We start from the raw sequence: 144179 nt of genomic DNA on the forward strand, positions 1-144179 counted from the left end.
TTTCTTGTAGTTATCTTTTCCTTAATGTTAAGTTACTTGCTTTTGTTAACCTTCGATCCAATGCTTCCCCTATAGTCACTTAGTCATTGAGGGGAAAAACAATTCTTTTTGGATCAAGCAATGCTCATTTTGTTAAATTGTTTTTTAAAGAACAAATAACTTCACCTTTAGTTTAAGGATAGTATCCAAAATTATAGCTTGCCAGATCCCTTTATTGGTTAATGAGAGCAACTTGAACACTTCTCTCTCTCAAAAGGGTTACCAATTATATGTAGTCTTCTTCATTTTTATTTTGGCTGAAAAGGCTATAAAGGGGAAGCTTTTTAGAAGGGAACATAGGAGCATGTATGCCTATGCAATATGTGGTAGTATTTGAACAATAGAATATGCTCCAGGCATTGGTGCAAACTAATTTTTCAAGTTAGAACTTGTATGACGAAAGCAAAAGGAAATAAAATTTCTTGTATTGTGTATACAACTTCCTAGCATTTGAAATGCTAAATAGGGCACTTCTTATAATGGAATCAAAACATCAAACACAAGTAGTCCTTCATAATGATGGTGAGCTTTATAAATGGTCAAATTTTGTATGAATTTTAATGAGAACACATATCCTTCCTATGCTCTTTAAATATCATGTCATTATTCACACTAACTACACAAGGATATGATTGGAAATCCATCCTATTGTCTTTAAACGTCACATCCTTCACCACACTCACTAGATAAGGACATAATTTTGACTTTACCTTTGACATCATACATTATTTAATGAGAGTTTCTTGCATATAGGTGGGCATCAAATTCCAATTATTGCAGGGCATGGAAATTTGACAATATTTATGTTGGGAGGTGACCTATGAAAACCATTTTAATGTTGGGAGGTGACCCATCAAAACTATTTTCTAGAAAATATGGATGTCAAGACATGCCGTGGATTAATGTCACAAATTTTTCCAGAAACTAGTTTTTAGAAATACTCACATTAAACATCAAGATTCACTATGTAAAAACATAAGAGTTTGATTGAATTTGTTGCTCGATTGATGTGGATACCCATGGCCTTAGCATGTTATTAGTTTCCTTGAATTCCTGCAATGCACATCTTAGGTTGCTACTACGAACATTGGAGACTAAATGTTGCAACCAATGAATCCATTATAGCATAAGGATCCATATACTATTGAAATTGTATGCTACCCTAGAATTAGACCTACTTGTATATTGCTTAAAACATCATGTCATTGCATGATAATCCTCCCTATAAAGGGATAGAATACTCATTTAAACAATGATAACAAGATAGGTTCTCCGGGGGTCTCTCACAAATATTTAAGCATAGTAGCTAGGTTCAATAGAAGGGATTTTTTCAAATCTTTTTTTTGCTAGTCCTCCTTGTTGCATAGTAGCTAGACTATCGACTTTATTGCTAAAGCCATCATCTTCATCCCTAGGGTTTAATTCCAAGTCACATCCAATCTTGAAGCTGATGATGCCAACCAAAATAGAAAAAATATTATTTGAAAATATATGGTCTGCCTCAAATCCAACCTCACCACTCTCTTCATTGATCTCCTCACATCCCTCAAATCCAACCTCAGCACTCTCTTCATTGATCTCCTCACATCCCTCCCTAAATCACGCACCATACTTCTTACCTTCCTTGAATTCCAAGTTTCCTTACTATACCTCTTTGTTCACACCCCCTATCCTAAAATCCAATGTAATCACTATTCCTTACCATACCTCTTTACTCATGGCTCCCATCACTTCCAACTAATATGAGACTCTCAAACATATAATATGTTAATGCCTACCTTTCTTACACCTCTTGATAATCCTACCTCGCTTCCCTTCCTCCACTTCCCTAGTCATACCACCTCCCATATTCTTTAATTCCATACTTGATTAAAGGGTACCATTTAAAGGGGGTATTTACAAAATGAATAGGAAAAAGTTGCATTTTATTCATGAAAATTTCACAAATAAGGGACTTTTAAATTAGGTCTTGAACACGTGCGACATAGAGGATTTACATATAGTGAAGCCTCTGAGGATAGGCTCCACTTGGAGGCCTCGCCGTGCAAAAACCATGATGAACCAACCTACTCCCACCTACCCAATATTGCCTCAGGTCATGTAGGGTACACCTATCAAAGTGACTTGTCTAATTAAGAAGGTTTGCCTCATATTAAAGGCTTCCCTCTTCTTATGTGAATTTGCCACCAAACCTAGAGGGTGATGAAAAACTTGGTCTAACGAAGGTTCTACTTGGAGGCCTTACCGTGCAAAAACCATGATGAACCAAGCTACTCCCACCTACCCAATATTGCCTCAGCACCTATCAAAGTGACTTGTCTAATTAAGAAGGTTTGCCTCATCTTCCCTCTTCTTATGTGATTTTGCCACCAAACCTAGAGGGTGATGAAAAACTTAGTCTAATGGAGGAACCTTACCATAAGGTCTAACCATTAAATCACCAAGATTACACAAGTGCCTCTACCTCCGCCAAGCAATGAGTAGCCAAGCTCATCCATATTAGCTCCTGAGACTCAAATAAAAGAAGCTCCATACCCAAATGCAAAAGTGGAGAACACTCATTTTCAAGCACTTCAACAATGGGTACAAAAGGAACAAGCTCAATTTAAGGCTGAGAAGCAAGCTCAAGATCCAATCCATGACTTGGCCCCACCAACTGTACTTGAGCCTCTGTTCCAACAACAGAATCTGCAACATAATGTACCCACACACCAACTTGAAGGAGCCGTGTTTTCTAGCATTCTAAGTTGTCATCTGTCAATTCCTATTGGAATCCTACTACAGAATTGTCCCAATCTCTGGGAGAGTTTCAAAGGCTGGATTGAACTCGCAAATCCCCCTCTGCCTATGAAAGCATAAAAAATATCCCTGTGTGGATGGGTGAGAGAGATGACATCCGCAACATCACTGTGCCTTTGATCCACAAGGAATATAATGAAGTCCAAGCCATAGTGGATGGTGGAGTAGGTGTAAATGTCCTGTCAAAGGAGCTCTACGATGAATGGTGTCTCCCACCAATGCAAAGGGCTAATATCAACATATGCCTTGCCGATGATTCACGGGCAAAACCCTTGGGAATAGTGAATGGCGTGTCAACAAAAGTTGCAAGAGTCCGCTTTTCCCTACAATTTACAATCTTGGATCTCCCCAAGAAATCCTATCAAATCTTACTGGGATGTCCTTGGTTGCGGGAAGCATCAGTCCTCCATGATTGGGGAATTGATAGACTAACAATCCAAAATCATGACACCGCAGTTAGGGTGAATGTGGGGACGGGAGCAATAAAACCAATTGTGCCTAGAGTGTTGGATGAGATCTCTTCAATGACAATCTAAAGCAAATACCTTCAACAGCATGCCATAGTAGGCGATACACAAAGTAATGTTAATATTTGGATACAAACACTGGCAACCATTGACAACTGCCATTCATTAGATGCCATCTTCTTGCAGATAGATGCTAGGGTCATGCAAGTAGATCCTCCACTCACACATGAAGAACCAATCGATCTAAAGGTGCCATTCTTTATGGTTGACCTTGAGTTAGAGAATGAACCTGAAGAAGGTACCCATACCAATGATGACTCAGATTTTCCTTGGGACCTCGAAATTGAGGCTGAGAATGCTCAAGTTGAAGATCAAGTCCTTGACAATGACACAGCCATTTTACATGCCCTAATGGCAATCGAGCTTCCAAAATTTGAACCTCCAAAGTTGAATAACAGCAGAAGATCCCGCAAGAAAGCTGAAGGAGGAAATAATAGAAAAGCCAAGGCCAAACACTTCAATGAATTCGAACGAGTCCAAACAAGGATTGTTGAATTGTATCTTGCAAAGCCAGCTCCCTCAAAATCTAAACCACCCCCTCTTGAATAGTTCCCTGAGGGACTGGAAGGAGTATGTGCAGCAAATGAACCCTTACTTGGGAACACCTTACCAGTGGAAAAGTTACCCCACAACTCCCAATGTAAGAAGTTTTGAAAGTATAAGCCACATGTGCGGATGAAGATCGATCAAGAGACTTTAGAAAAAGAAAGTCACCAATAGCCTAACAAATTAGTTAATGATACTATGCCACCCAGTACCCATAGCACATGTCAGGCTAGTTCAACACCATCAGAGGTTGATCTTCAAGAAGTGCCAGAGTACTTCAAGAATTACACAAGTGGCAGTGTCCCCATAGTAATGCCAAGACCACTAAGAGAATATGAAGTTCAAGAAACCAATAGCATTAGAGAAACTCCAATCTATGAGGGACCGGGCAAAACTCAAACAATAAACCTCGCCCTTGAAGGGGAGGAAGAAAAATTGGTTTTCATTGGGAAACAGCTTCAACAGGAAGATGAAACCAAACTCGAGGTGATTGCTTAGCATGGTCATACAAGGAGATGAAAGGAATTTCACCAAACGTGGCATTGCACGCGATACCTATAAGGGAAGGTGCCCACCCTAAGGTATGTGGACCTTATCGAACAAATCCTAAGTATGGCACCATGGTTTATGATGAGCTGGAAAAACTCTTGGATGCTTATCGAACAAATCCTAAGTATGGCACCATGGTTTATGATGAGCTGGAAAAACTCTTGGATGCTAGATTCATCTATGAGATAGAGCACAATGATTGGGTTTTACCCATCGTCATCGTGCCTAAACGTAACAAGAAGCTCAGAATATCCATAAACTTAAAGAATGTGAATGCTGCCACAATTAGGGATCACTATCCCCTACCCCCCCAACCCTTAATAGAAACAGTGTTGGAAAAGGTGGCAAGCTCTGAGATATATAGCTTCTTGGATGGCTATAACCAAGTGCAAATCGCTCCTAAAAACCAATCAAAAATAGCATTTGCTACAAAATGGGGTATTTCTACCTATAGAGTCATGCCATTTGGCCTTTGTAATGCCCCAGCCACATTCCAGCGAGTCATGTTCACAGCTTTCAAGTCATTTCTAAATAAGTTTTTACAGGTGTTCTTGGATGATTTGTGCATCCACTCGAACAAAAAAGACCATTTCAAATGTCTTGAAGTAGTTCTAATCAAATGCAGGGAGTATGGCATCTCCCTAAATCCAACAAAATGCCAGTTTATGGTTACCTACGGAGTTGTTTTGGGACACATCATTTCTCAACATGGGATTGCAACAACTGGCATGGGCAAAATCAAAATCATCATGGAATTGCCTCCTCCTACAAATTCCAAAGGTGTATAGGTCTTTATGGGACATGCCGACTATTATAGAAGATTTATATTGCGATATGCCATGATAGCTAGACCACTTTACAAATTATTAGTGGAATTCTTATGGACAAAAGAGTGCGACCAAGCCTTTGAGCTTTTAAAGTGGTGCCTAATCACAACACCCATCCTTATATCTCCCAATTGGGATATTGATTTTCATGTTCATACTGATGGATCCAAGTATGCAATTGGGAGTGTGCTTTGTCAACCTAGTGAACATAAGAAAGACTACCCATTCTACTTTGCTAGTCGACAACTCAATGATGCAGAGATCAACTATACTACCACAGAAAGAGAAGCCCTAGTAATGGTGTATAGTGTTAAGAAATTTCGGCACTATCTACTACTGGCAAATGATTTTGTCTTCTACACTGACCATCAAGCATTGCTTTATCTTGTGAACTGTCCATGTACAATAGGAAGAATAACCAGATGGCTCCTCTTGCTTCAAGAATTCAACTTCAAAATAGTGGGGTTTGCAAAGGTGCCCAACACTACATTGCCGATCACATGTCTCGTGTCAGGTCAGGAGAAGAAGCCACTGGAGTAGAAGATATCTTTCCAAATGCCACATTATTTCAGATAGATGTTGTTCTAGATTTGTGTGGATATATCATTGGGTACTTAATGGCCAGACGACCACCCCCTTAAATGAAAGTAGTGGATGCCAGAAAACTAATTTTAAAAGTTGCACCCTATCAACTCATTGCAGGACAATTGTACAAGATGGGCAAGGACTGGGTTTTAAGAAGATGTGTAATGCCTCATGAGATCGTGTCAATTCTGAGTGAAGTCCATGAAGGCATTGCAAGAGGACACTTCCAAGGGGAAGCCACAGCAAGAAAAGTCCTCGTAGGCTACTGATGGCTAACACTTTGGGTAGATGCCTATGAATATGTCAAAGGTTGTGATGTATGCCAATGGACCACTAAACTCCAACACAAATACTTCAATCCCCTAACAACAGTTGTTGCAAAAAAACCATTTGAAAAATGGGGGATTGACTATGTGGGCCCCATCCATCCAGTAGTAAAGGGAACACATGCACGCTACATCATTATGGCCACTGATTATTTTACCAAAATGTGATGACCCGATTTGGATGCCCCATTGAAATTGTGTCGGATATAGACACACATTTTGTCAATGAGGTAATCCAAGAACTCTTGTTTGGCTTTATGGTAATCCATAGCCCAAAGGAATGGACAAGCTGAATCCACCAACAAAAAAGCGATACTACATCAACTCGCAAGCCAACCCCAACAATAATGAAGTTTTGGAAACCCCAAGTCTTCAATAGTTAGCACTAGACTGTTACACACGCACTCACTAGCATATGCACGTTTTTGCACATATAGTTTGCACTAGATTATTACATGCACACTCATTGGAATATGCACGTTTTTGCACCTTTAGGAAGACCTAATCAATTTCCACTTAGATTGAGTCTTGGTTTCCCTATGAAATCCCACAAATAAGTATATAGTTTGTCCTTACCTAATCGATAGATCACGTGCACTCACACGATTTTGCATAGGCACATATAGATTGCATCAATAATAGTATCACACACTTTCATTTCATACTCTCAAAGCATGCAATGAATTCACAAGCAGGCAAGAAGCCATGCCAAAGCTCAAGATAAATTGGCAAAAGAGTCTGCAACCTCAGCAAATGAAACCCCTGCCAAATATCATAGCCATCTCCTAAATATACAAATATCAGACTTGCATACAAACTGATCTACAAGCTCAATGATACTAGCGCAATCGCATCTAACATGTATGCAAGATAGCAAGAAATGCCAACCTCAACAACGAGACTCCCGTAATACCTCTTCCCAAGAAGATTTGATAGTAGAGTCCGCAGCCTCAGCAACAAGATCCCCTCCGAAATTCACAGTCATCTACCCCTCCTCAAGACAAGATAAGCTTCCTGACTACAGACCACAAATTGTATGGTGCAAAACCATTACAACAAGAGCAATTGGCATGCCACAAGATCAACAGCCACTGGGTTACACACATGGCATCCCAACTTCGAAATCAAAATAAGCCATAACGCGAGGATGGGTAATAAAATGGATCCGAGAGTATGTTCTCTGTGCCAACATGGATAGCATAGAATGTGTGTGTAGAGTAGCGGCAAAGCTTCGCTTGTACTTGTATAAGGCTAGGAATAATCACTCTTAGGAATCCAACTTGCATGTTCTACATGCAACTCCTACATGCAACATGCAACTCCTACATGTGAGTTCTACATGCAACTCCTACATGCAACATGCAACTTGCAACTCCTACCTGCAACTTCTATATGCAAGTTCTACATGTAGAGAGAGAATGTCTTACAATTCCTACATGCAGGGAGAGAAGGGAGAGAAGCTCTCCAACTTATATAAATACCCCATAATGGAATGAAGCCCACAATCTTTGGGGCATTGTGTCGAGTTCAACTTTGGTATTCCAAGTTGTCTCAAGTGTCCATGCTTCCTTACACTCCATGTCCAAAAGCATGTCCTAACCTTGTAACTCCTCCTCCCCTCTTCTCCAACCTTGCAACCCATCCTCTCCCTCTCCCCCTCCCCCCTCCTCCTCCTTCCTCCTCCTCTTTCCTCCTCCCCCCTCCTTCTCCTCCTCCTCCCTCCTCCTCCCTTCTTCTCTCTCTCCTTTCCCCCTATGCTCTTATATCTTCTTCCTCTCCCACTCTTATGCTCCCCCTGAATCCTTAGTTCCTCAACCCTTAACCTCCACGATCTACGAGGGAGATAAGTTCTCCACCATGTACTCTACCCTGAACCTTGGATCCTCCTTCTAACCTTGGAACCTCTTCTAAACTTTGGAACCTCTCTCTGAACCTTGGAACCTCCTTCTAAACCCTGAACCTCCCTCTAACCCTTGAACCCCCAATGAAGGCGAATGCCTTCATTACCCCAACCATGATAATGCATGTTCCTTTCACACCTGCCTGCACTATGTTTGCTTACCTTACTTAAGCCTACGTCTCTCACTGGAATACGACTCAAGGTCCTAAGCTACACTTATACAACAAACGATAACACCGATATATCTGTAGGTGACAAAAAGCCTCGAAACCTTACATAGTGAGAATACCCTGCTCTTCTTGCCAAAGCCATGAGAAAGAGCCAACATTTGGTGCCGTTGCCGAGGTTTAGGGTTTAGGGTCCCTGACAGCGGTGCCAAATGTTGGTTCTTTCCCATGGCTTTCCCATGAAGAGCAGGGTATTTTCAGTATGCAAGGTTTCGAGGCTTTTTGTCACCTACAGATATATCGGTGTTGTCGTTTGTAGTATAAGTGTAGGTTAGGACCTTGAGTCATATTCTGGTGAGAGACGAAGGCTTAAGTGGGGCAAGCCAACATAGTGCAAGCATGTGTGAAAGGAACGTGCATCATCATGTTTGGGGTAATGAAGGCTTTTGATTTCATTGGGGATTGAAGGGTTTAGGAGGATTTTAAGGGTTTGAGGGAGGTTCAGGGTTTAGAAGGAGGTTCCAAGGTTCAGAGAGAGGTTCCAGAGTTTAGAAGAGGTGCCAGGGTTAGATGGAGGATCCAAGGTTCAAGGTAGAGTACATGGTCTCCCTCGTAGATCATGGAGGTTCAGAGTTGAGGAACTAAAGGTTAAGGGGGAGCATAGGATTGGGAGAGGAAGAGAATGTAAGAGCATGGGGGGTAAGGAGAGAGATAAGAAGGCAGGAGGAAGGAGGAGGAGGAGGAGGGAGGAGGAGGGGGGAGGAGGAAGGAGGATGAGGAAGAAGAAGGAGGGGGGAGGGGGAGAGGGAGAGGATGGGTTGCAAGGTTGGAGGAGAGGGGAGGAGTACTTGCAAGGTTAGGACATGTTTTTGGACGTGGAGTGCAAGGAAGCATGGACACTTGAGAAATTGCTTGGAATACCAAAGTAGAACTCATCATCATGCCCCAAAGAGTGTGGGCTTCATTCCGTTATGGGGTATTTATACAAGTTGGAGAGCTTCTCTCTCTGCATGTAGGAATAATAAGACATTCTCTCTCTACATGTAGAACTTGTGTATAGAAGTTCAATGCTTCCATCTGAATGATAGCTCACTTTGTAAACCCATTTGTTCGCAATGACTTTCTTTCCTAGTGGAAGTTCACATAAATCCCAAGTGTTATTTTTGTACAGAGGTTCCATTTTTTCATTCATAGTAGTTTACCATTCTGGCTTATCAACTGTGTCCTCGAAGTACATTGGCATCTTCTATAGCCATGATGGTAGTCATAAGAGCATAATTGGCCATTTTAATCTAAATTTCTTTTCCTTTCAAAGCATATGTCAACCTTGTTGGTGGTCTACTTTCTTTGGATAGACCATCTGAGTTGTTGTTCTTCTAGAGGGTTCCCTAGCAATCCTTACTCTTCTTCGTTAGCCTTTTTTGTAGATGACTGAGTAATCAATGTGATCATCTCCGGTGTATTTGATGTTTTCCATTCTGATTCTTCATCAAAGATAACATCTTCGGAGATTATGACCTTTTTGTTGGTGGGAACATACAGCTTGTATGCTTTGCTTTCTTCACTATAGCCAACCATGATGCATTTATGTGACTTCTCATCCAACTTTTTGTGATGATCATGTGGGGGTTAAAGGCCACTGTGCCTTAACCCTGGTTCTCTCTCTCTCTCTCTCTCTCTCTCACCCTCTTTCGTCCTACTTTTGTTGAGAGCACTCTCAACTGGTATCAAAGCCCGGGTGGTCTATCTGATGCTTGTGGGTGGTCTAGCTGAGCTTGTGTGTGAGCCTAGAGCCCGAAGTCTACTGCTGAGCTTTGTGGGAGAAAGGAGAAGCTTTGTGGGTGGCTTTACCTGCATCCTGGTGTGCAAAACCTTGAAAAGAGTGGTATTGGAACCTTATAGAAGTCTTGAGGTGGTTTGGCAAAACCTCTGAGTGGTTTTCAAAAGCCTCGAGTGGATATTTGGAAGCAAAGGTCATTTTTTGAAGCAGGGAGTTATTTTTCTCTATGTGGTGACGTTTTTTGCTCAAGATCATCTTGTGGGTACTATGGGTGCTGCCATTCCTTGTTATTGGACTCTCTGGCTCATCTTGTGAGCTCAAAATCCAAATTTGTTTTCTTCTTGAGCCTTTGGCATCCCTTGCTACTATGAAATGTCTCATGAGTTTCCATTGGCTTCCAAAGCTCTTCCAGGTCTCCATCTAGCTTTCGAGAAGCATGAGAGAAGTACCAAGAGCATGAAAAACCCACTGGAAGCAATCATTTAGCATTCTTTGACCTTCTATAAGCTTCAGATGCTCGTGATTTAGATACACTCCCACAGACCACCATTTTCTATTCCGTCTGCTCCAGTGGATTGGGGATGGGCCTGAACTATTGCTTGTGAATTTTGAGGCAATTTGGTGAAGCATTTGGGGAGTTACAAACCTCTGTGTACTCGATTTTGTCTCTCTATTGCACAAATTTCTTCCTAAGGTTCTTAAACCTTAGATTTATGACACGTGGAAGTGGATAACTTTACCCCTTGATGTTATTTTACCTAAGGTTAAACTCCAAGGTAAAATTTCAAGGGTTGGCTCCTCGTTTTGCATCCGTCGGTTGGGATTTTAGAGTTCTAGTAGAAGAGAGATATTTGCAGATTGTCTTTATGAGTCTGAGGCAATGATGCCCCTATTTTGAGGCATCTCAGGTTTGATTTTCACTAGCGATCATTGTCGTGGGGCCATGATTTTTTGAACATATCTTATGCAAATCACTCTAGTTGCAATTTGAGCCATGTGCACTCATTTGTGGTGTGCATTGGGTTGCATGGATGCTTTACATGCCATTTGGATGCATTGTGATCCTTGTTGGATGTGCTTATAGGCTTAGATTGCCTTGTGAAATGCTTTATTGATGGATGTTTAGCACACAGATGCTAATTTATGTTGAGGGATAGCTTTGACACATTGTAGTTGATGCACTGATAGTGCTATGCTCTCTTGGATGAGACATTATTGATGCTTATGCCCATGGTGGGTGATGTTTATGCTTGAGGCATTTGGCTCTTATTGGCATTGGGTTTGCCATTGTTTTGTCATTGCAGGTTGACATTTTCTTTTGGGCCATATTTGCTCATATGGATGCATAGTATATGCACATGAGTTAGTTGCATTTTTTGATGCTTTAAACCTTTGAGGTTTGGTGATACTACCTTCCATTGTGGCATACATATTTGGGTGCACCTGGTATTTGGTGTGATTTCCCTCTTGCAGGCACTTGCATTTGGGATTTTGCTTTATTTGCATCATGACATCCTCTTCCATGTTTGAAAAAGAGTTTTTTAGCATTAAAAATTTTGATGGGACAGACTTTTCTCTATGGAAAGTACAGATAAGGGATGTCTTAAACCCTTGGAAGGGATTGCAGCTATGTTTGGGGATCATTGGACTGAGTTGGATGCATTAGCAAAGTCTATTGTTAGACTTCATCTTGTAGAGTCAGTTTATTTCATAGTAGTAAATGAGCAGACTATGGAAGATTTGTGGAAGAAGTTATGTGCCACTTATGAGAAGGAAACTGCCTCTAATAAAGTTTATCTCATGAAGAGGTTGCTTGAGGTGCAAATGAAGGAAGGGGTCTCCATTTCTTCTCACTTGAATGAATTCAATATTATTTTCAGCTAGCTTTAGGTTCATAATCTGAATTTTGATGCAGAGACTAAGGCAATATTCCTCTTGTATTCATTGCCATCCTCATGGGATACCTTCTGTATAGTTGTCAGTAACCCTACACCTGGTGGATTACTAAAGTTTGATGATTTTGTGGGTAGTTTGTTAGCCAAGGAGATTAGATGATAGTCTATGTATGGCAATGAGCAAGATGTAGCCTTAAATGAGCAAAGGGGCAAATCAAAGTTCGAGGGAAAGTCCCAAGAAAGAGGAAAGTCACGTAGAAAATCCAAGGCATGAAACATTGAGTATTACCATTGTGGCAAGAAGGGCCACATGAAAAAGGATTGCTACAAGCTAAAAAGAGAGAAATAGGATAAGAAAAAGAATGCAAATTGGGGTGCAAATAAGAGGAAAGAAAGTCCCATGGAGGACAAAGGAAAAGTGAAGATCGAGAAGATCAATGCAATCCCTAATGATAGTGACAATGACATTCTCTTCATGTCTAGTCTACCTCTGCAGGGTTACTTACCAATTCAGATGATGCATATTTCCAAGATTGGATTTTGGATTTTGGTGCTTCATTCCATGTCACTCCCCATAGGGAATGGTTCTCCACTTATGACAGTGGAAAGATAGGTTGTGTGCACCTTGGAAATAACTATGCATGTGAGATAGTGGGAGTAGGTGACATAAAGTTTTCTTTTGCAAATGGGTCTGCATTTGTTTTGAAACATGTGAGACATGTGCCTAAGCTAACCAAGAGTCTCATTTCAGTGGGTCAACTAGATGATGCTAGTTTTCAGATCACTTTTGGCTTTCAGAGTTGGAAAATTCAGAAGAGCTCTATGGTTTTGGTAAGGGGTGCCAAGTGTGGGACATTGTATACCTTACATGTATCAAGGGTGCATGATCATGTTGTTGCAACCGAGCAACCAAGTACTTATTTGTGGCATTGTTGGTTGGGGCACATGAGCTAGAATGGAATGAAACTCTTATGCCATTTGGGTTATGTACCGCATTTGAGTTTTTTTGATTTTGAAATTTGTGAGTATTGTCTCTATGGGAAGCATACTAAATCAGCCCATAAAAGAAGGGGAAAGAAAGAGCATGAAAGGCTTGATTTGGTGCATTCAGATGTATGTGGTCCCATGCCTACACGGTCATTACGCAGGGCTAAATACTATGTGACATTCATTGATGATGCAACTAGGAAAGTGTGGGCTTATGCTATAGCTCAGAAGAGCAATGTGTTCCAGATAGTTCAAAAATCTTGACTTTGGTTGAAAATCAATCAGGTAGAATGTTTAAATGCCTATGGACTGACAATGGTGGAGAGTATCTCTCTCATGACTTTTAGCATTTCTGTGATACACGTGGGATCAAGAGGGAGATCATGTCCCCTCATACTCCATAGAAAAATCCAATTGTAGAATAGATGAACCGTACCATTCAGGAAAGGTTGCAATGTATGCTTTCCAATGCAAGTCTTTCTAGTGGTTTTTGGGTTGAGGTAATGAAGACTACAGTGCATGTGATTAATAGATCACCTAGTCAAAGTTTGGATGGTGGTATTTCTGAAGAGACATGGAGTGGCAAGAAGCCCTCTTACTCGCATTTGCATATATTTGGGTGTGAAGCATATGCACATGTGCCAAAAGAGCTTCAGAAGAAGCTAGATCTTAAGTCTAGGAAATCCATCTTTCTGGGTTATAGTGAAAGTGGAGAGATGGGCTATAGTCTTTGGGATTCAAAAGCAAAGAAGATCATACGAAGCCATGATGTGATCTTCAATGAGAAGAAGATGCATAAGACACTCATGAGGGATGTGGAAATGAGGAGAATCACTTTCCAAGATGTGAATCCACCTGCATGTTTTGATAGACAGCAAGTTGTCCATGCATTGAATGTGTAGGAAATGGTGCCACTAGGTACTTTGACAGGTACACAATCAAGGGTAGATGATGGATCATCTATTGGTGGAAATGATGAGCCAAATGTGGCTGATATGTAGGTGGGAGAGCAAGTTGAAATGCCCTTGAGAAGATCAACTAGAATTTCTAGACCGCTTGATAGATTTGTTCCAGGGGCAGACTATGTGATGCTTACTAATTGCAGGGAGCCTTCTTGCTACAGAGAGGCTATGATGCACAAGGATCAACACAAGTGGGAGTATGCTATGCAATCAAAGATGAGTTCACTTATGAAGGATAAGAATTGGGACTTGGTTTCTTTGCCACATGGAAAGAAAGCATTGCCATGTAAATGGGTCTACAAGAAGATGAAGGTCACAAGTGATGAGGTGCCTAAGTACATTGCTAAAGGGTTCAAGCAAGAGAAGGGTGTGGACTTTGATGAGATATTCTCTTTGGTTGTAAATATGAACACACTCAAATGTGTACTTGGACTTGTGGTAGCAAAGGATATGGAGCTTATGCAGATGGATGTCAAGACAATTTTCTTGCATGGGGATCTGCATGAGGAAATTTACATGGTACAGTTGGAAGGCTTTGAAGAAAAGGGAAAAGAACATTTGGTTTGCAAGTTGAAAAAGAGTTTCTATGGCCTCAAGCAAGCACCTAGAGAATGGTATCAGAAGTTTGATCCTTTCATTTGGTCCCAGGGTTTCAGAAGAAGTGAGATTTATCACAGTCTCTACATGAAAAGAGCTAAGGATAATAGCCCGATACTACTGGCACTTTATGTGGATGATATGGTATTGGTTAGCAAGAACACTTATGAGCTGGATGCATTGAAGGACAAGTTGCATGAAGCCTTTGACATGAAGGATTTGGGACCTATAGGTCAGATTCTTGGTGTGCGCATCACGCGTGACCGGAGAAGGAATCTCGTTTGGCTTTCATAGGAATATGTTACAAAAGTATTGCAGTGTTTCAATATGGAGGGGGGGTAGGTAGTAAGTACTCCATTGCCTCCATATGTGAAAATAAGTTAGGTAGATAGTCCCAAATCAGACGAGGAGAGGGCCATGATGGCCGAGGTTCCTTATGCATCAACAGTTGGGAGTCGTCTTATGTATGCTATGATAGCTACATTTGCAGTGGGAGTTGTTAGCCGGTATATGGCTAATCCAGGAAAGAGACATTGGGAGGAAATTAAGTGCATCACGAGGTACATAAAGGATACCAAGGAGATGTGCATTTGCTTTGGCAGAGGGAGATGCATGTACTTGGGTACACAGATTCAGACTATGCAAGGCCTGTGGACAGTAGGAGATCCACTTCTAGTTATGTGTTCATCTTTGCAGGTGGTACATTGTTGTGGATGTCTTGTGCACAGAGTGCATTGATTTGTCTACGAGAGAGGCTGAGTATGTTGCAGCCATAGAGGGTTGCAAGGAGGTGGCTTGATCAGCTAGTGGGAGATTTGGGGATTCATACAGGTGTACTGACATTGCATAATGATTCCATGAGTGCTATTCAGCTAGCACAAAATCCAATCTTTCATGCATAGACCAAATGCATTGAGGTCAAGTACCATTTCATTAGGGAGGTATTTGAGGACAAGCACATAGAGTTTGTCAAGGTCATATAGATGATAACCCTATAGATATGTTGACAAAGAGTCTACCTAGTAAGTGGTTTGAGTATTGTTGTGTATTGATGGGAATTGGATAGTATGTTCATTGGCTGTTCTCCCTTGAAGACACATTGTCCTTTAAGTGGGAGGTTGTGGGGCTTAAAGGCCATTGTGCCTTAGCCCTAGTTATGTACAATACTCAAACACACACACACACACATATATATATATGGATGACATAGAAGATTAGGGGGTTCTACATCGACCAAAAACTTGTGTGGCTCTATTTTGGCTCTCTTTCTCTCTCTCTCACCCTCTTCCATTCCACTTTCATTGAGAGCACTCTCAAATCATCATGTATGTGGGCAAAGATGCAACCATATATGCAAAGATGCCCAGTGTGTGCCTTGTATCCAGTGAATGCCTCATGAGGTGTCATAGTTTGAATCACTTTGGTTAGAAGCCAATTAATCAAGTAGTTTGCAATGGCAATTGCTTATACCAAAATAGTGATTTGGAAGATGCTTTTCACTAAGCATTGCTCTAGCACTATCTGTTAAAGTCTTATTCTTCCTTTCAGCAATTGTATTCTGCTGAACTATCTTTGAATGCCATTACTTTTGCAAAAGTTCATGAATGCTGAAGAGATGTATTCACCTCCTCTGTTTGATCTCATGACTTTGATCTTTCTTCTTGTCTAGTTCTCTACCATGGCTTTGCATTCTTGAATTTTGAAAAATACTTTAGATTTCTCTTTCAAAAAATAGACCCAACAATTTCTAATGTAGTCATTGATGAAAGTCAAGTAGTGTAATGAGCAATTAATGTTGTAGGTCTGTGGTGGATAACCCTATACATCTGTATGTATCGAATCAAGCATACCTCTTGCTCAAGGGGTGCTTCTACCAAAATTGGCTCTTTTTTGTTTATCAAAGCAGCATGCTTTGCAAAATTTTCCTAAAAACTAAAGTTTCAGAATGCTAAGTACCATATTCTAACTTCTTAGCTACATTAAGCTCTTGAAAATGGCATGTCCATATATCTTGTGCCATACTATGGGAAGTGGCATCGCCTGCTACCGTTGCTGAAATGTCCATATATCTTGTGCCATACTATGGAAAGTGGCATCGCCTGCTGCTGCTGAGTTGACATGGCATGTAAGTCTAGTATTGAAGCTAGCATTTTGAACAAGTGTTCTTCCTTGACTACTTTTCCCACTAGTTAATGTCCTTTGGATTTATCTCTGATTGTGCATTCATCTCCATTAAAGATGACTCTATAGTTGTGTTTTGTCATTTACCCAAGTGCGAAGAGGTTCTTGCTAAGCTTTGGAACATAGAGTACATCTTTCACCAATCCTTTTGTACCAATAAAAATTGCTTATAGGGACAATGCCTTTCCCTTGAATTGGATTTGGTGTGTTATTTGTAGTGTACATAATATTCTTTGGTCCTTCTAATGGTTTCATCTCTATGAACCATTCCTGATGCTTTATTATATGCAATAATGCACTGTTGTCAATATACCATGGATCTTGACCTACTTGATTAACTTGGTAGCTGCATTCCACAATTAAAATCAATGTTAATGTACACTATGTTAGTCTTTTGCATATCCTCACCTACAAGATATATTGTTTGAGGTTGGCATAATGACTATGACTTGAATGTCCACCACAATGATTTCTTCTTCCTTGAAAATTCCCTCTATTACTGCTAGATTGACCTCCTTGGTCATACTATTTCTTGTAGCAATCTCTTTCAGATTGTCCAAACTTATGATAGTAGTTGCATTCTAGGCATGTTTTACGTGTATGTTTTTGGCAGCTGTGGGTCTATAGCTTGTTATATTTTGCACTGAAAAACAGAATGATATTAGATACTATAGCTCAATTGATACACTTCTTTAGGCTTCATAGTGATTGCTTGCACTAAACGGGGATTCCTTGTGACACTTGTGGTGATAGAGTGTGGGTTTTAATTTTTTTGAGCTAAGGAGCATGACACTTCCAATAGGAAACTTGTCTACTATGTGGAAATCTTGGCCCAAAAAAATTATTTTACTAAGTTGTATGGAGAATTTCCTAGGCAAAATATCACGTGGGAACATACTTTAAGGCCTGAAACATGAATTATATGTGTAGTTTTTTATTCCAATTTGATTTATGTCTCAGTTCTCTCTCTCTGTCTCTCTCTCTCTCTCTCTCTCTCTCTCTCTCTCTCTCTCTCTCTCTCTCTCAGAGGCGGGGCGGCAGACTCATGGACAAGAGCTAGACTATAAATTTTAACAAGGAAGTACATCAAAAAGAGAAGGGCCCATGGAGGCTTGAGGGAGCAAGGTCTACCAGATCATGACGGTGAAGTTGTGGAAGAATTGTTGAACAATGGAGAGGAGGGCTCTTGTTATAGATACTTTCTCACTGTTAAAGAGCCATCACCACTAAGCCTAGTGCACAAAGATCAGCAGAAGAACTAAGGAGGCTCAAAGCATACTAAATAAGACATGAGAGGGAGATAGCAAATCTATATCTCTTGCAATGTGTGTTTAACAATACATGATAGGCCTCTTATATAGAGAGTGCCCTTGGAATAGTCAAACCATGTGGGATCCTCTCATCCACATCTCTCCTTGTGGATATCCTCAATCCACATCTTCACATCATGTAGTCCACATCTTAGGGTGGCTACTTTAATACATTCCTTATCACATACCTTTGCTCTTTAATCTATGTGCTCATGGCACCATATCTCAACACTCACCTTCTTTACCTAGGTACAATTGTAGCCTACAGATACCTATCTCCATTGATCACATAAGCCAAGATGTCACCATCCATGACATGCGTCCTTATCAAAGTATTATGTGGATATCATTTCCTATGCAAAGGACAAGAGCCAACTTGAGTTAGAGACTACATGGATTTCTACTTTCCACATGGCAAAATACTCCAACTCCACACAAGGCTTCTAAAGGCTTCTCCTTTTAAGTCCACACTCTTCCACAATTCTCCACACTCCTTCATGTGCTTTCTACATGCTTGGCATGCGGTGTCCTTTGCATTATTAAGCACAGATGGACAAAAGGCCCACTTTTTTATGAGAGTGCTTTCAATGGAAGCAAGAACTGAAGAGGGAGAGAGAGAAACAAAGAGCCACACAAGTTTTGGTGGGTGCAGAACCACCTTAATCTTCTTTTTCATTCATTTATATATGTGTTTGAGTATTGTACATAACCGGGGTAAAGGCACAGTGACCTTTAACCCCCACAACCTCCCACTTAAAGGACAATGTGCCTTTAAGGGAGAACAACCAGTGAGCATACTATCCAATGCCCATCAATACACGACAATACTCAAATTGCTGACTAGGTAGACTCTTCATCAGCATATCTGCGGTAAACCCTGGTCTCAATCACTGGGTCCAACACACGGGTTGAAAAACGTTTTTGGAAATAGAGCTGTTTGTAAACTCCACCGGAGTGTGAATGATGAGCAACATAGAAGTTTTAGGACCTCATGAGTCCACTGGAACCGATAGATCTGCAAATGGTTGCTCCAAACTTGAGTTCCAACACCCGGGGAAAAAAATACAAAAACTGACACAGTGAGTCAGAAATCTAATGAATGATCCCAGATTCAAGAATGAAGGCATTTCCAAGATCCTCAAGTGAAGTGGACACCAAAAGCAAGCAATAGTTGCCTCTACAAGTCAATACGAAGTCTCTGTCATCGAACGGAACAAGGAAAAGCTCAAAAAATGACTTTTTCTTTGAAAACACTTAACAAGCTCTCAAAACCACTTTGCAAAACCAAAGTGACTTTTCCAAAGGTTCCTCCAAGGTCTCTACACACTCGGATGCAAGTAAAGTCATCCGCAAAGCTTCGCACAAAGCTTCTCCTTCCTCCCATAAAGCTACTAAGCTTCCAGGCATTCACGCACACTCAGCTAGATCACTCGGGCTTTGATACCAGTTGAGAGTGCTCTCAACGAAAGTAAGAACAGAAGAGGGAGAGAGAGAAATAGAGAGCCACACAAGTTTTGGTGGGTGCAAAACCACCCTAATGGACAAATAAGGTAGGTGATAATGGACACGCTTGTTTGACACCCTAATAGTCACCCCATTGTTGACTTCTCTAGCTATAGAGAAATCCTCCTAGCTGGGAACTTCAGTGCGAGGACAGTGCTCATCAGGTGCCACTCCTTGACTTCAGGTATGATTACACTCTACTACCAGACATTGACCTTGAGGAGGCAAGTATGCTACGGGTTTCGACTGACAGACAAGGACTATTCACATCTTATGGGCAAGCCATATTAGACCTCGACAGGATGCATGATCTCATTATTTATAATGGTATTGACAGATGGCCCGCCTTAGGTGGTTTCATGTGCTTTCCACATGGGGGAGGCTCCATTGTTATTGACTACATCATGGGATATCCTACCTTCACATCTCGCATCACTGACTTTACCGTAGCACCTCTCCCTCTAGGGGCTAATCATACCTATCTTTTCTTTAGAATTTCCACTCCCTGTCGTAGAACACTTTCCACCCCATTGAGTTCTTACTCCACCTACCATGATATACACTTTGATTGCACTCACTCACCTACGTACTCTGGCCATTTGTACATACTTCTCGCCTACATTGACTTCATACCCTAATTAGAGGATCGCGCTGCCCTAGTCACCCGCTCACTACACGAGGCTGCTCTTCATGTTTTCCCCCACACCACCCGCTCCACCCACTCACCACCCCCTGGGACCGTACCCTATAATAGATGGTACAATGATGAGTGTAAGGTTTTATGCCATCGACTCAGATTCGAAACCAAAAACAGTCTTCCGAGCAAACCAGAGACATTATGCGAGTACCGTTGACTGGTATGTAGAAAGAAACTAGACTTTGTTCGCCAGAATGAGGAGGAGCTACTGAACATTTTGTTCAATAAGAACTCTAAGGACTTTTGGTGGATATTTCTAGAGGAACGGTCCCCCTCACCACTCACTGACACTTAGGTGTGGTTTGATTATGCACGCACACTCTATGATATCCCAAATTAGCCAGTCCCTAACCTCTCACATATGCCACACCCCACCTCTTGCACCCTCTTCACTAGGGGTGGGGTAAAGGATGCCATAATGAAACTTTATAATTGCTAAGCGAAGGATCATGAGAGACTATGCACTGAGCTCATTGCATACGGGATTAACCTCCTAGCTCTGATCTTAGCAAAGCTATTTAATGAAGCTATTTGTTTGGGGTTTCCACACACCTAGACCATTAACACTACCTCACCCATCCACAAGGCAGGGAATCCCATGAGCCCGGAGAACAACAGGACCATAATTTATGATTGGACATATCATGTCCAAGATTTATGCATCAGTACGTGATCCCGAGGTTAGCAGATTTGTAGAGTGTTGAGGACTTAGAGTAGTAGGATAGGCTACATTCTGGCATGATCATGGGACCATGGACCAAATTCTTATGCTCAGATGTATCATCGAGGAGGTGAGGGCACAAAAGTAGAGAGTTTACTGTTGCTTTGTGGATTTCCACAATGCAATTGACACGGTCCCGAGAGCCCACCTCATACGGGGCCTACAAGATTTGGGTTATGACTAGGAGATCATTTGGGCTATCATTGCACTTTACGAGAGAGTTTTAGGCATAGTCCAGGCAGGATCTGGGTGGATAAACAAGATCATGAGCACTATTGGGGTCAAACAAGCGTGTCCATTATCACCTACCTTCTTTGAAATACTGTAGCGTATGGCAAGTCATCTTCTATTCCAATGGATTTTTCTTTCGACTTGACATAGACCTGTCATTGGCAATGTAGTGTTGGGCACCTTTGTGGACCACTAATTTGAAATTGAATTCTTAAAGCATTTGGTTATCCTTCCTGTTGTACATAGACAGTTCACAAGAGAAAGCAATGCTTGATGGTCGGTGTAGAAGACAAAATCATTTGCCAATAAATAGTGTCAAAATTTCCTTACACAATAACTATTGCTAGGGCTTCTCTTTTTGTGGTGGTATAGTTGATTTTTACATTGTTGAGTTGTCGACTGGCAAAGTAGGCTAGGTAGTCTTTCTTATGTTCACAAGGTTTGCAAAGCACACTCCCAATTGCATAGATGGAGCCAATAGTATGAACGTGAAAATCAATATCCCAATTGGGAGATATAAGAATGGTGTTGTAATTAGGCTCCACTTTAGAAGCTCAAATGCTTGGTCGCACTCTGAAGGACAAATTGATGTAATGCAATCATACCTAGGGTCCTAAGGTCTATGGTTATGGGTGTGTTATGGTGTGTGTAGGTGTGCTTGAGTTAGGTGTGACTGATGATGTGTCAGTTAGTAGGTGTGAATGAGTGAATCTAGGAGTGTGGTGTATGATTGAGAGATGATTGTGGATCTAGAGATGCTCTCTTGAGCTCACATATGATGTTACACTTGGTTATAACTTGTGCCTATATATTGGGCATACCTCTCATGAATAAACAATCTCTCCCTTTTCTCCATCTTGTCTCCTTGCTACTCCAACATGTGGTATCAGAGCCTTTCCACCATCCTTGAGCCTCCACCCATGTCCTAGTGCCACCTCCTCATCATCTTCTTCACCTCTTCAACCTTCTTCCACCTCTTCCATGTCTATCCTATTTTCCTCAATTCTGCCCGAATCTTGCAACATCGATTTCTCCACATCCGACTGTTAACTTTCAAAATCCTTCTGGCTCTAACTTTTTCACACTAGGTTGCACCTTTCCACTATTGGGATCGATGGAATTGTACTTTGAGCTGTGGGGCTTAAAGGTCACTATGCCTTTACCCCGGTTATGTATAATACTCAAACACATATATAAATGAATGAAAAAGAAGATTAGGGAGTTCTGCACCCACCAAAACTTATGTGGCTCTCTGTTTCTCTCTCTCCCTCTTCTGTTTTTGCTTCCGTTCAGAGAACTCTCAACTAGTATCAAAGCCCGAGTGATCTAGCTAAGTGTGCGTGAATGCCTGGAAGCTCAGCAGCTCTGTGGGAGGAAGGAGAAGCTCTGTGCGAAGCTTTGTGGGTGATTTTACTTGCATTTGAGTGCGCAAAGATCTTGAAGGTATGTTTGGAAAAGTCACTTTGGTTTTGCAAAGTGGTTTTGAGAGCCTATTAAGTGTTTTCAAAGAAAAAGTCGTTTTTTAAGCTTTTCCTTGTTCCATTCGACGACAGAGACTCCATATTGACTTGTAGAGGCAACTATTGTTTGCTTTTGGTGTCCACTTCACTTCAAGACACCTTCATTCTTGAATCTCGAATCATTTCATTGGATTTTTGAGTCATTGTGTCAGTTCCTACATTTTTCTGCCTGGGTGTTCGAACTCAAGTTTGGAGTAACCATTTGACGATCTATTAGTTCCGGTGGACTCAAGAGGTCCTAAAATTCTATGTTGCTCATCATTTACACTCTGGTGGATTTTACAAATGGTTCTGTCTCCAAAAACGTTTTTCAATCCGTGTGTTGGACCCAGTGATTGAGACCACGGTTTCCAAAACCGTCTATCCCATTGCATTTTGATGCCTAAAAACCCCTACCTGTCAGTTCTTGTGCGATTCGGTGGAGTATTTTTAGAGTTATAGATCTCTGTGTATTGGATTTCGTCTCTCTGTTATGCATTTTTTATTCTAAGGTTTTGAAACCTTAGATTTATGCCACATGGCAGTGGATAAGTGTTGACTCCCATTTCTCACTCATCGGTTGGGATTTTGGAGTTCCAACAAAAGAGAGATAATTGTAGATTTTCTGTTGAGTCTAAATATGCAATGGCGCCCATGTTTTGAGGCATCTCAAGTTCTATTTTCAGTAGCGATCATTGCCGTGGGACCACGATTTCTTGAGCATACCTTATGTAGATCACTCTGGTTATAGTTTGAGCTGTGTACGCTCATTCGTGGTGTGCATTGGGTTGTAGTGGATGATTTATAGGCCATTTACATGCATTGCGATCCTTATTGGATGCACTAATAGGCCGAGATTGCCTTATGGGATGCTATTTTTTATGGACGCTTTGCACATAGATGCTATTTTATGCTGAGGGACAGCTTTGACACCTTGCAGGTGATGCACTAATAGTGTTATGCTCTCTTGGATGAGATATTGGTAATGTATATGCCCATGGACGGTGTTTATGCTTGAGCCATTTGGCACTTATTGGCATTTTGGATTGCCATTACAGTTGGCATTTTCTTTTGGGCCAAATTTTCTCATATGGATGCATAGTATATGCACATGAGTTGGATGCATCTTTTGATGCTTTGAGCTTTGACTTTTGGTGATATTTCACTCTATTATGACATACACATTTGGGTGCACCTAGTATTTATTGTGATTCTCTCTTACAGGCACTAGCATTTGGGATTTTGCTTTATTTGCACCATGGCATCCTCTTCCATGTCTAAAAAGGAGTTTTTCAACATTAAAAAGTTTGATGGGACAAACTTTTCTTTGTGGAAAGAAGAGATAAGGGATGTGCTTATTCAAAAGAAGCAGATTAAACCCTTGGCAGGGATTGAAGCTAAGCCTGCAAATATGTTAGAGGATGATTGGAATGAGTTGGATGCATTAGCAAAGTCTACTATTAGACTTCATCTTGTGGAGTCAGTTTATTTCACAATAGTAAATGAGTAGACCACGGAAGATTTGTGGAAGAAATTGTGTGCTACTTATGAGAAGGAAACTGCCACTAATAAAGTTTACCTCATTAAGAGGTTTGAGCTACAGATGAAGGAAAGGGTCTCCATTGCTTCTCACTTGAATGAATTCAATATTATTTTCAGCTAGCTTCAGGCTCAGAAGATGAATTTTGATGCAAAGACTAAGGCAATATTTCTCTTATATTCATTGCCATCCTCATGGGTTACCTTCCGTACAACTATCAATAACTCTGCACCTAGTGGAGTACTAAAATTTGATGATGTTGTGGGTAGCTTGTTGGCCGAGGAGATTAGATGGAAGTCTATGGATGGCAACAAGTAGGATGCAGCCTTAAATGTGCAAAGGGACAGATCACAGTTCAGGGGGAAGTTCCAAGAAAGAGGGAAGTCTCGTAGCAAATCCAGGGCATAGAACATTGAGTGTTACCACTGTGGCAAGAAGGGCCATATGAAAAAGGATTGCTACAAGCTGAAAAGAGAGCAAAAGGATAAGAAAAAGAATGCAAATTGGGGTGCAAATCAAAAGCAAGATAGTCCAAGGGAGGAGAAAGGAAAAGTGAAGATCGAGGAGATCAATGCAGTCACACATGATAGTGACAATGACATTCTCTTCATGTCTAGTTTATCTGCAGAGTTGCTTACCACTTCAGATGATGCATATTCCCAGGATTGGATTTTGGATTCTCGTGCTTCATTCCATGTTACTCCCCATAGGGAATGGTTCTCCACTTATGATAGTGGAAAGACATGCATGTGACATAGTGGGAGTAGGTGACAAAGTTTTCTTTTGCAAATGGGTCTGCATTTATTTTGAAAAATGTGAGACGTGCCTAAGTTGACCAAGAGTCTCATTTCAACGGGTCAGCTAGATGATGCTGGTTTTCAGACCAACTTTGGTTTTGGAAGTTGGAAAATTCAGAAGGGCTCTATGCTTTTGGCCAGGGGTGCCAAGTGTGGGACTTTGTATCCTTTACATGTATCAGGGGTGTTTGATCATGTTATTGCAATAACCGAGTAGCCAAGTACTTTGTGGCATTGTAGGTTGGGGCACATGAGCTAGAATGGAATGAAACTCTTATGCCATTTGGCTTATGTACTGCATTTGAGTTTCTTTGATTTTGAATTTTGTGAGCACTGTCTCTATGGGAAGTAGACTAAATCAACCCATAAAAGAAGGGGAAAGAAAGAGTTTAAAAAGCTTGATTTGGTGCATTCAGATATATGTGGTCCCATGCCTACATAGTCATTAGGCGGGGCTAAATACTATGTGACATTCATTGATGATGCAACTAGGAAAGTGTGGGCTTATGCTATAGCTCGGAAGAGTGATGTGTTCCAGGTATTTCAGAAATGGCTGGCCTTGGTTGAGAATCAGTCAGGTAGAATGCTTAAATGCCTACGAACTGATAATGGTAAAGAGTATCTCTCTCATGACTTTCAGCATTTCTGTGATACACATGGGATTAAGAGGGAGCTCACATCCCCTCGTACTCCAAAGCAAAATCCAATTGCAGAAAAGATGAATCATACCATTCAAGAAAGGTTGCAATGCATGCTTTCCAATGCAAGTCTTTCTGGTGGTTTTTGGGTTGAGGCAATGAAGACCGTTGTGCATGTGATCAATAGATCACCTAGTAAGAGTTTGGATGGTGGTATTCCTGAAGAGGCATGGAGTGGCAAGGTGCCCTCTTACTCTCATTTGCATATATTTGGGTGTGAGGCATATGCACATGTGCTAAAAGAGCTTCGAAAGAAGCTAGATCCTAAGTCTAGGAAATGCATCTTTCTAGGTTATGGTGAAAGTGGAGAGATGGGCTATCGTCTCTAGGATCTAGAAGTAAAGAAGATCATATGCAGCCATGATGTAGTCTTCAATGAGGAGAAGATGCATAAAGCACCCATGAGGGATGTGGAAATGAGGAGAATCACTTTCTAGGACGTGAATCCACCTACATATGTTGATAGACAGCAAGCTATCTATGATGCCAAAAATTGATATTTTTAACTTGGCATTGATATTGTTTTTCTCTATGTTTGATAAGAGTTTGAGTATCAAGTGATAGCCTAGTAGCTCTCACTTATTTCTATTTTCTATGATATTGTATGGGATTGAGAGGATGAGTGAAATGGCTCATTGTAAATACCATAGGTATGAATTATAAATACCTTGGTATGGGGTGAGAGTTATTTGTGTATGGGATATTATGAGTTTTTTAGAAAATAGGAAGAGTGAGCCATATAAAGAGGTGGGCTCATGTCCATGTGTTCCAATAATATAAGAGAGGCCACATGCCAAGCGTGTGGAACGCATGTGGAGGAGTGTGAAGTCAAGAGGAATCCTTCTAGAATTCCTATGTGGAATAAGGAGGATGTGGACATGTGGAAAAGAGAGAGTCCCTATGGGCTCCATGTGGGGAGACTCTTGACTTCCTCAATATTTTAAGAGTCTTGAGCATCTTTTGATGGGACACATGGCAAGAGTAGCCAAAAAGGACATGGATGGTGACATACGTGCTTATGTGATTGATGGGGAAAGGAATCTACAGGCAGCAATTGTAAATGGGTGAAGGAGGGTAACAAAATCTCTATAAAAGGAGCCCTCCTCTCCGTTGTTCATCAATCTCTTCCACCATTAGGCCTCATGTTGCTGTAGCTCTAGTCTCCCCAAGCCTCTTCCATGAGCCTTCTCTCCCTCTTGTAGATATTCTCTTATGTAGACTCTTGAGTCCATCTATCTCTAGTTTATTCTCTCTCTATGAGTAGTCTTGGAGCTTCCGCTCCCTCTTGTATGTATGAAACCTCTTCTTCTCCCTTGTATTTGTAGTGTTGAAGTGGATTCTCACTTTATTTGTAATGAAGGTCACTTCAGGTTCTCTCTCTCTTGAGTGTCTCGTCCCTTTTCTCTTTTAAAGCCTTGAAAGTTCTTTCTATTCGGCCGCTCACTGTGCATACATGGTCCATTTGTTTCTCGAGCCACCATGCAAAATTCTTCCCCTATTCTAGACAAAATCTATGAGGGGTGGATCGTTGATGAAGGTGGAGTCTTGAGGGAGCATCCTGCTCAGGCGAAATTAGCCTGGGTGGAGGGTAGTTTTCATGACAGTTTGACCCCCTGTTAGTGTTTTGCTCATAACTTTCTGCTCGATAGTCCGATTGTAATAAAATTTATATCAGCACAAAGCTCTCTTCAAGGTGCATGTTTCTATGTGATCAAATCTTGAATCAAATACTGTTGCAAAAAGTTATGAGTCTCTATGTCTGACAGTCTGTTTTCATGATAATTTTTACCCCTGTCTAGTAAACTGTCCATAACTTTTTGGCCGCTTCTCTGTTTCTTACGAAACATATATCAGCATGAAGCTCTCTTCAAGCGCATCTCTTTTTGTGCTTGACTCTCTGATAGCATGTCTCTATTGAAAGTTATAGGCCTCTATGTCTAATGATAGTTTGTAGAGTGTTTTGAGCTAAATGTAAAGGTGTCTATGAAGAAGGTGCAATGTTTCCTCGGAATCTACCCATCTGACCTAATCAACCCGTTCAAACTCCTCGATATATATCAGTTCATGTCATGTTGATCCGCAAGATCTTCTTTCAACAACGTATCGCTCTTCTCTTTAGTGCAGACCGGCTCACTGAGATTATGGCCTCTGCTGATCCTTTCCTTCTCCCTATGCTTGATTATAACATCACTTGGGATGTTACCATCTTCATTCTCATCTGAGGGAGGAAAGTATGGTGTGGTATCTTGGCATAAAAGCTTTTTTTCTAATGTCCCATTCTCAATGATAAATATCTTTGGCAGTCAATTCAAAAGTAGCAGGAAGTGAAGAGGTGCGTGAAGTTTATTACCCCCAACTTCATGTCACATCTTTTGGTAGAGACGTCGGGTACGTTTGGTATTAGATTCATCCCACCTTACTAAAAGGTCTCGGGTGTACTTGATTGCAAGTTATGCCTAGAAGAGGCATGTGTTTTGATGAGATATTTAAGATGCCTGGAAGAACTCCGTTAGAAGAGATTGCAACCCATTTAAGAGAACTTGAAGACTGTGAAGGTGATGCTCAAGCTATTCGCATAGTCACCATGATCATATCCTTTATGTTTGAACTATTAAATATGTTGGTGAATCGACAACACCGGCAGTAGGCACAATGATAGATGGGGGATTGTTCCATGCACTAGCAGCTTGGTGTAAAGAAGAGTTGAGTCTTTGGGTAGTTTTCGACTATAACAATGGAGTGGTGATTCTTAAGGCTTTCAACTTCTTTTGTTATGCAAATGATGAAGAGTACAATATCTTGAAGCTTTTATGTGCACTTCCTATTGTGAGAAGGGTGATTCTAGAATGCATGTATACACAATGTTTTCATGGTGCTGGTTGGTCACTTATTTTTGAAGATTTTGTTGAGGATCACATTGTGGAGGGTTTTCAACAAGTGGTTATGCATAATAAGTTGGTCTTGGTATGCTAAGGCTCTGTGGAATCTTGTTTGGATCTTGTTTGGGATATTATTTGGATCTTGGTGTTTCCTTTTTGTGTTTCATCATGGTGAAGATTCCAATGTTTCGAGGACCCAAGGGGAAGACCCGGAGTCTTATCTTCGGGATTTTGTTCGAGGATGCCGGCTTTCTGGATGGGATGGAGATTTTGCCTGATTTTCTTGAAGGTGTAGCCTTGAGTTGGCATGAGACCTTGCCGGACTCTACCAAGGACGACTGGGACCAAGTGGTGGCAGCAATGAAGTAGAGATTTAGGACAGTGGAGTCGCCAAATGCTTTGATGTTGCAGTTGGACCGGTTCTATCAAGGAGAGGGTGAGTTGGTCTCTGCGTTGGCAATCCGATATGAAACTTTATGGACAAAGTATGAAAGGGCAGCTTTGCGAGCTGTGGCATCTGGATCATCGGCCCCTCAAAGTCTCTCTGGGATGGAGCACTTAAAGACGAGCAAATTTGTTATGGCTTTGGAGCCTCGTCTTCGCTCAAAAGTAATGAGTAAAGATCCAACAACATACGTGGAGGCACTTCGCATTGCGACCAAGAAAGAATCTTCTCTAAAGATCGAATCCTCTTTTGTGTCTTCAACAGCTTCAACTTCTAAGGTGGAGGTAATGGGCACTCCTCAAGTACCAAAGTCCTCTGAATTAAATCAAAATATCTCCCAATTGATGGCAGAGTTTGCTGATTTGAAATTGTATTTGGTTAATGCACGACAACCTAGAGCACCAAAGAGTGAAGATAGGCCTCGAGATAGGAGTGGGTTCACTTGTTATGAATGTAATGAAAAAGGTCACTATTGCCCCGAGTGTCCTAGAAACAAGTATCCTTGTTAGAAGCTTCTTCAGGGGATGAGGAAAGAGAGGTAATGATGGCTAAACGGGGGCGTGGTAAAGCAAAAGAAGAAGAAGAAAGCAAGGAAGAAGTAGATGAGGAACATCACGAAGAGGAACACCGTAGTAAGAAAAAGAAGGCATCTAGAAGGAGAATTAGCCAGTCAGACTTTCCTTTAGGGCAAGGAATTGGAAGCTTTGACTTGTTGTCTAACCTTAAAGAAAAGGAAGCTCATATCACCTTTGGTCAATTACTTGCTTTGTCTCCAAAACTACGAAAGGAATGGGGAAAACTAGCAAGCACAAGAGTGTCAAAGAAGAAAAAGAAGAAAAGTGCCATTCCTATTGTTCAAAAGGTAGATATAGATGTTGGTGATGATGTACCTGTGGTTGATGTGATCATTGATGGTCAAGTGATTTCTAATGTGTACATTGATGGAGGTGCATCGATTAATGTCATGAGTGAGAAGACCATGATAGATGCTGATTTAAAATACTCTAGTACTACCTCTCCTTATCGCATCAAATTGGCTGACAACACTAGGGTTAAGACCCTAGAAGTGGATGTATGTGGAGTTTCTGTGCTGACTACTTTTCAAGTGATCCCTACCAAGCCAGACGCACGTGCCTATCCATTGATTTTGGGAAGGCCTTGGCTACGCAAGGTGAAGGCTGTTCAAAAGTGGGATAGTGGGGAATTGATTTTGCAGGGAAATGATAAGAAGGTGCGCTACAACATCAGAAGCCGCAAAAAGGAAGTTGTCAAGGAGGAGTCTTCAACATCAGAGAGTTCAAGCTCTGACTTAACCGATGAAGAAGAAGAGACAGGGTGTAGCTCTGAGGAGTCCAACTCAGAGGGTGAGGTGGAAGGAGTGGCCTTTGGTCTTTGTCTTGGTGCTGATCGGGATGAGTCAGGAAGGAACAAGGTGGTGGTGTAAGAAGATCCTGTAGAGACACTTCATGTGGAGGATGTGGAGCACACTAAACGACGCCAACGTAATGAAGAGCTTCTTGGTGATTCTCTATCAGGTAGTGAGAAGCTCCAGTACTTGGATATGCTAGATGATTTTCCATGTCTCTTTGCAAGAAGCTATTCACAGGTTCGACCAGTCTCTCTTGTGGGGCACAAGATTGAGTTGAAGCTAGAAAGCAAGCCAGTTGTGCAACGCTTAAGGTGATTGGGGGTGATCCAAGCTGAGGCACTAAAGAAACAGGTAACACAACTACTTGAGGCGGGATTCATCTTTCCTGTTGATGATTCAGAATGGATATCTCCTATAGTTGTCACACCAAAGAAAGGAAATAAGTGGTGAGTTTGTGTGGACTTTTGTCCTTTGAATGCATGCACTAAGAGGGATCATTTTCCTTTGCCATTCCAAGATGAAATACTAGACCAAGTAGTAGGGCATGAGATGTATTCTCTATGTGATGGGTATTCTGGGTACTTTCAAATTCGTATTCGGGAGGAAGATCAAAAGAAAACATCATTTGTCACACCTTGGGGAGTTTTTGCTTACAAAGTGATGCCTTTTGGGTTAACCAATGCACCAGCTACATTTCAAAGGCTCATGAGTCAAGTCCTGGAGCCTTACTTAGGAAAGTTCATAAGGGTGTTTTTGGATGATTTTTGCATTTATTCTCAGCGCATAGATTACATGGAGAAGTTAAAGATGGCCTTAGCTAGGATTGATGAAGCAAAAGGGTGTCTAAATCCTAGCAAGTGTCATTTGGCTCAAACAAAAGTAGTCTTGTTGGGGCATATTGTGTCTAAAGAAGGCCTGCAAATGGATCCTGACAAGGTTCAAGCAATCATGGCATTGCCAAGTCCTAAGAGTGTCACTGGTGTTCACAGAATTCTAGGAAAGAGCAAGTATTATCAACGCTTTTGTGATGATTTCACAGAGATAGTGCATCCCATGAACTTGTTGACAAGAAAAGGAGTTTCTTTCCAATGGGGTGTGGAGCAACAAGAGTCTTTCTAGCAACTTAAGGAGGCCATGAGTAAGGGCCCAATATTGAAGCCCCCTGATTGGTCTCAAGACTTTTATGTAAATCCAAGTGTATCTTTGCATTTAGTTGGTGCTGTATTGCTACAAAAAGGAGAGGTAGGTAGAATGCAACCCATCTATTATGCCAGCCGCGACAGCTTACAGATGTGGCAACAAGGTATGAAGAAATGGAGTAGCAAGCTCTCTCTTTGGTGTTTTCCGTCAGAAAGTTTCGCTCCTATTTATTACCTCGACCATTTTTCTTCCTTACCTCTCAGTCTGTATTAGCATATCTAGTTCACAAGCCTAATCCTGGGGGGAGATTTGCAAAATGGTTGTCAGAGCTTCAAGAGTTCTCTTTCTCTTTTGTCACTGAAAATACCACTAGGTCCACTATGGCAGATTTGCTCATAGGACGGGAGGATCTAGGAGAAGAAAAGAAATGCAAGGAGAACATTAAAGATGAAAGGGATACACCACCAATAGCTTTTGTTTTGTATTTTGATGGGGCTTTTAGTCCTTCATGCCAACAAGGAGCCGGGGGGATAGTCTTGATGAATCCTGAAGGTCAAGAGGTATGGGCAAGAGGACAAGAGCTTCCAGGTATCACAACTAACAATGCAGCTAAGTATAATGCTTTGATTCTTGGTTTGGAGGGTTGTCTTCAAAGTCAAGTTAAAGAATTGGAAGTAAGAGGAGATTCTCAGCTTATTATAAAGCAAATGCAAGGGCATTACAAGACAAGAAGTCCTCATTTGAAGGAGCTTAATCAAAAGGCTATGGCACAATGTAGTCGGTTTGATTTCTACAAGTTTGTTCATATAAACAGAAAAGAAAATCAAAGGCCAAATGAGTTAGCTAAAGCCATTGTAGTACCAGACCGGGGGGTGGTTTCTTGGGTAGACACTGGATGGCCAAAACTAAAAAATGTTCAGCAATATGTGGAAGAAGGCATCTTTTCTCGAGGGTTAACTCCACAACAGAAGCAGAGATTGGTTACTTTTGGCCACGCCTCCATAAGGATGTATAATGTCACGAATGGAACCTATCGGCTTGAGGATGTTGATGGCATGGTGATACCTGGATGCACCAATGAGTATCGCCTTAAATTCTTCTATGCTCGACCACATTGAGGGCCAGCAGACCCTCTCTGTATTAGAGAGGATCTGCTGGGGGGGGAAAGATGTGACGCCAAAAATTGATATTTTTAACTTGGCATTGATATTGTTTTTCTCTATGTTTGATAAGAGTTTGAGTGTCAAGTGATAGCCTAGCAGCTCTCACTTATTTCTATTTTCTATGATATTGTATGGGATTGAGAGGATGAGTGGAATGGCTCATTGTAAATACCATAGGTATGAATTATAAATACCTTGGTATGGGGTGAGAGTTATTTGTGTATGGGATATTATGAGTTTTTTAGAAAATAGGAAGAGTGAGTCATATAAAGAGGTGGGCTCATGTCCATGTGTTCCAATAATATAAGAGAGGCCACATGCCAAGTGTGTGGAAGGCATGTGGAGGAGTGTGAAGTCAAGAGGAATCCTTCTAGAATTCCTATGTGGAATAAGGAGGATGTGGACATGTGGAAAAGAGAGAGTCCCTATGGGCTCCATGTGGGGAGACTCTTGACTTCCTCAATATATTAAGAGTCTTGAGCATCTTTTGATGGGACACATGGCAAGAGTAGCCAAAAAGGACATGGATGGTGACATACGTGCTTATGTGATTGATGGGAAAAGGAATCTACAGGCAACAATTGTAAATGGGTGAAGGAGGGTAACAAAATCTCTATAAAAGGAGCCCTCCTCTCCCTTGTTCATCAATCTCTTCCACCATTAGGCCTCATGTTGCTGTAGCTCTAGTCTCCCCAAGCCTCTTCCATGCGCCTCCTCTCCCTCTTGTAGATATTCTCTTATGTAGACTCTTGAGTCCATCTCTCTCTAGTTTATTCTCTCTCTATGAGTAGTCGTAGAGCTTCCCTTCCCTCTTGTATGTATGAAACCTCTTCTTCTCCCTTGTGTTTGTAGTATTGAAGTGGATTCTCACTCTATTTGTAATGAAGGTCACTTCAGGTTCTCTCTCTCTTGAGTGTCTCGTCCCTTTTCTCTTTTAAAGCCTTGAAAGTTCTTTCTATTCGGCCGCTCACTGTGCATACATGGTCCATTTGTTTCTCGAGCCACCATGCAAACTTCTTCCCCTATTCTAGGCAAAATCTATGAGGGGTGGATCGTTGATGAAGGTGGAGTCTTGAGGGAGGTGGAAAAAGGAAAGTAAAGGGATGGCTCCCATTGGTGGTATATCCTTTGTTGTAATGGATTTCCATAAGCTAGACTCATATAACATCATTTTGCATAGACCCTTCATTTGAATTACATGATTCGTCCATGGCTGGTGGTTTGATAACATTTATTTAGGGAAAAGAGACCAAATCATTAGAGGGGACTTCATCAGTAAAAGTGTTCAAAGAATAGAAATTTATTTGCTATTGAAATCTGACACCACTAATAGATCGACATCATCGGTAAACGTGTTCAAAGAATATAAGAAATAGCGAGAAGGGCCCTGAAGACTCGGTGTGTGTTGCATTACTCGAGCTAGTAGACTCCCTAAATTGGATGCATATACCAACCACAATAGATCCACCAAGTGCTAAAGGACCTTAGATTATGCACCTTGACATTGATCAATCTAACTCCATTACACCTTTTTACACCATAATAGTGGTAGTAACCAATAGAATTAAACATGAAATTGATAACTCCAATGGTAATTAGGAGACAAGTATTACTCCATCTCAACTTTGGATAGAGCTAAAATCAGTAAGCACAACATGCCATAATAGGCCGTGGTGGTAACCTTTCGAGCAAGCCACAACATGTCTTGGGAGACATTGAAACATCTCAGCTAGGTACTCCTTGCAGTATGTGATTTTGAAATTCAATGATTAGAAGGTACTCCTTCTAATTCTCTTTCCCACAACACTACTTGAGGCCCTAGGATATTACCTTAGAGACAATCATATTTAGGTACCCAAGGTATGATGTGTTACAAGTACAACTCCATCATCTTGAAGTAGCAAACAATGATGCATTCAACATAGCACAAAAAAAAGAATGGAGGCCAAAGATTCTACAATTGACATCATTAGTAAGTGAGAGGTAACCATCAATTCCATGCCTACCCATTATGCAATTTCAAGGCAAAGATCACTAGTAAGTGAGAGGCAACCATCAATTCCTTGCCTACCCATTATGCAAGATTGGAGAGCAAATCTACAAGAACCTATCTTCACAAAGGTAGAACCAAAAGAACCTGCTCATAAGGACAAGAGAGAAGAGTGCCAATATAGGAGGATCACACACAAAGGACATCATCTCCCTCCACAAGAATCTATGTTGAAAAAAGAGACATTAGCACAAGAATCTGTCTCAAAAAAAGAGACAGTAGCACAAGAATCTACGAAGAAAAAAATAGAATCTACTTTGGGAGCTACACAAGAACCGTCCTTAGTGAAAAAATTGACATTAATCTTCATGGAAACTACACAAGAACTTGCCATACCAATAATGCCCATCACAATGGAAGTCATGGAAGAACCTTCCAAGTGAATCATGAATTATCTTCACCGATAGATTTCTCAGTAGCAACTTGGGCTCAACAAAAATTGAAGATCTTTGAGACGTTGCATCTCCTCACGTTTGATACATAGAACATATCTCCTTGTGAGCACATGGGAAGTGGAACATGTGGGATGATGTGACAAAGGCACTAGTTCACATGTAGTATAACAAGTGGTTCTACACAAACAGCTCTAGAGAATGAATTTGATTACAGGTGAATTTGATGACACTAAAGTGTGTTTGAATGAGTTTCATGAGACCCTCAAAGCTTTTTTCCACATTCATTTAGTTTGTATTTGTTGGGGCACATGTGCAGTTAACTTTTGATATGTATTGATTTCGAGCATGCTCGTAGTCCCATTTCAAGTCACTCTTTCCCTTCTTCCAGAGTCAACCATGAAAAACCACTACCCCCTCACCTTTCCCAAACCCATTTCATGTTAGTCATGCCTTCCTTCTAGATTCTACCATGAGCAACCACTGCCCTTTGACCTTTCCTACACCCATTTCATGTTACTTCTACCCCACTTCAAAAGTTGAACCTAAGCAATCACTACCCTCATTAATAGGCACCCCTCCCCACCACTGCCTCCCTCCATCATTTTTCCTTCAACTTGCCTCCCATCCACCATCACTTCACTTGGTTCTAGTTGTTTGAAGTGAGAGGTCAAAACAAACTTCAAGGTAGAATATGGACACTTCAAAAATAGGTTTTGGCTGCTACATGTCAACTTGTGCTACATAGATAAATATCAACTTGTGCACTTAGAAAATTGTGCGAGAGAATGAAATTTTGGAGGTTAAATGGACTCCAACATCCAAAATTGCATTATTTTGCACATTTTCAATGATACAAAATTTTAGATGCTCTGAGAGAGAGAGAGAGAGAGAGAGAGAAGCTAGGGGAGTTAATTACTTCATTTCTTAATGCAAGGTGAAGTGCAAAAGGCCCAAACTCCTTCAAAGAGGAGAATTCCTTTCTTAAGTAGATCCCATTAGAGAGAGGAAAGTATAGGCAAGAGGGAGAGGATAGATGGAAAGGAGGAGATTGGTGTCAAAGACATGCCCATTGTAAAAATGCTAATCTAGTTGGAAAGACACTGAAAGAAGACCAAAAGCCATTTGATTTGATGCTTTTGAGTTTCTTTAGAAATGCAATGCTCAACATGATTTCTACCTTTTCTATGAGATATGGAACAAAGATCTAGAATGCCATATTGGATGTGCACATGGCTTTTTTAGTAGAGGAGCTCAAAGAATTCTAGAAGCTTATAGAAAAGGGTAGGCTAGTCATATTCAACAAGGCTTTTATTCGCATCAAGGATCTGATAAAAGATCAAAAGCTCAAGATTTCTATGAATAGAAGGTTTGATACCCTACCTCAATCACACAAGGCACATTGCAATACTCATCCTAGAACATGCAAGGTCTTGGAGGAAAGTCTTGCTTTTGCTATGTTTTAACATTTCACTCATGGTGCTCATGAAGAGATGCAAGAAGAGGATGAGGAAGATTTCAAAGAATAAGCCATAATTGAAGAAGGGGACAAAATATTAAAGCAGTATAGGAATTAGAAGAGGATATAAATATTGAATAGACGAGTAAAGAGGCTACATCTTTGGACCTTGTTGCACTAAAGTTAAAAACACCTAGGGGTCAGCCTCTACTAAAGGATTGATATTGAGACCTATGGTCCTGCTATCCCAATGCTTCCATCCTTCACTATTCAAGGTCGAGATTATTATCTACTATCCAACATACTCATCCTCTTTGACCTAAGGGAAGATGAGGGGAATATTATGCGATTGCATTGATTGCTCAAGCTTGTAGTCTAGACTGTGATGTTGGTATTGATGATGATGATTTGGTAGTACTAGAAGATAAATTTGAGGACCCCAAGGAAGCACTATCTATGTGCTTTCAAGAAGCTGAAAATTTTGAAGAGATGGATGATGAAACCTTCAGACACGTCCAAATAGACATGAATCTACAGCCAAAGGTATAGGTGCACCAAAAAGTAGAGAGTATCACATAAAGAATCACTAAAATAAAGGGAGTATCACATAAAGAAGCACTAACCTTTGGGAGGACAAGAACATGAAGGTTAACTATAACTCTTTTTTTTGCTAGATTATTTTTATTATGCTCTATGTTGTAGATTTCTCATTACATTTTGTTTCACATTGCAACTATATATTGAAGATTATAGCTTTCTTAAAAGATCAATTTGGGAGTAGATAAAGGGGCGAACAATTGTTTGCCTTTTCAAACTATATCAAGAAGATGTCTTCTACCAAGATCATTATTTATCATAGATAGTTAAGCAACAATAGAGAGGCTCAAGTCTATTTCTTCAAATGCTTATCACAAATCTCTTGGTGGTTATCAGGTTAATTGGTGCAAAGGCAAATTTATTTTAATTGAAACTTTTTTTATTTGGACATTTTTGGGTATTACCTTGGCCAACAATGCTCCAAGGTAGGGTAATTTCTCACTTTCACTGCATATGTGCTGGCACATGGTATTAAAAGTCCTCTCAACATGGATGGTTATCGAAAGCACCATCTTGTAAGTTTTAGAGAGGCAACTTTAACTCTTGGGGCCAAACAGGTAGAAGGAGGGCAGCTTAACAAAAAATAAGCAAGAGAGATAATAGAGGAAACAAAGTAAAAGCAAGGATATTAAATTGCTGATGTTACAAAGGAGACCAAGTCTCACAACTAGAAATAGTCAAGTACAATTTTTATTAAATTTATTAGTAATACATCATAAAGTCTCTGCTTTCCTCTCGTGAGTTGCACATTATACTATCTGTTTATAAGCTTTTAAACTCTATCAATCCACTTATGGTCCACAAAGATGCCTCAATTTAGCATGGTTCTATGAACTGTTGAGTTGTCCAAGATTTGTTGCCTTCTTCTTCTCTTTTGTGCCATGTTGAAGGCTAGTTTAACTTGTGATAAAGCAATGTTTTCTTGATTTGTAGCCTTTGTAGTATACCTTTCTTGATTTGTAGGCTTTGTAGTATATATGTATAGAACGATTGAAATACTTCTTTTAGACTATTTGCCTTTTGTGCTCCTCTGACATGTTGTGTCAAAAAAATGCATCTCATGTAGTGTAGTGAGATTTCTATATTCTCTCTGTGTGGACCAAATTGCAAGGTATCTAGATTTTAAGAACGAATACCAAAAGGTGGTTATAGATAATATGCTGCAATCACAAAAAAATTAAGTCATATTGTTGTGCTAGAACACGCCAAAAAGGTATGCCCAACAGGATGAATTAATTTTTCTGACCATGTAGTGTGTTATATTGCAACATGTCCAATCTTGTTTCATTGATTTTTCTTACCATGTAGTGTGTTATATTGCAACATGTCCAATCTTGTTTCATTGATTTTCCAAAATTCTTTAGCTTCTCTTCTAATTCATGGTGATCATTCTTGCTCTAGGTCTTTTTGTCACAAGCTTGTCTAATGATTTCCATACTTCTGCTTTAACATTTTTAACAACACCATCTACCTCAAGATCTTTGAAAGCATTATGTAGGAGCTTCCAATGGCCATAGTTTAATCTCAAAACATATCTTGATCATCTACCACGCTTTCTTTCTCTTTGTGATTTTGAGAAAAAACTTCTAGCTTTGACTCCACCAATAGATGGCTTGATAGGAATGCCCTTTCCATATGTTGACTTCTTAAGGTCTATTGTGATATGAACATGTCCTCCATCGAGACCCATGTTCGACAATACTTTTTCTAACGTCTTAAGTGCCTCCTTCCAATGCTTTTCTAGTCAAGATTCTAAGCGAATACTATATATATAAAAAACTAACTTTTCAATGATTCAACATAAAGCATGCAATGTGCATATATGTAATTTCACAAAGGAATGTCAGGAATGGCTTTGAACTCTGGATCAATCTTATCTATAGTAGGAGCTTTCCTCTACCATTTAGGATCCATGACATGTGTTGGCTCGTGAGTCCTTGCAATAAAAGCATGGAGATTTTGAATTGCCTCCTTTGCTTATGTTGAACATACACGATCTTGAGGTCCCCTACCATATGCTAGCCCACTTGGAAATCACCTGTGCCTTTGACATGATGCCCTCCTTGAACTTGATTTTTGATGATTGTTGGTATTTTTATGTGATGGAACACCCAATCAAGAGTTTGGTGTCCTCGGTCTTAACTTGCCAACCATTAAAAAGAATCAGACATCAAGACATTATAAATATGGTAAACCATTTAAAAGAAAAATGTGTGCTTACCTCAAATGAGCCTAGCCACCAAATGTGCTTCTTTGATTGCACATTGAAGTGCTTTGAGTTTGCTAATCTTTAAAGTTGATGATACAACTTCGAAAATAGAGGCGTAATCTTTCCTGCTAACTCCACTCTGATCAAAAGCCTGTTGGATTAAGTTTACATCAACTTTGTTGCTACCTATGAACTGTTGCACAATGTTGCGTTTGATCGTTTTTTTTTTTTCCTTCAAGTATACTTTTTGCAACAGTAGTTGACAATAAACCTTTCAATTGTTTCACGGAAAGATCTTGGGATCCATATTCTTCTTTTAAGCCTCCAAAATTTTCCTACAACAAGCATGTACACAAGGGTTTTTCTTGATTGCCATTAACATGACAACATTGAATATCTTCTTTGTGCTACATTCAAAATAGCACAAGCAAAGGAAAACTTACCTTTCTTCTTGAACTCTTTGCTTGCACCCTCCCTTGCCCATTGTTAATTCTGCAATGTTGCAAATTCTTCCATTTCTAGGCCTATCCCCCAACGGAGTTGCTTTCATTCGTGCTTTCCATAACTTCTCCTTATCTTTGTATGCTCTTTCATTTTGTAGTTATTCTTTCAATCAGGAGCTTTCAATTATCTGTTGAGAGTATGATAATTATTTTTGGCATCTTAACAAGTCTCTCACTTGGTGGAAGGTTTGTCTTTACTGCATTTGAAGCAGTAAGCTTCCTCTCAAGCATCGAGTTTTCTTGTGGTGCACTTTGGTAGTGGCATTATTGGTGAGACATTTACTAGCTGCCAAGCGTATAGCTTCTTTGGCATGCCCTACTTGTTCGCATCCCAAGGAAACTATGCTACATCTTTTTTGGACCTGTCCTACTGCTCATGCTTTTCTTCCTAAGTTGAGGACTAGTCTTCATGCTCATTTTTCTAGACTTTCTTTTGCTCAGTCAAAAGGCTTGATCTTGAGACTTTTCAAGATTCCAATTGGTTGCACTGTTGCACCATCAACCAACTTCACCACAAGGGAGATATTCTCCATGGGATGTTCTCCCCACTTTTCCTAGCATTACTTCATGATAATACTGACTCTAGCTCCTCCTTCCAAGATGACAATGACCTTATGATCGGGGTAGGAGATGGGTAGCACTGCATTGGTGCCATCACTCTCAAAGTAATGATTGGGCTTGTTTGTAGGTACTCTTGGAAGTTTTTCACCTTAATTATTCATGGCAACAATATGTTCAATTTGTGAGGCAACTTGGTGGTTTACATCATCCATGTCTATTGCATACAACCTACCATTCATCCAATCCAAAAGATCTCTTCATAAGGTTGGACTAGTATGTAGCAATGTATCAATGGGCAATTTGATTTCAATGGCCAAGAAGCACATGAGTCCTACAATATCCTTGGTTTCATGTACATACCACATGTGGATGTTTTTGGTTCTACAAGATCATAAGAAAATAAAATGCATTCTTATTTGGGTCTTCATCAAACATTCCACCTAGCAAATTCAATTCAAGATTTAATACCTAGTTGGACACCTCCTCTTCAACACTTTGTATACATTCAAGGGTTTCTTTGAGGCCAATATGTGGGTGAAATTTGGGTGGATGATATTGGGCCCTTTCCTTGCTTGGAGCTTTTTCTCAAATTTTTTTTAGCATTCTCGGAATTGACTAATTAGGACTTCGTGGCACTTCATGTGACCACTCCTACCACCTCAGCACAGGCTCCACAGGCACAATCCTTGCTAGGCACAGTCACTGCATGTGACCCTCTAACTACCACATCATCATTGAGCACATTTGCACTCCTTTTGCCCCTCCACCTAGATCAAGCCGTATCTCTTGATCCAAGAAGAATTTGAGGGTGCTCCAGAAAGCAAAAATGATCGATTTTTTGCGATCTACATGTTCGTGACATCATGCACAATTTTGGTGCAAGTATCACTCACTTTTGAGCTTGGCCAACAAATCCACTTCCTACATGCACATCTGCCTCTATATCGATGCATCTGACCCATCACTTAAAAAGAACAAAAGAAAAGAAATTATTTGTTGTTCTTTTATCGATTGATGGTCGGTATAGAGTAGACTAGATTGCCATAGAGGGGACGCTTTGAATCTCCCCAAGTTGCCAATCTAAGCCATGCCCGAAATTCCCAACTAATACCTACTCCGAGTCACAGTCCATACGCTCACATACGGTTTCACATCATCACATTACCTGAAACCTGACGTTCATCAGTTCAGTGAGCAGACTTCAGAGTGTTTAGAGGCATTGCCAATTGTTTAGTGGGCAGATAGCACATGATTTTATTTCACACACACATGCCATCATTGTAAAGCCTATTCGGCTATTACACTAAACTTTTGGGAGGTGAACCCCTCGAGGCTTGGAATTTGAGGCCACAACAAGTCTCTGCACAATGCATTGCAAAAGCTGAAGAACTACTCTCACTAATGGGACTTCATAGAGGCAATGTGAAGCTTAAGCAGGACAAGAAACAATCAAGAAAGACACAAAATTTTCTGACTAAAGTGTCCATGGGTGGAGGAAAGGCAAGGAGGTTCTTGTCCAACCACCTTAATTCTTTTGAAGATGAAGAGCTTATTGTGGCTATGTCTGCATTTGATCTGCTTTGGATGACTATCTTTTGTTTTCCCTTACCCACATGTATGGCCTTATTTTTTTCTTCTACTTTTGGACCTTAACTATGAGGGGAAATAACATAAAAAAGAAAAGGGAAATTTAAAATAAACAATCTAGCTAAGTGATTCTTGAGGTTGAGCAATCATGCTTGTGCCTTGTACAAGGGGTTTTTCTTTTGCATTATGGGCTACCCTTGCCTTATCTTACAACCTTGTGAAAGCATTGAGGGGAACCATGTGAATTTATCCTCTTTGTATACTAGTGTATAATTATTGCATTTGATTGTGTTGCTAAAGTGTTAGGCCTACCTCTTGATGGGCAATCGTGGTAATGTCCACAACCATTACACATTAGCACTATTGGTCCATTGGTTTGTGCATACAAGTGCATACTTGTTATGATTATCTGGGCATTCTATAACTGTATGGGGACCATGACAATGATAACATTGTAAGAGAGGTCTCCTCATAGTTGTATTTGTGTCTTGACGTGGGGGTTGCATTGATGCCTAGAATACCAGAATTGGATAATCATGCTGCATTATGTAGTGGCTAGGTCTCATTGAGGCATTGCCACTCCCACACTGCTCATAGTGGGTACAGTCCAAATCTTACACTTTTTCTATTGTCACCTAGTTCATTGGAGTGATTCTAGGTGGTTGTGGTTGTGGTGGCAAGTGTGGTGGGGGTAATGGCATATCTTGTACCCTGTACATGCCTCTTTGTGGTTAATTTATGACTTGATGTGATTGTTGGGCTTAACTTGAAGCATTTGGTGGTGCTATCGAGGTAAGAGATTTCCTTGATGAGTATGTGATAAGGTTGGGATTCTTTGGATAATGGAATTTATACATTGAGTATGTGATAGGTTCGATAATGACATTTAGTTTCATGATTTCTGCACCTTGCACATTGTACATAATATAGGTTTGGATGAGGTTGCGAGTGTGGGCATACCAACATGATGTTGTCTACATATGGCACACCATACCAAATCTCTTTGAGGGAATAGATGAGGGTTTGAGAGCACCTCTTTCCCCACCCTTGTCTTCTGCTATTGACTTAGTTGATTGAGTAAGCTGGTAGCCAACTCCTCCATATTCATTTCCTTTGACTTTGCACTCTCCTCCTTGGCTTTACCTTATAAGCATGGGAGAATTTCGATGGACTCATAGATGATTCCTCTTTGGATGATTTCTCGATCATGTTGTCACTTAGGCATATGGCCATCTTATTGCACAACTTGAATGATGTACAATTCATGGCAAATAAATGGTCATGAAGTTGGAGTCCCCTAGCGACCATGGTAACAATTGTGCACCACTCATCCTCTCATGGGGCTTGCATCTTGCATTCACGTGCTTGATTTTGGCTATGATTTTCATCATCTTTTTATTTCACCTCATATAGTTGGTTAATGGGGCTCCGCCTTGGACCACTCAAAGCAAAGCACAGTATGAAGGTGGCATGGAGGGTATACCAATTTATTTTCTCCTCAGGATTTAAAGCTCTAAACCATATGCTTGCCCTACCATCTAGGCTCCAAGCAAAGGCATTTACCTTATCAACATCACCAATATCTCCAAAGGTCTCATAGGTTTGCTCAAACCATTCTACATGGGGAATAGGATCTCCTTCTCCAAGCAATTTAATGATCAACTTAGAGATAGTGGCAGGTCTACTTCCACAGGAAGAGCATTCTTGGCCCAGTGTTGATGTAGGTGTTCCCCCCTCTTCCTAGTTCTTGCACTAGGACTCTCATAGCATCATTTATTATCATGTTCTTTGAAATGGGAGGTGGTGGAGGATAGACTAGTCTTGCAATGTACACATTCCTAGGAGTAGGTCGGGAGCCACCAGGCATCTATGTAGTTGCATTTGGTTTCTCAACATGAAACTGTGAATGGGTGGACATTGACATGCCTATTCTCGTGTTGTAGATGTGCCAATGATAATGGGGGTATAAGGTAATCTAGCAATACCCCTAGAAAATGTTACAAGTTGTGGGGCACTTTGGCTTTGTTGGGTTGGTAATCCATGAAGTGATTTAATTGGGGCCCTAGTTTGCCTGCTTGACTGATGTTAGGGTAGGCATGAGAAGCACCTATTTTTCCTTCATCTATATGTTTGCCTCTCCTCATTAGGTGGATTTGAAGGTGGAGGTTGTGGTCTCAAAGTACTTGTGAATGTGGTAGTTTAAGGTGCAGGTCATCGTGCACCAGGATCTACCTAATTACTCCTCCAAGAGAAGGTTCTTGGATGAACTAGCATATGCTCTTGTGGCCTCCATGGGCATGCCATACTAGGAGTATTGCCCTTCTTGAGTTGACATGAATTGTGAGTCCTACTATGGGTCATATTGTGAAGTAGGTCTCATTGTATTTAGGAAGCTTGGTGAATTCCTGCCTACACTCTGATCTTGTTGGGATCCAAAAGTCACTATGGCCTCAAATGTAGGATGGTGGACAATCACTACATATTTCATTTGTGCTCATTGTTGCCCTACAAAATGGGTTCACTAGTTTTGGGTTTTTTGTCAAGCCAAACCTAGCAAGTCTTTTCATCATGCTAGTAAAGTTTTCCACTAGTCATCTAGCACTCAAAGGTGTGGGAGATTTTGGTGCTAGCGTGCTAGAGTTTGGTGCCATTATGGCCATAGTGTTAGCTGGATTTCCCACGTTGCTATCCATGCTCATAGAATCCTTAGAACTAGAGTAGTTCCCTTGGTTTGGTCCATGCACTGAGTAGGAACTTACTTGTGAGCTTCCTGACCTTAAGGACATCAAGGTTGGTATGTAGGTCGACAAGATAGTATTTGAGGCACTATCCTTAGGCTCAAGGTCATCCCTTATGAATCTTCCTGATCTCAAGTGTATGTGTTAATCGGTCCAGCTGAGACCCGAAATCTAAGTTGATTCTAGCTCAATGTAGGGTCAAGGGGCAACAACCCCTTGTGGCTTCCCTGTATCACAATAGGGCAAGATCTGGGGACAATGTCCTGGTGCGGTATAGGGTAGCACCTCAGAGTTTTTAATAAAAAAAGGGGTTATTTCACTACAAAGTTTCATCCTTTTTAGAGCTGTCCCTACTCTACCAAAATTTGAAAATCATCAAAAAACTCAATTCTAAGTAGTTTTTATCATTTTTTGTCACTACCACAAGCTTAGCAATTGTGTTTCCTTCTTTCTCCTATGATTTTGGCGTGTTTTAATACCTAAAATACTCAAAAAATCCAAGAACAAGCCCACTGGCTCCCTACAACTCCAAAACTCGCCACCTTTTGTTACTCTACTTGGTAGTGGGCAATGGGTAGATTATGGGAGAAGCAATATGAGCGTAAAGCATACCTCTACTCCCCAACATCAGTGCCAAAAATATTAAGGGGAAAACCACCAACCCATCAACATGTCATGGGGACTTCAAGGTGGACCAAAGAAGAGCTCACCTCCTTCTAACCCTTACTTGAGACCTTACACTTCATAATGCCATCCATGGATGGTGCATCTAAAGCTCCCGAGTTGCATCTTATGAGTTGCTCTACAAGAAAAGAACACGGGGAAGAGAGAGAGGAGAGGTGAGAGTGTGAGTGGTGAATGGGAAAGGGAATGTAGGCATGGAAACAACAAGGAGGGAGTAGACACAAGACACCAAAGCTTGGAAGCAAGAGATCTTGTATTCTCCATAGTGTATAATGAGCTCCAAAGCCAAAAAGTTGGCTTTTATACATGACCATTGTCCAAACCCTAATTTTGACGTAATTCTCCACTAGACTCTATTCTCAATTCTTTAGGCCAATGTGACCCAATGGCTCCATTCTTTGCCAGTCCAAATGGAGGGAACAAGCTACATGGCTCATCTAATCAATGATATTACATGACTTTTTTTGCAAATCATGAGATAGTACAAGTATTTCTGCACCTATTTGCCAAAGACATACTGTTAATCACATTAATTAACACTTTATTAACTATGTACATTCTCCACCAACTCCAATCATCTACTAGTGGATCACAAGATGTAATTGGGTATCCATAATACTTGTCAAAAAGGCCTTCTCAATTAAGCATTCAACCACAATGGCATGCATCTCATCACAAAAGATGATGAATTCTAAATTTCCTTTGATGATATCCACCCAAGATAAGACAATGATAAATGTAAGCATCTTATTGATGGCCTCCCTAACTAATCTCTTTGACCAATTATCTCCATAATGCTATTTATAGCATGAAGTGATTCATGAAAACATACTCATCCATAAACCAAACAAGGGAAAAAAATGAGAGAGAGATTTTTCTTGCAACCATTTTTGCCAATCATGGGAATTCAAACCCATTTAGCTTTTCTTCAGTAGTATGGAAAGCACCCTTCAAACAATTTATGTATCTATGATCATGCTCTACATAATTTCCTTGGTCTTTATTAATATATATTGGTAAAAGATTTAGTGTGCCTACTCCAGACACGATTTCCTAAAAGGATGATAATTAAATGCACTAACTTTGATAAATCTAACAAAGGGTGACAAAATGACAAGTAACATCTATTAATACTTCTCCTTACTTTTACGGTTAAAAAAAAATTTACTCTCTCTTTTGATTATTCTCTTATTTTAGGTCATGTTTAATCTTTGATTTTCAACTCCTTGGAATTATGGTAGTGGGATTAAGTGCATACTATATCCAATGGCTTTTGATCTTAATCACTAATCTTGCAATTTAGCTTACCTATATGGGATCTATAGGCAAAAATACCGTCCTCTTTTATAGCTTGATGAGGTTTGTCAAATACAAAGTTTCGCAAATCCAAAACATGGTAATTCAATGGCCCAACCCATTCCAAAAATTCGGTTCCAATAAATATGAGAATGAAGCCTTTGCTAAGAAGAGAGGCAGCAAAGAAACCGGGCAAAAGTGGCTGCATGTGGAGCATGCCTAGCTTTTTGATGAGAAGAGAGAGAAGCAAAAGAGGGAGCAGGACACTGTGCGATGCAACAACCATCTCCTAAGAACACACCTTCCCACTCAAAGCCATAAGGAGCCTATGTAGCAATTGACTAGCTTGATGAATACCAAGGCATTTTGGTTAATGCTACAACACAAAGGCACATGCTTAGTGGACTTAAAATCACAAGGGAGGGGAGCGGGTTGGAGTGAACAATCTTTTAGATTACAGTGAGCTAAATCTAGACGATTGTAGGATCGAGACATGTGGCAATTTTTGTATTGTGGACGGTTTCAGGGACGAGGACATGTATGTTGTTTTTCCAACATGAGATTTTTGAGAACATTTGCAACTCCATGGAAACCTTGGCTAGGATAGACCACCTTATTTGGATAGGATAGACCACCTTATTTTGGAAAGTGGTGACTACATGCTTAGGATAGACCACCTTATTCTGGAAAGTGGTGACAAAGACGATATTGGGTGTTTTTGGAAGGAGTGTGTTGAGAGAAAACTTTGAAACTATGTACAATGGACGTGCAAGAGTTTCACGTTGGCCTTTAAAAAGTTTCATTATCACATTTAAAAATTTCTTTTGCATCATTTTTCACCTTTTTTAAAAATTTCTCTCAATTTTTGTAAAATCCTCAAGAAAAAAACGTTCAAAATTTTGAAACCCGACAGCACTCTCCTTTGTCTCCTCCATTCTTCTCCGCAGCACAGCTCCTGGTAAGGCTTTTCCGTCTTGAGCTTTGCTTTGATGATTGTTAGATGCTTAGTCTATCGTATTCTCGTTTGTTCCTTCGCATTTGTTGCTTCTGTACATCTCCTCCGTCTGCCTTTGAAGCCCCGCACATCTCTTCAAAGATAAGCTGTGCCTTTGCCATAGCAAAAAGAGGGAAATTTGAACTTCCTTGCCTTCTCGCCATTGTGAAATTTGGATAAGATTTAAGCTCCTACAATGCACAAGCTTACGTACACAGTTTCAGATTGTCCTTGTATTCAAGAATGAAAATCTCCCCCCCTGGTTGGTATAATAGGTAGCAATGATTGTTTCTACATAAGAGTATCCATTGGACGAACACTTTGTCACAATGAAGCGAGGTAAACTTTTATTAGCGTCAGAAATTCGGTTTTATTCGAGCATTGCTTGTCTACATGATTGCTCGGTTTATAGTCCATGCCCTGCTTTATCTACTGTGTCGACATAAATGTTGCGCTAGTCTGAATAATTTTTCGCGTAGGTAAGATTTGTTTGTAACAAGTCATCATGCTATCATCATCAGCTAGGATTCCTTATTTCTTCTGAAAGCACCCCCGGTTCTCTGCAGTTTCATGAAGCACTAAGGCGAAGCATGGCAGCCTGGGTCTGCCCCTGCCCAACTTCCAAGCTGATTTCACGTCTTACGTGGGATCCTTCTTGTGATTTTTCTCCTCCGGTAGGCTCTTCAAAGGTAAACTTTCATGCAAATAATATCTGAAAAAGTAAACCAGCGAGCCACTTTAATATTTCAGTTCTTGCAAGTCAAGGTGAGTTCAACTTTTTCGCACCACTGCAGACAATTGATACACGTTGTGAGTACTTGCAGGTTCATTAACATGTTACAAACCCTCTCATTAGTAAAACGTTTTTGTCGTTTGATATGTTTGCAGTGTTCATGTACTTATCTTCTTCAATTTTTAAGATGCTCCAGGTTTGCCGTATAGCCACTGCTAGGCCAGAAAGTCAGAAATTCAATGCTTTGACAACTTCAGCCGAAAGATTGCCGGCACTGAGAGATTGGGATGAGATAGATTCAGAAGTTGGATATCTAACCAGGACTGCACGGCTTGTGCAAGTATGAAGAGCCCACACCGTATTAAATTAGACATTCTTCTTAAATCCCCTCCTTATTTTGTAAATATAATTATTCATATTGATGTGACAGTGGTATCCAGGGCACATCGCTAAAGCTGAGAAGGAACTAAAAGAAATGATAAGGTTGATGGACGTTATTCTGGAAGTAAGGGATGCTCGAATACCAGCGGCAACATGTCATCCACAGGTATTTCATGCCTTCCATAAATGGTATTTTATGGAAATCACGTTTCGTGAGTATGGGGTTTGCCAAGGTGATATTTGTTTATTCATATACAAAAATACTACTTTGCATATTAGGCTGTGTATTGAATGAGTAGAATCTTGATTGGATGGATTATCCCCAGCCTAAGAGCTATAGATTTTGTCATTCTCCCATTCTGAGATTTTGTTTATGAAGCATGGATTATTCACCAAGAAAGAATTTCTCATGTGTGCAAACCAAAGCGTTATTGGAAAATGGAGAGAGATCATATGAGGAATACTAGCTAATCTGTGATCATTAACGGCAATGAAAGGGTTTTAGAAACGGAAATGAACAATAGAGCTATCAACATTCACTGGAAATAATTGTATCCTTTATTGACGAATGCCCTGTCTTTATAGAGAGTGAAGAGGTACAACTTTAAACGGTCATGTGCACTAAGAGGTGTGTGCATGAAGAGGTGTGTAGCCCTAGTGAAGGTGTGTGACCCTGGAGAAAGGGAGGCAGGGAATGTAAAATCTTCTGTGTTTGTTAGCTGAGCGTTGATACAGCTCTTGCGCTTTATGCATATGATCCTGTACTTGTAAAGGAATATCCTGGATTTCATCGACTACTTGATCAACAAGGAAGTTGGTAGGTACCAAAGGAGTATGACATAGGCTGCATGGAAAGCAGTTGTATTGATAGCACTATGGAAAGAGTTGTACAAACTCTATCAATGGGAGGTACTCTTCCAAGGAGGACAACTGTGGTTGAAAATAATGTTGCAGCACTTGGTTCACACGTTCAGTCTGTCCATTCGTCTTGGGAGGATGGTAAGTAGAACTACCTCGTAGGGACTGAAAGAGTGATGTCCGAAATTGGCTGGTGAACTTGATCCATAATGATATGCTTGGGTAAACCATGTATCCGGAAAATGTGTTGAATAAAGAGTTGAGCAACGTTGAAAGAATACAATGTGCCACATTGCCTTTCTTTTTTTTGGCAAAGAAAGGAAGCTTCTATTAATGCTTTGAAAAACCCCATACAAATCAGCTGCCAAAATAGGGCTGATGATGGTAAATACAAAGAAAAAGGCCTGGCTGTCCAAGACCTGCCTGCTGGCATTCCCAGCTCACTGCCTAGGGGCTGTCTGGAACAGGGGCTAACAGCCAGGATGGTGGCTTACACATCCATTGGATATCTCAAGCCGAAAAAGTGTAAAATATGCCTGCAGGCCAAGCCTAGCAGAAAATCTCCTGCCACCTGGGAGTACCTCGTGAGCTTGGGACCCTGCGACTCCCAGTAGGCACGCAGAGTGAAGATGATGTCCTGCCAGATGGCTACCAACATAGCCGCCAGTGGAACCTGCTGCTTTCCCGTCACTTGACTACAATGGGCGACCCATATTCTAAGCAGTGAAGCACCAGCTTCTCCCATGTGAGAATGCTAACTCTCCCACTGGTAATCGACAAAGAATAGAAAGCTGTCCTGTACAATGCTGAAATACCCTGAATCCATCCTGCTGGGAAACCTAGTCGCTCCAGAGTCCCCTCCAGAAAGGACCAGTCCACTCGATCGTAGGCCTTCTCAAAGTCGAGAAGTAGGATGGCTAGGTGTGATCCACTGTGCTGAGCCCACTCCGCCGCCTCTGAGAAGGTGAAGACATTATCCAGGATACTGCGATCCTGGACAAAGCCTGTCTGAGTGTCATGAATGAGGTCTGGGAGTAGAGGCCGAACTCTGGCGCTGATCATCTTGGCAAGGATTTTGTAGGCAGTGGTAAGGAGAGTGATCGGGCGCCACGGATGGATCTCCTGTCTATCTCCTCCCTTCGGGATGAGGCAAATCAGTCCCGAGGAGAGGCTCTCTGGCATATAACCGCTGCTGAAAATCCTCTGAAGAGCTGCTAGGAGGGGCTGATGGATCTGGTCCCAGAAGGAGGTGAAGAATGCCCGGGATAGCCCATCCTCACCCGGGCATTTCTGCCCGTCGATGGCCATCAAGGCCTCCAGCATCTCATCCGTGGTGAACGGTGCCAACAACGTCGCCTGCATGCTAGGCTGGACCAGGGATGGAGTGTGCCTCCACACCTCCTCACGGGAATGTCGAGTACGAGGGGCAAGCGGCTCCTGCTGGAAAAGGGTCCTGTAGAAGTCGGTGGCCAACCCCAAGACCTCTCCCGGATCCGTAACGATGTGCCCCTCCGCTGTCCTGAGACTCCGAAGCTGATCACCTGCTGCTCTCTGGCCATGCGTCCTGAAGAACTCCCTGCACATCCGGTCACCCTTCCGAGCCCAGAAGGAGAGAGAGGCGTGATAGGAAAACTCTGAGCGGCGCTGGAGGGTCTCCTCAAGAAGGGCTCTGGCTCGAAGGGCCTGGATCCGAAGCTCCTCCGAGCCCGGGGCTGCCTGCTGGAGTCGCTGAATGGAGGCGAGGTCCCTCCGAAGAGCTCTCTCTCTACCCCACCATTCCTGTCGAACCTGTAGGGCTGCGAGCTGGCAGATCTGGCTGGACTCCTGCAAAGCCTGCGCCACCGAATCAACCAGATCCACGCACTCGCCCCAATCTCTGTCCCATAGACTGCATATACTGCTGCGCACGTCCTCCGTCGAGAAAATGGAGTCGGGAATCCGGCATGAGCAGGGGGGAAGGGCCTGAACTGCCGAGTCTAATGATAAGAGCACAGGCGCATGGTCGGAAAGTGTCGTCCCTGGAACTATACCCGCCCGAGTGCCTCTGCTGATGGCCCAATCACTAACATAAAATCTATCCAGCCTCTCCAGGAGTCTGCCTCCTTCCCTGCGGAAGCCCCACGAGAAGTCCAAGCTCCCGTGCCAACGCCGGAAGGACGGGTCTCGCCAACTGTCCCTACCCAGATTGTTGAAGTCACCTCCAACAATCCAGGAATCCATGTCTGGGAGAATCCCTGTAAGTGTCCTCCAGAAGGTGGCTCTGCAACGGAGATCTGTGGGAGCATAAATGTTGAGGATTCCTACTCTGGAGCCCTCCAGTTCCAGGCCTACCCAAAGGGCACGGCCTGGTATCAACGTGCCATGACCGAAAACTCCCTGGGCTAGCTGCTCGCCCACGGAAGTACAGACACCACCACTCCTCCCCAGTGCGCCGATCGAGGGCTCCCAATAAGTGTGAGAGCGTCCAGGGAGAATCTTCCCGCATCTACGGGAGTGAGCCGCAGAAAGCTTGTGCTCCTGGAGCAGAAGTACATCCAAACGACCAATCACTGCTGGCTGAAGTTCCTGTCTCAAAATGAGCTTCCTAGGACCACGGGTGCTAGAAGAGTGAAACCCGTTCACATTCCAGGATACGAGGTGTAGGCTCATGGTGAGGACTGGGAGGCTGCGAACAACTGTCTGCTCGCGGTCGAAGTCGAAGAAAAAGCTGACATTTCGGAGTGGAGGCGCTGACGCTTATGGGAAGGTTTGGAGGGGTGGCGGGGTCGTCCTGCCCGTTCTTCAACACCTTCAGCAAAGGCGAGAGGCCTTTGGTACCATGAGCGAAAGCTTTCTCGAGCCAGCTCGAGATCTCTGAGGTGGACATCCCGTAGAAGGCACGGAGTTTCTGAGGAGTCTAGGCTCTGACATCTTGGGGGAGGAGCCAAGACAGGGGGGGCCTGAGGATCACAATCAGTCTGAAGCGTTTGGCGGCGCAACGCCACCGCAGGCGCACGTCACCCTCAGACCACTGAGTCTCGAGAAGCTGCCCACCGGACGGGCCTATCCAGGAGCAAACCTGAGCATGCGTCTGCTCCCTGAGAGCTTCCCAGACCGAGTCGTCTGTCCAGGTCTCGGTGCCGTCGCTAAGGAACGTGAAAGCAAAGCTAGGGCCATCCCTAGGGGCCAAGGCGGCTATCTTCCCATCCGCCCCTTTGCGGAGCAGGAAGATACTGATGTCGAGGCAAGCAGGGAAGGTCCCGAGGTCGGCCACATCCAAGTAGTCCCAGGGGCCAGATCTGTAAAAGTCGCGGGGAAGCTCTCTCTCCTGAAGCTGAGGCCCATCAGAGTCTACCACTGAGGGGCTAGCGGACAGAGAAGCCTGCTCCGGTGGTGGTGTAGACTCAGGGTGTCCTGCCAGCGGAGGGGGAGGGGGAGGAGGCTGGGGGATAGGCAACTCAGACTCCTCAAAGGCGACTAGCGGAGGAGGAGGAGGAGGGGGAGCGGGGGCTGCCCTCGGCTGAGGAGCCGTCGGTGCAGCTAGCTCAGCGGGAGAGCTGAAAGAGGCGGGGGGGGGGAGGGATGGGGATGCATCTGGAACTGGGGCTGAGAAGGAGGGGGAGGAGACTGAGGAGGAAGAGGCGGGGGCTGAAGCTGCGGGTCGGGAGATATGGGGTGCAGCTGGGGGATGGGCTAGGATTGAGTGGGAAGAGGCTGGGGAGCGGAAGAGAGGGGGACTTGAGGCTGTGAAGGGCGGGCTACCGTCGAGGGCGGCTGCCTGTCAGGTCTCTGAGGTGCTGCTGCAGGTTGGGTAACCTCTGCCTCCTTGCCTTTATCAGAAATCTTCTTGTTCTTTCCTCTTTTCCTTCTAACCTCAGTCCAGCCGCCAGCTAACTCTGGACCGGACTTCGGCTGCCTCTGCTCCTCTTGACGTGGCTGCCCGGAGGGGGGGGAGGGGGCGGAGAGGGAGGGGGCGGGGGAGGCCGAGAAGAGCTGGCGAAGCGTGGACAAACAGCCGCCAGGTGCCCAAAGCCGTGACACCTCAGACACTGTCCTGGCTGTCCGGTGACTACCATGCTCTGGGTGATGCTGCCGGCATCTGTCACGATCTCGATCATTGCAGGGAGAGTCGCAGGATCCGCCACAGCCACACGGACTCGAGGGGCTCCTGCCGTAGTCATCGCATCGGCGAAAGTATCGTGCATAACCCAATCAAAGTGGGAGCCCAGGTCCCTGACAATCGGCCGCAGCTCAGCAGCAAGACCTGGAAAAACTAGCGTCATTGGATGGCGAGGTATACGGAACCGAACATCAAAATCCGTTGCGCTGAATCCACGGTACCACGGGACTATCATGATAATCTTTCCATCCACTGACGTGGGGGAGCCAGCAATCAGGTTGCTCGCAGCTTTTGCATTGGAGAGTTTGAGCCAGAAGATGCCCCTTCCCATAAGGGCCACCTCCTCAATATGGCCGTCCTCTAGCATGAGAGTGGACTGGAGCCAGTCCCTGATGGCTGATCTGGAGGGGGAATGTCCAATGACTCTGCCATAAACAGAGGTAAGGGCAAAGTCATTGGCAACCTCCTGAACCCGAGATGATTGTTGCTCTGTCAGGATGACGCGGTAGGCATCTGGAGAGGGAGGGTCTGACTGGGCCTCCGGTTCCGGGCAGGGAGCCGCCATACCGCCAACAAACTGCGAGGCTTCCGATGAAGAAGAGGCTGCCACCCAGAAAAAGGGGGGGATAGATGCGGGAGGGTGGAGCCTGGGTGTGCGGAAGAGGGGTGCGGAGGCGAAAAGCGGGAAGGATGGAGGGTGGAGGGCGGAGGAAGCGGGATGGGAGGACAGGAAGCGGAGGTGGCGCGGGATGGCGGAGTGAGGGCGGAGAGCGGGTGAGGTGAGGAGGCGGGAACGGGAGCGGGGGAGAGGCGGAGCGGGGCGGGAGGACGGAAGGGGGGCGGGGTGAAAGGGTGGGGCGGAAGGGGCGGGGTGGAGCGAAGGGGCGGGGGGGGCGGGGGCGGAAGGGCGAGAAGGGAGGGCGGGGGTGGAGCGGAAGGGCGGAGGGGCGGGAGGGGGCGGGGGTGGTAAGGCGAGGGGCGGGGGGGCGAAACGGGAGGCGGGGGGGAGCGGAGTGGCGGCGGGGGGGGGGAGTGGTGGGGCGAGGGGGGGATGGGTCGGAGTGGCGAAGGGGGGTGGGCGTAGCGAGGGGGGACGGAGTGAGGCGGGGGTGAGGCGAGGTGCGAGGGGTGAGGGTGGAGAGATAGCGGTGAGGGGGTGAGGCGGAGGTGCGAGGGGGTGGGGCGGAGGTGCGAGGGGGTGAGGTCGGAGGGCAAGGAGTGAGGCAGGGGTGAGGCGGGGGTTGCGAGGGAGGGCGCGGCGGCAGCGGCGGGTGAGAGGAGGTGAGGGCGGAGAGGTAGGGGGTGGGAGTGGTCGAGGCGAGGAGGAGGAGCTAAGGGAGGTAGAGGTGCGGGAGGGGAGGGGGAGGCTCGCAGGAGCGGAACTATTGGAAGTCAGAGATACAAGTTAACTTTACTGATTTAGCATGGAATTGCAAGAGAGAGTGTTGTTCTATAACTGCATGAAATATCATTAGAAATGAAGATACAACAGAGAATCGATACGACTAATCACTTAACAAAAAAGAGGCCACTACAACTAGTTACAAAATTGAGGTCGCCATAAACCATCTCCTCAGGTTTACAGACCTTGTTGGAGCTCACAAAAAGAAGGGCGACAACTGAGAGACACACACACACTGGGACCTACGTAGGTCGGTTCAAGAGAGATGCATGAGTCGAATACTCGTGAATATGAAGTCACCAAAGAACCCTCGAGTCCACCAAGAGTCACGATCATGTTCTACATGCAATCTGAAATTTCCACGTGACTTTCCATGCATGGACAAGCCAATCAAAACGATTGCGAAGAAGGTCCAATCATTGAACACTTGTGAGATCAGCGACCAATAGTTATAGTCGATTATAGAGTCCTCTCAAACCTAAGATCAACCAAGCTCCCCATGAGGGAGTGCATAAACCTTTGGAATGCCAACAGTCCCCCCCACAACCGAAATGGTTGAGCACGACAGAATTCTGAAGCAAAAACCTTGACATACTATGCTGCACACCAACTTGAGCCAGTACCTAGAAAATGACTTACTTACTAAAAGCCAAAGTCATCAAAGATAGTTGGACACTTACGAAAAGCTAGACTGACTCTGGTAGTACTGCTCATTCAAAAAGCATACTCATCATCACTAATATTTGCTTCAAGAACAACCACAAATTCTGAGGTTGAGGGATCCTCCACTACACATGCTTTATCATTCGAACCACCTTTGAGTTGTTCATCTTTTTGCTTCTTGTAACAATGCTTTTCGATGTGACCTTCTTGACCACAATAGTGACAAACACGCTTCTTTTCTCTGGCGATGTATGCATGATCACCTGACGGTAGAAGATCTTCTTCTCGTTTTTCCTCACTAAGTAACAAAGCCACACAATCCAAATAATCAGCGTCATCATCCATGCGTAAAATTCTGCAAATATCGTTATACCTCGGAGGTAGGCTCTTAAGCAAGATGGCCTTTTTATCATCGTCTTTGATTCTGGTTCTGAGCTCATTAATTTGCTTTAAAAGTGCTTGCATCCGATGGAGAAAGATGCCAAGACTTCAGCTTCCTCCATCTTCAAGCTGTAGAGTTCGTGCTTTAGCATGGCTTTGGAGTGTTTCATTCGTATCCCAAACAACGTCTCCAGGATGATCCAGTTCTCAGCTGCAGTTTTGCTAGTGTCGATGTGATGGAAGTAACAGCTCCTAGTGCACGACCCATCAGACCAATAGCCTTCTCATTCTTGTTTTCCCAAGTAGGTCTTCGATCCGCTTCATGACCACTACCTTTGGGTTTCTTCTCGGTACTTGCAACCACGCTCCATAATCCTTTTTGCATGAAGAGCAATCGTGTAGCTAACTGCCAAGATGAAATTTTTTTGCCATTGAATTTAACAACGGTGCTCTCAAACACTTTCTCGTTCTTTCACTAACTTGCCAAGGAGGGCCCGGCTCTGCATCTCTGGGTCTATGGTACCCATTTTGCCCCGCCCTTGTGGAAGGATCATTGTCTCCCAGGCCACTCGAGCCTTGGTGTTTTGCATGCCATCTGAACCCGCCCAGAGAAAGTTTCGCACTAGTCTTCTGAGCTGTCCCATGCACCCCCTATGGAAACACCAACAAGACGCGATGTACCAGGATGTGGCGAGTAAGACCTGATTGACAACTAAAGCTCTGCCTGCCAGAGATACTTTGGCCGAGTTCCATTATAGAAGCTTGCATCAGACACTCTCTAGAACCGGAGCAATCTGTTGCTTTGTCATGATATCCAGTCCCACCTGGCACCCTAAGTATCTCGCAGTCTGTTTGCGTGGATCCATCTGAAGCCGAGGGCTGCCCCTCGTCCCGGGTCACCTAGACCTCCTCCATGCATGTGAAGAAGCCTATGGATTTGGTCCAGTTGATCCATTGCAAAATCCAAAAGAAGGATAGCGAGAGGCTGATCCTCCTCTCGGGCCCAATCTTGCCTTCATTTGTTGACAAGAAAGGCATGATGTAGCCATGCGAATAACATTGCTTTTCATTTGAGGCCAATAATAGGTTGCACTAAGAAGTTGGTAAGTCTCGTTGATATCGGGATGGGCTGCATAAGGTATAGCTGATGTTTAGAAGTCTGTGGAGATCGTTTTCATGTGCGACATAGATGTGATCTTGGTAATACAAAGGCTTTGTAATTGATATGCCAAAAATCTCGATTGTGAGTACCTTTGAAAGAATGCGAAATTTCCATGGTCATGGCAGTGTGTATATCTAGAATATACTTGATGGTAATGTGGAAGTTAGCCAAGGCTGTACCCATTGAGCCCGGTGAGCATTAATAACAGGCTGTGCAAAAACATATTTTAAGGAACGATGATCTGTTTTGACCAATGTGTTTGTGTGGAGGAGGTATTGTTTCCAATCATGGAAAGAATGAACAATGACAAATTTTTTTGTCATACACAAAATAGCGGGGTTGAATATATGAAAACTTATGATTGTCAAAAGCAATCACATTTCCATCTTTCTTTTTTGTCCCCCAAAGAAAAGAACCTTCTATTAATGCTTGAGAAAAAACCAACCATACACATTGGCTCTCTTGTTGAGCTTGTTTCTAGACTACTTGCTCATTGCCTGGGGAAGATCAGAATTAGGGGCCAATAACCAAGATGGGGGGCTATACAACCAACAGATGCATGGATTCATGAATGTGTAAAAAACACATGTACGCTAGGCCTTGCAAAAGCACACACGCCTTTCAGGGTCATTGGAGAACCCATCCCTTGCTTCCATATGGTGTGCCAAACACACACCCACACACTCACACGCGCATGCATGCACGTGTACGCACACACACGCATGCATGTACGCACATGTGTGCAAACATATGTGAAAATCAAGAAGAGGCTTGAGGTGCAACATTCATAGTCACATATAATCATTGAGCAAGAGCATGTGCTTTTTTTCCTTTCTCACGAGCCATTGCTTGCTATTGTTCAAATGATTGTTTGTATGAATGAGTTGTAGAATAATTAAGCAGAACAACAAAAATCTGAATTTGTACGATTGGATATATTCTAGTCTTACAAAGGTATATATATATAGTACTTATAAATTGCTATTATGCTTTGTAATGTTGATAATTTGTCGCTCATGCCTTTTGTTTGAAAACATGTACACAAATATAAGTAACATTACATTCTAAAATATTTTTCATATTTTTCCCCATCCTTTATTTCAAATTTTTTGAGTTGGAGCCTATTTAATACTATTGTTGTAATTAGTCTTCTATGTGTTCAAGGAGATGACCAAAACCCCGATTTGTGCATGATTAAAGAGGTGCCCTTCCCTTGTATCTGGTCATTATCATTGTGGTGTTGTTAAGGTCATTGTTAATCATCCTTTATGGATCATTTGTAATTATCAACTCCACATACTCATTCTCTTCCAAGACTCTAGAAGACATTCACCACTACTGCTCTACACCAATGTATGCATATCATTTGAAGAGAGTTTTATTTTGATGTTTTATCTATATGGTGCTCGTTGGAAATGGATATTTAGTGGTTGGAGGATTGGATGGTACAAAAAGACAAAGGTGATTCTGGTGGTCACAAAAGGAAATACTCAGATTTTAATGGCGGCCCTTGCAAAGAAATTAGATCTTGCTTTCAGTTGATTCGCACTTTGTCGAGGAATGATACTTTTAGGATGACAATCAAGAGGTGTAAATTTAAGAACATGTCAACGACCTTTCAAAGATTTCTGATGGTAATTTTGTCTATGAGCTTATAGATGTTAAAACGATGGAGGGAATGAAGGAATGTCACGACCGGCACAATTGAACAAAACCTCAAACCTAGCCAAAGAGAAGTAGTAGTTTTCAGACGGGGAGAGTGTCAAAAGATGCCATTTCATGCTCTCAAGGAAAAGTTGACTATTGGAGCCAATTCTCATTGTTCTTGACTTGCATACGTTCGGTGCGGGAAGCAATGGAATGCAAGAGAGCAAACAACAGCTGAATCTTTGTACGGCATAAGAGCTTTTGTGGTTTGAAGTGAGATGCTCATAACAAGAAGTTTTGGAAAGGTCAACTTCTCATGCTTGCACCATTGGGTTCACCAGCCACAACAAGTTTTGAATGCTTGGGGTGCTTCTTTTGGCTCCAATGTGAAAGGAGAGCAGCGTGTGATATTTGATAGTGCTGGCGAAAGTGAGATGTTAGAGCATAAGTGATCCAAACTGTCTATCTTTATTGTTTTATTTTGTATTCTTTTTGAGACAAGCTACAATGATATCTCCCACGAAGGCTCTCATGTGTAGTTTGCAGGGTTGGAGTGATTTGAATTTTAGCAGCATTTTATAAAGATTTATATCTCAATGCAGTATGTATGTTTTCACACAGGACAAAAGAATTTTATATCGTTTTATAATTCCATTTTTATTCTTTGCAAGTGAGAATTGACACGTCCTATGGGAGTGGCCCTTTTTATGTTTGTTCTCTTTTATCTCTCACTCTATTCATTTTCATTTGTTGTGTGCGCTTTGCAGCAACTTACATGGTTTGGATTTCTTTGTTAGATCAATGAATGGATTCGGGACAAAAAGAAGGTTGTAGTGTTAAACCGAGCAGACATGATTTCACAATCAGATAAAAATGCTTGGGCAAACTACTTTGCCTTTCAAGACGTCAATTTTATTTTCACAGATGGAAAGCGTGGCTCGGTAAGTTGAATGTTAGTTTGCTATATTTTGACATTTATAGGGCTTGAGGTGTAGAGTGGTGCTATTGGTTCAAATTGATTTACGTTGTAGGGGACGATGAAGCTTGGGAGGACTGTAAAGTCTGTAGCAAAAGATATCAATGAGAAGCGTAAGGCCAAAGGTCTTCTTCCTCGTGCGGTATGTGGTGGCTTTTAAATTTTTGTGCAAATAAGATTCCTCTCTCTCTCTCTCTCTCTCGTGTTGTTTCAATAGAGACATTGCTGTCATGGAGTGTCAAGGGGGCATTGATTTAAGGCAGAATGGCTGTCCTAATATTCTTAAAACGTAGAGTATAATTTATGTATGAATTAGTCAATCTTATAGATACATAGCCAAGTTCTGATTGAAATTCTATACATAGGCTTTTGTTAAACGGATGCTGATGTGTGTGATTGTGTGGATGTGTGTGCATGTCATAGTTACAGGGGAACAGGAATGGGAACATCCTAGGAATAATGAGGCATGAGAATGGGAACGCCACATCAATGCCACATCATTTGATGATGTAGCCTGGGGAATGGGAACAATAATACTCATAGAAAAAGGAAATGGGAACATGAATATGAAGAATACATGATATTGATGACATGTATTCATTACTCATACGTGTCACATACAGAGCGATAGTAAAACAACAGCATTAGCTAGATTGTATGAGTCATATCTAATACCCAAAACAAGGATATTGGGACTTGCAAACTTTCAAATCTTGAATATTAGTGACTGAACTAAGAACTTTGCAATTCTAACCTTCAACTTGTGATGAGTTAGAATACAAAAGAAAATTGAGTATCCTGCATTATGAAAATTGAAATTAATGCACAGTTGACACGTCCCCAGCACTCCTGAAACCTCTGATCTGCAAGCAAACACTGCAAGCAAACACTAGAACACACACAACATGAGGAAATTGAGCAGGCTGCTCACCACCCAACCATGACATCTACGGGATGTGATCCCAAATCAGGAGATGTCCCCTCCGAGCCACGAGCTGAGCTACTGGCACGAACTCCCAACCAGATCCTCACCAGCTTGGTGTCCCATACCACCAGGTGGTGCTGTGAAGCTTGGGATTTGCTTCTGGGCCTTGGGCTACGCTATGATGCAGGCGCGTGTCCGCGACTCAATCCAGGATCTGACCTAGCACCTGGGAACGAAACTTGCTCCCATCGGCTCCCTGAGAACTGAACCCCTGGGCCCCTTATATAGACTCGGGCCCTAAGCGCCAAAAATAGCGAAGACCCCTAACTGGTTCATACCCTTGCCACTCAACTCGAGAATCAAGCCTGCCTAGCTCTAAGCCTCCCCAGGTTACCTGAGCTAGTCTTGTGTACCCAGTACACGCCGGATACTAATCCGTGCACATGACATACTTCCCCTCCTCTAAGAACTCACTCCTGAGTTCGCTAAAAAACTCGGGAATATCCTCTGGAGGTTCTGTAATGTCTCCCATGTTGCATCCTCCTCAACGCGATCCTTCCACTTGATCTTGTATTTCGTGATAGTTCTATTATGAATCTGTCTTTCACGAAATTCAAGAATACACTTAGGTTCGTGGGGAATAAAAGTCAAATCTGTAACTTCTATTATTTCTTGAGGAGAAACAACTTGATCATCCGCACCCAATACTTCTTTCAGTCTATTGACATGAAATACTGGATGTACTTTAACATCAGGAGGCAATTCTAGTCGATATGCAACTGGTTCAATTCTTTTAATAACCTTGAATGGACCACAGTATTTGAGGGATAACTTCGGAACTAAACCAGTACTTAGGCTCTTGGATTCCTTGGGAATTCGCAAATATACCATCATTTCTTCAGAGAACTCTCTAGGTGAACGATGTCTATTAGCATAAAATCTGTCCCGATCTTGGGCACTTCTAATAGACTCCTTGGCAAACTGCAACATTTCTTGCATGTCTAGCAAAAAGGTCTTTGCAGCATCATTTTGGATTCCTTTTAACCCAACCATAACTGGTGACTTAGGTTGAAACCCGTACATAAGCATAAAAGGACTGTAACCAGTACTCGAATGCTTTGCACTGTTATAAGCAAATTCTATCATAGGTAGATAATCTTTCCATGAAGACTGTCTCTTAGAAACATATGCCCGAAGCATATCTTCAACCAATTGGTTGACCTTCTCTGTACTGCCATCGGATTGTGCATGATCCGAGGAACTCATTCTTAGAGTAGTTTCTAACTTCTCAAAAACAAGTGTCCAAAAGTTACTTGTAAACTTTGAGTCTCTATCATTGACTATGTCAGAGGGCAAACCATACAGCTTAAACAAGTGGTCCACAAACTCGTGAGCCAGCTGAACAGCTGAAATAGTTGTTCTAGTAGGTAAGAATCTAGCCATTTTTGTCAGACGGTTGACTATGACCCAAATGGAGTCATGACCCTTGCGCGTTCGTGGCAAACCAGTAATAAAATCCATGGAAATACTTTCCCATTTATTACCTGGAATCTGCAATGGCTGTAATAAACTTGCGCTTCTTAGGCGTTCTGCCTTAGTAACCTGACAAACCCGGCAACCTACCACATAGTTTTCACGCATCTTAGGCCAATAAAAGGTATGCTTCACAAGAGATAGAGTCCGATGTATACCCGGATGTCCAGCATTAGGAGCATCATGACACTCCTAGAGAATCTTGGATCGAAGTTCCAGAACATCTGGCACACAAATCTTTCCATTTCGGAACAGCAAGCCGTTCCTAATCATCCATTGACCTCCCGCCGCATGTACCGTAGCTGGCACAATCCTTGAGTCCTGGTCAACCATGGAGCTCCCATCTTGGACTTTTTGCCAAAGCCCTCTCAAGGATTGAAATAGGTCTGAGGATATTTCCGTAAATGACATAGCATTTACAAACTTGACTCGACTTAAGGCATCCGCCACACTATTCAATGAACCCTTGCGATAACGTATTTCAAAATCAAAATCTTGCATTAATTTTGCTCATCTAGCTTTCCGTCCCCTCAAATCAGACCCATCACACACATACTTGATTGACCGATGATCCGTCAATACAAGAAACTTCGAACCATACAAGTAGTGTCTCCAAACCTTTAGGGCATACACTACTGCATAGAGTTCTTTTTCTAGTGTGGGCCAACGATATTGGGTGTCGTCTAGCTTCTTACTCTCAAAAGCTACAGGTTTGCCCTTTTGGAATAAGGCTGCCCCGATCGCAAAATCACTCGCATCGGCATCTAAAACATAAGGCCGGGTAGGATCGGGTAATGCAAGAACGGGTGCTTCCTTGATAGTTAACTTCAAGGTTTCAAAAGCCTTGTTCAATGCATTATTCCAAGAGATTGGCTGGGTAGACCTGCGTCCACGACCTTTCAATATGTTTGTCAGGGGTGCCGTGATGTGTAAATAATCACGCACAGACTTCCGTAGAAATACCGTAAATCCTAGGAAAGAACGAAGTTGTTTCACAGTCTGAGGGATTGGCCATTCTAAAACCTTCTGGATACGATCCAGATCAATGCTAATACCTTCAGAAGAAATCTTGTGTCCTAAGTAAATGATCTCCTTCATAAAGAAGTCACATTTACTCATCTTGGCATAGAGCTTATGCTGTCTTAGAATAACTAAGACGATCCGGAGGTGTCCTATGTGATCCTCTAGCATTCGGCTATATACCAAGATGTCATCTAGGAACACTACAACGAATTTGCCCAGAAAATCTCGGAATAAATCGTTCATCATTTGCTGGAAGGTGGCAGGAGCATTGGTCAAACCAAAAGGTAATACAAGAAACTCATAGTGGCCATACCTAGTTCGGAATGCGGTTCTATCTATGTGTTTAGCAGAGATACGGCTTTGGTGATAACTCGTTCGCAAATCAATCTTAGTGAAATACTTCGCTCCGGCCAAACGGTCTATTAGATCATCGGAACGAGGTAGAGGGTATCGATTCTTAATTGTCACTTTATTCAATCGTTTATAATCTATACACATTCTCCATGTAGAATCTTTCTTCTTTCTTAAGAGGACAAGTGCTCCCCAAGGTGATTTACTCAGGCGAATATAGCCCATATTCAAGTAATCCTGTAGCTGTGAAGCTAACTCATCTTCCTCAAGGTGGCTCATCCTATAAGGTGAAACACTAATAGGTTGAGCCCCAGGTACTAAGTCTATGCGATGATCTACTGTCCATTTTGGAGGTAAAACTTCCGGTAGTTGAGCAGGGAATACATCCATGAAATCATCTAACAACGTTCTTAATTCACGGTGTTCAAACACACTTAAATCATTTTTGTTATTAACAGAGACAACAAATGAAGAAAGCGGAATCAAAACACGCTGATAGACATCATAATGAGAAGTGTTTAATATATTTCAAAGCTGCATCGCAGATACAATAGGTCCCTGAGAAGAGGGAATATTATCACAGTGAATACAAAATTGGGTGTCCTTATCCAAAAAAGAAAGAGTACGGTCCTTCCATCCAATCCGAATATCGTGGGTTTTAAACCACTCTATTCCGATTAACAAGTCCACATGCTCCAAGTGCATAACATAGCACGTAAGAGCCGTTGTGTATTCTTGAATCCGGATAGGAAGCGCTTCAATCTTGTGATCCCAAAACTGCTTCCCAGCTGGAAGCTGCACCTCATAGGTGTGATCGCTAGGTATCGTGGGCAGCTCCCTCTTCTGCACAAGTTTGTAATTAACAAAGTTGTGAGAGCCGCCCGGGTCAAAGAGAATGTGAACTCTTTGGTCCCTAACTTTTCCATAAACTCGGAAAAGATCATGGGAACCGAATAACGAAGTATTAAAAGTGCAATTACAAGAAAGTGGGCAGGTAATGACATTTACAGAAATACCTGTCATCGCAACTTAATCGCCTCTATGGGGAGAACATAAAAATGAATCTCTACCTCTTGACAAACAACCATTAGTTTCAAGTCCACATACCCCAATGTACTTAAGATTTGATGGCCGATTGCATGAATTGAGGCCATAGTAAGGGTTAGGGGTACTTGCAGTGCTTCCCATACTTCACGAGAGATGAAGTTATGGCTCGCTCTTGGATCCGCAAGCATGTGGATGTGTAATCTTGTGCCCTGCAATTGGACATTCAACCTAGTTGGATCTACCGTTAGTTCATTAGTCGGTCCTAGATGTTCGAGTGTTGCCTTAAATAAGGCCATTTACTTACATTGTCTGATTTTGGCATTACATGCCCTGGCTTCTTTAATGGCCTAGCATTTCATTTGGGCTACCTCAAACTTGAGCTCCTTTTCCCTATGGATAGCCTAAAGAGTCTGCAGGGTGAGAGGGCCATAGTATCTTTTCAATTTGCTACCGTTAAGGTAGTTGTCCATCTCCACTCCATCCAGGGTGGCTATTCAGCATATTGTGGAGTAATCTCCATTGCATGGTAGGGACCCATGTCCCTATAATTAAGTTTATGTTTGGTGTTGTTGATGCTATGGAGGAGTGCGAGATCTTCTTCCTCAAGGTACTTGTTTTTAAGGTTGCAGTCAAAGTATTTTTTATGCCATGCCTTTGATGCCCCTCTACTTCTCTTTGCAGAACCCAATGTGCTGGCATCATCCAATGGCTCAGTGTTAGCAGCTTCTTCTTCATCTTGCAGCCCTTGCCCTCCACTTTTTGTAGCCAAGGCTGCCATGCGCACACGCTTCCATTCTGTTAGGCCACCTTTCACTGGAGTAGGCACAAACTCACAAGGTCCTACATCCTTGCTGGGAACACCTGCTAGATGGTCTTTCACCCGTGTGATAGACCCCGTTTTGCTTATGCCGCAATAGTTGCATCTCCACTTCTTGGAGCCACTGCCTCCTTTATGACTATCCAGGAGGGAGACATGGACCCAATAAGCATCTCTCGGCATTGAGGAGGATGGAGAGGTGAGAAGGAGGATGGAGAGGTCACAAGTGAGAAAGGATGGAGAGGTAGGAGGAGGATGGAGAGCTCAGAGGTAAAAGAGGATGGAGAGGTGGAAGGAGCCTGGAGGATCAGAGGTAGAAGTGAAGGAGGATGGAGAGGTTACAGGTAAGAGAGGATGGAGAGAAGAAGGATGGAGGGATGGAGAGCAGGCTGCCAAGCTGCAGCTTGCAGGATGGAGAAGATGGAGAGAAGGATGAAGAGGATGGAGAGAGAAGGATGGAGGTTCGAGGAAAACGGGATGGAGAGGCCAAGAGCAAAGAATGGAGGGATGGAGAGAGCTTAGAGAAGGTGGAGAGAGCAGCAAGGATGCACAGAAGGAGTGCAATGGGCGGGAGGCGCCGAAAAAAGGAGCCAGGCGGCGAAATCGCGATTTTGGGGGTCTAGGTCAAAAACAGGTTTTACGAAACCGTTTCCTGCGAAGAAACGGCTGTTTCTGGCAACTATGTTGTTGAGCCTTGTTTTCGTTTCTTCATGGATGATGTTGTTGAGCCCTTTGATGCCACTCTTTATTAGCAGGTTGCTGGATGCCTGCTATATCTGTGTCACACACGATGAGATCTTTAGTATGCTATTTCCCAGTTGAGCATACTCACTTGTAGTCGTAGTACACAGCATTGGTAGGCTATGGCGTGTGTCTTCCGGTACTTGAAAGGCACCCAAGGTTTGGGCCACCTCTATGGCCTCGATTCTTCACTTACCCTACATGCTTCCACAAACCTTGACTGGCTGCATGCTATGACACTAGAGTGTCACACAGTGGCAAATGTTTTATGCTTGGAGCTTCATGCATTTCTTGGTTCAACAAAAAGCAGCCTATAGATCCTACCTCTAGTTGTGAAGCTGAGTAAAGGGCAGTTTTCACAGCCACGGTGGAATGTATCTAGCTACAGAAACTACTTGCAGATCTTGATGTTGGTTAGACATCTCCCACCATTATCTACTATGACAGTCGGAGTGTAACCTTAACCAAACCTTAACTCAGCTTCCACAATCAAAACACAGCTCGCTAGTGATTTTGCACCTTAGGAAACAAGGCCAATTGGCTAGAAACCAAATCACAGCAAGAAAAGTCAATTTGTAGCACCCTAGAGTGAATCACACTTGTAGAGGGAATTCATCTTGAATCTGGGAACCTTGAACAGCAAGCTGGAAACTCAATGATGGGCTTGGGAAACAATCACAGTAGAGAGAGAGTGGGAGTAGAGGTGAGAGAGAGGAAACACAGCACTAGGGGCCAGAAATAAGGGCTGGCCCCCTCTCTACCCCCCGCTCAGCCCCCCCGCTACCCCCGCTCAGCCCTCCGCTACCCTATGCTAAACCCCCCCGCTCAGCCCTCCGCTACCCCTCCGCCACTCTCGCTCAGCCCCCCCGCTAAGCCGCCGCTACCCTCTGCTACCCCCCCGCTCAGCCCTCCGCCACCCTCCGCTACCCCCCCCGCTACCCCTCGCTCAGCCCTCCCTGGGCGCTGCTGCAGCTACCCGCACCCCCCTTCTCGCTCCTCGCTCCCGCTCAGCCCCCCGCTCCCCTCAGCCACCCCTCGCTCCCCTCAGCCCGCTCAGCCCCCCGCCCCTCGCTCCCGCTCAGCCCCCCTTCTCGCTACCCGCACCCCCCCTTCTCGCTCCCCGCTACCCCCTCACTCAGCCACCAGCCACCTCCCTCCCTCCTTTTCCGCTCATCCACCGCGCCCCCCCCCCCCCCCCCCCCCTTCCCCCTTCTTCTTTGCTCCCCTCGCCACTTTTTTTTTTTCTTTCTTTTGGGGAAAAAAAAAAAGGAAACCACAACCACCTTTATAATTAAAAAATAAAATAAAATAAAAATCCTCGCCATCTTAGCCTCTCCTCCTTCTCCACCTCTTGGCTGCCTCTGCACTTCAGGCTTCCGCACTACCTCTCCACCACCTCGCACTGGACGTGCCTCCCATTATGGGGGGGGGAACCGGTGCTCCCGCTCCCAGCTGAACATTAACACTAAGATCTGCACCTGCACCCCAAGAGAATGGGGGACAAAGCCAAGAAAGACGAAAACAACAACAAAAAAAAGCAAACGACACAACTGAATTTGGAGGATGTGAACACACGTTACAACCGAAGTGGACTCGGGGTAAACATCAAGGCAAAGGTAGGACCCGCGTCAGCTTCTTTAGCATCTATCTCTACCTCAACCTCAACCTCAACTCCCGCTACAGTGTCAGTTTCGTTTTCAGCTCCAACCTCAGCTCCCTCTATCTCTATCTCTACTTCGACTTCAGTCTCTCCTTTAGGCCCAGCTCTAGTTCCAGTCTCAGCTCCATCTACATCTACGATCAGTGACCTACTCATGCCCATGGTGCCGGTTGTTGTTCCCTTTCCCTCTTCTCCTGTTACAGCTCTTGCACAGCTTATGACACCTACTTCGGAGGTGTCATACATTGTGCCGCATTACGCTTCACTCTCCCCTCTCCCTCTCAGTCAACCCACCCTCCCACACCCCGTTGGGGCTGCTTATCCATTCCACTGTCATCTCCGTTCCTCACTCAGCCACTGTCCAGTTTTCGGACTCAGTCCCACTCTTTCATGCCACAGTCACCACAGTTTCAGCATGGACATGGGTGGACTGACACGCCAGAGGCCCGTGAGACCCTACTCACGGAGATACATAATTTTCGTGAGCGTGAGATGGAGCTAGCTCGCTTCGCACGGGAGCAGATCCGCTTCAACCAGGAGCAGAGCCGCATCATACAGGAGCAAGCTAGGGCCATTCGGGAGCAGGCGGGTCTTATTCAGGGACTCAGACAGGATATCATGCAGCTCCGACAGGAGGTCACAGCCATACACACTGCCCCAGGAAGTACCCCGGTGGTCGAGGCACAGATTGCGAGCATGCAATCTGCTATTGAGGAGACTTCCAGATGGGTTGACGTGGCCAAACGGGAACCCGCAAGGGTCACCGTTTCGGCTACCCTCATGGAGCAGCAACAGAGAGCCAGTAAGGCTCTCAACATCAGAGTACGCGGGATCCCACGCATTGAGGCTACACCGATGGTAGATGCGATTGCGTTCGTGACCGCTACCCTGGGTGTGGTTGAGCACATGATAGAGAGGGCATGGCGGGTAGGGAGAGATCCCAACCGAGAGCAACCCCTGATCATACGATTTCATGACACTCAGGCACGACTTTCAGCTCTACGACGCAGGTCGGTCCTTCGAGATCAGCCAGCGATCTCTATGGATGAGGACCTCACACCTCTACAGGTTGAGGAGAGGCGCTCTTTGCTGCAGCAGCGGGATCAAGCCCGAAAGGAGGGGAAGTGGGCAGTGGTACGAGAGGGACGACTTCTTACAGGCCCCCGTAGGACACCTGTCCCCTCCCCTACGTAGGGAAGCGGGGCCTATGAGACTCAGATATCCGAGACCCTGTCGTGCACCATTTGGAGCTGTAATGGTACCTTATGGTCAGAACCAGGGAACTTCTCGGAATCCTATACAGGCCGCGACATAGTCTTCTATACAGAGACACATCAGAGTCCAGAGCGCCCTCTCCCAATAGTCAGCAGATATACATGGGAGTCTGCCTACAGAGATGAGACGAGGGGTACAAGAGGAGTTCGAGGTTCAGGTGGAGTTGCAGTCCTTTTCAGATCCACACTTCGGGGGATCATTTCAGTAGAGCAGAGAGATACACATTCCAGATTTCTTTGGATCCGGATACGACACATGGATAGCCAGGATCTGTTTGTCGCAGTTTGCTACTTCCCTCCGAAGACCTCCCACTTTGCCAGAGATATTCGAGGTGATGATGAGACATCCCCATTTGTTGCCCTTTATCAGTCCATCGTTGACTTTTCTAGCCGCGGAGAAGTCCTTCTAGTGGGGGACTTCAACGCGAGGACAAGGACCCGTCAGGTACCACTTCTTGATTTCAGAGATGATTCCACTCTACTGGCAGACGTTGACCTTGAGGAGGCAGGTATGCTACGGGTTTCGGCTGACAGGCGAGGTCCACTCTCATCCTATGGGCAGGCCCTATTAGACCTAGGCAGAATACATGATCTGATTATCTATAATGGTCTTGACAGATGGCCCGCTTCAGGTGGTTACATGCTTTCCACATGGGGGGGGCTCCAGTGTTGTTGATTACATCATGGGATCCCCTGTCTTCACATCTCGCATTACTAACTTCACTGGTACGGAGGAAGAAACTAGACTTCGTTCGTCAAAACGAGGAGGAGCTACTGAACATTTTGTTTAGTAACAACTCTAAGGACTTCTGGCGGAGATTTCTAGAAGGACGGTCCCCTTCGCCACTCACTGACACCCAGATCTGGTTTGATTATGCATGCACACTTTATGACATCCCAAATCAGCCAGTCCCTAGCCTCTTACACATGTCTCGTCCCACATCCTACACCCTCTTCACTAGAGGAGGGGTAAAGGATGCTGTAATGAAACTTCATAATGGCCGAGCGAAGGATCATGAGGGACTATGCACTGAGTTCATTGCATATGGGATTAACCTCCTAGCCCCGATCTTAGCAAAGCTTTTTAATGAAGCGTTTTGTTTGGGATTTCCACACACTTGGACCATTAACACTATCTCACCCATCCATAAGGCAGGGGATCCCATGAGCCAGGAGAACTACAGGACCATTATGATTGGACATGTCATGTCCAAGATTTATGCATCAGTACTTGACTCCGAGGTTAGCAGACTTGCAGAGTGTCGAGGACTCAGAGCAGCAGGACAGGCCGGATTTCGGCGCGATCATGGAACCATGGACCACATTCTGACGCTTAGATGTATCATTGAGGAGGCGAGGTCACGGAAGTAGAGGGTTTATTGTTGCTTTGTGGATTTTCGCAAGGCATTTGACATGGTCGCGAGAGCCCGCCTCATACGGCACCTACAGGACTTGGGTTATGACCAGGAGATCATTTGGGCTGTCATGGCACTTTACGAGAGAGTTTCTGGCAGAGTTTGGGTAGGATCCGGGTGGACAGACGAGAGCATGAGTACCATCGGGGTCAAATAAGGGTGTCCTTTATCGCCTACCTTGTTTGGCCTCTACATTGAGAGCTTGAGACAGTGATGCAGACACAGGGGGGTGTAGGTTGCTCTCTTGCAGGCACGCTGATCCAGATTTTGCTCTATGCAGATGACGTGGCTCTCTTGTCTTCCTCAGCAGAGGGGCTTCAGAGACACTAGATACACTATAGTCCTTTTGTGAGTCTCATGATTTGAAGGTCAACTTGCGTAAAACCAAGGTCATGATCTTCAATACATCTTGAGCCATCATGCGTCAGGAGCAGTTCACATTTGCGGAGTCATCTGTTGAGATAGTTTCATCATACACTTATCTTGGGGTTATCTTCTCCGGGGACCAAGCTTCACTATGAGACCCGCGATGCAGGCATGCTTGAGTAGAGGGTATGCCTCATTGGTCAGGCTAGAGAGACAGTGCTTCCGCTCACACTTTCATGATCCACGCACCAAGGGTTTGCTTTTTGACTCCTTGGCTTGCCCAGTGGGGATGTACGGCAGTCCTTGTTGGGGGCCAGACTTGTCGGATACAGAGTGGGCCCGTGTGGAGCGGCTACAGGTTCTCATGCTATCACGGATGATTCGTGGTAAGTCATCCGTTCCTCACCAGATCATTCAGGTTGAGTTTGGGTCACCCCCTTTACAGCTAGATGCTGCATTTCAGGTCATCACATATCTGTACCGAGTTAGGGAATATGGGGATTATACCTCGGGGCGTAGTAGGCTACCATGGATAGCTTTATCCTCTTTTATGGCACTTGCAGCAGGAGGAGATCAGAGGTGCTGGTATGCACGTATAGAGAGATGGTTTGAGCGACTGGGGCTCCACATGGATAGACTACCTCGCTTCCAGTATAGCATGGATGCTCCGTTCTCTCCCCTCTTATCACACGAGGTAAACCAGGTTATCCGTGAGGATCTACTACTGCTACACACTTTTCGGACCTGGTTGGAACCGAGTGAACTCCCAGTGAAGCTTAGCTTCTATAGAGATCACTTCTTACATATCACAGCGGAGGGTTTCATTGACCCACCAGGATACACACAGATTCACCTACCCCACTCGATGAGGATCTCTCTTGGGCAGTTCCAGGTCTCTTCACACAGACTTCGCATCGAGAGCGGCAGAGTAGAGCGACTACCCAGGGAGCGGCACATATGCACACTATGTGACATACAGGAGGTTGAGACAGAGGAGCATTTCATCTTTAGGTGTCCTGTGTACTACGAGATTCGAGGACGTTTCCACTGCCTCTTCAGAGATAGTTATGGGATTTTAGCCCATTTCCTCTCCTACCCAGACCAGCGGTGTTTGGTAGGTTTCATTCATGAGGCACTTAGACACCGCAAGAGGATACTCCGAACACGAAGATAGGAGCGGACTTCTTCCTCGGTTGATCCCTCTCAGAGCTCTTTCACGGAGTTCTTTCAGCTCTTCAGAGATAGTTATGGGATTTTAGCCCATTTCCTCTCTTACCCAGACCAGCGGTGTTTGGCAGGTTTCATTCATGAGGCACTTAGACACCGCGAGAGGATACTCCAAGCACGGAGACAAGAGCAGACTTCTTCCTCGGTTGATCCCTCTCAGAGCTCTATCACGGAGTTCTTTCGGCTAAATCACATGGACCCCAACGAGACGAGGCCTCGACATGACCGTGACGTGGAGCCCGTGACCCGACAACTCAAACAGAGGGTCGACACACAGATCACACTTGGAGACATCCCCTCCTTGTTTAGAGTTGGAGCCCGACCGACGGGGGCCACAGTAGCCCTGGTTAGACGCAGAGCTACGACCAGGAGACGTGCCAGGACCACACCTCTGAGTGGCCGACATCACTCTATTGCCGACTTCATGCCTCCATTGCCTCATCCATCCTGATATCTTGCTGTTGCTAGGGACGATGATGATATTGATGATGATGCTGAGATTGATATATAGTCGACCGTCGACATGACTATGTTGTACTTAGAAGCCATTCTACATTTTTGCATTTTTTGCATTTTGCATTTTGCATTGGTATGGATGCTCGTTTAGTAGCTCCACTACCACAGCTCGTTGTATCAGGATTTTCAGAGTCTCATAGACCCATCGGTCTTCCGAAGACTTTAATAAACTTTCTTTCTTTCTTTCTTTCTAGATCTTTATTGCAATAGAAATCTGATGTACAAGGTGGCTCACAAGGAAGCTATAGGCTGAGTACAAAATCTCAACATGAACTGAGAGCTGAGAGGCTTATAATCTATCAACTAGGCCAGGCAACTAGAAAGCATGTGCTTTCCAAAAGTTGGCCTGCTTTCTTGCCTAGAATAGGCAGCTTTCTCCAAAAGCAAGCACTCTCATGGGCTTTCTCCATAAAGTGGGGTGCCTTTAATGCTTTTGGCTCAAGTGTCCGAACTTGAGAAAATGCTGTCTGGAGGTCTCCAACATACGGGTCAGCCGCAAAAATCTCACATGGTATCAGAGCCTTGAGACCCAAGGAGCGGAGGGTGTGCTGAGGCAACACACAGAGAGGAGGAGTAGGGTGCTGTTTGGAGGTGTCTTTGAGGGGGAGCGTGTGTGAGGAGTGGACTGTTCGGGTGACCAGCGAAGGGTGACTTTGAAGGGGTATTTCAGATTAGAGAGGAGGTGTTCCCATGGAATGGATAGCGAGGTGTAAAGGTAACTTGGGCTGTCAGCCCCTACATCCTCTTCCCCAGCCCTCTCCTTTCTTCAACCCTCTATTCCCTTCTATTTCATCCATCTTCTGTTTCAGTTCAGCTTCCTCTTCACTCCGACATGTTGACTTTGTCCGAGATGGCAAAGAAAAGACTAGAATTCCAGTGTTGCCCACGTTCCCAGTTGACCGGCAGTTGGATGGGCTCAATTACGGTGTCTGGCGGGTGATGATGGAGTTTGTGTTACAGTCGTACGACCTGGCAGATTTAATCTTAATAGGTGTTGCCTGACCAGATCCCCTAGCGAAGGACCTTGGCATCGTAGAGCAGGAGGTTGAGACCTTGTCTGAGCTTTGGGAACGTGTTAATGCCAGGGTAAGATCATTTATATTTCTTAATTATACTCCTCAAGTGATTAATCACGTGAAGCACATGACAGTGGCCAAAAGTATATGGAAGCATTTGGCATCCATGTATAACCGAACCTCTCTCATGAAGAGGGTCTCATTGGAGGTCCAGATGAGGTTGTTGGATCCCAAGAAGTCTTCATCGATGTGGGACCACATCAACAAGTTACAGGAACTTCAGCAAGAGATCCTTCAAGCGGGGAAGCAGATTTTATCAGAGGACATGGCCATTACTCTACTATCCCAGTTATCCTCTCAGTACAGGGCCTTCTATTCATCCTTGATTACCAGTGGTAGGGTGAATGAGTTGACCTGGGAGGAGTTGGTCCTTCGTCGATCATACCTATGACAGTCAGCCTGAGGCTTTGACAGCTGATCAAAAAGGAAGAAAGCAATTGACAGTTGAGGAACGAGAAGCTCTCAAGGCATCCCGTACATGTAACCAATGTGGCCAGAAAGGTTATTATTGGCGTCACTATCCTCAAAAGAATGTAGAGGGGTCCAGTAACGAGGTGACCAATAGTGTGATTGTTGCAACCACATATATTCCAGTCTTCTAGTAGCACGGGGCAGGCGTTGCCAGCAAGCTTTTCGGATCCAGATGGAGGAATTCTTGCTTGTTTGTGGCAGCTGGACCTGTCGATCAGGTGCACCAAGCAGGCAGTCATTTATCGAGACAAGATTTCAGGCATGACCTCGAGCCACAAGGAGTTGATCCCGTTGACTCAGGTGGCAGTATGTTACGAGTTTATATTTTTATTTGGATGTTATGACTTTGCAGATCCAGAGGGGGTCTCCTAGTGTTCTGCTGTAGCTATTGTCGGATGTTGTTGGAGATCCGGATGGGTCAGTAGATTGCCTGTGCGGGAACCTAGACACAGTTGGTTGATCCTTGTGAGCTGTTATATGCATGTTGCCATTGGAGCACTGAAGTTCATCAATTTGGCGACAGTGTATCAGTTTGGACTTGGGAGGGGGCTATCTAGCTCTGCGATGCCGGTGCCCATGCAAGGAAGTAGACCTTGCACCGGAGGTAGTATCAGTTGGATTATTGTTCCAGGATCCTTTGTTGGAGTCATTTACCAATACCAGCAATTGGATTGTTGTACTAGATGACCCAATGTACCAGTACCAAGACCACAGCAGTGTACCTAGCACCGTGGCCTGGGAGCAACAGTTCCAAGTTTGCAGTGATTGTGTTGAAGTGGTTCGCGCCAAGAAGGCTTCTTTGACAGTACCTATGGCGGTCTTCAGCAGTGGAGTATCACGCGATGGATTCCTCTAGTTGTTCCAGCGGCACACCCAGCTCCTTGTTGTCTTTGTTCCATCCAGGAGCTGGGAGGGGGTGTTAGAGGACAACATCTTCTGATGTCACTTATAGAGAGAGGGCCTTGCTTGTGGGTGTGCCCTCCCAGTGAGTGAGGATAACGTAGAGTATGAGGGCATGTGTTGTGCGTGTTCCCGCCCCCTGTGAGAGTAGGTTATGGTGGCTGTCCAGTGCCTCATGCGTTGCCATGGAGGCTATGGTGGTTCCCAGGCAGGGTACGGAGGTGTGTGGCAGGTATGCCTTGTGGGGCTGCCCTTTAGGTGCCTATTAGAGCCCTCTTTATAGGGTCGTAGACAACCCTATAGGTGGTGGCGTTCCATAGGCTGCATGGGGTTGGCCTCTTTCATGAGCTGGTCCGTGCCCTAGGAGGCTGGCCGACTAGGGGAGGTTGGGCTATATATTCATTTTATTATTTCTTTGCAGGGCCTAGGAGAGGAGCAGAGCCAGCCCAGTTGTGCACTTGAGGAGCAGGGTAGTGGAGCAGTTCATCCACTCCCTTGTGCTCCCTTCCACTTGGTTGTTGAGTCGTTTGTTCTGAGCTCTCGAGCAGCCTGTTGGTTCCGAGGTTTTCCCCCAGTTGTAGTGGGGTTTTCTCCAAAGATCACTTGTAGTTCTCCTGTGCCTTTCTCAGTCTGGTGTGTGTGTGAGGCATGCTCTCTCTCTCTCTCTCTCTCTCTCTCTCTCTCTCTCTCTCCCCCCCCGTGTTCATTTCCACTGCACTTCTCACAATATCTTAGCTAGAGTGTAAGAAATCCTAGATTTACTATATTTAGAACTGTGCTAAGGAACAGAAAAGAGACTGAGATAACAGAGAGCAAAGGAATAACTGTATTGCTTGAATGTCTGTAGGGTGGATGTGATTGTGTCATCCATACAATTTGGCCTCTCTTATATAGAGAGTGAAGAGTCACACATGAAAAGGTGTGTACTCCAAAGGGTATGTGCATGAAGAGGTGTGTACCCCTTGTGAAGGGTGTGACCCTTGATGAGAGGGTACATTACAATAGGAATGTCTCTTCATTAGAATGTCTCTTGTGAAGGGTTATGCCTCATTAGGAAGTGTCCCGTCGAAAGGGCAAGTGTCCCGTCGAAAGGTCATACCCTTCCACAAGTGTCCATTCATTAAACCAGCCATAAGTCTAGAAAAAGAAAGGAATACGTCACAGATCGTGACATCCCCTCCCACTCAAAAGAAGACCCTGGTGGAGATAATGAACCGATGTAGAAAATATCATGGTAGATTCTGAAAATACTGCTGTAAAAGATCAGGGTACTGCTGTAAGTCTTCATCAGACTGCCAAGTAGCGTCGGAGTCGTCCAGATCTCGCCAAAGAACAAGGAATTCCGTGATAAGTCGATGTCGAGTCTCTCGTTGTCGATGGTCCAGAATACGCTCAGGAATAAGGAGAACATAATCGTCTTCGATTTCTGGGACATAATCACCTACAGGAGGAACTGCTTCATCGCCTGGAATGTACGTCTTTAGCCAAGAAATATGAAATGTTGGATGGATTTTACCCCATGATGGTGGTAATTCCAATTTATAACTTAAAGGTGAATTTTTCTTGACGATCCGGAAAGGTCCATAGTATCTTGGTCGCAACTTAGGAAACACAGACTTAACCGTCTTATAGCGATGTGGGGCTACAAATAATAGCACCATGTCACCAGTGTTAAATTCCAGGTGGCGTCTATGTTTGTTGGCAGACCGTTGATACCGCTCTTGCGCTTTTCGCATATGATCCCTGACTTGCAGTAGAATGTCTTGCATTTCTTGAACCAGTTGATCAGCGAGGGCCACTCGATGTTGAAGTACAAAATTTGTTGGTACAATCGGAGTGTGTCCATAAGCTGCTTGGAATGGAGTCATGCTGATGGCACTATGGAAAGAGTTATTATAAGCAAACTCGAGGAGTGGTAGATACTCTTCCCAGGTTGCGAGGCGTGACTGAACATAATGTCGAAGCATTTCTTCCAGAACTTGGTTGACTCTTTCAGTGTGGCCATCTGATTCTGGGTGGTAAGCTGAACTGAACAGTAGAGTAGTACCCAAAGATTCGAACAGTGAAATCCAAAAGTGACTGGTAAACTTAGGATCTCTGTCGGATATGATATTCTTGGGTAATCCATGGTGTCGGAAGATGTGTTGTATAAAGAGTTTGGCTATGTCCGGGGCCTGTGCACTGCTTTTGCAAGCAACAAAGTGTGCCATTTTGGACAAGCGATCAACAATTACCATAATCTGAGTGTTACCTCTGGAGGATCGTGGTAGTGTTGTAATGAAATCCATGGAAATACTTTCCCACCTTTCAGTTGGAACTGGAAGAGGCTGAAGAAGTCCTGTTGGAAGTCGTCGACTTGCTTTCATTTGTTGACAGGATAAGCAAGATGTAACCATGTTGATGACATCTCTTTTCATCTGAGGCCAGTAGTATGTTGCACTGAGTAACCGATAAGTCTTATTGATGCCTGGATGGGCAGCATAAGGAACTACATGATGCTCTTTTAACAAAAGACGTCGAACATCCTTGTCATGTGGTACACAGACGCGATCTTGATAATACAGAAGGTCGTCCGTATAAGAATAGGATGAGAAAATCTTTTGTTCGGAAGTCGAAGGTTGATCTTTGGAAAGAACCTGTACTGCGGTGCCGAAGTCTTTATCATTGAAATACTTTCCTTTGAATGAGTTCGGAACATCCACAGATAATGTAGAGATTACCATGGCTGATGCTAGAGGTAACCTGCTGAGAGCATCTGCAACTACATTGCGTAGTCCTGGTATGTACTCAATGGTCATGTGAAAGTTGGCCAAAAACTCAACCCAGCGTGCTTGTCGAGCATTCATGACTGGCTGAGTAAAGATGTACTTTAAAGAGTGATGGTCTGTTTTGACCACAGAGTCGGCACCCATGAGATAATGTTTCCAAGAGCGATAAGCATGGACAACAGCAAGAAACTCCTTATCATATACCGGATATCGGGTTTGGATATCAGAATGTTTATGGCTGTCAAAAGCAATAACTTTGCCTTCTTTCATCAAGACTGCTCCTGTAGCGATGTCGGAAGCGTCGGTCATGACCTCAAATGGAAGATTTGGGTCAGCAATAGCCATAACTGGTGTGGTAGTGAGTGCTTGCTTGAGTTGTTGGAAACTATACTCTGTTTCGGGAAGCCACTGAAAAATTGCTGTGCTTTTCAATAATTCGGACATAGGAGCTGCGATTTCGGAAAACTGATAGACCTTTGTATGGTAGAAGTTTGCCAATCCGAGAAAAGAGCGGACATCATGAACATTCTTAGGAGTAGGCCAGTTTCGGATTACCTCGACCTTCTTGGGATCCACAGAGATACCTTGAGCTGAAATAACATGTCCCAAATATTCAAGTTGGGTCTTGAAGAACTCACTCTTCTCAATGTTGATGTAGAGAGAATTTGCACGGAGAACTTCAAAAACTTGGTGTAGATGTTGTTTGTGCTCATGTAGTGATCTGCTGAAAACGAGGATGTCATCGAGGTAAACGATGACGAACTTATCGAGGAAAGGCCTGAAGATGTCGTTCATTAATGTCATGAATGTGGCCGGGGCATTGTTTAACCCAAAAGGCATGACCAAACATTCATAGTGTCCATACTTTGTTTGAAAAGCTGTCTTGTACTCATCGCCTTCTCGTATACGAATTTGATGATAACCTGAACGAAGATCAATCTTGGAGAAGTGTGTTGCATGTAGAAGTTGATCGAAAAGGTCATCAATGCGAGGCAATGGATACTTGTTTTTGATAGGGAGCTTGTTGAGGGCTCGATAGTCGATGCAGAGGCGCATAGACTTGTTCTTTTTTTCCACAAGTAGTACAGGAGATCCGAAAGGGCTGCGACTGGGCCGAATGTGACCTTTGTCGAGTAGCTCGGTGACCTGTCTTTGGATTTCTTCATTTTTAGTGTGGGAAACCCGATAAGGAGGCTTCGATGGTGGATTACTGCCGGGAATAAGTTCGATTGGGTGATCCACTGGTCGTCGAGGTGGTAACTGCTTTGGCAATTCCTGTGGAAAAAGATCCAGGTAGGGCTGGAAAAAAGGTTGGTTGAGGTATTCAGGAGGATCCTTAGCTGGTGTCTCCTCGACTGCCGTAACCAACAGAAGTGAAGTCTTTGCTTGGCGTTTACGAACCCACTTCTTTACTTGTAGGGCAGAGGCAACTGGGGTTGAAGGAGAGTCCCTAGAACCAGTTAGCTCAATAAGTTTTCCCTGGTGGACAAACTGGATAGTATGGCTGCGAAAGCTGATTGATGGATCATAGTCGTAGAGCCATTGTTGTCCGAGTATGACATCGTACCGAGAAAGAGGCATAATGTCGAAGTTTAACTTGTCCGTATAATGTTGAATGCGAAAAGACAAGTTTTTAATCCTGGTGTTGCGCAAGAAAGTTGTTCCATTTGCGAGTTCAATTTGATAGTCCACGAGACTAGGACTAGTGGTCAACCGAAGTTTATCGACCACAGAACTGGCTAGGAAATTATGAGAACAGCCACTGTCGATGAGGATGGTGACCGTTGTTCCACGAATCGATCCTTGAACACAAAGTACTTGAGTGGCCAGGGAAGGTTCAGGGTTGCTGGCAAGGCTCAGGTGGATGGTATTTGCCATTCGAACAGCTTTGCCTTTCTTGTCTTGTGCTGAGGTAGCATCTTCTTTTTGGGAAGTGCTAGGTTCCATATTAGAATGTTGCTTTGGTCGCTTGGGACAATCGAACCATCTATGGTCGCCTGTACAGATGGTACAAAGTCCTTTTGAGCTGGAGTTGTTCTTCTTGTCAGTGGCCGCACCTTTATGTTGGGGCTGTCGGTAATGACTTTGTGAAGAAGAAGAAACACGATCCTTGGGGGAGTGCTTCTGTTGGAATCCAGCAAATGATTTCTGAGGCTTCTGGGGATCTTGAGACTGTCGCTGATCTTGATTACCGAAGTTTTTGCGAAACCTGGTGTTATCTTGAGGGCGAGCACCTTTGGCCATAGGAGAGTTCTGTGTGCGATTAGCACTCTGCTTCCCTGTGTTGAGGAAATCTGTAATGCGCTCTGCGTAAGCAATAGCGCCATCTGTGGTGGTGATATTGGCTTTAAGAACATCAATGCGTAACGAGGGTTGTAGGCCTGAGATGAAAGCATGAAGGCGATCATCCTCAGTTAAACCATCAATCTCTAGCACCAATGTGGTGAACTGAGAGATATAAGAAGACAGGGAACCCGTTTGCTCCAACTGTCGAAGTTTTGATCGTGCTTGGAAGTCCGCATTGGCAGGTACAAACTGCTTACGGAGCACGTGTTCAAAACGTTCCCAAGTTAACACACTTTTTCCGTCCTTTAAGCGTCTTTGCCACCATAGAAATGCTGTATCCTTCAGGAGGGAGGCTGCCAAGGCGATCTTTTTGCCTTCCGTGAGGTCAACAGTGTCAAAATACATGCGCATTTTAGCAAGCCATTGGTCAACAGTTCGGCGATTACGTTGACCAGTGTAGGCTTCCGGAAGTTTGACGTCAAGTCGCTTTGTTTTGGAAGCTTGAAGTAATCGGTAGAGAGTACGCAGTTCAGTATTTTCTACCTCTAGTGGGAAAGAGTCCGCATCGTCGTCGGGTTGCGTCACGTCGTCCTCTGTATGTGCTGGACTTCGAGAATCTTGGAGTTGTTGAACTTTTAGAACCAGGTCGGAGATGCTGTCCTGAAGCTGAGATATTTGAAGTTGCAATAGAGATTCACTTTGGGTGTTGCCTTCAGGGGTCTTTTTGGGACTTGATTCTTTAATCTCGGGAGAGGCTTCACGCGAGCGGTGCGACATGTCGGAATTCCCTGTAAGAAAAGCGCGAACTTGCGCTCTAGTTTGGACCATTCCTGGAAGAGGATTCGGGCTGCTCCCTGAGGTTGCTCATATTGGAGGGGGCAGGCGAGGCAGGATGGAACCACCCGTGGAAATTTGGTAAGGGAGGTCCTGTCGGAGGTAACACGGGAGATTCTGAGAAAGGTGTTACTGCTCGTGATAAGACAGGGGTGGGTAGCAGAGTCCACGGATCTGAAAAAGGGTAAGGAGCTGCTGTCGGAAGACGAGGATATCCAGGGGAGGGAGTGCCTTCAGGATGTAAATACTGACTTGGAGAAGGTACACCCTGTAGAGGAGGATATCGGGGAGCTGAAGGAGGTGGAGAGTACCCTGGGGATGCCGAAGGTGAAGGGTAAAACTCTCTCCAAAAATGAACAGCAAACTCCTGAGGAATATCGTGTTCCGGATATCTTCGTGTCTCGTGGAACACAACCTGTACTGTGCTGAGGAAATAATGTAACTGAGGTGCCTCACGCAGAAGGTAGAGGATGTGATCCAAGTCACTCGGAGGGCACGTGACACAGAAGACCCAAGATGCAAAGGCTCCAAAATGGGCTGGCTGTGCAATTTGAACACGATATTGTGTAGTAGCAGGTGCCTGAGGTGTCCTTGAATGGCCGGGTGAATTACCAGGGGTTTCCATGCTTTAATGTGGATTCTTTCATTTGCTGTAATTTGTTAAAGAGAATCCGTAAAAAGCAGATTGGAAAGACTCCACCTGGCAATACTTTAATCTGCCAAGTTATTGCGTAGAAGAAGGCTGCAAATCGTTGTCCGGAGGTCCATGTTGCAGTGTTTTGCGAGGAGTGCTCGAGGCTGGTCTGGTCCGGGCTGTCAACGGACTGTCTTCATTGCGAGAAATGTGGCAACTGGTGCTGAATTGGCAGGGTGTAAATGGCGAAACAAGGAGAGGGCAGCAGACTGTCAGGAAAACTGGTATCCAGGGCTGTAAATGAGGAGTGGACTGTCAGCGAACATCGCGAGGCAAGGGCTGGCTGGCAGCGCAAATGACGAAAGAGGGCCGGGCAGCGTAGGCTGAAGGATCTGTACTGTCCGTACAGCGGTTACGGGCCAGGCTGTACGGCCTGTACGGCAGGCTGTACGGCCTGTACGGACTTCCTGCGCAGGGAAGTACGGCTGGCTGCGAAGAGGCGCAGGATGAGACGACCGAAATGGCGCAGGAGGGTACGGCCGTGATGACGCAGGTTTGGTCGCTGATGGCAGGTACGGACTTCCGTACGGCTGACGTAGGCTATTGCGCAGGCTGGCTGATCAGGAAATCGTACGTTGCAGTTTGTGGGCTGAATGCTGCGACGATTCGTTGGGCTGCCTATTGGGTTATTTGCCCCAAATTAATTTGGGGGTTAAGTTAACCCTAGGGTAGTTAGGGTAAACCTAGGGGTAGGGGATGGGTTTGATTTTTGTCCCTTTTTTACCCCTCTAGGTACCCTTTTGTAGGTACTTGGGCCTAGGAGGTGTGCCTATTCGAAGGGGTGTGACCCTTGGAATAGGTGCACCTGTTCATGAGGGAATGTGTCCCTATTGTTAAAAGGGGTGCGACCCTGCATGAATAGGTATGTCCCTTTGCCCACGATGGGGTATGTCCCATGAGTGAGGAGTCGAGACTCGTCACCAAAAGGTGTGTCCCATGGTGGAAAAGGCGCGTCCCTTGGTTTTGGGACAGCCCAAGCACCTTAAAGGACACGATTTTGGTCGTGTCCATTCACATCAACTTGTGATGTGAGGGAGATGGAGAGGCCAGGATGACTTTAGGCGTTTAAAAATTTTATGCTCATCCTCTCCATCTCTTCCATGCACTATGTGCACGGATATCCTTCTAGCGGCAAAAGTGTATCAGATCAGCGCTAGAAGGTGGGGGGCATTTCCTACAGGCAGGAGCGAGTTTTGCTCTGATACCACTGTAAGAAATCCTAGATTTACTATATTTAGAACTGTGCTAAGGAACAGAAAAGAGACTGAGATAGCAGAGAGCAAAGGAATAACTGTATTGCTTGAATGTCTGTAGGGTGGATGTGATTGTGTCATCCATACAATTTGGCCTCTCTTATATAGAGAGTGAAGAGTCACACATGAAAAGGTGTGTACTCCAAAGGGTATGTGCATGAAGAGGTGTGTACCCCTTGTGAAGGGTGTGACCCTTGATGAGAGGGTACATTACAATAGGAATGTCTCTTCATTAGAATGTCTCTTGTGAAGGGTTATGCCTCATTAGGAAGTGTCCCGTCGAAAGGGCAAGTGTCCCGTCGAAAGGTCATACCCTTCCACAAGTGTCCATTCATTAAACCATCCATAAGTCTAGAAAAAGAAAGGAATACGTCACAGATCGTGACATAGAGTGTGACCAATCATAAGAGTGCGGTAGTTCCCAGTGTCCATGGGATCACCTACCTTGTGTATCGGTAATATGGTGGTGGTGTTGGAGGTAAGCGGGAAGCCATGGCATACGGCATGGTTGAACAACTGTGCTAGGACTGGGGTCAAGACCTCCTGTCCACGCGTAAAGTGCTCAGTGCGTATTCCCTCATGATCTGGTGATCTCTGGTTATGAAGCCGAAGAAGGGCAGCCTGTATATTCTGTGCAGTAAACAAGTGACACGTAGTGGGTCTGGGCATAGAGGACATATCAAGTGGTGTCTGACCCGTGACATCATAGAGAGAGCATGCATATGTATGCCAAACTGTTGATCTGTGATGGGGATGGGCGAGTTCCCCTTCGACAAGAGCCCCCATCCCGTAGTAGGATCTCCTCCGCCAAAGGATCCGATCACCTCATCCATCCTGTGTATGAGGAAAGCCCTCTTCTTACACCATGTCACTCGACGTGAGATCCGTTGTGCCTCTGGTGAAGTCAAATGTCCGAACGCTCACTCACGTGTGAGGTGGGTTCTCATCTCTCTGCACTCATCGTCAAACCCGAGAGAGAGAGAGAGAGAGAGAGAGAGAGAGAGAGAGAGAGAGAGAGAGAGAGAGAGAGAATATAGACTCAACTCTCCCAAATGAACAACTGCCACTTGTCAGGATTCTAACTTCTTTCTAGTTACATGCATGGTATGGCAACTTTTGGAGCCTTCCAAGCCCATGGTAATATACTAAGGTGAGCTCCTCCTTGTAGGTAGCCTTAGCCCCTTAAAAAATAGGGCAATTTACCCTTTGCAACAATGAAATGTAGCACACAACCATGGCACCCATCAATTGCTAGCTCTTGCATGCAAAATAAGACCTTGGACTAGGCCTAGTCTCTATGGGCGTCCCCACCATGCAAAATAATGCACACATTAATTCTCTGGTTGACCATAACTATGGGCTTTGACCAATAGTCAAGGCTCCTTAATTATAATCAAATCTCTCCAACTGGGTCAGAATATCTTGGTTGACTAGAGTCAACCTTCCGTGGCGGAAGCCAAGCCTCCTTGACCGAAGTCAAGCCTCATTAATCGGAGTCAATGTCTTGTCCAAATAGAAAAACTCTTTGACCATAGTAAAATGAAGGAAGAACTCTTTGATCACTGGCCAAATAAAAGGTCAACTTTATATTGCTATGGAAGTTTCGTGACTACGATGATTGTAGGGAAGAGGCAGCTCTAGTAATGTTTGAGGAGCTGGTACCATTGCTTTTGCAGCAAGAAGCTCAAGAGAGGAAATACGATGCCCGATGATAAAGCTCTTATAGCTCAGGACAAGAGCAAAGGCAAGGGTAAGGGTAAGCCCGGCGAAGGCAAGTCCAAGAAAGACAAGTTTGATGATGGAGCATACTCTTTAGATGAAGAAAACAAGAAGAAGAGGAACAAAGAAAAGAAGTGCTTTGATTGTAATGAGCAAGGACATTTTGCAAAGGATTGCAGAAAGAAGGCTGATCAGAAGAAGAAGGGGGCCAGCTTAGAGTTAGAGGTGTCAAAAGCTAATGTGGTGGTCACAAAAGAGCTTTTCTTGGTGACATCTCTTGGTGTTGCTGAGTTAAAGTATACAGACCCCGCTGTTACGGTAAGGATGTCTGACCATTGAGAGATGGTTAGATGAGGAGTCAAAAACCTTTGGTGAAGGACAGCATTGAGAGCCTAGAGCCATCTAGATGCTTGGCTGGTATTGCTGACACAGAGGTGGATTCTTTGACCAGAGCCAGATGGATGCTGACTTAGAGGGGGCATCACATGACTACATGTGTATGCTGATGGCCCAGGTAATTTGGAGGTATGCTTGGGATTTGATTTGTAGAACTTGCCTGATGGAGGATGGGTTGAAACAGACCCTGAGAGCATGGTGCCTGGAAGACTCCGGTTTGTTCACCCATAATGAGGGGGACAGTTGGAGGATGTTGGTACCTGGATTGCACGAGTTCGAAGGCGGGTACGTGACTGAAGGAGGTGGTGCCATCTGGTGTTGCTAAAGATGGACCTGTGTACCAGGGTGGTGTGCTCCGGACCTAGTGGAGCAGGAGCCACTGGATGAAAAGCCAAGAAGCGACATCGACACCGAAACGTTCCAAAGGGCTATGACATGGGAGCTACTGCAGTATCTTCATCGACGGGTTGGCATCGGGCCAAGATATGTCGGTGAGACCCCGGGTGTTGGAAATGGTGTGGTCACCTCCCCCTCCCCATTTGTAAGGCCCCATATGAGGAGAGCGGGGGGGGGTGAACCAAAGTGTGATATGGCTGCCACATGGGCAGCACCTTGTATTACTGTTTTGCTTTACAGTGAACTGAATCATCAGCCTTACCCAACTAGGGCCTAGGTTGACAAAACGAAATGGTACTCTTTTTCAATACCCTTGCCCAACAAGGGCTTAGAGTTTTGTGAATAGGACAACTGTGCAATTTATTGGGTAGTCACATTCAGTCGAGGGCTAGTCTGAGGGAGTTTTGTTGCAGAAGTGATCTGTAGTAGAGTCTGCAGGGCAAGTTGTACCATAGTGAAGCATTTGTTGTAAACCTTTGTCAGGCCAGAGTTTTATGGTCACAGTAGATCCCTGTCACAAGAAACTGATGGCTTGAGCAAAAGGGGTCGTTGTAGCAATTGAGCAGGGCAGAAATGGACTCTAATTAGCTCGCAATCCTGAGGGCTGGCCTGTCATGAAAGAGGGGGATCACATATAGGGTTGATCTAGATGCAACCTGCAGCAGCAAATGGCAGTGGCAGCAGCAGCAGCAGCAGCAGCAGCAGCAGTAAACCCTCCAAACTGAATCACGATTTGGGTCTTGGTTGGCTGGTTGTTGAAGGGCTGTAGCAGTGCAGGTGGGTGGCAGGAACTTCCCCAAAACTGGCGAATCTGCAGCAGCAGCTCATGGGGAAGCCTCAGCAAGGCTTGGAGAGGAGGAAAACAAGGCAACAGGGTTGCAGCAGGGCAAGAGCTGGAATCCCCAACTCTAGAGCCGATGATGAGTGGGCTGGAGGGCGGCTTCTTTTATAGAGGAGGGAAGGGGTTGAGGTGGTCCAAGGCCCCATACACTTGTCCCACATGGCAAGTGACAGAGATTTTTTGTTTGTTGGAGGAGACTTGAACAACTTGTAGTTCAAAGAGGACAAGATCGGGGGGACCACCCACTGAGTTGCAAATCCCTCGCTACGCTTAATTGTTAGGGACCACATGTTCGAGCCTCTTTCTGTAAGAACGTGCCTTAGTTGAGAACATGTGTTTTGGGAGCATGAGGCTGTCCATTGACCACGCAACAAGGGCTCTTTGCAACTCCTGCCATAAAATCAAGTGTTGCGGTTATTGATGTTACCGATCGTGAAAACCGTACACGTTCCAACTCACTATGTCCAACTAATGGAGATGATGGGGGGGTTGGCAAACAAGGCCTTCTGATGGCTGGAAGCTTGTGTGGCCACTTTTGAGTTAGTGGACTTTGCTGGGGGGGTTTAGATGGGAAGTAGTCCAGATCCTTGCAGCGCCGCGCAAGGGGTATCACTCGCTCCAAGCCCACCTTGAAGTCCTAAGATAGTAGGAAAGAGGTTGAGATTCCCTATGTATTTGCACACTGGTTCAATGGCCAATGCGACACCCAGCTGAGCTCCTTGCTCTTCTCTAAATGGATCATGTAGTTACAACCACATTTCTCACCGAAGAAAGTAACCTAAAAGGTGGCGCTATGACCATGGCTACCACAATTCCGGACCTGTCCATCATCTCCACCATCCGGACCTTGACTTGAGGTCAAAGACAACTAGAGTCCACTACTCATCTCCTGTGACCATAAAGTTGAAACCCTAGAATATTCGGGCGGAGCTCCCCACTGCTCCAACGATCGCCCCCTTTACGGGCTGCAAGATCAGTACTAAGATCTCCAGGACAGCCATAGTGTAATCCTCCCGTATCTCTTTGTAGTTTCGAGGCCCTAGGTGCGAGAACTCACATGGGAGTGGCTATCGTGTAAGCTTAAGTAGTGGGACCGAGTCTGGGGAGGGCACTGGGCTTGGATTTGGTCGACACAAGCTCGAAGAAGCTTGGGCAGGAGAGGGAGGGGGATGTTGAAGGAACCTGAGCTTGCGAGGTGGGCTCAAGAGGTGGGGGGGCGGGGAGTGGTGAGGCCTAGAAGGACGATGGGGGACAAGGATGATCATAGACGGCGGGAGAGGAGTTGAGGCTGATGAAGAGGATTAAGGGTGGAGAGGTGGGCTAGTTTGCTGATGGCGAAGGGAGGGGGGATCCGGAATAGTTGACGAGATAGGAGCAAGGAAGGTGGAGACCAGGCCAGGGGGGATGGGGGGTGGTTTGGGGCGGTGGCAAGGGGGATGATTGAAAGGGTAGGACCTGCACTTGTGTTGGTGGGACGTGCCCTAGTGTCTCAAGGCACACCTTTGGTGGAAGATCGAAGCAGTCCATCTCTAGGAAAACTGGTCGCTTGGGGTGTGGCATCTCGAAGAAGAGCCCTCTAGTTGAGACTTGCCCGCTTCCGCATGTGGGCTAGTCTCCTCTAGTTTCAAGATGCACGGTTGCTGACTTTCTTGCCCTCCACTCTAGTCCAAACCCCCTCTAAAGGGGTGATCCGAGGGGTTTTCAATTGAGGCGGCCGTGGTTCTCATAGGATGGGGGGCGGGTCCTTCCCCCTTGCCCTCCTACAATTGGTTTGTGGGGCCCTTGGGTGAGAGGAGGGATGGCGCTCACCTAGCGTGGGCACGCGCTAGCCAAGTGGCCCCTCTGTTGTGCAATGTAGGCATGGCCTTGGTAGACTTGAAACCTAGACCCGTTGTCTGAAGACACTTCCCACTAGGGTCAGTAGGAGTACGTCTTGTGGTAGGGTATTTGGGTTTGTCTACAATCAACTGCACCTTCGAGACTCCATTGTTTGAGAGTACCTAACCTATTGGGGTTGGTGTCTCATATACTATGCCGAAATAGGTCCTGATAGAAGACAAAATGGATCTTTAATCCTTGGGGGGCCCCAGCAAGCATTGCGTCATCTCCATATCATCCATTGTGAAACCGTGGTACCAAGGGAAGAAAACTTAATGATGTCCAAGATAAGCTAGGCCTTGCTTTACCAGGGCCTAAACGTAGTGTGGAAAAACCCCCTACCTGTAGATGGTGACATCTTGGATGTGGTCACTCTTACGATCACATAAGGCTGAACTGAGCCCCTAGTTATATTGCACAGTTCGGTGTACCTAGGCCCCTGACCTTAGATACCTCTAGTTTGTGCCATTCACCCTCATCGATGACGTTGGCGTTGGGTCCCTTTGACCATATACATAAAGCACAATGCTGATATTTACAATAGTCGGTCCTCTAAAGGGAAAATGCACAGGTCGTCATGTTACCTCAGCTTAGCTTAACATTCCTTCCCTCTTCAGGCATTAGCATCCTCGTTGATGAAATCCGGGAATGCTTTGCGCATTTGGTATCTCAGCTTGAGGATAACAGTCACCTTCCAGGACTAAACTCACCCACCCTTACCCAATCGCGAACTCATCATCGTGTGGGAGTAAGGCCAGCACCACTACTTGATCCTAACGGGAGCGAATAGCTTTATGCACCTATTATTTGTCCTTTGGGAAGACTCCAGAGGGAGACTCGGATGGCTGAGGGTGTCGAGGATGCTGCTGTGTGAGCCCCTCTTGGACAGACCAAAAGGTCACCTTCTGAATCCCTACCTTGTTGTCAAACAAAACAAATGCCTGCTAGCAAGTGAAAGACCAGGGAAAGGAAAAGGAATTGGGGGGTCTGGGGAGAGAGAAAAAGAAAAGAGAGAGGGTAAAAAGTTGCCGACTTGCGGATGTTGAGCCTTGTGCATTGCGAAAGCTGTTTGCACATTGAGGGGAATCCCCTAGAATTGGCAAAAATAGGGTGCTGGAAGCAGCTCTAAAAAGGGCATCAAATGCCCTTATCTAGCTGCCAGAAAACCGTCAAGATGGGCAAGGGGTTTGCAAGGCCAAGGGTAGACAGAGTGGAAGGGGGCAAGAGCTCCTCGTGAGAAGGAAGCAGCAGAATACGGCCCAAAAACGTGCTGAAATCAAGCCAAAGTGGGCTGGTAGAGGAGAGGAAAGGGTGTGAGCAGGAACAGAGGGGCAGAAAAGTGAGGGTGGGGGTTAGTAGGGAGAAGGCAGAGGTATGCAGCAGTGCTGCTACTGTGTTGGGCTTATGCTTACCATTTCCCCAGCTGCCAGAGTTTCACTTACATTAGTTGTTTGGTGGATTTCAATGATGCCAACATATACAGAGGTTGTGTGGTGGAATGTCTCTTTTTCTTCATAGGCTCATGGTTCTTTACTATATTAATCCATGATGCATTCTCCTTGACTATGGCATCTATTGTTTGTTGGATTTTCCAACCTTCCTTGCAGCTTGCTTTTGGGCTTCCTGGTCCAAGCCGTCCTAGACCATTGATAGGGAAGCTTGATTTTGCTGCTCTTGGTAGGTTTTCTAGTACTACACAAGTCACCCAAGTTGTGCATCCTTTTGAAGCATAAGCTTGGGCCAAGAAGTCGTTTTAAGATTCTACTATGAGCTTTAAAGGAGTAATATTACTCCCTTTAGAGTTCTTTAGCTGTGTACTGATATTGAAACTAATGGCGTCTATGCTTCTTCATCACTTGTCATTTTCATTAGCCTTTTGTCTTTGTGTACACAAGCACTACACAAACTAGAATACAAGGAGCCAAAGTTTGAAAAATCTTCTTGCTGACATTGGCAAGCAATAAGAAAACAACTAGATGCATCATATGGATGTGTGATTTTCGTGCCAATGGATAGAAGCAAGGGTGTGGAATAATCATGCACCACTTATTTTTCATGTGGGACAGCTTTTGGTGAGGTTGCCTTGTTCACTGACTTGCACTACCAGACGGCGTTTCTCCCACGAGGATTTTCGGAAGGCTACTGATCTGAATCCTGTTTTATTTTGGGTTTTATAGACCGTGTTGTTGTTGATATGGATGATGGAAACAATCAATGAATTATGAACGTCTCTGAATCATTTGTCTACTCCTTTTCTGCTTGACTAGTTTTGCTCTCCTTTGTCATCACATGTTGGATGTTTCTGTCTAGAGCTTTTTGGTTCCTCTTATGCTTTTGCTATGTTGTACTGATCGGTACGCATAAAACAGATTATGTGTAGTGCCCGTGGAGAAACTCTTTTTGAGTGGTCTGGCTTTTCAAAAGATGAAGTCAAGTTGTTGAATGCATGCTAGTGAGCTCACATGCCCTTTCTTTTGGCAGGTCCGAGCTGTTGTAGTTGGATATCCCAATGTTGGGAAGTCGTCACTTATAAACAGGTTGCTCAAGCGCAGAAAGTGTGAAGCAGCCCCAAGACCAGGAGTAACTCGCGAGCTGAAGTACTTTCAATTTCTCCTTCTTCTCACTCAATTGAGTGTCGTTAACCTTGGTTTTCTTTGACATTGGTTTTCTCTAACATTAAGTGTTTGTAAATGGGCATAATATTCAGAATATTAGTTCATAACATATACACTAGATAAAAGAGAGAGAATTGATTTGAGCATGTGAAAAATATGGGGCCTTCAGACTCTTCCGAGCGCTAACCTCCCCAATTCCTTGCTTTCCAGCCTCCTTGCCTCTCTCATTTATGGACTGTTGGTTGGCTTGAGCTTTGATGTGGCAAAGATGCCTGTAGGTTTTCTAGGAAGTGGACCAGGTCTTGTGTCGAAAGTGTTCTTGGAAGCTATATAACACTTTCAATCCTCCTAGTATCCTCCTCTCCACATGCATTCCATTTGTAGTTGTCCGTGAAATCCAGCCCTAGATATTTGTGTGTGTTCCCTATCTCCAGGGGCTCTCCTTCGAAGGTGACATCCACCTGTTTATTATGTGTCCCAATCACCATTATTTTTGTTTTATCTATATTGACTTGTATCCCCTGCATAGATAAGCATTAGCAAAGCATATCTTGCAATTTGCACACCCTCCCTGCTGTGTATTCTCATCCACTCTTCCAAATAATCAATAAAGAGACCAAAAGTGTTGGTGAGAGGGGGACATCCTTGCTTCACCCCTATATCACTACTTTTGACAGCTTCCCCGTTAGAGCATGATCCATCTACCAGCGGTTGTGCTAGCTCTGCTAAAACTCTCTCATGGAGTTGATATGTTGCTTCTATGAGTTCTAGAGGGACTTGAAGTTTTCTAGCTTTTCCCATAATTTGCTACGTGGAACTGTATTGAAGACTTTTTTGAAATCAACAAAGCAACAATAGACAACCTCTTTCTTATGTTTGGCTCCTTTTGCTGCAGCTCTAATGGCCACTAAGCGATCAACCATCAAGTGTTTAGGGCAAAAACCTGCTTGGGATTGTGCTTTGACCCCTTGCTCCTCTGCCCATTTGCTGATTTTTTTGCTCAAGGATAGTGCCATATAGCTTTGCCCTTAAGTTCCTCACCATAATTGTTCGATAATTCTTTGCCATATTGCTATCAGCTCCCTTATGTATGGATTGGTACAATCCTACTGAGCTGCCATTTTGGGGGAACCCTTCTTTTAGAGCCATATTCATAAGCCCAGTAAGCATTCTCTGTCTTCTTACCTCCCCATGTCAACATTTCTGCTACTAGCCCTCACGTGTCTGGAGCATTCCCATTAGATAGCTTTTTCAGGCCTTTACTCACGTCGTCCTCAGTTATTAATTGCTTTTGATGCTTTGATAGTGTAACTGTGTTTGATTTTCTCTTCCCCATCTCTCTTTTAAGGCTTTTGACAAACCATATCATTTGTTCCCATTATGCTTTCCTCTCTTATGTTTGTTTCCATGCAATTTTTGAAAGAACTTCCTGGGATTTTGTTTCAGCTCCTCAAAGCTCTCAAGCTGCTTTCTCTTGAGAAATATTCTTTTCATATTCCTTACTATATGTTTGTATGTGCGTGCTTTGCCTTCTTTCTCTGCTATGTCTGTTGTTTTACAAGCTCTATTTGCATCTAAAAATCCTGGTATACCAATGATTACATGGCATTCTCGCACTCCTCCCCTTGCTTTTAGTGAAGCACTTTTGGGCTGTTGCCAGCAGCATATCTATTTTGTACTTGCTCATATCTTGACATGTAGATGGCCTCTGTCCAATGTGCCATTGCTGGCTCTATCTCCCTTCCGTGTATATGTGCCTTTCTGTAATCCATTCTGAACCTGGGATGTGTAATAATTTTTATTAGAGCATTATTTGTCCCCATTATGCCTATGGACATTGCCCTGTGGTCAGACTCAGGATACTCTTCCCCAAGTTTGATAAATTCAATCATGTGTTTTGCATGCGGGTTTGTGATCACATAGTCAATTACGCTTGATCTTGGATCTGTCTTGCATGTGTTGCCCTCCGTGTTCTGGAAGTTTGATGTGCCATTACTGATTTGCAAATTGCAGCCCAAACTATCCACATAGTGTGAGGAGTTGTCTTCCCATATGGGTGATTTCTTTGTCATCCTTTGATGTCCTTTTCCATCCTCTTCTTTCTTCATTGTTCTCTTCCACTTCCTTCATGCATATGGGGTCTTTCCCCTCCATTGTTACGATGCCTTGCATTGTTCGTGCATTAAAATTTCATGCAAGAATAATTGCACTATCTTTAGAGAATATGTCTATATCCTTCCCTGAATGCATGAAGGGGTCCTCTCGGGATATGTGGCTATTATTTTTGTAGATAGGAGATTGTGGGGGGCCAAAATAGCAAGCTGCCAATTTGATATTTTCTTTCCTTGCCATTATTTTGACCCACATATTTTGTTTATGTGGGTCTTCTTTTACAACTTTTGCTGCTTTTTCCCATGTCAATCAGATGTAGCATGCTAGTCCACCAAATCCTCGTCCTCCTATGTGTTCCATATTAATGTTTTTGAGAATCCTTGAATTTTGTGGGGATTTATTCCCCTCATACTCCCAAGTTTCCAAAATTATAAGTATGCCCGGAGAGAGAGAGAGAGAGAGAGTTTATTAAAGTCTTCGGAAGACCGATGGGTCTATGAGACTGTGAGAATCCTGATACAAACAAACTGCCTTGTGAATGAAGGCAGCTAAGCATCTCTAATCCAAATAGGAAAGGAAGTGGGAGAGTAGTCCGGAAGAGACGATAGTGCGGCCTCGGATCTTGTAATATAGAGGGCATTTGAAGATAAAATGCTCTTTTGACTCGATCTCCTATAGATCACATAAGGCACACTCTGGGTACTCCCTTAGCGCACTCCACTCTCATACAACAAGTGATGTATAGAGAAATTTCCAATAGCTAATGATAAGCAATTGCAAGAGATGTGGCAAACACCTATAGGGATAAGAAAGAAGCTCGTAGAAGACCTCTTGAAGGGTTAAAAAGACTTGGTGAGTAGAGAATCTTGTAAGGAAAAGTGAGCCTATGAAAAACTTAGGCGAAACTTCAAAGAAGATTAGTAGAGAATTGTAGAGAAAGCTTGCATTAGAGACCTAGAGCGAGCCCACATTGCATTGAGAAGAAGCTTGAACCAAGATTGCAAAGCCATCAAAGAAGACAAAGTTGAGCAAGAGAAGTGGCACCTAATGGACAACTACAATTAGTCGAAGGCAATGGATCACAAAGGAGAAGGAGAAAGAGTTGAAGGTAGTGGATCACAAAGGAAAAGGAGAAAGAAATGAAGGTGATGTGATGAACATGTGAAGTGATGACAAAACAAGAGAACCCCATTTTTAAATATAGGGCAATCAAGCAAACTCCACCCTCCTTTTTCAATGTGCCATTTTCTAGGTTCTAGGGCCATTATTGTCTTGTGTACTCCTCCTTATACACCATATGGGTGCCTCTAGACAGTCAATTTCTAAATTCACCCAAGTTGTTTTGAAATTAAGCAAGTCAAATTATAGATTTTAGGGAAAATCCAAAACTTAAGCCCTTAATTTTTAGACTTGCCCAGGCAAGTTTGAAATTGAGAGGGTAAAATTCTTGATTTGGCACCTTGAGGTACCCATTTACTTTTAGGAAAATCTTTTGCAGTTTTTTCAAAATTTGTATATTGGACAAATCAAGGGGTGGTATCATAAGAGGCAAATTGGCATTTTGGAAGCAAATTTTTGGGAGAGCATGACTTCTTGCTCATAACTCCAATTGTAGAACTCCTTTTTAAAGAGCTCATCTCCATCTACATGATGCATTGCTCAAATGCTAGATTTGAGCAAATGCTTTCAAGATCGTGAAATTTGTACATTGCAATTATCAATGCATTTGGCATATATGCTTGGATTTTGTAAATCCAAATGTGTCAGTCATCACCAAGATGACCTTTGTGGTATAAATTTGAGTGCTAAACCATTTAATGTGTGATGGCAAGAACTTCGATATCTATGAGTGCTAGATAAAGAATCTCTTTGTGGGACAAAAGCTATGGGCACTAGTTGAAACAAAGGTGCCTACTGTAGCACATGTGCCACAAAATCAAAGAAAGATACCTATGATGAGATGAATGCCAAACTTGTTAACACCTTTATTTCTTATCTCAAGAATATAGTGTTTGCCTAAGTGATACATTTGCAAAAGCATTTGCTGTATGGACTACATTAGCATCCATTTAGTAGGGCAAGACATCAATCACATGTCTCAATTTGAAGGCACAATTATGAAAGCTTAGATCATCATAAACAAGATTAAGGTACAAATTTAATGAGAATGGCTTTGGAATGGATGACTTGAAGTTTGTTGAATGGATACTCGAGAGCATGCCCCCATTCTTTGATAGCTTTAAAATAGAGTGACTGCCAATGGCATAGATATCAAGCTTGATGCATTGATTAGCCTATTGTTATAAGAGAAGGATTGGAGAAAACTATTAAGGGAAGACATGCTAAGGGCACGCTAGTAGCAAAGATGTGTCATATGTAGTTCAAAGGTTGGAAGCCTCAAAAGTTAATGGGACTCAAACCAATGAATGATGTTGTAATTGTGCCTACATAGTTGTTGTGTAATTGTTAGACTCCATGAAGAAAACGCACTCAAATTTTTTTTGGAACCAACTATTGGCTTGAATTCTAACTTTGTAGCTCTAGTATTTGGATAATTGAAAAATAATGGAAGTAGATCAAGCACTCCATCAAAAGAACTTAATGAGGATTCCCAATTTCTTGAATAGTCACCCTCTAAATGAAAATACTTTTGTATGTCTTTTAGAACTTTTCAATGCACTTACATATCAAAATTTGATGAATATTATTTTTGAGAACATTGTGACAACCTCAAAGGGAGCCACTACTCCATGGCATATCTTAAGTAGAACATCAAAGAATTCATCTTTGAATTTATGTGATGTTCAATTGCTATTTTGTGGGTTTCATGTAATGTTTTCTCTTGAGAAAATGATACAAGCGTATCTGGGTTCCCTTGTTTCTATTTGGTATGGTTGTTCTGCCCTATTCTAATAGATGTGTGTTGTACCTCCTATCAAGCAATGGGCAAACAATGCTTCCAAGCACTCTATTTTGTGGTTTTTAAGCACCCTTGCTAGTCTGCCAGCAATTGTTTGATCTCTTGACTCTTTTCAATATGTATAGTTGATTTTGGAGATATGATGAAATAGATATGTTGTGTATGGTTTTTTCTAAAGTATGCAGTTTCATTTAAACAATATGTTTTGATAGCATGTATGGAAACTCATCCGAACATATCATGTCTCTATAGACTGCATATGCAGAGGTAAATAGACATTCTTGTGGTGCAACAGTGTCATGGTATGTTAATACTATTTTGTTGAACTCATATTTACCGTTTGTTGTATACATTTGAAAGTAAAAGGATGATCTTTCATTTATACCTCTTCCATCAGCATTCTGATGTTAAAGAGTCAGTGGATAGCTTCATATTGGCATAAGTGGCACATTTTAACTTTAAAATTCAATTGATGACAATTTGTAACTTGCAGTGCTAGCATTGTTCTAATAATTGAATATTGTTGTTAATGAGTGGACATTTTCTACATGTACTTTAAATTTTGTCAGTGGTGGACAGTAACATACTGGCATGTTTTTCTAAACTGATTTTTGTTCTTGAAATTGCTGAAGAGTTACGCTACTAATACAAAGTTTAGTTGTATAATGGCCTTTGCAAATTAAATTTCAATTAGATAGTAAAAGTGAATGCGAATGCCCTTTCTTAGAATGTGTTTGATGATTAAATCCTAAAATAGTTGATTGCTTTGGATAGCAGATCAGAAACTGATTGAACCAAAAGAAGAAACCTTTTTCTCGAATGATTCCTCCCTTGTTTGAAGCATTTGTACAAGCCCTTCCCTAATTCATGGTGTTGCATCCTTGTTTGCTTCATCTTCTCCCCCTCATCTGAAAGGATCCCTGAGTTATAGGCAATCCACTAAGAGGTCATTGTATGAGAGTGGAAGTGTAAAAGATAGGAAAGCAAAGTCCTTGAATGTTTGAGGTGAAATTCAATTTCTACTCCACAAATAGAACCCTTGCCTTTAGCGCCCCCCAGATCACCTAAAAATTGGAAATGTGATGAGAAGCCCCCCATCCCACCTCTTTGTGTGCAAGACATAGATCTCTCAATCCAAAATGAAGTATTTGAGGGTAGGGTGCTAAACAAATATGGGACCTTCATGCTACAAAATGTGATGTACCCAAAAGCATTGAAGGTTGACCTAGTTGATAGAAAGGGCATTGGATGCATTACACCTCACATAGATGAGGTGTTCTACATAGAGTATATTAAGATCTTGAATGTTGGGGATAGAAGCCGTATAATCAACTTCTCCATATGTGTCAAGAATGTGAGGGACAATGGAGGCACAACTGACTACACTCCCACGTTTGATCCCTCCACTAGGAGTCAAAGGATCCCCCTTTTGTTGTAGAGCCATATTTCCTTTTGGATAATAGCATTACAAAGATATTAAGGAGACTTGTAAGGAATTTATCAACAAGGGTGAGGATAACCAACTTCCTCTTGCAACTTCGACGGTCACAATTATCAATCTAGGGACCTCCTTCAAGCAAAAGGATTGCCCCTTTCATTGTAGAGCCATATTTCCTTCCAAAAATTAGCATTGCAAAGCATAAGGAGACTTGTAAGGACTCAAATCAACAAGGGTAAGAATAACCAGCTTCCTCTTGCAACTTTCACGATCACAATTATCAAGTTGGGGACATCCTTCAAGAAAAGGGATGAGCTTATAATCACGGATGGTGCCTTGGTTGATGATCTTATAACAGTAAGTCGTCCTCATTTGTCTTTATGTACTCAATAATGGTTCAGCAATCTCTCTTGTGAGAACACTTATGTTTTTTCAATCCATGTATTTTTCCTTAGCTTACCTTCTCGAGTAATAGAAGGTCACATTTCCTTAAGGTAGCAAAAAAGTCCAGGACATTTCGGGAGTGCCAATTCATCTGAATCCGAGCATATCTTGGGGGTTCAATAAAGCCAACATCGGGAATGTCAAACGATGATCTCTATAAAAGCTGAGCTTCGCTGGTAGCCCACCCAGTGCCAACCAAGGAGGGGGAGAGAGAGAGAGAGAGAGAGAGAGAGAGAGAGAGAGGGAGGGAGGGAGGGAGAGAGGGAGAACCTAAGGGTGGGACCACTAAAAATGGGCTCCTCTACCCAAGGCTGATGCCTGTGACGATAAATAAAAGTAGTACTTCGTAGCTATTGCTGCGACAGAAACCCACAAAGGGGGAGCAAACACCAAGGGGAACCTTTTGGTCATTTATCAATTGACTTACTTGTGTATGTTGTCAGTGGGACCAACTCGACTGGACGACTAAGGAGAGACAAGAGGAGCTCGTCTGATATCGGCGAGGGTTGGTGGCGCGAGAGACCCAGCTCCTCTGATCCCCTTCCGCCTCCAATGCCATAGATGAAGTTAGGGCTAGTCATGGCAGTCTGCATCGTCCAGCTGTTGTGGTACCAAAGTCCCTAACCCTATGGAGATAAGTGACCACCTGTCAAGTTATAGAGGAGTGCCTCCAAACTCTGCAAGTATGATCTGATGTGGGACCGATGGCTTATTGCGAATCATGCAAGCGAGAAGTAGAACATGAAGTCTCTCTATGCGGGACCAATCTGTCTCTGATGAGTTTGCCTCCCAAAAGGGACTACCATACATCTGTGCTGGGCGGACCAATGAGTCAAAAAGAAGAGACTTGCTTCTAGGATCTTGAAAATGTGAGTGGAAAGCACTGACACTCGAGTATGGCGAGTGCCACATGTCCCCTGCTCAAACGGGCCTGCATAGTTGGTCTCATTGTGAAAATCGAACTTGGAAAGAGGACATCCAAGTATGTGTAGGATGGAACAATCTCTAATGGAGCTTCGTCGTAGGTAGCTACTCTTTGTGTGCGGCTGCTTGAGATGTGTTGAAAATCATAACCTTGGTTTTATCCAAGTTGACCTTCAAGTCATATGTATCGCATAAAGACTCAAGTGCATCTAAATGTCATTGGAGACCCTCAGCTGAGGAGGAGAGTAGGGCCATGTCATCTGTGTATAGTAGAAATGGGATCAAGGAGCTAGCTAACAAAGAAATTGCGCCTCCTAGAGTGATGATGAAGGAATTGAGCTCGTCGATGTATATGCAAAACAAGGTCGGTGATAACTGACAACCTTGTTTGACTCCAATCGTGCTCATGTTCTTCTCTGTCTACCCATCGAAGTCTTGAATCTACTTGATATCCGCTCGTGCCCAAATAATGTCCTGATTGTACCGAAGATCGAGTGGGCGTATAAAGTCGAGCTCCTAGTACAGTATCGAAGGCTTTGTGGAAATCCACAAAGCAACAATAAACCATCTGCTTCCATGCTTGGGCCTCCTCAATGACAGCCACAATGCAAAGATGTTGTCCAGTGTACTTTGATCTGCTCGAAAGCCTGCCTCTCGTAGGGATGCGTGCTTGTGCAGTGCAGCTAGATGAGCTTGATATGATGTATTAAAGTCTGCTTTGAGACCCTTTGGGATCTATGGGACTGGCGATCACTATTAACCAATAGTGATCGCTTACATCCAGTGAAAGAAAATATTACAAATTTGCTACGTGATAAGTAATTGTTGGGCTAGCCGCTAGTGTGCTAGCCCTAGTACCTTGTTGCGTTGTTCCAAAACCTCTTTTGAGTAGCTTCCTAGCTTTTTTGCTGGCTGCTCTAGTAGATTTTTATACTATTTCTGTTGTTCCCATAGCCTTCTTGTATGCTCAGCATCTCAAGCAGTACATGCTGCTCATTTTCCACCTCCCCGTAGGACAGATTTTGTAGGTGCTTTGGATCCTAGGTCTTGTCCACCTACCCCTCTCCACCTCTAGATTATGTGAACTGGTCCTGTTTTTGCAAATTAGATGCCTTTTGAACATTTCCCTGAGGTATTTCTGCATGCCACAGCTGTCCATTGGGTTAATGTCCAGCTTTAGAATTGCATTTTTGTCCCCAAGTTTTGCCATAATTTCTGTAGCATTTTCTGCACCACTATCTCCCTAATTTTATTTGCATCTTCTGGAACATCAGCTGCTGCTATACCCCATGGTTCCAGCCATTTCATCCCCTCTCTGTGCAATCCCTTGACTAGCGTAGCTTCCATTGCCGTGCATGGTATCCTACCATTGCTTTGTTGAGGTAAGCCATAAATTGACATAATGCTTCTCCTTCTAGAGGTTTCAGCCAGATTGGGGTAGGGTGTCTGTGCTTTAACCCCAAGCTCCCCTATTAGGAAACGTTTATGCAAAGTTTCTATTCTTTTCCAGTGGATCCTAGAGAGTCCAGGTGCTCAAGCTGGACATTCGTAAAGGATGACTTTCTGCACAAGCATAGTGTATAGAAATTTCTCATTTCCCAATTCCATAGATGTGCCTTTCTGCATTTGTTTTGGAAGCTATATAACACTATCAATCCTCCTAGTATTCTCCTCTCCACACACGTATTCGATTTGTAGTTGTCCTTGAAATCCAATCCTAGATATTTATATGTGTTGGCTGTTCCTAGGGGCTCTTCTTCGAATGTGACATTCGCCTGTTTAGACGTGTCCCAATCACGATTACTTTCGTCTTATCTATATTGACCTGCATTCGCGAGTGTTTGCAGGCAGTGCATCCAAATGTGCTTGCAAGGTCTTGCTCTTTGTGAAGAATACCACATCATCTGCGTAGATAAGCACTACGAAAGCATAGCCTGCAATCTGTGCACCCTCCTTGCTATGTATTCTCATCCACTCTTTTAAATCATCGATAACGAGGCCAAAAAGTGTTGGTGAGAGGGGGCAGCCTTGCTGCACCCCAATGTCACTGCTTGTGACAGCTTTTCCTTTGGAGCATGATCCTCTACTAGCGGCTGTGCTAACTCTGATAAAACTCTCTCATAGTGTCGGTATGTGGCCTCTCTGAGTTCTAGAGGGACTTGGAAGTTTTTCCAATCTTTCCCACAACTTCTTACATGGAATGTGTCGAAGGCTTTCTTGAAATCTACAAAGCAAGAGTAGACTACCTCTTTCTTATCTTTGGCTCCTTCTGTTGTAGCCCTTATTGCAACTAGATGATCAAACTGTCAAGTGTTTGGGAAGAAACCCTGCTTGGTGCTTCAAGTCCTTGTTCCTCCACCCATTTGCTGATTTTTTGTTCAAGGATAGGATCAGCCATCTTGCTATCTCCCCCTTTATGGATCAGTCCAATCCTACTAAGCTGCCATTCTGAAGGAAACCCTTCGTCTAGAGCCATATTTATAAGCCTGGTAAGCGTTTTCATCGTCTTCTCGCCTCCCCAGGTCCACATTTCCGCAACTAGCCCTCGTGTGTCTAGAGCCTTCCCATTAGCTAGCTTTTTCTAGCCTTTACCTATGTCCTCATATATAATTGCATTTGTTGCTCTAATACTATACTTGTGTTTGATTTTCTCTTTTCCATCTCTTTCGTAAAGGCTTTCGACAAACTGTATCATGTCTACCAATTGTGCTTTCCTCTCTTGAGGTTTGTTGCCATGCAATTTCTGAAAGAACCTTTTGGGATTTTGTTTCAGCTCCTCAAAGAGAGAGAGAGAGAGAGAGAGAGAGAGAGAGAGAGAGAGAGTCTGTCAGCATAGTACCCAATGGTCAATGAGTCGAAACAAATTAGAAGATTTGATGCAAGGAAGTGGAATCTAGGCATTGGGTTTTTCATATGGGCATAAGTTTGGTATACAAAGCTAAGAAGAATATTGACATCAAAAAGTACAGATGGGCACGGATTGGAGAAGATTTGGAACTGCTTGATGCCCCTGGAGTTTTGCCCATGAGCATTCAAGATCAGGCTGCTGCAACGCGTCTTGCAATTTGTAATGATATCGGAGAGTCCTCCTATGCAATTGCTGGTGTTGCTGCAATTTTTATAGAGATGTTGAAGCGAATGCCAGCTGCAGGTTTGAGTTCAGGTATATATGCTCAATTTCATTTCTCTCTTTTAAATTTGGAGGGACAAAAGAGAAGATTACAGAAATCACGGATTTCTTTTAATATGAGATCGCTTATTTCCTTTTAAAAGGTTTGGACGGACGGCAGGCAAAGTTGCAGAAACCATGTATTTAAGCAAAAATTTCTAAAAGAAAATGAGGAAAAATGTACTTAAAAGCTACTTGTGAATGAAAGGATTTTACATGTTTATATTCTGGATGTGGATAAGTGGCTTAATATATATGTACGTGTGTATAAAGCACATGCACGCCGCACGCCCAAAATACAAGTTTGAGTACATATTTACATGTTTACATGCGTTTTATGAACATATGCACTCATGGGAATACTTTGCATTGCCCCGCTGTGTGCATGTGCGCTTGTGTGTGTGTGTGTGTGTGAGAGAGAGAGAGAGAGAGAGAGAGAGAGAGAGTGTGTGTGGATTCGGTCTGTGTGGTGGGGAGAGAGAGAAAGAGAGAGATTCTATGCTAGCTGGTGCAAGTTGAAATGGTTCAGCCTTTGAATAACAATGCAAATGCCTCTTTTGTGGTAAAAAACAAAGGTTTCAAACAGTTTTTCTTTGTTCAAGACAAAGGCAAAGCCCCAGTTGTCTCACATGGTAATGCTTGTTTTCCCGTGCCTTTGTCCTCTCCACCTCAGTGAAAGGGGAAAAAATTTTTGACTGATGGATGGCAAACTCCTCGCAAATTGATCTCCCCCAGGCGACCTTTGCATCCTCTCATGGGAAAACACCTGCTGAAAACTCTGGTGTTGGCTTGACCTGGGCTGTTGTGACTGCAAATCGGACCTTGTTTCCGGAGGAAGAAGTTGTTGCACTTTTGTTCTCTCCTCAGGCTGATGCTTCATCCCAGGGCAGAGGCCCGAACATTGAGGTGGAAATACAGACGTAGACAGCCCGTTAGTTGCTATACATACTTGTCCCATAACTGTAAATATGCTTGATCATCTGAAGTGTGTTACTCTCAATATGCAGGGAATGTGTGATGGTCGCAAATGGAAATTGGTTTGGATGTATATCAGGCAATTGTAGCCTGATATAATTGCTTTACAAGAGCATAATCAGCATATGTATGCTGGTCAAATAGGCCATTTTGTTGGTTATGATATCTTCTATGCTGGAGAGCACTCCTTTTTTGGTGTGGCTTTTTTGGTAAAGCACGTGTGGCTTTTTTGGTAAAGCACGACCTTCAACTTGTTGTGGCTCTCAATGATCGCCATGGTAGATGGATTATTGTTCAATGCCTTGTTCAAGGGAAAATTTTTGAATTTGCATCGGTTTATGCTCCTAGTCTTGTCGTGATAGAGCTTTGATCTGGGCTGCCATGCATACTTATCCATGGCGACAACATGTCTTCATTTGTGGTGACTTTAATAATGCCCCTCAATCGGGTGACAACACCTCAGGCCACACTCATATGTTGGCTTCTGAAACACGGGCATGGTCTGATTTTTTGCTTCAGTTGCGCCTGGTTGATCTTCGGAAGGAATTACAGCCCATGCTTCCGGGTTATACCTTTCAGCATAATGCTCAATCTTCTTATCGGGCACGCTTGGACAGATAGTATCAAATTGATCCACAGCATTGTGATGCCTTTACTGGTCAAATCTGGGTTGATCATGCTTTCACACATTCGGATCATGCTCCTCTTTGGTTGAGGCTTTCCTTACATGAATTTCCCACTGATAGATTGCCTTGCCGAAGGCTTTTGCTGATTAATAACAGTTATCTGGAGCATGCTGACTTTAAAGCCTTGGTCTCTGATGCTATTCAGCCTCTCTCTCGTTAGATACGCATTGGTTTGGATTATGCCTGGCAGGCTTTTGTTGCTCAGATGCAAGCAGTTATTCGAGATTATGGCAAATCCTATATGCAAGCCACAAGGGAGATTGTAGCACATGCCAAATTTACATGTCAGAGTTTGATTGAGCTTGCTCATCTTCGCCCTTTGTCTTCAGAGGAAAGCATGCTCTTATGTTAGGCTCAATTCTCTCTTCAATCTAATGATTGCAGAAAGCTTGCTAAATGGGAAACTCGATCCAGACAATTGCTCTTCCAAGCAATTTGGTAAGAGTTTACACTACAAAAGACAAGCTGCCAATATCTGTCGGATCCGGATGCGTGATGGTTCTTGGTCAACATCTCGTTCAGAGCTTGCTGATTTATGTGTGCAACACTTCTCCACTCATTTTGGGCATCTGGATACTCTTTCTCCTCGGGTCGTGTCTGCATGTCAGCTTCTTTTGCAACATATTCATCCAATTTTGTATCTGATGCACTAAGATCTTGTGGCAGATGGAAATCTCCAGGATGGGATGGTCTCACTGTTGAATTTTTTCTTGCATTCAGGGATCTTCTTAAATTCACCTTGCTGCAAATGGTAAATACAGCATGGCAAAATCAGCAGATGCCTGTGTCATGGAAAAAGGGTCTTCTCAAGCTGATTCCAAAAAAGCAGCTATGTGATTCACTTGGTGATTGGAGGCCAATCACGCTCATGCCAGTCATTTACAAGATCATCGCCAAAATGGTGGTTGATCGGATTAAAGGTTATTTGCATGATGGGTTGCATCCCTCCCAATATGGCTTTGTTCCACGTCGCCATATCACAGATAACATTGCCAATGCTTATATTGGGATTGAATATGCCAAATACATGCAGTAGGATGTTCTACTCTTGCAGGTAGATATTGCAAAAGCCTTTGACACAGTTCAATGGGATTTCATCTCGCAAACTATGCGAGCTTTGGGGTTTGGACAAAAAATGCAGCAGGTTATTTACTGGCTTTACAGAGATAGCAATGCGGCTTGCATTATTTCTGGGGATATCTCTGATGAGTGGACTCTTCGTTGTTCAGTCTGCCAGGGATGCCCTTTACTGTATGCCATTGCTGCTCATCCTGATCATCTTGTGGCTACAGGATCACTTCATGGCTTGGAATTGGATGCTAATCGTAGCATGGTTGCTCAAGCTTATGCTTATGATTCTTTCTTTACCCCGAAGAATACGCCCCATGATCTTGGTGCCTTGATGCAGGCCCTCTCTGTTTATGGTTTGGCAGCTGGTTTTCATGTTAATATTCATAAGTCTAAGTTGCTCCCTTTGCATTCTAAATACTGGCATAGTCTATTATGGCCCGGGGATATCATTCCACCCACTCAGTTTTTTCATCATTTTGGTTACCCTTTGGGGTGGAAACTCACTCACCGACAACAAACTGATTGGGTTTTGGCTAAGCTTCGGAAAAAGCTTGAGTATTGGAAACTGGCAACCTGGCCTTTGCACGTTCGTCTTCGAATAGTGCAGTCCATCCTTGTGGCATATATTCAATTTTACTTACCATTGATTATGTTCACTAAGGCAGATCTTACATCTTTCATGTCTGTCTTTATGGAACTCTTCTGGCGATCCAAGCATGGCAGAAGGAGTCTCAGGCTGCTTTCGATGCATCACATTTGTTCTCCCAAGACGCATGGTGGGTTGAACATCACGGATATTCATGTGCATATTCTTGCCCACAGGGGAAAAATGTTGCTGCAATTTCTGCAAGGTGATCAGCCTTGGGCTCTTATGATTAGGACTTTGGTCACTCGTATCAGTATTTCTGCGTTTGGTCATTGGCAACTCGATCATTGGGATTTCTTTTTTGGGTGCACTGATGGCACTTTGCCTGGATGCCCTTTTGTCTCCCGCTCGCTTCTTGACTGGAAGCATGTTCTTTCTCATCTGGAATGGAATGGATGGCAATCTTTGCTTGGGAATTCTTTGAGAGCTGAAAGCATTCATTGGTCGAAAGTCTTTCAGCCTCCCTTGGCTTTACAGGAACCTCGATGTTCCTACTTTGTCTCGTTTAAAGGCATCACCTCGGTTGCTGATGTTATAGATGATGCTGGTACTGTGCTCCCCTTTTCTCTAGCAGCCACTACATATGGATTGGGCTCTCATTATCGTCCTTTGTGGCGACACATTACTTCTATGCTTTCGCCTTTTGTTCCGATTCCTCCTTTGGAACTCCAGGACCGACTGGAAGATTGGACTTTGACTTCTCCAGGGTCCTCTTCTCGTCCTTTGAGGCATTGTATAAAATCCTTTTGCCTCAACCTTGGGTTTCAAAGAGAGGTGATTCTGTTTGGCGAATGCATCACCCAGCCAAGTGGTGGAGGAAAAGATTACAGCAACTTTGGGCCTATAAAGTACCGCTTCGGCAACAGGTTTTCTTTTGGCGAGTTCTTTTGGGAGTGTTTCCATCTGGACAGCTTTTAGCTCATCGACACATTGCTCCTGCACTTTGCCATAGATGTTCTGTTTCTTCGCAGACTGTGCCTCACTTGTTTTGGCATTGTCCGTGCTCTTGTGAGTTTTTTGATCTGCTTCGACAGCACCTGCGAGCGAGCTTCCCATCTATTCCGTTTGGGAAGTTCTTTTGGCTATTTGGGTTTCATCCAACCAGACTGGAGTTTCATCTTTTCTTCGTTTGGGTTCGCTATTGGGCACTATGGACTTTATGGACATATAGGAATTGTAAAGTCTTTGGTGATCCTACTTTCTCTCTGTTTGGCTTTTTTAGGCGTTCTCTGCAGCAATCTTTCTTTGATTGCTTGCAGACCCGTTGCATAGATCATGAGGTCTTTTTGGCATATACTGAAATTTTCAGTTGATGTAATTGTAGCACCTTTTTTTGAGGTTGCTACTCATATAATATAATCAATCAAAGATTTCACCAAAAAAAGTGTGTGTGTGTGTGTGTGTGTGTGTGAGAGAGAGAGAGAGAGAGAGAGAGAGAGAGAGAGAGTTTATATTAAAGTCTTCAAAAGACCCAAGGATCTATGAGACCGAACAAACGAGATACAATGAGTTCAAGGGTGGAGCCTCTAAGTGGGCGCCATGGCTCCGCCTCATTGCACAACTCCGAGCTTTAGATATCCCACAGGATGTTATCTGCCCATGGGTTTATATCAGAGAGTTACAAACTTACAGGCAGAGTGTGCATTGTATTCACGATACACGCTTTGTATTCATAAACCTTTCTAGATTCCTTTTAGGATGTTTGGAAGCATTACCATTTGAACATCTTGGAACTTAAATTGCAGACATTTGTTTTAATATTTAACATGGATATTTTGGATGCAGGACTCCAAGTACTTCAAAATCGGTATAAAATAGATGCTGAAGAGATGTCCGGGGAAGTGTAAGTTTCTGCTTGTGCAACTTGTTAGCTGACAGTACTTGTTGACTTTATGCAGGTGATGATTGATTGTTTGTATCAGTTTCATAATGTAAATCTGACTAGTTCTTCACTGCATGTAGCTTTTTGGAGGAGCTGGCTCAAAAACTCTTTGCTGGGGATGCAAATCAAGCAGCTCATCGAGTTTTACAAGATTTTCGCACAGGAAAACTTGGCTGGATAGGCCTTGAGAGACCACCTCGTTTAACATCATGATGTACATATAAAACATGCACAAAAGCTCTGCATAAGTCGCGGATTTTCTTTGGTCTGTGATGAAGATGGAGCCTTGTAAGATTATATTGTTATTTATTTACAATATGCCTTGTAAGATTATATTGTTATTTATTTACAATATATAAGATATAAGCCATTAAATTGCCCTGATGTTCGATTTTGTAGACAATGCGAGAGTATCTAGGGTTTGCTTCAGCAATCATCAGTTGAATGCTTGTAAGAAAGCTCTGATTTGCGTTTTGCATAATTTGTTTTTATTGCAAAAATAATCATAATTTCTTCTGTACATGGATCACAGTCTTCCTTTCCCCCCTTGTATTGTAATGTGTAAGGAACTTCAAGTGGATAGGAAGTGGGGAATATCTAATTTTAACTTACGTATGTAATTGTAATTTAGAGAGGACTTACGCAACAAATTGAACCCTCATACCAGACATTTATTTGTATTAATATATGACTTCATTTAACTTGTTTCATGTTCTGCATGGTGTGATCCTTTACTTTCTTTTGACAGAACACTTCTTTGGGTTAATAACGCACCTATATGAAGGAAGTACTTTCCTACATTTTTTTGTTATTTCTAAAGAGGCAAAATGTCTGCAAAGGGTACTTGAATTTGCAAAGGGATTCAAATATTTGCTATGGTGCCCCTGCCAAGTTGTTGTTAAGGCATCTGATGCATTTGATGATGAGAAAATGCATCACTTTTTGGAGAACTTTTGGTTACATTAAAAGTATCACCATATATCAGTTTTTGATGGATGTGGCATAGCCAACTAATCCATGTTGGTAAAAATGATGTTTTCTGTTGTGTACAAAGGAGTCTTGCTACGTTGTGGTTGTAAAATGCATGTCAATGTTTGAGCATATATTTTAGATGATGTAGCTATAGCCTCTGAAGGTTAACAATTTGGGTGGAAGGAATTTTCGAACAGAGTAACCATTGAGCATAGTCACCTTGCTTTCGTAACAGTTGGAGTTGTTGAGGTAGTTCTCTTCCCCTCCTCCATCCCTTCTTGCCAATTTCTCTTTCCTTTTCCATCCTCTAGTTGCCTCTCATTTTGCAGGTACTTGTGAAGGTTCAAGTTACAAGCTTCATTAATTGGTTGTTTCTCTCCTTGAGCTTGTGCATGACATGGGCACCGAGTCACTAGCTTTCTATTATGTCATTTGTAAATCTTGGTTGCACGATGAAAAATTCAAGTGAGCAACCATGTTACCCCTCTTTGAAACGTATGCCAAGGTTAATGTAAGGGTATACCTTTTCTTGATGAAAAAATTCAAGTGAGCAACCATGTTAGCCCTCTTTGAAAGGTATGCCAAGGATAATGTAAGGGTATACCTTTTCTTGTTAACTGAGTTTGAAAGAAAAAGTTGGAGTTCTATTGATTAATGAAAGAAATATAGTAGGAAAGACCACTTATCAAAACAAGTACGCGACCTCAAAATGCTTGCATTATAAATATACATATTAATAAACTACAATGGTATTGGAGGAAGCTAAAGCATAATGATCTAGCATATTGACAAGTAGACCCAGCTTAGCATGGCCTTTTTGACTTGAGAGATTGAGTTGCTTAAGGATGCTCAAGTTGCTTTTTTGTCATGTTTGGAGGTTTACATCACCTCCATGCCTTACCTTATTCGATTCTTTTTTAGTCTATGGAAGCTTGTTTGTAGCATTTCTTTGTTTCCCACATGGAGGGGGACGAGCACTGTGGATTACCTGATGGGCTCCGCAGCCTTTGCGTCACCTACATGTACCTATCTGGCATTCAGTGTATCAACCACCACACCAGCCACATGATGAGACTTGTTGGCCTGTACCTGCGTTCAGATAAACTTTGACCATGCCTAGATGGGGTCTATATGAGCCACTTGTCTCGTGAGATGCCGACCTCCATTGGGGATGATGCAGACCTCGCCCATATCTCGGACATATTGGATTAGGATGTCGCCACCAGAACTTTCCCTACGACCCTATCCGCAGCTCGTCGTCCCCCAGTTGGGAAGATGCCTAGAATTCATAATTTGATGATGAGTGTCGCAAGATGAGATCCCACCTCACATGGGACCGGGCTCTGGGACACATTATGATGCTTGAGGCACATCGAATCTCTTGACCCTTGACATGCCATAAGAGACGGCCTTTCCTCATACATTAGATGGACGAGGTGATTAGTTATTTTCGAGGAGGGGACCCACCATTGGATCTTCAAGGGCAAGCCACCCATTCCCGTCACAGATCTAGACATTTGGCACACGTATACAACCTCACTCTACGATGTCTCGGTCTGCCACCCAATATGTTGTCTCTGTCCAGGCCTACCACATCCATTCTATTCAATGCACATAATGTGCTAGCTGCATTGTGGAGGCTCAACAATCGGAGAGCCCAAGATCATGAGGGGCTACAGACTGAGCACTTTGCACATGGGCATGATGTTTTGGCTCAATCTTGACCCAAATGTTCAACCATGCAGTATGCCACGACTTCCTTCTTGCTTGGAGTACCACTACGATTGTGTCGATACACAAAGAAAGGTACCCCATGGACATGGGGAACTAACCACACCCTCATGATTGGCTAGATTAGTACTAAATGGAGTGATCAACTCTTTCATAGAGGCACATGGGCAGCGAGCTTTGGGGCAGAATGGTTTTCAAAAACAATATTCCACTCTTGGCCATATATATTCACCAGTCATCATCGAGGAGGTGAGATCGAGATCCCAAAAAGCTACACATGCTTTGTAGACTTTTGGAAGGCCTTTGACTCATTCCCACGAGCCAAACATGATAAACAGACTCCAGAAGATGCAGATCCTAGGGAACATGATCTAGAGGTGATGAGCCTATATGAGTTAGTCAAAGGCAATGTACGGGCCTTTGAAGGCTTGTCAAATTGGATTGAGAGCATGATCGAAATAAAGCAAGGATGCCCCCTCTCATCGACACTCTTTGGGATCTGTATTGAGCGCATGACTTTCATTGATTGCCTAGGAGGGAGGGATCCTTGCTTGTTGATTTGATGATACATATATTGTCGTACGCACACGACATAGTGTTCATTGCCTCTTCGGCAACATGCCTATAGAGATACATAGAGGCCCTCGAGGTGTTTTCCAAAGAGATAGAGACCTGAAAATCAACCTTAGTAAGACCGAGGTTATGATCTTTAACACCTCATGAGCAAATACTCCATTGACACAACTTCACTTACCTAGCGACGTCGGTTGAGATTGATTAGTCGTACACGTACCTAGGGGCAGTCTTTGTGGGGTTGTTTTCATGATGACTCATGCAGCCAGACAACAACTCACATGAGGGTAGGGACCTCTAGCTCGACTAGAGTGACAATTCTTTTAGGCACAGTTCCAAGACTCTTCGGCAAAGGGATGACTTTTTGAGACACTTGTGAGGCTGCCAGCCATGTAAACATCGCCCTTTTTTAGGAGCAACTTCCTAGTGACTGAGCGGCTGAGATTCGAGAGGCTCCATGTGACTATGGGATCCATGATGATTTGGAGTAAGCCCTCGGTCCTACATGAGATCGTACAAGTAGAGCTTGCTATGACTCCACTGCAGCTTGACGCCATCTTTTGGATAGTGTCATATCTTCATAGGGTATGGGCCTTACCTAGCTGGAGGCTGTTGAGATTGGTAGTAGAGTCATCCAGAGGACTAGTTGAGAGTGGGTCTGGCAAAGCTCGGTACACATGCATATCTAGATGGCTTCATTGCCATGGCATTCAGATGGACCTCCACCCCCCCTTTCAGTACAGCTTGGATTCCCCATCCCTTCAGATCCCGAGAGATAAGATCAACCGTATCATACGGTTGGATCTACTCCAACTCTATACATCATGGACTTAGGATGGGAATCTTAGGAGCCCCTGCCCAAGATCAAGTTCTACCATGACCACTTTTTGAGAGTCAGAGGATGGAGTGATTACCAGGCCCCAGTATCTGGAGGATAGACGGGTTTCACATGCGCTAAGGATCACCATCGGACAAATGCGGGTCTCATCCCATTTGTTGAGGATTGCGGCAGGGAGAGCCATATGCTACCTAGAGAGCAGCTGATTTGTAAGCTATGCACATTGGTAGAGGTGGAGGCAAAGGAGCACTTGCTAATTTATCTGCCTCACCTCCGAGGAACCAATGCTTTCAGGAGGGACACAGGCTCAAGGCACTCTCATGGCCAATCCCCTCCCATGACCAGGTCTACGTTGGCCTCTTTTTGATGGGGATGCGGCGACATAGAGAGACTCGATTGCAGCAGATCAGCCAGCAGGACCTGACAGTACCCACAGGAGATAAATCAAGCACAGTGACACATCACCAAATTCTATGCCTTCGAGTTAGCCCGGAGGGTACGTTGGGGTAGAGGAGGAGGAGATAGCCAACATGAGGGTAGTTGGATCAGTGGAAAGAGATGATGCAAAGTAGTGGAGCTAACGACATTGAGGATGACCAGAGCACGTATGATAGAGATCCATCCTATCACTCATTAGGAAAAAAGGGAGCTCATTTTGGGGCCTTTTGGCCAAAATGAAAACTCTCTCTCAATCAATGGCCAGAGGGCCAACATAACGTTGGGGAAATTATAAAAAAGTGAAAAAAATCTAGAATGTCAGAACAAGATTTTATGCATAAACTGTCAATAACAAATATAAACTTTTCGAGATATTGACGGGATTCTAAGTCTGACAATGTCTTAAGCAAAAAAGATCACGGACTAAAATGTGGTTTCCCTCCCAAACTAGCCTTTCCTCTCTCTCTCTCTCTCTCTCTCTCTCTCTCTCTCTCTCTCTCTCTCTCTCTCTCTCTCCACCTTGCATCCAAGCTATGATAGTCTCTATCTAGCAAATGCCCCCAAATTGAAAATGCATCCTGGAGACTCCAGACAAGAGCCTTTATAATTGGCTTCCATCTCAAAACCCTCCACAACATCAATTGTTGCCTTAAGAGCAGCCTAAAAAGCAAGAGTTGATTAAGATAGAGAATCAGCATCATGTTTGACGTTCATAATAGAGTAGATAGACATGTACTTCCCTATCATTCACAGGTACAAAATCATTGGTCTTTAGTACTTGTAATCATCAATTTTGATTTATCTCAATAATCCCATTATGGATCTCTCTGCATTGAATTTTACTTTTTCTCCTTCGATCCAAAGCCTAGCTGATCCATCATATACAATACAAAGTCCTAGTGAACCTGATCATAGGCCTTATCTAGGTCTATTCCCAACAACAATACCGGGTGCACAATTTGACAAGCATAGTCCAGCACAAGTGACACATTCATAATATTGTTAAAAACGGCCTTTCCCTTCACAAAGTCATTCTGTTCACCACCACTTGAGTGCATAGATCTCTGATATGCAAGGCAAGTGCTTTGGCGATAATTTTGTAAGAGACATTGAGCATTGTGATTGGGCACCAATTCCCTACCTTATGCCTATCTGGCTTTTTAGAGAACAACTTCACAAGGGCTGCATTGACATCTTCTAAGAGAAAGCCCCTCTACGAGGCTTCATTGGCATGTTGGTAAGGTCCTCACATGGCCTGGAAGAACTCTACCATGAACCCATTAGGTTTCGAGGCCTTGTCCTTTTCCATGGCATCTAATGCCTCTTTTAGATCTTCTAGTGAAAACCAGCACCCTAAGGCAGCTCTTTGCTCATCAGCAAATTGAGGCTCCAAGTCTTTTAATGTGACGTTCAGATTCTCTAACCAAGTAGATGTTGAGAGTTCACGCTCAACATCATGTGATCATGTGTGCATAGCACCATCACGTGATCATATGTGCATAGCACTAACCTTATAGAGTGCTATAAAGGAAAGGGTTAGATTCCCTAACCCTAACCCTAAAAGGGGTTTGTATATATTCTATTTTTTCCACCAATTCTAGCGTACAGTTAGTCATTTGTGGTGTGCTCTCTAGCTGTGCCCTCTCTCCTCATCTCCACTCTTCTCCTCTCCCCTCTTCATATTTTGTCATGGTATCAGAGCTTCCTTGTCTTCCGCTGAGACATTGAGATTCTTGAGAGTGTGAGAGAGATTGTGAGATTGAGAGTTCTCTTGAGTGATTGTGAGATTGAGAGTTCTCTTGAGTGATTGTGAGATTCTTCCATTCACTTCCGTTGAGAGAAAATTTCTGTTCATTTCGGAAGAAATTCCGTCCACTTCCGTTCATTGAGTGTCCATTCCTTTGAAAGATTTCATTTCTTGAGAAAGAGAGTATTCCTTGTTTATGAGAGAGAGAGAGATCTAGATCTTAGTCTTTGAGAGAGAGGTTTTGAGAGATCTGTGAGAAAGAGAAAGAATCTAAGCCTCTCCAACAAAGCTCTTTCAACGACTGGCTCCTTGGCTCTGCCTCCTTCAAGCTCTTTGCAAATATTGCCAACTGCATCTAGAGAGGCTTACCTTCTGCAAATTCATGACAAGCAGCAGTCACCTGGCCTCTTATTTATCTTCGACGTGCTGAAGAGGTTCTACTCCAAAGGCCACAACGCAGTACTCCAAAGTACGTATCATCGACTTTTGCAATCACGGCCGAACACAAGCAAAGCTCAATCAACGAGCTGCACCTTCATCGACCAGTCGCTCTCCAACGCAGCAACTGCCTCTCCAAGCTTGTGCACAGCAGACTACTAGCCTTTCCATTTACAAGCTCTTTGAGCCATAGCGCCAAGAAGCTCTTTGAGTGAGACTGCATCGCAGGCTCACGGGTACTACAGCCAGACTGCATTGTGCCTCCTACAAACTACCAGCGACGCAACCTCTCCAACGCCTACTCCAACGAAGCGCTCGCTTCTTCTCCAACGAGGCGGCTGCAGCGAGCACCTTCCTCTCCATTGACGGCTACTCCGAACTACAACGACGTCCAACCAGTCGCTCCTACGTCAACGCTCTCCAAAGCTCCATAGTGAGCCTTCCATCGGCTAGCCACTGCTCCAACCGCTCGACTGCCTCAACGAAGGCTCTAAGGCTCTGACGCCTCTCCTACCACAACCGAGCCTGAGAACCCTCAGCCGCCTCCAACAAGCCAACGGACTCCGTCGCCTCCAGCCCACCGATGGCTCCTTAGCACAAGCTCCATCAACGGCCCCCTACAAGCCTCCATCCGAACCACTAGAGCAGCCCGCAACGAGATCCTCCAACGAAGGGCCTCCTCTTCAACAGAGCTCCAATCGGCCTCTCCAATGGAAACAACGACGGAATCTTCAAGATTCCATCGGCATCTCAACAGATTCCGTGAGCTTCTCCAAGCGACACGTGGTAACCTTATCTTATCTTGCCACATCAGCGCCTGGCAGCCCGCCTGCCACGTCATCTCCTCTGTCGTTGTGCCATGTCATCCAATCGATAGCCACGTCAGCATATCCATGTCATCAAGCCACGTCATCAGGCCACATCACCAGGCCATGTCATCAGGCCACGTCACTAGGCCACATCATCAGGCCACGTCATCATCGACTGCCATGTCATCACTGTCGTCATCACCGACTGCCACATCATTTGACACATCATCAGTGACACATCATTAACCACATCACCTGCCACATCATCAGTGACACATCATCAGCCACGTCACCTATGCCACATCACCTTGCTGACATCATCTGTGCCACCTTAGCAGTCCAGTCAGCATTGACCCTCTGCAGATACAGTCCCTTGCCAGGCACACTGTGCACACACTGCATGTGCACACTCCTGCCACCTCAGCATAGAGCTTCACTGGCACACCTCTTGCTAAGCACAGTGCCACATCATCACTGCATGTGACTCACAGTGACACATCATCATTGAGCACCATTTGCACTCCTTTTGCCCCTCCACCTAGATCAAGTCGTATCTCTCGATCCAAGAAGAATTTGAGGGTGCTCCAAAAAGGAAAGTCACTCGGTTTTTTGTGCTCTACGCGTTCGTTACATCACACGCACATTTTGGCGCAAGTTACACTCACATTTGTGCCTCGCCGACAAAACCACTTCCTTCACGCACATTTGCCTCTACATCGACGCATCTGACCCAGCACTTAAAAAGAACAAAAGAAAAGGAATTATTTGCTGCTCTTTCATCGATCGACGGTTGGTTTAGATCTAGATCAGAGTAGACTAGATCGCCATAGAGGGGACGCTTGAATTTTCCCAAGTTGCCAATCTAAGCCATGCCCAAAATTCCCGACTAGTACCTACTCGGAGTCAGTCCATACACTCACATCCGATTTCACATCATTACATTACCTGAAACCTTACGTTCATCAATTCAGTGAGCAGACTTCAGAGTTCAGAGGCATTGCAGATTGATTCAGTGGGCAGATATCATTTGATTTCACACACACATGCCACCATTGTAAAGCCTATTTGGCTATCTCACGGCATCGTGCACATCATTTTTAGCCTTGTAAAGCCTCTTGGCTATTCCCGGCATCATTGCCACAAGCCTTGTAACACAGATCAGATTTTATATACTGCAGTTCTATCTTCACCGACGGTACAGAGATTTCACTTGGCATCTTTAGTGTATTTGCAGTTGATTCATACAGAGTTTTCAGGACACTTTTTTTTGAGTACATTGTTTGCACCATGTCGACTAGCAACCTCAATCTGGAGGCATCTGCTAAGTTAGACAACTCCAATTACGGTACATGGAAATACCGAATGGAGACCATTCTTGTGCTTCAGGACAAATGGGAGTATGTCGATGGATCTATACCTAGACCATTGGCCGATCCAGCCACCAGTAGCTCTACTCCATCTGTTGTCATAGCACCAGCAACGGGATCTACATCGGGATCTACATCTACACAAACAGTTTTCGCACCAGTAGCAGATCCTGCCATTGCCCGAGCTCAAGCAGAATGGGATAAGAAAGACAAGTATGCCTATCACCTGATCAAGCAGAATGTGCAAGATGTCATGCTAGGACAACTCAACACATTCAAGACATCAAAAGAAGCATGGGATATGTTTGCAGCTCTCTACGAGTCGAACACATCCAGGATTCTCACCCTGAGAAACCAGATCAACCAGAGTTTCCGCAACAGCAGTGAAACCAGTCATGCTTATGTACTCCGCATCAAAGACTACAATAATCAACTTGCAGCAGCAGGAGAGACTATGAATCCCACAGAAATGGTTCAAGTAATCCTGAATGGACTAGGAGAAGGATATGAGAATCTAGTCCAGAGTATTGCCATCCAACGGTAAATTCCAATACTGGAAGAACTTCAGTCAGTTCTACTTGGTGAAGAACTCAGGACTCAGGCCATTCAAGCACGTAAAGGTCATTCTAATGATCAGGCATTCACAACTTCAGACAGAAGCAAAGGCAAAGGCAGAAACAGAGGTAGATCATATCAGAAAAGTGGTCATCATCAACAAAATCAAAATTAGCATCAACATCATCCTCAGCAACATCAAAATCAGCAAAGAGGAAATCACTCCAACCGAGGAAGATTCCAAGGATGAGGGAATGCATCCACCAATGTGTCAAACATCCAGTGCAACTACTGTCACAAGTTTGGACACTATGAAAGAGATTGCCGCAAGAAGCAGTATGACCAAGGTGGTCAATCCAGCAGTAATCGAGGGAATTCCCGAGGAAGAGGAAATCATCGTGGTGGACATTCTAGTCACAGTCATTTTGCAAATGAACATGGAAATATGTTTCTTGTAAGTGAGGAATTGCATCAGACTGATACAATGCACCCAGACACTGATTTCAATCCCAAAGAGGATTTCAGCTATCAAGTCGACCAAGTGGAATAGGATCCTTGGTACATCGACAGCGGTGCATCATCTCATATGACAAATCATCAGGAATGGTTCACAAAAATGAAGCCATTAGAAGGACAAAAGAATGTCATCTACACAGCAGACAATACACCGAATCCGGTTCAAGGGACAGGTATTATCCCTATGATCAATTTCACTGGTACAAAAGGATTAGTCAAAGATGTGCTCTATGTTCCGAAGCTCAGCAAGAACCTTTTGTCAGTAGGTCAAATGACGGAACACAACTACAAAGTCATCTTCGATGGTGATGAATGCACTATCAGCAGAGACAAATCCAAAAGAGGTCAGCTAGTAGCAAAAGGTGTCAAGGAAGGACGCTTATACAGGATGCTAGCTACAGTACCAGATAAGCATGCCATGTCAGCTCAAATGCAACAGATGCCACTATCTGCAAAATGGCACAAGAGATATGGTCATGTCAACTTCAAGTACTTGTTAGATCTCACGAATCAGAATATGGCAATTGGGATTCCGAAGCTACAGTTTCTTGGAAAAGTTTGCGAAGCATGCTGTTTCGACAAACAAAAGCGAACCAACTTTGTCAGAAGTACCTCTCGTGCACGAGGTATTCTTGATTTGATTCATACAGATGTATGGGGTTATGCTCAGTTCCCGCAGCATCAATGGTTCACTTTATTACTTGACCTTCATCGACGACTACAACAGATATTGTTGGGTCTACTTTCTGAAAGAAAAATCTGAAGTGTTTGCCAGATTTCAAGAATTCAAAGCCATGGTAGAAAACCAAACAGGCAGAAAGATCAAGGTCATGAGATCAGATAGAGGAGGTGAATACATGTCTTCAACATTCATGAACTTTTGCAAAAATCACGGCATTCGAAGACAATTCACATGTGCAGATACTCCTCAGTAGAATGCAAGAGCTGAAAGGAAGAATGCGACTTTAGCAGACAGTGCTAGAGCAATGCTTAGTGAAAAGCATCTTCCGAATCAGTATTGGGCAGAAGCAATAGCTACAGCTAACTATTTGCTTAATCGGCTTCCTACCGAACCGATACAAGGTATGACTCCTTATGAAGCATTCACTGGACACAAGCCACGCATTGGGAATCTCCGCATATTTGGTTGCATAGCATATGCCCACATACATGATGATCATTGCAGGAAATTGGATGCGAAGTCATGCAAATGCATCATGGTTGGCTACAGTGAAGAAAGCAAAGCATACAAATTGTATGATCCCATCAACCGCAAAGTCATTATCTCCAGAGATGTAATCTTTGATGAGGAATCAGAATGGAAAACCTCACCTACACAGGAGATAGAAGCATCGACTTCACAGTCATCTACAGAACAGGTTGATGAAGAAGAGCAAGAATTGCCAGCAACACCCCAAGCAGCGCCACAGCAGCTCAGACGGTCTACTAGGGAAAGCAGACCACCAGCCAGATTGACATATGCTCAAAAAGGCAAAGCAATTCAGGTGGAAACCACCAACTATGCTCTTATGACTACCATCATGGCTACAAAAGAGCCAGTGTACTTTGAAGACGCAGTAGACAAGCCAGAATGGCAAACTGCTATGAATGAAGAAATGGATGCTTTATATAAAAATAACACTTGGGAATTATGCGACCTTCCACCAGGAAAGAAGGCCATAGCCAACAAATGGGTATACAAACTGAAGTACAATCCAGATGGCAGTATTCAAAGATACAAAGCCAGATTAGTTGCAAAAGGATTTGCACAACAATATGGCCAAGATTATGATGAGACTTATGCTCCAGTGGCAAAGATGGATTCCATACGATTCTTGATATCACTAGCGACACTCAGTAAATGGAATGTGTATCAGCTCGATGTCAAGAATGCATTTCTCAATGGTTATCTAGACGAGGAAGTCTACATGCAACAACCAGCCAGTTATGTTGAACCAGGAAAGGAGAAGAAGGTTTGCCATCTCAAGAAAAGTCTCTATGGCTTAAAACAAGCACCCAGAAGTTGGTACAACAGAATTGACAAGTATTTTGCTGATCTGGGATACATGAAGTCCAATGCAGATCATACTCTCTACTACAAAGTTCAAAGGGATGACATTACTATTGCACTTTTGTACGCAGATGATCTGATTGTGATAGGAAGCAAGGATAGCTTCATCAGAAAACTAAAATAAGACTTATCTGCAGAGTTCGACATGAAAGATCTTGGACTTATGCACTATTGTCTTGGAATTGAGTTCTGGAGAGATTCAGATAGCACATTCATGAGTCAGCTCAAGTATGTTGACAGTCTCCTGAAGAAGTTTCATATGGCAGATTGCAAGATTGCAGCCACTCCCATGGAACAGAGTTGAAACTTACTAAAGATTCAGAAAAGCCTACAGTCAATGACAGATACTACAGACAACTCATTGGATCTCTTATATATCTGACAATCACACGGCCATATATTTGTTATGCAGTAAGCTCACTAGCACAGTTTATGGCAAATCCAAAATAGTCTCACTGGAATGCAGCCAAAAGAGTCTTGAGATACATCAGAGGTACAAGACAGTTTGGGATAGAATACAGAGGAAGTCATCCACGGTTGCATGGATACTGTGACAGTGACTATGCTAGAGATCATGAGACCAGGAGATCGACACAGGGATATGCATTTTTCCTTGGTCAAGGTGCTATATCATGGTTGTCAAACAAATAGCCAACTGTTTCTTTGTCTTCGACTGAAGCAGAATATAGAGCACTCACTACAGGTGCATGTGAGGCTATATGGCTCAGAAGACTATTGTCAGAAACAGATTACTTTGATGAGTCAAAGCCAACAACAATATACTGTGATAATCAATCGGCTCAAGCATTGGCCAAAAATCCAGTATATCACTCCAGGACAAAGCACATTGATGTTAGAGAGCACTTCATCAGAGAAAGAGTGTTACTTGATGACATCACACTGCAGCATTGTGATAGCAAAGAGAATGTTGCAGACATCTTTACCAAACCACTCGGTAAAGAGCTATTCGAGAAACACCGACTAGCTCTTGGTTTGATGCAGAAGAAGGACATTCCCATTAAAGGGGTGTGATGGAATGTGATGCTCAGTCCTTCTTTGATTCCCCAGAATCATCATCTTGAGGGAAGGCCTACTTCATGATGTTGATCTTGAGGGAAGGTGTTGAGAGTTCACGCTCAACATCATGTGATCATGTATGCATAGCACCATCACGTGATCATATGTGCATAGCACTAACCTTATAGAGTGCTATAAAGGAAAGGGTTAGATTCCCTAACCCTAACCCTAAAAGGGCTTTGTATATATTCTATTTTTTCAACTAATTCTAGCGTACAGTTAGTCATTTGTGGTGTGCTCTCTAGCTGTGCCCTCTCTCCTCATCTCCACTCTTCTCCTCTCCCCTCTTCATATTTTGTCAGTAGAATCCTGCAACGCTAGCTCACGCGCGATTGCCCTCAGCTACTATCGAAATACCTCCGCCACATGCCAGTACCCCGTTACTAGATTCCCTTGAGAGTCCTCAATTCTATCAATCAATTCTCTTGTCTTCTTTCTTTTAAGGGATTGAAAAAGGACTTCGACAGGCAGCCACCCATGGACACCTAGAGTTGTCAACTTTTAATCCTAGCCACCAGTGCATCTTCTAGCTCCCACTCATTTAGAGCATGTTCTACCTCCACCATTAGAATTGAGAGGTTTGGGTCCATTGCTAAATCTTTGAGGGCTGCCATTATCATTTTCTTTGCCAACTAGCATGCCACCTAGTCTTTTCCTTCTGACTTTATACTCCCTATCTAACTCTCTAGCCTTGCCGCTTGATTGCATGGTCCCAGAAGCCACAAGGGTCCGTGGTGTATGAGCCTCCCATGCATGCCTAACCTTCAAATAGACTCTACTTGAATGGTATGTCATTAGATTTGCCAACCTCCATCTAAATGCTGAAGCTCCACACAATTGGTTGATGATTAGAAATCCTAGCTCTTACAATGGTTTCACCCCTCATGGGGCTACACATCCACCATCTTCTTCAGTAACATTAAACCTTTCTAACCTACTAGCCCCGAACTCCTCTCCTTTGCACCGATTCAATGAGGTAAACTTTTGTAGACACAACTCTTGAACGTCAATCAAGCCTTGAGATAAGCGTAACTCGTCCTCCAACTTTCCTTTTCAAAAACTGCTGCCACCACACTAACATGCGACCTATCTACCATTGCCTCTGTAAAGTTTCAATCGCCACTACAGATCCATCTACTGCCTTTCATTTGCTCACTAAGCATCTTCCAATAGTTACCCAGACCCTGCGGGGATTTTGAGGCATACACCGAATCAACCTTGAATTGAAAACTGTAGGCCACAATTGACACACCCATGACATAGCCTTCAGCATTTGTAAATTCTAGTCTAGACCCCAAAGAATTGGCCACGAGAACACTAAGACTCAACCCTTTCTTACTAAACGACATGCTAGTTCTCATTTGATGCATGCAACTTGGCCGTCTCATCCTTCTTGACTGGTACATCTCGGCATGATCTCTACAACTCGGTACGAGAACCCATTCTACGATATTTAAGCTTTTGCTTGGTATTCCTCACACTGTATAACAATGTAAGGTCACCTTCACTAAGGTCCTTAATTTTGAGATTGTAATCAAACCATCATTTTCAGTGAAGTTTTTCAACTTCCATGCCGTATGCCACCCTAAGCCTTGTCTCATCAAGATTCTTGAGCTCAATTATCCTCTTAGGGATGGATTCTTTGGACATTCTCTCTAGAACTGCCACCCTTAGGCTTGGCACTATGAATTCCATGGGCATCTCTGACTCTACCCCAAAGGCGAGGCTAAAAGGTGTGCAATTGGTTGCAACCTTGTATGCGGTGCAGGATGCCCATAATGTAGTGGTGAGTCTATGTTCTCGGTCACTCCAGCTGGCCTCTACCATGCATGTCATAGTGAACATGAAAATTTTATTAGAGCTTTTGGCTTGTTCATTCGCTTTGAAATAGTAAGGAGTGCATTTTCTATGGACTATTAGGAACTCACTCATAAGGATGTGAATCATCTCGTTGATGAAGTGAGTCCCTCGATCACTCACAATTTCTAGTGGGAGGCCAAAGCACGATATGACATTCTCATAAAGGAATTCACCTATCACTCAAGCACCAACTTTCCTAGTTGCCTTGGCTTCTTCCCACATGGTAAAGTAGTCAGTTGCCACGATAATATATCGGGTGTGTGTCCCTTTTGCTACTACTGGACTGATAGGTCCTATAAAATCGATGCCTCATTTTCAAAGAGTTGGTCTGTAAGGGCTCTTGTAAGAGGCATATAGTCTTTCTTATGGGGTATGGAAGTTCTACAGTAGGGTTCACAGTGCTTATCAAATTCAGCTATGTATGCAAAGAGAGTGGGCCACCATAATCTAACTTCACAGTGCTTATCAAATTCAGCTATGTTTGCAAAGAGAGGGCCACCATAATTTGACTTCTAGTGAAGCTCTCCTCCAAAATTCCCCCTCACAATTCCAATGCCTCAACAAATTCATCTTCATGAATGTAGCGACACATTATACCATCCTTACCCATTTGGTATAATTGGCCTGATATTAAGTGATAAGGTGCTGCGTCCTTAACAAGTTTTCAGGCCTTATCATTGTTAAGGTTCCTGTCTTGCGGAAACTCATTGGACAAAAAATGACCAATCTCTTGAGTCCATTCTGGTATTAGGTCTACAAGGAATAGTGCAACATCTGAGAGATCATCATCAATGTCAGTTGTGGGATCTCTATTGGAAATTTGAGAGATGTGGTCTGCCACCATAAAATGTGTGTGTCCCTTGCAGACTGCAACGATGAATTCAAACTCTAGTAGTATAAGAATCCCTAGCATGATGCATCCCATCATGCAGGGCCTGTTCACTAGATAGAGAAGTGCCTGATGGTCCATGAAGAATACAAACTTAACCTTCCCTCTCCATAGTTGTATAGTTCATTTCTGCACTATTCAATAGGCGACTTGCAAAATAAATGGGGTAGTCCCTATTATACCCTCCTGGCTGTGCCAACACACACCCTATTGCAAACTTTGAAGCATCAATATGCACATAGATTCCAATTCAGTGCTCACAAAATAGGAGTGGAAGCCAAGACGAGTTTAAGGGTTTCATAGGAGGTTTGGCAGGCCTCCTTCTAATTGAATATGATCAACAACTTGTATAAGGGTGTGAAATCTTAGCATAGCTATAAATAAACCTTTTAGAATAGCTTGCATGCTCGGGGAATCATTGCACACCCTTTGCATTTGTAGGGGGTGGTAGCTCCAAGATGAGCTTGATTTTGTTGTCATCCATGGAAATTCCATTTTGGGAGACAACATGGCCTAAAATCACCTTGTGTTTAACCTAAAATTGGCACTTAAGAGGGTTGACAGAGATCCTATAGAGGAAGCACCTCTCAAAGACTAATCTAAGGTATTTGAGGTGGTCATCCCATGTTGAATGTACACATAGGTCATCCAGGAAATACCTCTAGGAGCTCTCAAATACTCTTTGAAGGCCATGACGATCAATCTTTGGAATGTGGCAGGAGTATTGACAAAAAAGCATCAGCCTAGAAGCATAGACTACCCATTCTATGGGAAATGCCATTTTATGCTAGTCTATTAGAGCTATAAATACTTGTTTGTACCTAGAGAATCCATTAAGAAAGTTGTAGGCTTCTTTTCCTGCAACTCTCTCTAATACATGCTCCATGAATGGCAATGGATAGTGGTCCTTACATGTGGCAACATTGACCTTTCTTAGATCGACACATACTCTCGAATTTTTTTATCTCAAATCCCATGTTAATGAGCTTTTTGTATTTCCTCCCTCAAAATCATTGCGTACTTGGGATTCATGGGGTAGGTCCTTTGCCTCACTATCCATCATAGGGATGGTGTGTTGAACAACCTCGGGATGCACAACTTTCATATCCATATACTTCCAAGCAAAGAAATCCTCATATTCTCATAAAAGGGCAATCATGGCCTCTTCTTGTTTGGCTATGAGGTCATCGGCTATGTAGATTGTTTTAGGGTCTTCATCCTCGAATGTGAGGTCTACTTCCTTAACCTTAGATGGACCATAGTAACTGTATCAGTTTCCCTCCTCAATGGCTCTTTTGTTTTGCTCAAAAGTATTCTGTGGTCTTGGACCATGTAGGACTTAAAGTGCTTGGGGATTTCGCGTAGATCAGCTTTTTCTTCTTTGCCATTGTCCACCCCTTTGATTTGAGTTGCTTCTCCTTAGGAGAAGTCCTTTTGTATTTGTACCTTGGGACCTTGTCCTCAAGCTGGGGCTTAGCTTCTAATGAGGCCTTAGTCTTTTGTGGAGGCACCTCTTCTAACTTCATAGACCCTAATGGGGTCGTTAGCCTATCTAGCCTAGCTCCCTAGTTGGAGGAGAGCTTGTGCCACACCCTAATAGCACTGACATACATCAGCCAGTTGAGTCGGGTCTTAACCTTTGTTACCCCCATTCCTTCATCAGGTGTACCCTTAATATATTAATCATATTCAAGGTGACTATAGATCCTGGCACCTTGGAATCATAGGCAACCATCTGTGTTCCTCTCTTTTCGAGAGTGTGTCTATGGTTGTGAGAATGTGCATCTAGTTGTGGGAGAGCTCGGGTTTTCGCAGCAAAGCATACCAATGTTCATCATGGTCCTCTCTTGCAACATTTTTGTTATAGGCCTGGAACATATTAACGGATGTAGTCTACTGAGTAGATCAGAATCCATTGCAAATAGGTTATCAGACACCTTCCAAGTTTGATGGTTGAACCTCAAGATTTTCTCATCCTTGCAAAGATATATCTAGTTTGAAAACTAGTCATGGACCAGTCCTACCGTGAGCATGAAGGGTCTTCCTAGTATAGCATCATAATTGTCTGGTTGATCATGAAAATCCATAACACACAAGCCATACATGGTAGGTGACCTCGTAAGTCTTGATCTTAATATCTCATAGCACTCCTACTGGTTGGGCCATCGCTTCATCATCCAACTTGTTGACCGCAAGATTGGTACTTTCCATCTTGGGCGGCTTAGCCTAGAACTCTTTAGTGACTATGCTCACCCTTGCTCCTCCATCTAGGATTCCCATGCCACCCTTGTTCTAGTAGACATTTAGGAGTATAGTATCGGTATCATCACTTTCAAAGTACTGACCTAACTTATGGCCAGTATCTTGAGAAGATTCGACTCCTTAGCGGGAGGCTTCTACTACCTTAGGGGGAATTTCCTTGGACATTCATCCAATCTAAGAGGTCCCTCCAAAGGGTAGGGTTCCCTCTTAGCAAGGTGGAAATATGCATTTTAACCTCCATGGACAAGAATGTGGCTAAGCCAGCCACATCTAGAGGTTGTGTTATTGTCTCTCATCCCATAGGCTAAGGCTCTTTGAAGCCTTAAAAGGACATGTTGTCCTCTTCTATGGCCTGGTGCCATATGGGTCCCCCATAAACATTTTATGCCTTAAGAGTGAACATCCCTTAGAGGAGCTACCAAATCCTTCCTCTTCCATAGAAGAGGCTTTAGAGGGTCTATTAAGGGTTGGATAGTTTGGATGAAATGTATCCATTTCCTTACTAGTCTTGACAATATTGTACTAGTTGTTGTGCCTCAGTGAGGCATAGTTTGTGGATAATGGGGTTGGGGTATTCACACTGACCCTTAGGGGCTGGGTATTTCTTGTAACTTGGCACCTCCCTTGTATTGTCTCTGTCTTTTGGTTGGATTCTAAACCAACGGGATACAACGGCTATGTCCTCATTGGACCCACTTTGAATGATTACTCTATTTGATACTATTCCTACTTTAAACCCCGTCTTATCTCTCTTGGCATGCTTACGGAATTCTTTGCTTAGAGCTCTAGCTTGGGCCCTACTTATTATGTTGAAGGACACCAAAGAGACTTGGCCCCTTTTGATACTCAACAAATTACTACTGGTCTTAGAGTCAAAGGCCATTCTAGGCAGTTTCTAGGGGTCCTACACATTGGACAATCTTTGTAAATATGGTCCACCCAATAGCTAGAGCACAATGGCACACCCATATTAGTGGTGGTTGTTGCGATCAGAGGTTGGTCATCTTTATAAGGAAAGTCCCTTAGAAAGTGAGGTCATTGGCATTTAAAACGAGCCACCAGTGGATTGGCTGGCACCTTATAAGGACACTTACTAACTCGATGGGCGTCTTAGTCAGTGATGGGAGCCATTTGATACACTGGGATATAATGCTCGTCTTGCATGATGTAATGACTTGCGTAGCTGGACTAGTATGGAGGACTCCCATATTGTGAGGAGTCACTGGCCAAAATGGCATGGTCTAGCTCCTCCCACCCTCTAGGCGGCTCCTCAATTATCACCTAATTCATAGGAGTAATCCAAGGTGGTGGGGGTTGAGGACCAAAGTTTGGTGGAGGCAATGGGAGGTTTTGAGACCTATATTTCCCTTGATTGGCAGGAGGGGCTCCTTGAATGGTCAACTATCCATTATTGGACGGATTCACTGGTATGGGCAAGGTCAGGGGTGACCTTTGTTGGTACATTGGCTAGGGGATAATTTTCGAGTAGCAATATTGGGAGGTCTCATGGTTTCCCCATTAAGCACAATGGACACAATAGAGTGTTGGCCTAGCCCTAAGGACGAAACAATCATTTGTAGGATGGGTACCCATGCAGATGCCACACCACACGTTATCTCATCTCAAAAATAGGCGAGGATTGCTTAGACTACTGACCTTCATCAATCCCCCCTTGAGTTGTTGGTTTAGTGGATTCAAGAGGTTGGCAGTCCTCCTTCCCTTTGCTACTCACATCTGTGAGCTCCATCCCCCCTTACTTTTTCTTGCACCATTGAGCTCCACCCTTTTCCTTTTTCCTTCTCTCCCTCGCTCCATTGCTTGTGCTATTGTTCAAGTGTAATAGTAGTGTTTTTGTGGTCTCCCCACTAAAACCTTGGTAATTTCTACAAGTATGTAGTCTGGCGATGACTCACATGTCATGGGGATATTAAAGGAATGCCAATGGAATCTCCTACTCCAAGCTATTCCTTGTGGGAGCAATGAAAGCACATATGGTCCAAGAGTGTCATAGCGATGGCTTTCAAAGTTGTAGCAATGTGAATCCTCAAGAGAAGAAGGGGAGAGAAGAGGGGGAGAGGGCAGAAGGAGTGGGAGAAGGGGAGGGAAGCATGATGCAAGAGAGGGAAGGGGTGGGGTGAGAGGCATCCACAAAGACAAGATAAAGAATAACATAAACAATACTCTTGGAAAAGAGAGAGGTTGTATTCCTCAAACTTGCAAGTTTACAACTGAAGACCAAAGTCAAACTTTTGGCCTTTTATACATAGCACCTTTTGAATGGAGGGCCAACCCTATTCATCCTACCACTCCCTCTATTCTCTCTTCTTACAAATTGCTTGGGCCCATCTGGTTCCAAGACATGGTGCTACTCCCTTTCTTTGTGTCAGCTTCTTGTGGCTCCACTTTTGTTGTTGCTTTTCGACACTTTGTAAATGCCACTTGTACTGTCCAATTATGACTTGTCAAGGCAATCATGGAAATATTCCATGTTATACCTTCTTGTAGTAAGCCCAAGCGCCCAAGGTGCCAACCCTAAACAAGTGCCAAGAACAACACTTGTGTTATCTTGACTTGGGCTATTTTGAAGACATGGGTAACTATTTTGAAACTACTCGCCCTCTTGTATGATGCTTGGTGGAAAAACATGGTATAATGCTTCCTCAAACTCCAAACCCTAAATAGCCAGTTTGTAATTTCATGTTTGGTTTTAGAGAACCCTGCAAATGGTGCCTCCTCTGTGAACCATTGTGACTTTGCTAACCCATACGATTAACATGCCCCCCTTCTTGTAGTTGATCCATCCATGGATTAAGATGTGTAGAGCAACAAGCCTAAAGTTTATATTGTGTGGAATAGGGAGTGTTGATCAAAGAGCTGCTAAGAGATCCAACAAAATGGAAAATGGGTTTCGTGCATGTCCTCAAAAGTGCGGGTCTAGTGAGTGTGGAGGATGCATAGGAAGGCGTACATGCAGATGACCTGCTTGTAGGAGGGGCCATTATCCAAATCAAAAACTATCTTCTTGTGGAGATTTAATTGCCACTCTTCCACCATTGGAAACTTTTTGGGCATGTCCCTCAATAAAATGATTAACATCTTGAAAAAGGCCATGACTGTAGGATATAGGACTTTGGCATGCATGTAAATAAATTGCTCCATTTGAAAGGTGAGATCATATGCCATGGTGACTTTTTGGAAGTAGTGTCACTATCTTGTATTTGCCAGAATATACTCCACTTTCATTGGCGATGGAGGGGCATAGTAGGATGAACATAGTAGGCATGGCACGCATTACAATATATGCTCCAATACTTGGGCTTCTTTAAGAATGGTATCCTCCAAGCTGGCTATAGATTGGCATCGAGATCATTGATGGGAACTGCTTGGGGATTGTGGTCCACCTTATTGGATGCCTACCACTTCTGAGATGTCCTTTCGATGAAAGTGGTCAAGGCTCTGACTTCCATGAGATAGATAGCCTTTAGATCAAAACTTTGGTGTTTTTCCTTCCACACAGATTTAGATTGGTGAAGTCCTCAAAGGGCCTACATTATGGAAAACTCGAGACCACTTGGGGTCATCAAGAGGTATATCTTTGAGTTGGTCATACCCTTTAGCTAGGAAGTGTATCATTTCTATTGAGGGTGGGTCTTGTGGAAGAGGCTCTGTAGGTACAAAGGCTAGCCAAAGGATGGTGTGGACCTACTTAGGAGTAAAATCATTGGGCAGGTCTTGAGCTTGTCCCAAAGGCAACTTTGATGATCCAACATGTGTGCTAGTGGAGGGCTATGAGGTGGATAGTTGTGTAGATGGGAAGGAGGCAGTGGGGTTAGGGAAATTAAGGTAAGTATTAAGTGGGAAGGAAGGAAGGTAGTTAAGCTTTGTGGAAGGAAGTGGTAAGTGAGAGGTATCAAGATGGGCAATGGAGTTGAAATTTGTTATAGCTAGATCAGCCTCTTCCTTGCTAAGTAGTTTGGGATAGGCAACATGCTCGGTTTCAAAATGGATAGAACATTTGAGCATGCATTGCATGGCTTGTAAAACTTTATTATACATGAAAAGAATGCCGATCGTGGGTGGTATTGGGTAACACCGTTGGCCAAAATATATTGGTAAGTCCCTTGTGCTTCATCCCTACGACGCTCTCGTAGCCACCCTAGGCCTTCCACCATGGAATGTGGAGTGCAAGCCCATATGGGGAGGCTGCAAGGCTTGGAGAGTTCAAGGATTTCAGTTTCCATGGTAAAAAGGGAGGATTTCATAATGCAACTACACCAACTACAAAAATTGAGGATAATAGGATGAAGTGGGACACATTGGATATTATGGTCCTCGAAAAATTTGAGGTCGCCATAAAATAGGATGGCCAATGAAGGGAATGGTGGTGCAGGGCAACAAAAATATAGGTGGCGGGAGGAGGATTAGTAAGGTCTAGGTGATATTGGATAGAGTCTATCCTAAGGATATTAAAATGAAGTGGAAGGTGCCTTCCACTATGCAGGGCTCGAGGTGGTGTGTGTTTAGGTCAGTGGTGGAGGCCTCCAAGACTTGCTCGTACTCCACCTCCTTCTAGCTGTTGAGATCAATTTCTTCTCTCTACCAAGTCTTGGCCACTTTTTGCTAGTGGTACAATTGATTATACGTTCCTTGAGACGTGGAGGGCTTTGATCAACTTCTGTTGGGCCACCTGTGTCTTTCTTTGCATCTGTACAATATTGCTTGGATTCGGCACTTTGAATTGCGAGTCTGTCTACTCGTGCTATTTCCACTAATAGCTCTTACTTGAGACCTTCATTCTTCTCTAGGAGGCACATGACTAGTGCCCTCTAGTCCTTTTGTGTTGTGTCTTCTAGGGTTTGGCATACAACTTGGAGGCTAAGTACCCTACCCCTTTCTAGTTTGAGCTCTTGCATGAGCTAATCAATTCTTTGCTATGCTTGGCTTTTTACATCGTGGCTTCCTTCAATAGGGTCTCCTAATGGAGTTTGAAGATGTTATGGGCCATCTGAGTGACTTGGACAAAAACATTTGTGAAGCATTCATCCATTAGTGTGACCTTGGTTGGCACCTACTCCCTTAGCTATTTATATTCGATCGGCAGGTAGTTAGTGGGGTACACAAGGGACTCTTGTGAATATCAATCCAATTTGTGGAGAAGGTGATTGTTGATTCAGCATCGGGGCCTTGCCCTTGAAGGAGGACACCAACAATGCCAGCTTCGAGATATCTGGAAGCTATGTTTGAGTACTTGGGCCAGCAGGATCATCGAAGGTAACAAAGATATCATTATACAACTAGTCTTCAAACGAGTCATGCTGCTCTGGCTTGTTTTGTTGCATGGTTGTTGTTGCTCCTATTGCTTTGCCAATAATTGAGTGATCATGATGGAGGGTGTGACACCTTGTGTGGTTGTGAGAGGCATTGTCAAGCCTTTTTTCAGTGTGATTGTAGCCTTCACTTTGGCTCTTTCTAGCACATGTTTGGCCCATTTGAGATGCCACTGTGGACTATCCTTGATTCCTTTTATATTCTTCTTATTCTTTGATAGTCAAGAGGAGTGGAACTAGAGGTGGAACTAGTTGGGGCACGACATGAATTACGATGTGCGCTCCATAGTGCCCTGCTGGGCCAGTTGGGATTTAGGAAATGCTTAATAATGGGTATGGGGTTTTCAATTTTTTGATGAGGCTTGTGGCATTAGAGGTGGCACTCTTTGTAGAAGTAATCCACCCAATTGGTGCAGAATTGCATTGGATTGAGGAGATGAAGGATCAAATTGTCCTCGACCACCGTGTGATGATTGAACATAGTTCTGCGTGGGGGGTGTTGGGATATGTGTGATCAAGGGCTTGCTAGGTGCATGTGTGCATCCACTAGCAGTCATATGGTTGTGTGTGTGTGTGTGTGTGTAGAAGAGGCACACTTAGTGCCATAGGCCATGAATGATGACACAGGTGATGATGTAATGCAAAGGCCCCCACATGGGGTGATGCCTATGATTGTGGAGTTCCTATGATTTAGGAGTTACCTCCATTGATGTAGGAGAGGTGCCATCAATAGAACACCCATTTGAATATCTCATGTGTTCTCACTCACCTCCATGATGAAGTCCTCCTTCATTCCCAATATCCAAAGGGGGGGGGGGTGTCTTATCCCCTTGCACCAATGTTGTGTTCACCGCTCTCTTTTGGAAAGACCGGTGTCTAGTCTAAGCATTCGGGAATGGCCCAAACTTGACCTCTTGTGCCATAGACATGCCATCCGTGAACTTGATCTCGACATAGTTTGGCAAATCTTGTGCCCTATTCCAAAGGATCCACACATGTTTCTAACCAATGGCAAGTCCAAGGATGGTGGGATGAGAAGAACCTTTCCAAGCGTGGCCGCCACCCTACCCGCCACCCTACCAACAGAATTACCTAGCCAAGGTGGGAGGTTCTGGAAGTCTACCCAAACGGGGCACTCTCTGAAGAGAAACTAGTCAAATACTTGAAGAGCAAGAAGGCAATTTATTTTCTTAAGATCTTGTAGACCAAAAACATCCACATGGGGTATGTACATGAAACTAAGGACATTCTAGGACTCAGATCCTTTTTGTCCATTGAAATCAAACTGCCCATTGTTACATTGTTGCATACTACTACAACCTTATGGAGAGATCTTTTAGACCTGATGAGACTGGCAAGTTGTATGTAATAGACATGGATGAGGTAGACCACCTAGTTGCCTCACAAATTGAACATATTTATGGCATAAATAATCAAGTGAAAACTTCCAAGAGTATCTATCAACAAGCTCGTTCATTACTTTGAGAGTGATGGCACCAATGGAGTACTACCCATCTCCTACCACGATCATAAGGTCATTGCCATCTTGGATGGAGCAGATGGAGTCAGTATTATCATACAAACAAATGCTAGGAAAAGTGGAGAATACTGCCCTTGTGGGTGAAGTAGTTGGTTGATGGTGCAACAACGCGTCTAGTTGGAATCTCAAACGATCTCAAATCAAACCTTTTGGCTTTTCCTATGAGTATCATTTGTCATAAGCCAGACTCATATAACATCATTTTGGGTAGAGCCTTCATTCGAATTGCATGGTTAGTCCGATTTGATAACATTTATTTAAAGAAAAGAGACCAAATAATTAGAGTGGACTTCAAAACATGGAAGGCGCATCCCATGAGTGGAAATTTATTTGCTTTGAATCTGACACCCCATCGTAAATGTGTTCAAGGCATATAAGGAAGAGTGAGAAAGGTCATGAAGACTCGGTGTGTGCTACATCACCTGAGCTAGCCAACTCACTAGATTGGATGCATACACTGGCCACAATAGATCCACCAAGTGCTAAAGGACGTGAGATTATGCACCTTGATAATGATCAACCTAACTCCATTACATCTTTTTAAAAAATAGTACCTAATGGAATTAAACATGAAATTGATAACTCCATTGATTATCATTAAGAGACAACTATTACTCCATCTAAACTTTGGATAGAGCTAAAATCAACATGCTCAACATGTCATATATAGGCCATGGTGGCAGATAGCTAAGCAAGCCACAACTTCATCTCCTGGGAGACATTGAAACATCCCGGCTAGGTACTCCTTGAATTATGTGATTTTGAAATTCAATCATTAGGAGGTGCCTTGCATAATGTTCTTTCCCACAACACAACTTGAGGCCCATGGATATTATTTTGGAAACCCTTATATTTGGGTATGCAAGGTACTATGTGTAGCAAGTACAACTCCATCATCTTGAAGGGCAACAATGATGCATTCAACATAGCAAAAATAAAGAATTGAGGCCAAAGCCTCTACAATTAACATCATTAGTAAGTGAGGGGCAACCATTAATTCCATGCCTACCCATTATGCAAGTTTAAGGAAAAGATTAAAGAGTAGATCCACAAGAACCTATATTCACAAAGGTAGAAACAAAAGAACCTGTTCATAAGGAAAAGGGAAAAGAATGCCAATATAGGAGGATCACACACAAAGGACATCATCTACCTCCTATTGAGTAGTTATACAAGAACGTGTGTTGAAAAGAGAGATAGTAGCACAAGAATCTGTATCAAAAAAAGAGACAGTGATAGAAGAATATGCCAAGATGAAAATAGAATCTACTGTGGGAGCTACACAAGAACCTTCCTTAGCAAAAAATTTGACATTAATATTCATGGCAACTTTCCATACAATTATTCCTATCACAATGGAGGTCACACAAGAACCTTTTGATGTGGATGATGAATTATCTTCATCGGCATCAACTTTCTCAGTATCACTTGGGCTCAACAAATACTGAAGATCTCCAAGATGTTGCAATCCTACTCACATTTGATACATAAAACATATCTCCTAGTGAGTACAGAGAGGAAGTCAAAGATGTCAGAAGATGTGATTAACAAAGGCACTGGTTCACATCTACTATAACAAGTAGTTCTACACAAACAGCTTTAGAGAATGACTTTTGATTGTAGGGTGAATTTGATGACACCAAAGTGGGTCTGAATGAGTTTCTTGAGACCCTCAAAATTTTTTCCCAGATTCATTTAAGAACACCACCATTCATTAGCTAACTCCAAATCTTCCTCTTCGTCTTATTTTTCCTTTTTCTTTTTCTTTTTGCTGATTACAATAGTACCCACTTAACCATCTGATCCTTTGAATGTACTATTTTCATTGATTACACTAGTACCCACTTAACCATTTGAGCCTTTGAATATAATATCACTTGTAGCTTAGAGGACTTTCCTAGAATCAAAAATGCTATAAATCTATTCAACCATAGTCCTCATTTTAGGAGTTTGTATGGTGTATTATCAGTCTCCCTTGGATTTGATGCCCCAGACAAATAGAACTCTAGAGCATGCCATAACCTTATTGGGATCAAAGAAACTTCAAGGCAAAAGCCTCAATGATTTGTAATCCATTAAATGGGTTCAAGAAATAGCCTACTCAAATCAAATATGGGACTTGAGGGGGATCGTGATAATACAGTGGTACTTGCTCCGCTAACACTAATGTCCCTAGATACTTACATTAACCCCTACTAACACCTTCTTCCTAATAATTTACACATTAGGTTTTCCTTTTTCTTCTTCTTTCTTTGAAAAGCTATCAATACTGAGCTCCAATCTATCCACCCAACATCTAGCCACTACAATTTCTCATGCCATGTGGTGACAATTATAGCAAAATCTTGCATGGGAAGCAACATATCATCAGAAGGAATATCAATCCTACCAGCAACAACAATTCCACAAGAAAGGATCCATTGTAGACTGATGAAGCAATGTAGCCACAAAAGGTCCAAACATGTGTGCAATAGGAATAATCTTTATTGACAACACCCCAACAACCATGACCTTTGCATGATCCATGGGATTGTATAAAAACAAGAAGGGGGCCATGTTTACCGATTTATGTCTTTGGCAAATATGTGTAGAAATACTTGTGCTATCTCATGATTTGAAAGAAAAGACATCTAATATCATTGATTAGATGAGCCATATAGCTTGTTCCCTCCACTAGGACTAGTAGAGAATAGAGCCATTGGGTCACATTGGCCTAAAGATTTGAGAAGTAGTCTAGTGGAGAATTAGTGAAAATTAGGGTTTGGACAAGGGTCATGTATAAAAGCTAAAATTTTGGCTTTGGTTCCCATTATGCATAGTGGAGGATACAAGCTCTCTTGCTTCTAGGCTTTGGTGTCTTTTGCCTACCCCTTCCTTGTGGCTTCCATGCCTAAGTTCCCTTTCCCATTCACCACGCTCATACTCTCACCTCTTGTCTCTCTCTTCCCTGTGTTCTTTTCTTGTGAAGCAAGTCACTTATGATGGTGACATCTGTGGATGGCATTTGAAGTGTAAGCTCTCAAATGAGGATTAGAAGGAGATTAAGCTCTTCCTTGGTGACACCTTAAAGTCCCCATGACATGTTGAGAGGTTCGTGGTTTGCCCCTTAACATCTTGGAATGTCTAATGATGGTACTAAAAGGGCTTGTAAGAAAATGCTATACCAAAAGGATCCATAGCCAAAGCATGGTTGGTGCAAGGTTGGATTTTTTAACGTCAACCTCATGCTAATACTTGTCATCCAAGTAGTTAAATTAGAAAATGACTTATGAAATACATGCAAATGCTCCAACAACATTCACACTTTGTAATGGGACAAATGACATGTGCAAGAAAAATGACATGATGACATCATACTTGCTCGAAATAAATAAGTATGCCAAATGTGTAAGTTGTGTAGACCTAATATTTGGTTAATTCATTCAAAAAACCCTTTGGATTCTTACTCATTATAGCTTGATCTCCTTTAGAAACCTGATCCTTACTTGAATATCCCAACCTTCAATGAGTTACTCCTTCTTACTAGTTAGAATCTCTGTCTTACTCTTTGGCCTTTGTGAGAGTGTCTTCCAACAAATATTATGTACATTTATTAGAAAACACATGAAGATTAAGAGAGAATGGTTTCCCTTTGTTGCTACTCAATACAAAGTTTGAAGTACTTTGGAACTCTTGATATAATAGTGAGGTCCAACTCAGCCCCACAAGTCTCTTCTTTGCATCCCCATGCCTCTTTAGAAGTCACAAGAAGACAATAATCTACAAGTTTGAGAAGCGTGGCCCCTCCAACCCTCAAGCTCAATTATACTTGATGGAGGATACGGAGTGATGTAGAGGGAGCTTAATTGGAGAAGAAAGACCTCTCTCTCATAGATGATGGCATCTTGGCTATGGTTACCCTCTAGGGATAAGCTCACTTGGATACAATCTCGAACCTAGCTCCTTGTGCGCATGAGGCCTATTATGCAACCGACCAATGCTCTCAACTACACCTACTGCTTGTACTCTGAGAAGAGGAAAGTATACAAAGTTGTGTGAGTCAAGGGAGCCTCTCTAGTTAGACCAAGGGTCACCATTAGAACTATATTCCCCAAAAGATGTCACAAGAAGCTACTCCTACTAGCAAAAAGGGGTAAGCAAAGGGAGGGATGGAAAAGGGAGAGAAAAGGGAGTGGAAAAAGAGGACAAAGGAGGGGGACTAAGGCCTTCATCCATCTAGAAAGGTCCTATACAGGCCAATAAAGAACAACCAACAGAACCAAAAGAAGACAAGGAAGAGGGGAAAGCAAATTAAGGGGTTCTAAAGAATGCAAGGACACCAAAAACACCTAGGCAAAGGGCTATAGAAAAAAGGCTATAACCACCTTGGGAAAAAGGAAAAGAAACTCGCACTAAGACAATGATAAAAGCCATGAGTAGGCATAGCAAACAAAGTCCCTGAGTAAGTTGTTACAAAACAATCAATCCAAAAAAATAAAGAGGAGAAGGGAAACAAAAGTAAGGGGGTTTTGAAAAATTCAAGAACCCCAAAAACCCCAAGCAAAAGGCTATAAAAAAAAGGGTATAACTAGCCTAGGAAAAGGGAAAGGAAACCCTTACCTAGCCAACAACAAAGATGATGAGTGGATGCAACAAAGGAAAACCACACTTATAGCACAACACTACATCTTGGACAAAAACTCTTGCAAAAAACCCTTGCTATGAACTATATGGGTTAGCAAATTCACAATGGTTAACAAAGGCATTATTTGCAGGGTTCTCTTCAACCAAACATGCAGTTGTGGGATGGGTGCATTTAGGGATTCATTATACCTTGTTTTTACACCAAGCATCATACAAGGGGGTAAGAAGTTTTGAAATAGTTGCCTAGGTCTTCAAAACAATTGCCTAGTCAAGATAACACAAGTGCCATTCTTGGCACTTGTTCAGGACCGATAGCTTAGGTTCTTGGGCCTAATATGAGAAGGTATAAAGCATACATGGTCCCCTCCCCTTCTCCCACTCCTTCTCTGCCTCTTCTCTCCCCTTCTTCTCTTGAGGATTCACATTGCTACATCTCAAAAAGCCGTTGGCATGACACTCTTGGACCATTTATGCTTGCATTGCTCCCACAATGAGTAGCTTGGAGTAGGTGAATCCATTGGCATTCCTTCAATAGGGCCTCACAACACGTGAGTCATTGCCAAACTACACATTTTTGGCATTGTTGCCAGGGAGTTTAAAGTATGGTTTTGCTTGCACATGTTTCTTAATCTCTCATTGCCAAGTGCTTAGTTTTATTGTTTTGTGTGAGAAATGAGCTGAGAAAAAGAGAAAAGTGAGAGGAAGGTAGGAAGAAAACTTGAGTTAGTTTGTGATGCTCTTGAGGTTTGAAGGTGTGCAAATCTAGGATAGAGTAGAAGGAATCATTGATAAACCTTGTATGCAATCCCATCTCTAAAAAAAGGTGATATGTGATGATTGGGTGGAAGTTTCAAGGTATTAGGAATGACAAGCAGTCCCTTTTGGGAGAAAACACTCTATCTTGCTCTATAGTTGCTTGTTTTTTTAAATTTTGGTTCCCTTTTGTTGCTTCATACTGTTTAGTAGGTAGAGTAGTTAGAAAAGTAGTCTCTAAGCACTCCAAACATTGTACAAGAGCTCCAGAAGGTTGCAAAACTCCAAAAATTAAGTCAGACAAAGTCTAGGAGGGACACGCAGCATTAACTATAAAGTAGTGTATGCTACATTATAACCTAGTGCACGATGGGTTACTAGGAAGTGGGCACACTACATTAACTATTGACCACACTGCTTTAACAATGCATTAGCAAAACAACTGGCACTCTAACATCCACTGAGAACCTGAGATTTGACAAGATCTGCCAGTTGGCATAATTAATGCACTAAAATCTGATGCAGACTAGGGGTCGATCCTTAACCCATCTATTAGTAACCCAACAAATGTGGGGTTAACAACCCAATGCACATTTGCATTAATAATGCAATGCACGTTGGGTTAGTTAATCAATTGGTCAATTGAACTGTTTAATCCAAATTTGATCATTAAGTGATCCTTTATGCTCTGAATCTCCACCAACCACCCAAAAGATTAAACTGGCCCTTCAAAGACTAGCACAGGGGTGGAGGTGTGAATGAAATGAACACAGGAAAAAACCCTCAAAACCATCAAACTAAACCTCAATGAGTGACCTGTGAATCTAGAACACTTCTAAGAATAGACCAAGGTCACTGAAGAGTCCATTTGAGCCTCAAACTACCAAAAATAGCAACCTATTGCAACAACTATAACCCATTGCAAGCCGCATTATAACACAGTGCACATCGCATTATGATGTAGTGTCACTAAAGAGTCCAATTGAGCCTCTAAACTTCCAAAAATAACAACCCACTTCAATAGCTATAACCCAGTATAGGCTGCATTATCACATAGCACACGCCGCATTATAACACAGTGCACACTGCATTGCTAAGCCAGTGCATGTCGGGTTAACTAGTTGATTGGAAGAGGGATATGTTAACCTAACCAGGCTAGCTAGCTAAGGGTCCATTCACCTTGGCCCACCTACATGCACTTGAGGTCTGGGATAATCCTAGGGTCTGAAAAAGAGTTGGAGGACAACACGCCCAATAGCATTATATCTAGTCAAGTACCCACCTTAGCAACAGCCCCATGCAAAAACTCAACTCTAAGCTCATACTGCATGCATGTTCCATCATAGGCTGACATCTCTAGCTCAGAGGACCCGATGAGCATTGACATAGAAATGGGTGAAAACCTGAATCTTGGGGTATCTATGGCTCCTAGCTCTAGGTCAGTCAAACCCCATTCTCCCACACCTTCAACCATAGCCTCATGGCTCAAGGAACCGATCTCCAATATTATGGGTATGTTTGGTCGGTCTGACCCTGACATGGTAACCCAATATTATGGGTAGGTTTAGTCGGTGGTCTGACATGGTCTGAAAAAGAGTTGGAGGACAACACGCCCAAAAGCATCATATCTAGTCAAGTACCCACCTTAGCAACAATAGCCCCATGCAAAAACTCAACTCTAAGCTCATACTGCATGCATGTTCCATCATAGGCTGACATCTCTAGCTCAGAGGACCCGATGAGCTTTGACATAGAAATGGGTGAAAACTTGAATCTTGGGGTATCTATGGCTCCTAGCTCTAGGTCAAACCCCATTCTCCCACACCTTCAACCATAGCCTCATGGCTCAAGGAACCGATCTCCAATATTATGGGTAGGTTTGGTCGGTCTGACCCTGACATGGTAAACCCAATATTATGGGTAGGTTTGGTCGGTGGTCTGACATGGTCTGAAAAAGAGTTGGAGGACAACACGCCCAAAAGCATTATATCTAGTCAAGTACCCACCTTAGCAACAACAGCCCCATGCAAAAACTCAACTCTAAGCTCATACTGCATGCATGTTCCATCATAGGCTAACATCTCTAGCTTAAAGGACCTGATGAGCTTTGACAAAGAAATGGGTGAAAACCTGAATCTCAGGGTATCTATAGCTCCTAGCTCTAGGTCAGTCAAACCCCATTCTCCCACACCTTCAACCATAGCCTCATGGCTCAAGGAATCGATCACCAATATTATGGGTAGGTTTGGTCGGTCTGCTGACCCTGACATGGTAAACCCATGTGTAAGGAAAACTAGAGTCCCTAAGGAGCCGCAGGGCCCTCCAACATCATTTCTACCAAGAAGCACGCAAAGTATTCCTATCCCCACCACATCAACAATGAATCCTACGGAACTACATGTGCAATTTAATGAGGGAGAACCATCCTTCAGTAGCACCTTTGAGCCAAGGAAATCTAGCTATCAGCCACAGAGTCCTATGGTGCAAATAATGAACAAACAGACTTTGGGGGGAGCACATTACCATGAACGATGGATTCACACCCCCCTCCATACCCACCTCAGTGGGAGGCCCAGAAAGTACTCCTTACCCTATGGTGGTTGCACCTACCAACCTAAGTGTGCCTATGCCAAGGCCATTACTGGTGCAGCCAGTAAGGTCAGAGCCACCTAGAATGCCAGTCCCAAGACCTAGCATACCAGAGACCACCACTCTCACTTTTGTATGGCCAATGACCATCTATAATATACCTCCATGGCCTCCTACCTTTGGTACAGTAAATCCTCTTATGCCACAAGCAATACAATAAATCCTCCTGTGCCACAAATGCTACTTATGAACAAAGCCATGTGGATCCTAGTGCAAGCACTAGAAGGGGGGCCACACCACCAACATTTTTTCGAAAGGATACCAACTTTGTGAGGAGTAAACTAGTCACCATCTCCAAACTTATTACTAAATTTCTAGGAGAAGGAGATCTAGTGTCCCACATGGAAAGGTTTGAGATGCAAGACTTTTGGTGATGTGGGAGACTTAGACAAGATCAATGCTTTTGGCCTAAGCTTGGATGGTAAGGCAGGACCATTGTTTAGGGCCTTAAATCCTAAAGAGAATATTAATTGGGACATGCTACATAGGTCATTTATAGCGAGGTATGCCCCCAGTGGTCCCAAGTGGAGCCCTATTAATCAGCTACTATACAAAGTTAAGTAGATGGACACAGAGGCCCCTCGTGACTATATTTCCCAAATCAAGCACCTAAATTCACACCAGTTTGGAACATTGAAGCCACTTGCAACTTATCTCCTTGGGCCTTCTCCTTCATGATGCCCACTAGGTGTATAGAAGTCTTGCTACATAACTCAAAGGACATAGGGTTCATGGAAAAGTGATGGCCATGGAGCTTGGAGTCCCATAGCCCTATTAGGAAGCATGGCAAAATTTGTGCATCACTCATCCTTTTATGTGGCTTGCACAAAAACAATTAGTGTAGTAAAGCCAAGGAGACAACTCTACACACTAAGGGCACAAACATGGAAGAGCTGAATCAACAAGCTTGGGGGGTGCCTAGTAGCACGGGTGGGGCAAGTAGGAAGTGCAAAGGGGGGAATTAGCAAATGCAGCTCAATCAAGGAGAGTAATTGCAATATAAGGCCAACTTTTATGTGCAATACTTTGCTTATTCTTCTTGTTTTCACTAGTTGGCTACTTGCATATCTCTTGATATTCAATAGGGGTTGGTTTTAGCAAGATTATGATCTTGAGATTATGGATTGGCTAAGGTCTAATCATATAATTGAAGATGAATTATTTATATGATAATATTAGGAATGAATTAGAATGTGATGATATTTTGGATGCAGCCCTTATGGTAGTGAGTGCAACCGAGTATGGCCTTGCTACATGGAAATCTATGAGGAATGATCATCTTATTGAAGAAGAATCTCTTCCTTCTGGTTTTATGGATTTTCATATTTTGGCCATGTCACTATGATGCCACAAACAACATAATAAAGTCTCAAATAAACTAAAAGAAAGAATTTGATGGCTAAGGTGAAGAAAAAAACACTCAAGAAGGGAGATTTGTTAATTGACATCACAAGAGAGTTTGTAAGAAGTTCTACCAAGGTAGTTTGGTCCCTACCGTGTGGCATAATTTCATCTCAATAATGGAACGTATGAATTTGAGGAGATTGATGGCACATAGTCTCATTGGGTAAATCAAAATGAACTCTCTCCATTTGATCCCTATGGTTTTCATATAATGGCAATGCTCAGAACTTTGAGGATAGATTTTTAATTTATTGTCAGGGAAATATACTACCAAAAACTGTCTCTTGGAAATGAGGCTATTTTATGGGTATATATGTTCTTCATTTGGCATGGGTATATATGTTCTTCATATAACATGTTTGTAGATATGGGAAATGAGGCTATTTTATCGTAATATATGTTCTCTATTCGGCATGTTTGTACAAATGGAACTTCCCAACCAACACATGTGGTAAAATAAGAAGCATAATGGAGAGGCTGGCAATACGAGATGGCTTTTGGAAACAAAACTCATTGCAACTTGTCAACTATTTGTTATCAACTAGTTTATTTCATGTAATAAAAAATATGGTCTTAATACTAATTGTAATCATTATTGGTATAATCATGGATATGAGTATAAGTGGAGGTGAAAAATTGTAAATACCATGTGTATAAATTATAAATAGCTCAATATTATGCAAATAGAGTGGTTTGGGATATTGTAACATTGCCACTAGACTCATACATGCATTGGAACAACATGCAACCCACATGAGGGAAAGATTTAATCTAGCTCTCAATGATAGTGCCACACTCATCCAAATATAAGAATAAATTTTGTGAGTATCCCCGATCATCGATTAGCATCTAACTCCACTCAACTCCAATCCCAATAACAAAATCGATGCTTAGACTAAAAGTCACCTAAATATGTCACTTGAAGGGAGATATGCATGCCACTTTGAAAGGATGGCTTACATAGGCTCCAAAGCATTAAGAAGAAAAAATCCACAACAAGCTTAACAACTGAAGCGCTAGTGACACTACCATAATAGTGATGTAAAGAAAATAACATAAATACATAATTAAGCATAACCCAAGGGAAGAGAATCAAATTGACCAAGGGGATTTGTTCACCCTATTTAGGGATCACTATAAGGATCAACTCAAGGAAGCAATAAGTAGTGCATAGCATAAGTGTGGAGTAGCAACAAAGCTCTACTTGTAATCTCTTGATCCCATGAACATGTTGGATAGGCCTAATAGGATAGGTATAGAGATCTAGCAACTTGCAAACTCATGGTTTAGAGAGATAGAGACTAGAAATCATGGTTAAGAGAGAGGAATCATGGTGTTGATACATGCTTTCTATAAAGACAAAATCCATGATACATGCTTTTTGTAGAGAGACAAAACCCTTGAAACATGCTTTATGTAGGCATAGAAAATTATGTTCTTTTGATAGAGAGACAAATCCTTGATAATGTTCTTTGTAGAGATAGGAAATCCTTAATACATCTTTTGTGTAGAGATAGAATCTCAAGAACATGTATAAAGATCTCTTAATGGAATGAAGCTCCCAATTTTTGGGGCTCATTTTGCATTTCACTTTGAGTATTAATGTGCAAGATTTCCTTTTGTTCATAATTCCTTACACTATCATGTATAGTAGCATGCTCTCACCCTTGCAAACCCAACTCTTGTGTTGAACCTTGGAAAGCAAAGTAAGAAAACCATAATGCCAATTGAAGAGTGATTGGGTGAAGCCTAAGATAAAGTGGAAGCATCTCTTACCCCTTGTTAAATAGTTTGAACCTGATGCCTAGTTCCCATAGATAGCACTACAAACAAAGTGAAGCAATGCTATGCAACAAAGCGGGGTAGAAAAGGACCTCGGCTATTAGAGTTAGCTGAGCCTTTTGCAACAATAGAGGAGCCAAATCAAAGAGGTGTGAATGATTGTAAATGCAATTCATAGCACCTATTGCGAATATTAGAAGAGGACATGTATATAAAGTCCTAGAGTTAGAGGAGTTAAGGTCATTGTTGGTACCAAGGAAACATGGGTGTCGAGTGTGGCCTTTGACCAAGTGTATATGCTTGTTGATTTTGGCTAAGTAATAGAATAATGCAATTTCCAATTTGTGTGCATACATGCCTCTTACTTATTGTTTATCATTTCCTTTCTAAGTTGTGGATTCCCCCTTGCCCCAAACTATGTATTAACTACGGGTCAAGTTGCCTCATCTACTGAAGAGCGGAGACCCTACTAGTCAGTTAGAAATGGTGATTGCCCTGCAAACTATGAACAAAATGAAGGACCATGGGATAAACTGAAGCACCAATGCATAGCACCATGACTTGGCATTAGCATTTGGCAATCCTTTTTGGGAAATTGTAGTGGTTTGTGTTAAAGAAATAATGGAGTGCAAGTGAGC

General features: G+C 43.4%; 1 protein-coding gene across 1 annotated transcript; it reads left to right on the forward strand.

Annotated features, from left to right (window-relative positions):
• Positions 1-47650: 47650 nt before the first annotated feature.
• On the forward strand, positions 47651-107647 carry EMB3129 (GTP-binding family protein). Its single transcript, XM_087388339.1, has 10 exons — positions 47651-47693; positions 48296-48418; positions 48659-48802; positions 48893-49009; positions 59853-59996; positions 60087-60173; positions 90920-91035; positions 101861-102054; positions 107224-107281; positions 107401-107647. Exons 2-10 carry the CDS (start codon positions 48320-48322, stop codon positions 107531-107533), a joined length of 1092 nt encoding a protein of 363 aa, XP_087244465.1. The 5' UTR covers positions 47651-47693; positions 48296-48319; the 3' UTR covers positions 107534-107647.
• Positions 107648-144179: the final 36532 nt, after the last annotated feature.

The sequence above is a fragment of the Dipteris shenzhenensis genome, chromosome 17, assembly GCF_047967505.1.
Source record: "Dipteris shenzhenensis isolate YYH24624 ecotype China chromosome 17, Dip_SZ_1.0, whole genome shotgun sequence".
NCBI classification, from domain to species: Eukaryota; Viridiplantae; Streptophyta; class Polypodiopsida; order Gleicheniales; family Dipteridaceae; genus Dipteris; species Dipteris shenzhenensis.

Excerpts from the sequence above, each read along its gene's own strand:
- EMB3129 (XM_087388339.1), top strand. The coding sequence starts at position 48,320 with ATGGCAGCCTGGGTCTGCCCCTGCCCAACTTCCAAGCTGATTTCACGT. Across the intron at positions 48,419-48,658 it reads CTCCGGTAGGCTCTTCAAAG|GTTTGCCGTATAGCCACTGC; the intron begins GTAAACTTTCAT and ends AAGATGCTCCAG. Across the intron at positions 107,282-107,400 it reads GAAGAGATGTCCGGGGAAGT|CTTTTTGGAGGAGCTGGCTC; the intron begins GTAAGTTTCTGC and ends CACTGCATGTAG.